This window comes from Diadema antillarum, unplaced genomic scaffold (genome assembly GCF_040938485.1).
Source record: "Diadema antillarum isolate AM-2024a unplaced genomic scaffold, OU_Dant_1.0 scf00000150, whole genome shotgun sequence".
Lineage (NCBI taxonomy): Eukaryota > Metazoa > Echinodermata > Echinoidea > Diadematoida > Diadematidae > Diadema > Diadema antillarum.
Window position 1 is genome coordinate 813,265 of NW_027271039.1, and position 132,497 is coordinate 945,761.

The 132,497-nt window shown below is 38.0% G+C and overlaps 6 protein-coding genes across 6 annotated transcripts; 4 read left to right on the top strand and 2 right to left on the bottom strand.

Moving 5' to 3' along the window:
* Window positions 1-21,176: 21,176 nt before the first annotated feature.
* On the top strand, window positions 21,177-29,290 carry LOC139721788 (transcription initiation factor TFIID subunit 8-like). Its single transcript, XM_071633112.1, has 5 exons — window positions 21,177-21,318; window positions 23,539-23,700; window positions 24,772-24,896; window positions 26,136-26,283; window positions 27,064-29,290. Exons 1-5 carry the CDS (start codon window positions 21,177-21,179, stop codon window positions 27,351-27,353), a joined length of 867 nt encoding a protein of 288 aa, XP_071489213.1. The 3' UTR covers window positions 27,354-29,290.
* A 3,297-nt stretch (window positions 29,291-32,587) lies between these two features.
* Window positions 32,588-37,481, bottom strand: LOC139721789 (protein adenylyltransferase FICD-like). The gene is made up of 3 exons (XM_071633113.1): window positions 37,146-37,481; window positions 35,995-36,229; window positions 32,588-34,502 (listed from the first exon to the last, which is right to left on the bottom strand). The coding sequence occupies exons 1-3, from the start codon at window positions 37,417-37,419 to the stop codon at window positions 33,677-33,679; spliced, it is 1,335 nt and encodes a 444-aa protein (XP_071489214.1). The 5' UTR covers window positions 37,420-37,481; the 3' UTR covers window positions 32,588-33,676.
* Window positions 37,482-37,625: 144 nt separating this feature from the next.
* Window positions 37,626-61,715, top strand: LOC139721790 (ATP-dependent RNA helicase DDX51-like). Its single transcript, XM_071633114.1, has 14 exons — window positions 37,626-37,711; window positions 42,023-42,857; window positions 44,049-44,202; window positions 45,702-45,847; window positions 47,710-47,888; window positions 48,719-48,827; window positions 50,328-50,491; window positions 52,041-52,062; window positions 52,935-53,183; window positions 55,154-55,269; window positions 56,740-56,856; window positions 57,825-57,990; window positions 59,896-60,030; window positions 61,578-61,715. The coding sequence occupies exons 1-14, from the start codon at window positions 37,686-37,688 to the stop codon at window positions 61,599-61,601; spliced, it is 2,442 nt and encodes an 813-aa protein (XP_071489215.1). The 5' UTR covers window positions 37,626-37,685; the 3' UTR covers window positions 61,602-61,715.
* Window positions 61,716-65,767: 4,052 nt separating this feature from the next.
* LOC139721791 (molybdate-anion transporter-like) lies at window positions 65,768-72,443 on the bottom strand. Its single transcript, XM_071633115.1, has 2 exons — window positions 72,322-72,443; window positions 65,768-67,684 (listed from the first exon to the last, which is right to left on the bottom strand). The coding sequence occupies exon 2, from the start codon at window positions 67,620-67,622 to the stop codon at window positions 66,273-66,275; it is 1,350 nt and encodes a 449-aa protein (XP_071489216.1). The 5' UTR covers window positions 67,623-67,684; window positions 72,322-72,443; the 3' UTR covers window positions 65,768-66,272.
* Window positions 72,444-72,518: 75 nt separating this feature from the next.
* Window positions 72,519-92,472, top strand: LOC139721792 (large ribosomal subunit protein eL15-like). Its single transcript, XM_071633116.1, has 4 exons — window positions 72,519-72,539; window positions 75,781-75,983; window positions 84,791-85,120; window positions 92,083-92,472. The coding sequence occupies exons 2-4, from the start codon at window positions 75,812-75,814 to the stop codon at window positions 92,193-92,195; spliced, it is 615 nt and encodes a 204-aa protein (XP_071489217.1). The 5' UTR covers window positions 72,519-72,539; window positions 75,781-75,811; the 3' UTR covers window positions 92,196-92,472.
* Window positions 92,473-107,595: 15,123 nt separating this feature from the next.
* On the top strand, window positions 107,596-126,354 carry LOC139721769 (uncharacterized). The gene is made up of 7 exons (XM_071633093.1): window positions 107,596-108,010; window positions 109,381-109,725; window positions 110,637-110,898; window positions 111,471-111,714; window positions 121,306-121,570; window positions 122,611-122,866; window positions 125,948-126,354. Exons 1-7 carry the CDS (start codon window positions 107,831-107,833, stop codon window positions 126,196-126,198), a joined length of 1,803 nt encoding a protein of 600 aa, XP_071489194.1. The 5' UTR covers window positions 107,596-107,830; the 3' UTR covers window positions 126,199-126,354.
* The last annotated feature ends 6,143 nt before the right edge of the window (window positions 126,355-132,497 follow it).

Here is a 132,497-nt window from a genome sequence, read left to right on the forward strand (position 1 = left end):
CATATTTACATAAGTCTTCTGTGTATCACTTATCAGGTTCACGTTGCTGGCCATCTTAGAAGCTGTTAAGCTTTAATAAAATTATGAACTTACCTTCTAATGTAAATGATGTACTATTGAACATACCTAACAACTGTTTGAACATTAAACTTTATTCATTACTGTCTATGTGTTAAAGAAATAAGCAAACTATATAGCATTCAATATATTTATCCGATCTTGTATTATGGGTTCATCTTTGCATTTTTTTTCTCCATTTTTATTGCTCCGCCACGAAGTGTCGCCGGAGCCATTATTCTATTTTAAGTTCATTGTTTCTTTTCTCTTGAAAATTATGACGGTGTTAACACGGCATTATTACGGATCTTGCGGTGCAAACACGGAGGATGCCGTTCTTTACACGGTGAACGGCGATGTGAACACGGTCCATTTCAAACCGCCAAGACCGCCACGCAAAATTAAACATGTTTAATTTCCTGGCGGTTCCCCGCGGTTCCCCGCGGTTCTCAGGATTCATGGCGGATGAGTGACGGATGACCACGGTTTGCGTACGGTGTAAACACGGTCTTTGGCGGAGCACGGCGAGTTGATGAACCGCCATGAACCGCCATCTAAACCGGCGATGTGTGATTGCACCTTTAAGAAGATATTGCTTCAGTTTTCGTTTGAATGAGGTTACAGTGGTACAACTTACAAGTTCCATAGGGAGTTCGTTCCAATATTTGGGCCCAGCGAACATAATGGTTTTTTTTCGCGAAAATTGTTCGGGTACGTGGAAGGTGATATGCGTAACGTTGACGAGTTGGATAATCATGAACTGTATAATTTCTTGTGAACATTTGGAAAAATACGTCTGGTAATTGGCCAGTTGAAAATTGAAACATAAACAGGCCGACGTTGTAATAAAATAACTCAGGAATTTTCAAAATTTTATTACTAACAAAAAGTTCGTTCGTGTGGGATAAATATCCAGTGTGGTTAACAATTCTAACAGCTCGTTTTTGTACAAGAAATAACGAATCGATAAGGTTTTTAGAAGCATTTCCCCACGCCAGAATCCCATAGTTGAGATAGGGAGATATCAAAGTTGAATATATGCTCTGTAGAATATTACTTGGAAAATAATAGCTAAGTTTGTTAAGAACCCCGGTATTTCTAGCAATAATTCTGCTTACATAATTAACATGGGTTCTCCAAGATAAATCACTATCGATATGAAGACCCCAAAATTTTGTATTGTTGACCTGTGACAGATCAATGTTGTTTATCATGACAGAGAGAGGTAACACAGGTAGCGAATTACTGAATAACATATACTGAGTTTTATCAATGTTTAAGGATAATTTGTTCGCAAAAATCCAAGATTGGACAGAAACAAGTTCCTTATTTATTATGTTTATAAGCGCATCAGGATTTTGATGAGAGAAGAACAAATTTGTATCATCTGCAAAGCAAACGAAGGAGAGAATCTTAGAGGAGTTCTGGATATCATTGATATATAAAATAAAGAGAAGTGGGCCTAACAAGGAACCCTGTGGAACACCACAAGAAATCAGTTTTGGTTGGGAATCGAGACCGTGAATACTTACAAATTGTTTTCTATTCGTTAAATAATCAGTGAACCATTCTAGCGCCCTTCGCCGAATTCCGTAATGATTTAACTTATAAAGTAAAATGGCATGGTCTATTGTATCAAACGCCTTGGAGAAGTCAAGGAAAACACCGACAGTGTGAGAAACATCATCTATAGCATGAGCTATCTTATCAATAAACTTGAGTAATGCGTGAGTTGTACTATGTTTTTTCCGAAATCCAAATTGAGATTCATTGTTGTTGCTGGGAAGTTTTACATCCTGTCTTTTGTTCAAGAAAACAGAATGTAGAATGGGCCCTGCATATTTTAAAGTGTCTTTTCTCAGTAAAGCTTCACGGCTGCTCTTTAAGAATAATTTTGATCATTTTTAATCATGTTAATCAAAATCCATGTCTTGTGAATATTGCCGGTTAGGTGATGTAAGCTCATCTACTTGTGGGTATAGTTGATTGTTGTTGCTGAAATCATAATTTTAAAAAAATGTAAATATCGGCGAAGTAAGTTCAATTAATAAAGACAGTTCTTAATTAGTAGCAGGCATAGCTACAGGAGAGAACATGGTGTCAAGAACTGTGAAAATAATGTCAAACACAGTGTGAACTCACACGCTAAATGGGAAATCTCTCCGCACTATGAGATTCGAACCTTTTAGTAATCTAAAAACATTGTAATTTCACAGTGTCAAACATAGTGTCAACTCATTGTGAGCACAATGGGAAAACTCTTCCCATTTTCAAATTCAAGTGTTTGATCAATACGAGTGTCAAAGACAGTGGGTGTGAACTCATTGTAAGCACGATTGGAAAACTCCGCTCATTTTAAATTTGAGCGTTTTAACGACACGAGGTCATTCACGCGGTGTCAAACACAGTGTCAACTCATTGTAAGCTCAATGGGAAAACTCTTCCCATTTTAATTCGGGTGCACATCACGAGACCGACACCCACGTACATACATACAGCCCATGAGTTATACAGCTCACGAGTCATACAATGACACTATTACAGCTAACAGGGCTCACGAGACCGACACATTAAGCCCCGTGTTGTATCTGTCGAACTCGTAGGCTGTTTTTACCTAGTGTCGAACTCACAGGCTGTATGACTCGTGGACCTGTTTTCAATTAACTTGTCGGCTGTATGACTCGTGGCTGTCGGTCTAGTGGGATGACCTCTTTATATTTGAGCGTTTTGACGAAACGAGATCATTATAAGTTCAGCTGGCCGTGTCAAACACTGTGCCAACTCATTGTAAGCACAATGGGAAGACTCTTCTCATTCAAAAAAGCATCTAAGAATACGAGATCATCGTAAGTTCACAATGTCAAAAACAGTGTGAACTCATTATAAGCATAATGTGAAAACTCTTCCCATTTTAAATTTGAACGTATTAACAATGTGAAATTATTATGAATTCACACTGTAAAACACACTGTGAGCTGTGAACTCATGGTGAGCACAATGGGAATACTCCTCCCATTTGAAGCACTGGAAACACTTTAAATCATCAATTCACAGTATGAAGTAGAACATTATAACCTTTGTGAACTCCTGAGGAAAAAAAAAATCACACCACAATGTCAAATCATCTCCACACTTTTAAATTCGAGCCTTTCACATATAGTCGACAATGCGAACACATTATGAAAACACTGTGCGACATTGTCTTCTTTCCAGCATAATTTTTACGGCATTAATTGGTTTAATCTTTTTATGTTTCCAAGAATCTAAATTGATTTTGGTGAAATATTTACAGATGTGACTAATTTTCCTCTATAAATATTGAAGGCAACATGAAGTGTCCGGAGTGATATCCAACTTAACCAATATGGAATTACGGTATTAGTAAATCGGCTTATACTGATAATGCTATCATAGATTTCTATGGACTTGCTAAAACATGGACAATCTACAAATTAACGACATTGATACAGAATGTATGTAGTAAATAAGTCACATAGTGAAATTGTTAAACTGAATTTTTCAGCTATTATGTATCAATAATGGAAAAGGAAATTGCACTTGAAGTCTATAAGAGAGGGATCCTCAAAATGAGGAGGAAGTGATTAAAAGGTTATTATGCTATTTAAATTTCGTTGATTCATTTTTTAGTTGCAAATTGAATATTATTAATCCATGGATATGTAGAAAAAATTGTCATTATAAAATCGTACAATATTTAGGTATTTTATACAATGGAAAAACTACGTTGTAATAGACCTATCCAAATCCTTTCTATAGCATGTCCCTGTGTACTGAAATCTGTTGGTGAAATATGTGGATTATTGTGTATAGGATAGAGGTGAATTCAATGTTGTTGTGATGAATTGTGATAAATTACATGCTTGTCTACATTGTGCGACATTTCATCTCGACGATCTCCAGTCAATATCACTTTATCGAATGCATGAAATAATAACATTAGTACTATAGAATACGACCTTACGTCATTCGGGCAATTTATATTGGCTATACATTCCACTTTACATCACATTATTTTCCTTAGGTCAAACATGACCGTATTAAGATGAATTGAACGGTGTAATGATAAGATAGAAAATTCGTTGGTCTTCTAAGATAGCAGTTTTTCACATAACTTTATTAAAGATTTAAAATTGTGTACCTAGTCTGTATTTATCGTCGGTCAGTAGTGATAACAAAAATCGTTCATTTCACAGTAATTATATGCACGCAGAAGTAGTATAAGCATTTGTGTAAAGCATTATGTTGGAAGACTGTAGTACTAATAGCGCCTCACATTAGATCAATTGCACATCAATCTAATTCATCAAAATTTTAATCTTGCATGTTGGCCAAAAAAAAAAATGCACATACAAGTCAATAATATCATCAATGTAACTGCAAAATTGTGCTTTTTTTATATCGTTGCTTTGATGAGTGTGCATTCTGGATATTATGAATCTTGTTGGTAGTAGTTGTCGTAGTTGTCAAAGTGATATAAGATTGGTATATTTAGATTCTGTCTGGTCACCGAAAGTACAGGGCGCTGTTAAGGAAGACAAAAAAGTAGCATGGAATTGGAATGTAATTCAAATATTATGTACGAATGTTACGTAAGAGGGCGGTTGTACATAATGATAGGTCCAGTGAGAGTGAGCATTAATTTTGCATGTGAATAGTGTTGGTGAGAGATTGCCGAGGACGGGTTGAAGCGTCAAGACCAGAGCCTTACCGTTTCAAAAATATTCGGCTACGAAGCTTTAGTGCTATCCCCGTAGACAACTGCTTGCCAGCGGCACTACCCTCATGAAAGTAAAAGGAGTCGAGAGGCTGTAAGTGTGCAAACATTCCTATTGGTTTGATTTAACATTCGATAGGAAACAAAAGAGATTTTTTCTGATATTATGGTCAAAATAGTAGTGAAAGAATGTTAGTGAAAAAAAAGTGAAAAGTGCGCTCTACAATGTTGCATGATGATAAAGGCTTGTATAATGCTTTTATTTGTTTCTAATGCTCCGAACAAATAACCAAGTCAGAAAGAGGGTTTGGTCTCGTTTCATAAAACTTGTTATCGTTAACAACTACGATATTTCCATGACAAACTTGCTCTCAGCAAATCAGATGCAAGGACTTCAGTAACTTATAACAACTATCGTACTTTGTTATTGATAATAAGTTTTATGAAACGGGGCCCAGGTCTGGAAGTGGGAAGGTTCATTTTTTTTCTATTATAGTAAACTTAAGGTGAGTGAAAAGGACAAAAATTGTGTGTGTGTGTGTGTGTGTGTGTGTGTGTATGTTTGTGTAAGTGTTTTATCCGGAATGATAATTTATTTTTATTGTGTGTGTGTCCCGCTGATGCCAGAGTCGGATATTCGCAGAAATGGCGATGATTAAGACAGACTTGATCATAAACGAAGATTGATTTTGAGCCCATGAGTTTCACTTTCAGTTTCAGTAAATTTCTCCACTTGTACATAACAGAAATAAGTTTAACAATATCAAACACATTTCTCACAAATCATGAAAATACAAACAGCATTTCATATTACAAGCATAATCATGTGAAAAAAATACATGAATTTACGGGGTGAGCTACGATTTTGCTGCTTGTGGAAGGGAAATTACCAACCAATCAATCAAGTTCTGCATGAGCTCAAACAAGTGGATTTTGCACCGACGGCCAGTGAACGTTTTTGTCAAATGCGTATAGGTCCAAATGAGTAACTGAATAATTCAAATTTTAATTACCCTAGAAAATAGGGCCAGTACTTAGTGTCTCCGGCTAATAAATAATCAGCACACTCGCAGATCTCTCTAGAATAAAGACCTCGAACTAAGTTGCACTTAGTGATCCTATGAGCCTATAAAAAAGAAAGAAAGAAAGAGAGATATATATATATTAAAAAAAAAACACAACAAAGAAAAAGCCCGGGTCATTTGTCTTGCACGTTTATTATGATACGCCATTTCTTGGGCAATGTAATACTGTACTGACATAGTGTTGTCTCTGTTGATACGTCTTTCACTGTTTTTTCTTTGTAGCTCGATAGGCCTATATTTCAATAAAGTGAAGTATAATGTAAAGTTATGTAAATACATAACTAAGATTATTTTTTTTAATTCTCCGTCTCTTTCTGTATTTGAAATGAAATAAATGCTATTCTGCCCTTGTAATGATATCCCATTCAGGTACCCACATTCCCGTTTAACCGAATTTTTTTTTTTAACGTTGTCCAGTTGGAATCCAAGCGATCATGTGTACTTTGTAAGGTATGTACGGAATTGCTAGCGGCTGTATAAATAAGTCTTCGAGGAAGATACAGTAGGAACTGTTAATAGTGTAGCCTTCATAGTTTGTGTAATATATATACATGAAGAGTTTGTTCGCAGAAACCAATAAGTCCATTTTTGAAGATTTTGAAGTACGGTCTCTCTCATAAAGTACAAAATAATACATTTTAAATGATATATTGGTCACTACATATAAAGTTACATTTTTGAAGTTATGGTCAAAAGAAGCAAAATTTTCTTATTATTCTCTTTACTTTTCTTGGCCTTTAATCGCAAATACCTCCATTTGGCATATATATATATATATATATATATATATATATATTATACATGTATTATTGTCCATTCTTTACACAGACAAGTGAAGCGGCGTGCTTTGCATATATATTATTAGCATTGTCGCTGAAGATGAAAATCACGTGAAAAAAAATGTTTGTATTTGTCAAAATCAATGAAACCTTTATTCTTTTTGTTTTCGGATCTTTCTCGCTTCTTCTATTTCCCTTCTCTTTCTCTATACATATATCACTCTCTTTCTCTCGACATATATCACTATCTTTCTCTCTCTCTCTCTCTCTCTCTCTCTTCCTTGGAGTCTGCACTTCTGCTTTCATGGCATAGGGGACCTACTTTGTCTGTCATTCTTTATTGATATCCTTTCCCTCCAGCCACAATTGCCTCTGCACGAGGTCACTCTCTTTTGTCTTTTAGCCATGATCAGTGCCTAATAATGGCCCTTGCTTTTAACATGTAATATTCATTGAATTACGTGACTGGGTGTTGAGTATCCAAACACCTGTCACAATATTTATGTGCCCTGCTGTAAAGTGCTATATCTGCGCACCGTTTAGGGTGTTTTAAGCTGGAGTTAGTGCTTTATCACTTTCGAAGGAATGGAATGTAAAGTTGTGAAATCCACTTCGGGATGAAGGGATGATATGATTTTGGTTGAAGTGAGATTAACTTTTCTGGATTCCAGCTTTTGAGGAATTGTGAAATGTGAAAGAGCAATAACATCTAAGAGAAATTCAAAGTTCATTTGAAGTTTTGAAGTCATTTGACTGAGATATCCAACATACAGCGATGGCGATAGTTGGGACCCACCGTTTTAAGATTGCTTCGTTTTACTTTTTTATATATCTCAGCCGTTTTGAAACCGATTTTCATCAAATAAACATTGCATTCCTGGAAGATTTTCATGCTCTTTCAAAGTCCATAAGTGATTTCCAATTACTTCCCAAAAGTTAAGAGCTTTAATCAACATTTTGATCAGAACAATATGGCCCCTTTAACCATTATCTGTGTTTTAATCCGCTGTCGTATAGTCAGTGTAATAAAGCAGTCTGCTGTGAAGTCTGTGATAACCTCATATTCATTTCAATGATTTAAGACTGAGTATGTGGCTGTTTTATTATACTCTCCTTGCGCAAAACAACAATAACAACAACAACAATAGCGACGACGACAACAAAACAAACAAAAAACGCAAAGCAAAACAAAACGAAATATCTGACTCTGGAGCATTGGGTGGTGCAAATGGAAAACGCATGGAATTCTGGGATGCATATCCCTTATAGTTAATTTACAGTTCGTCCTTCAAAGACAGTGATAGGCCCTATACTAATTGATAAGGAGATTTGATAGTATAATCACCTGCTTTTAATTCAATACCGCAGGACTCATCGGCGCGTCACTTCTTAACGACCGGATTTCGTAAACAACTCGTTACGAACAGATCCAGTCTTGTTCAGGCTGTTCGAACGGGTAAGAAGCACTGTACTCTGCCTCATTAATGTTTTTTTTTTCTCTCTCTCTTTCCTTGTTACTTTTATTTCTATAAATCATTTTCAAACTTCAAAGTATACGAATAGCGCAAAAACCTCAAAATTTTTTTCTGGCACCGCTTTGATACACTTGTTCTCAACACTGCGTTGTTGCCATTTGTTTATTTTTTTTTCTTGACAACGGATCTTCTTCATGATGAATGGGAAGATTATAGTTCACCGCTGGTGACAGGTAGAGGTGAGTGTGATGTGAGTGTGATTATTATATGCATTAAATAAAAAAAAAAAATACTGTATTTAGCCTCTTGTCTTATACAGTACGTCTTAGAGAGAAGACATCTGTGTCCAAGCCAAAACTGATCTTTGCTGTTTATGAACTTGAGAAATTACATACTTAATATGCAAATGAATAAGATGTGACAACTTAAATATCTTCGAAAATGTTTCTTTCGTAACGAGCGCTTCATTAATATTGTTAAAAAAAATATTGCATTCTCCATATACATCTTTAGTAATCTACTTTAAAACATGCCTTTTCTACATTCAAAGGAATGGCTTAAAAATAGGTACTTCTTTGATCATCACCCTGGTTTGTTTGTTTTGTTTTATTTTGTTTGTTTTTTAAACCAAATTCATCAAGCTAGAAGACAAAATAAACACTAAAGCGATTTTGCAGGCATTATTATTTCTTTGGAGAGTTTACATCAGGAGAATGTTATCCAGGTTTACCTTTTTCTTGTCTAAAAATTGGCTTTGAGTGAATGTCGAAAATACCATCTTGAACTAATGGTTACTATTGACATCATTGTTAAAATATCACAGTGTAGAAGTGACTCCAAAACACTACAAAAATACATGTAAAGGTCATTTTCCCCTTAGGTTTACGTACATTCGAATTTTGAGTAGGGAAGTTATATTAAACTTGGAAACTAAATCTTGATCTTATAACTCTCATGATCATTGTCACAATTTTGTGAAATGGCTCTCCCTTTGAACCAGCTAACATGGCCCAGTTCTAATCCTTCCTGTGTACAATCTTTCACTGATTCTTTCCCACATTATTGTATTTGTGCATGCATGGGTGCCACAAATATTGCCTGACATTGGCAAATTTCTGGCAAAATAGGCTACGCGATGAAAACATCAAAGAGCATATTATCATTAACCAGGTGTTTTGTATTATCCCCGCAGAACAATACACGCTGTATGGAAATGGTGGAAATCAGGAAATTGGCATTCGCCTTCACGTTTATAATGATGTCAGGTAATGTTTGATCCAACATACACACATAGACAATAGGTAGACCAATACACAAATCATTCGTAGAAAACAATTATAAAATGGGATCAGCATTTCTGCATTCTGATTGGTCAATTATCATGCATTGATTTTTACTTATCCACATTGAGCCATGAGTCCAGTAAAATCCGAACGTATGGCTCAAGTCTTGTACAGTGTTGTAGGTGTTCCGGACGCATGATGGGGAAAACGGTCGTTTATTTTTATGGGCCCATTTTATAACACAAAATTAATCATGCACAGGCCTATTTCTTGGATCAGTCAAAATTGGATGCTCTCGTTTAACTTTGAAACAGTGCGGTCGTGGGTTGAAAAGTGCCGTTAGCTGTAACCTTTGAAATTGTATAGTTATTATTTGTATCACTTTCTAAAATTGGACCTCCCTAATCCATTTAAATTGTGATGGAAATACGATAGAGATTATATAGGAGGTGCTGTTCCATTAAAGAAAAAAAAATAGAGAAAAGAGGGTTCACCCAGTAATCTGTGATGTATTAAGTTGAGAAGCATCGAGGAATGTACACTCTATTTCCAATTTAAAACAGCTCCTGCCAAACCCCACCCCCCCCCCCAAAAAAAAAAAAAGAAATCAAAGATCAAGGAAAAAAATAATATCTCAATTTCGGTTTCGATTTAATGAGCAACAATCTAAACAGCATTTACGTGTAGAAAAGATCCAGGGTAAGACAAGCTAAACAAAAGAAAAAAAAACAATGAGTTGGTCCACCCAAATAACCTGATAGCATTACATTGTAAAGAATCCTATAATCTGCGAATTCTTGTGGGGTTTCAAGCTCAATTTCAGGTTTATTATACATCTCTAACAAACAATGGGCGATAACTCCTTTAGAAAATCTTGTTGAAATTTAACAGGAAGAGTTTTGTTTCCAAGAGTTCAAAATCTGTGAATATTAAAGCTCTAATTGCAGCACAAGCACTACCTAATGGCGCAGAGGATCGTTGCATGGCAAAATTTTGCCACAACATCACTGGGCCCGACGGGGAGGATGTCCCGACGTTTCCTATTGAAGCATCCCGCCCTTTCCTAGGACTGCACTCCACCCAACGGCATGTGATCTGTGTACCATCACATGGAAAAGGTACTGAGTGTAAAAGAAAACTTTATGTACATCCGCTGCATGCTATAAGAATTAGAACCAACACTTTCTGGCGGGCGAAAGTCCGGTAGTCTAGTGCAGATGGCGCCTGTCCGGTGATCAGGAGGTCGCATGTACGCCCATGATTATTTTGTTATCATGGCTACTACTAAAACACTGATAAATTCAGTACTATTTACGTCGATGAAGGGCAATTCGTCATTCAGGTGCAACGTTACATTTGTCTTAACGCCATAAAGCACAAGTTATTTTACCCCTTCCCAGATCGGAGGGGGGGGGGGGGGTCGACATTCCTCCCCCCCCCCAAAAAAAAATGTTATTATATGATGTATCTTCGTCATATGATAGGCCCTGGGTAGAACAATCATTCATAGTCTGCATGACCGTATAATAATTATTATTTGAATTCTCTCAAGGTCACCTATGGATGGCGCTATTCACCAAAATGTAAAGAAATACATAGGAAATACGCTAAAAATAGGATTTGTCAGTTAAATTTCTTTATCCCCGGTTTATATGTCTTATAACAGACGAATTATTTTCATATTTGCAATAAATGATAAGCAAGTCAAATCTCTCATTATTTGTTATGGTTGAAATTTCTCGAGGTCACAACTTAGGGCCGCTATTCATGCCAATATAAAAACAAAATCATTATGAGACCTATGATGTTTTCCTTGGGATAGATACATGTTGTTGTTAATTTTAAAAAAAAAGAAAGAAGAGAAAGAGAAAAATGGAGACCTATTCAAATAATTTGCCCCAGACATCACTTAACATAAAGAACAAATATTACAAATCTTAGAGAGATATAAACAAGAATATGAAATATATCAAGTCTCCACGAGGGAGGTCATATCGTCTCCACGACGGAGCTCATATTGTCTCCACAAAGGAGCTCATTAAGTCTCAACGAGGGAGCTCATAATGATATTGATGAATACCTCATATTCTTCAAATAACTACATAATACACGCGCGCGTGTACTACACACTATGAAACTCACCTACGTGAACACACTCAAACACATACGCACACACACCTCCAACAACGCACACATATACTAATATCAGGGGTAAACCCAAAGTAATATATACAGTATTTAGATAAAGCACACACAAAATGATATGATTTACAGAATAGATAAGATTATTATAGCTGTATCATTTTTTCGAGAGAAAGAAGAAAGAATACAGTGTTTATATCGTAGAGCTCTGAGCATCACAGCAATGATTCGGGAAAAATCCATAGGGGTTGATACAGCAAGGTAGTTTTGCAGCAAAACAATGAATAAATGTTGTACAATTAATATCATTGCGTTTCAATGACGTAAGAGGAGACCTGTGGGCTTCTAGCCAAAAGAGAAAAGTAGAAATTTAGTGCCAGAAAGTGAGAGTCATAACAATCTTCAAATAAATTCAAACCACAAGTTCATAAGCATTACATAGGTACATGTATTGTCAAATTTCATGTTTCCATATATATTCGAATTTTGAGTTTACAAATGAAGTCAAATGATATTACAAGCATAATTTGGGTGAAGTAATCAAAATGGCATAGAATAGAGGGGAAATCTTTGGAGAAAGTTTCTTTTTTGTTCCATTGTCTCTTTTATATCTATTGTTTCATGCCTTTGTCACATAAAAACAAAATAGATAATAAAAAAAGAGCCTTACAGGGCCATAATTACTTCACATTCTGCCTCTTCAGCAACGTTTGGCCAAGAAATATCCATTTCAAACACTACTACATCTTTAATTAAAATCGGAACAGAAAAAGACGCAAAATCTGACAAACATGGTTGTCAGTTTATTGTTGCCTTGCCAAATCAAATAGAGCTGATTTATATATCAAAATGTTTGCAATGAGATTTTAAGAAAAGTCACCAAATTTGGTTTAAGTTAGATTAAGGGCGAAGGAGTGGCAAATGAGAATCTGGTCGGGGGACTGGGCTTTATAGGATTGATTTAATTTGTTTGTTTGTTTGTTTGTTTGTTTTCTGTCACTGCCATTATTATCTAGCATGCAATATTATATCACGGGAACCATAGAATAGGCCTAAATGATAGGACTGCTCCGCTGAATGGATGTACAGTTACAAGTGCCACTACCAGTATAGCTGTGTTTCACCAAGAGGGAACCCCTTTTTCCTTCTCAACTCGTTTTAAGTTTTGCTAACAGAAACTACCAGCAAGATACCATCACTCAGTAGTGGTCCGAGTTCAAGGAGAATAATACACTGAAAGACGCTGACTACAGTCTCGAAATGTTTTGTTGCTCATAACTGTTATCATCACATTATGCAAACCTATTTTCAAAATCACCGTAAAGAGAGAGAGAGAGAGACAGAGAGAGAGAGAGAGAGAGAGAGAGAGAGAGAGTGAGAGAGAGAATGGGGAGGAAACACACTGAATGAAGCTGGAAGAGAGGTAAACGAAAGAGTGACTTTTTTTAAATTAAGAGTTAGCGAATTGAGAATAATATGCCTCTTAAAAATGTGTGTGTGTGTGTTTGTGTACATAATATATATATGATTTTGATTTGATATATAATTTGCTGAAGTTACCTTATATGCGTCCATAATTGGTATACTGTGACCTCACTTCAGTTCCCATTGTCACAGAATTTGCTGAGATTGCAGCAACAACTTTGCAGTCTGTAGACCAGCATTTGACCACAAAGGAACACTCGGCCAATGTTTCTACAGGTAAACTGAAGAGTGTTTACATAAAAAAAAAAAAAAAAACTATTCAGGCGTAAATGTACAGTTCTGGTCGAGGTGAGGTTTAGCTTTTAACATTTTGTGAGATATTCAGAAACCACTCTATGAGATGTCAAAGAGCATGCAATTTCAAAGGGTATCAAAAGTTTATTTGATGAAAATCGGTTTTGAAATGGCTGAGATATCCAAAAACAAGGTGGAACAGAGAGATCCTAATAAAGTTGTGGCATGTCGCCTTTTGTTATCATCACTTTTTTGGATATTTCAGCCATTTCAAAACTAATTTTCATCAAATAAACGTTGAATCCTTCTTAAAATTACATGCTCTTTCATATTTCATAAGAGGTTTCTCATTATCTCACTTTAATAGAAATATTCAAAACATGAATCCCTTACCTCAACCAGTACTGTACAGTCCCTTTAAAGGGGATGGCTTGTAGCTGATCAGTGGGAATCAGTAGGAATGCTAGGGGATGATTCGTTTAAGAGTACATTATATATCTATTGTTGTGTGAAAATTATTTGCTTCAGAACGGTCTCATATTCAAGTAATGTGCAATGTCCCGTCACTGTACAGGCGTGCTAACCTGAAAACATTAAACTGCACATTACTTGAACACGAGACCATTCTGAAGCAAATAATTTTCTCACAACAATAGATATATAGTGTACTCTTTATACATGAATCCCACAAGGATTGGAACAGTCGTCTCCCAGCATTCCCACTGATTCCCACTGATCAGTTTCTAGCCATCCCCTAAGGCAGCAAACAGTAGAATAATAATATTGTATTGATTTTGATGGTTCAGATCTTACGATCAACGCAAACATAATGTGGGCCTTATGGATTGGTGTCCATGTAATGTAAGCTATAATTAATACTATGCCTGTAGATTAACAGTAGGTACTTGGGCAAAGTTTAAATCTCGTTCAAATTCAAATTCAAACTTTATTTTCACTTTTTTTTCCAATAGAATGTACAAAATACAATTATTATAAATTTTACATGAGAGTAATAAAATATACATAACCATACAGGATTAACAACATGTTCATGTCTACATGATCAGTACAAAAAAGATACATACACTCTATACACTCGCTGCGAGGGAAAAAAAAAAGAAGTGGAGGTACCCACTCAAAAGACTCGGGCAAAGTTTAAATCTCCTTAATTCCAGAGTTGACAGGAACAGTTGGAATTATGGCTTGTAGAGATCTCAGCATCAAGAACTTAATTTTGCTTTCATGGTAGGCCTATTGGCATTATTCGTAGCTGCTTTGTTCATCTGTTTTACAGGAGAATTCGATTGTAACTTCAACAATGGTCTCTGCGGTTGGACCCAAGACGAGACCGATGACTTGGACTGGAGCTTTGCTACAGATGGTGTGAGTCAGGACGAAGCAACAGGTAACAAACTCCACACACTGCTGCTCACTGGCATATTCAATTAACGATATGATGATATTCATAATGATGGTGTCCGGTGATATCACATCTATATATCGTCACTGTACATGTAACCGTCAACCTGACAAGAGGGTGTATAAAATGCAGGTACTGAACGCAATATCTAATGGGTTACATCTAAATTTGTATACAGATTGATTGCCAAGAATAAGCACAAAGCGTGACCGTTTGCCAGCCGATAAGGAAAAACATTTAGGCCCTATTCAATGAAATAAAATAAAACAAGGGAGTCCAACACGATGTCTGTGGAATAAAGGTTTAAGGAAAGAAATTGAGAGAGAGAGAGAGGGGGGGGGGAGGTGGGGTTGGGGTGAGTAAAATATCATTAAGATCTCTTATCAAATAACATCTTTACGGATGACGAAAACACGTAAAACAAATCTAGTTCTTCCCATCAAAAATAGTCATTAATTTTGACTAGCTCATAATTATAAGCTACGATTAATTGAATCACTTTGTAATGTTAGGTAGGTCTTAACGGTCTTGATGTGGAAAAGAAAGTCAAACCAATACAGACGTTGCCGGGGGAGGAACGTGCCGATTTAAAGAAAACGCACTTTGTACCCGCTTCATGATTTAATTAAGGACTAGAACCAACACTTGCTGTCGGGCGGAAGCTCGCTTGTCTAGTGGAGATGATGCCTATCCGGGAGATTAGGAGGTTGTAGGATCGAATCCTGCTCGAGGATAATATGTCCGCTTATATATGATTTATTTCATCTTGGCTACCACTAAAACACTGATCAATTCAGTGCTCATTTACGTTTTACGTATTTCGATGTAGGGCAATTTGTCGAAGAGTTGGAAAATGACATCCTGTTCTCTCGATTTATCTTTTTGTTCTTTTGTATAGGAGCTTCAATGTGCCTGTCAGTAACGTCTTCATCCTTGCAGTCCGTAAACATAGCGCGATTGAAAAGCCCTCCCGTGTTGGTGAATGAGGATATCGGGGCTTTACGCCTCAGCCTAAGCTTTAAAGCACACGGCCCGACACCAAATGTGCTTAGAATCTACATTTCAAGAGAGGGACAGCCAATTGGCAATCCAACATCTCAGCTGGGACCCTCGATTACTAGTAATTGGTATACCGCTTCGGTAATTATAACTCTTTGCACACGCGTGCAAAACAACAACGTCAATTCTGTTGCAGCTGTGTATATAGTTTCCCGCTAGGGTTTGTTTGTTTCTTTGTCTGTTTGTTGTTGTTGTTCTTGTATTTTATGCTCCTCAAAATCGTTGAAAGAAATTGTTTTGAGCATAAAGGAAAATGAAACTTTTCAATTCTAATGGATTTTATCTCTAATAACGCCGAAGACATTTGATGCAAGTCAACATTATTTAGGCAATTACGTGCATTACTGCGGCCTTTCTCATTCTGATTTTTCTTTCCAGGTTCATTCATCCCTTCATATTGTCGAGCAAGAAGTACTGGTGGTGACCATCGAGGCCGTCATCGGCCCCGGCTATGGAGGAACCATTGATCTGGACAACATAGAGTTGACCAAGGAGGGACAAGTCGTTTCTACCTGAAACTTACGAAAGTGAATCGCTAAACTAAAATCCTTCGAATATCCATTTCCTCTTTCCCATGTATTCTCAATAGCCATAAGCGTCTGTGATAAGTAAATACATGTCGTGTTGTGACAATATTAGAATTGATATAAGTCTATCAAGCTACGTATTATACTATATATAGGAACTCTTTGAATATCAATTTCGCACTCCGCATACATGCTCCCGTCATAATTATATGAATTGCGTATTCTATTATAGCACGCTACACACCAGTATGATTTATATCTGTTTCATAATGTCAATAACGCAATTATGACATTTTTACGTTAAGATTAGCATTGTCATATTTTGTTTACTGTAATAGAGATGTACCGTCGAGTCATACCCTCGAGTCATACAGCACATGCACGAGATGATATCTCGTAGACTGTATATCATAGGCCTACAACCCACTGGCTATTGATTAGAGAACGTAAGTGATGAGCATGGCATGACGTATTTTAGGCCTACGAGCTATACTTCCCATGAGACCACGACGTTCAGAAAATAAACTGATTTTGACACTGTGATAGGCAAATGAGGCCCATCAGGAGGTAGGCCTATATCATTAAAAAACAAACAAACAAACAAACAAACAAAAAAAAACAAAAAAAAAGCCAGCGATACTGGCATTACACCACATTACTTAGTAGTGTCGGTTTCGCGTCACCCCCCTTTGTTTTTTTCTTTCCTGATGTTGCTTGTCACACTTGGGGATATTTTGGTATCGGCCTCGTAGGCCTCTAGTATTGCGCCCATGTGCCTTGTTTGCCCATAGTGTGAACGAGGTGGGCCCTTTTATTCCCTTGTGCAGGGCAATGTGACTCATGGGCTTATATTTTTCAACATCCAACCCGTGCGCTATAGTGACAAGTGGGTGTGGAGATCATTGTATGACCTTCTTCCTCACAGCCCAGTTGCAGGGAAAAGAGATTTTTTTTTTCTGTAAATTTTAGAATTTACTTTTTTGTTTTAAGTAATTTTCCCTGACAAACAATCGCTATACTTGACATGTCATGATAAGTACACATTATAGTCGCTTTTTGTTTTTGTTTTTGCTTCGACATCTTGAAGACTTTTAGAACTCCTCATAGCGGCGAACCCCGTACGAATGTATGATAAAAGTGTTTCAGTAGGCTTACATCTCACCACATGATAACCTGTTCTGACTCAGAGCCCAGGTGTCGATTAATTTTCGCCAATTTTTTATTTCATTTTGCATTAATGTTTGTAAATAATGCCGCTTATTACTAAATTTGCAGAACTCATATCTGATGAAAAAAAAAAATCATTAGAATCATTTAAAGTACATGTATATACAATATGTGGAATGCATTTGACGATGTCTTAAGAATTGTTCTTGTTTTGTATTCGTAACGAATGAAATTATTGTTAGATACCATGTAATTGCTCTTTTCCTCTATAAGATGTGATAATGCCCTTTTACAAATTAATGAAATGCTTATAATATCCTAGTGTTTTTATTCAACATTTTCAATGTGTTCGCGCTCAATATTGTTTCAATATAATGCATGGATTGTGAAACACTCTTATTCTGTTTAACACTTTATTTGCCATGGTGGATATTAATGCCATGTAGCCATTACTTTTCAGTATAGCTTGGACATAATATTGATAATAATAATATAATGTAACTTAATATTATAATAACATATTATTGTTGTCGTTATTTTTGTATTATCACCCAATACCTCAGATAAGAGTTTGAAAAGTCTCTGAGTGTGTGTGTGTGTGTGTGTGTGTGTGTGTGTTTGTGTAGGGGGGGGGGGGTGCTGTCCTTTACACCATGTCCTCCAAAGGCTAATGGTGCGTTCATAGTGTGATAACGAACATAAAAACACAAATAAACAAAACTGGATGATCATAAGCAGCAGAAAAAGAAAAGAGATGAGAAACGGAAAAGAAAAAAAGAAGAGGAAAAGAGAAGAAGCAAGAGAATAATACCTTTATTTTTTTTGGCTGAATGCAGAGAAGAGAAAGAGAAAATGGAATTGATGAAGACAGAGAGAAAGAGAGACAGAAAAGAAAAGAAAGGTATGCATGCATTCAAAAGTAGGTAATGACGGAAAACAAAAGAAAAAACAAAGAATATAACAAAAAAGAGATACAAAGACAAAAAGAGATATTGAGAGAAACGATGAATGTTTGAATATGGAGCCGAAAGCAAAGGCAAGTTTATTAAAAGAAAAAAGAGCATTATGATAGTTTGCAAAACTTGATCTGCATGCCCCAGAGAAACAGAAACGATGGACTCACGTCTCCTTGCACGATATAAGGTATTGATCGGGGTCATCCCGCTATATAGACCGACACCCACGAGTAAGACAGCCCACGAGTTCGACATTGAAAACGTGTCCACGAGTCATACAACTCACGAGTCATACAGCCCATGAGTTCGACACTATAATAGGCAAAATAAGCCCATATATTAAGAGTTTGACTCTGGGTAAAATCAGCCCATGCGAGTTCGACAGATACAAGAAAGGGCTTACTTTGTCGGTCTCATGGGCCTCGTTTGTTAGTGTCGAATTATTGGGCTGTATGACTCGTGAGCTGTATGACTCGTGGGTTGTATGACTCGTGGGTGTCGGTCTCCATGACGTGCACCCTATTGATCAGCCTAATCGAATAAAGAAGTCGGATAATGTCTTCTTGGTGGTAGATTATACTATACTGTCTTCGCCCAGAATAAATTGCGCAAGTTACATTGATGAAATAGAAATCAAAGTTACTCGACTGTACAATGTCTTGCACTTTTAAATACACTGAAAGATAATTGTACCACAGTACCCACCATCTCCATTTTGTCGGATGTAATCGGAAAGCATTTGAGGGTACAATTTGGACCTATGTGAAAGACTTCCACAACGCGAAGCAGAGCCCTAGCACGTTTACACATATTTCTGGACAGGGTTATTATAATAATCATGCTGGGTGATTTTTTTTTTTTTTCATTTCGTACATTAATTATCAAAAACTTCAACAAGCAAAATATAAAAGTTAAAGATGTTGGCGTCACTGTAGAAAATCGAATCTGAATTGAATAATATTCTATTGAAGGCACTGATGCACCTATATGAAATTCTTCGACATCCCCTGCCCTCATGAAAAAAAAAAAGAATAAACAAATTAAGAAGAAGGAGAAGAAAGAAAACTGGCTAATAATCAATTCAATTCAATTCAAATCAAGTCATATCAAATTAATTCAAATCAATTCAAATCAAATCAATTCAATTCAATTCAATTCAAATCGAATCAAATCAAATCAAATAAAGTCATTTGTTCAATAACATTACACCAAAGAATTCAGATTACAAGGAGGGAATAAAAATGAGGTTGCGAGTTTGTGGATGGTGCCCACACGTTCGATGCATATTTTGACAATTAAAAAAAAAGGCTCCTGCTATTCATCAACATTATAAATTCATGGAGAAAAGGAGAAGAAATTAATTCCCCTGCACCCCTCCCTCTCATCCTCACCCCGCTTTGTTTTTAAATGCAATAATTATTGTAGTAAATTTATCTCCATGGAGGGGCTATGCGTCATTTTTGATCGACAGTCATGCTCCTCGAGTCTGATCCTGGCGTAAATAAAAAATACACATCCGATGGCGCCAGTGCTCAACGCGCGGCGGCGCCCTTGTGCGAAATTTTAATTTGACGCAAGACGGAGATCTGCAGATGTAAGTTGAAAGACGTTGAAATCGCGTTTATATTCTCTAGATGACGTTAGCTTAGTTGCCGTCGTCTTCACTGTATCCTATGATCATGCTTATTACCTACCTCGCAGGGGTTAAATTAGACGGCAGTGCAGTCTGTAGTCATGGTCGTGTTTATAGTACGGGTTCAATAATAGTGTAGACCCACTCGTTGGATCCTGTGTATTGCTGATAATATTGGAAATTGTAATCAGAATAGATCTAACGTTTAGATGGTCTAGAGCTCTAGATCTAGCGTTAGGTGGTATAGTCTAGAACGTTCTAACGTTAGACGGTCTACTTTAAATTCATCGTAGAATTGGACACACATGTACTGTAAATAGGGCAGCCATGATTTTTAATACTGACATGACAGTGACACCTAGTTTCACTTTTTGTTTCTTAATTTAATGCTCCCGATGCGATGCAAACAATAAATTTAATTAACATCACTGTCATCACAGACACACACCGACCGGCACCCTATCCAAGTTAAACTTCCAAAAATGACCTTTCTAACATTTAACAAGTTAGTCTAAAATGAACTTAACGGCTCCGTTCAACTTCAAGGCAGGTATTGCTGCATGCACCTTTTACTAGAGATGGCTGTGAAATACATCTCTTCAAGTACAACAGCAATCTGGGCTGTGACGTAGTGACACAGAAAATACAGTTCTTTCACTAAAGTTTCAGTTTGGGAGACTCGATATGTTGACTATACTAATATAGTATAGATTTATGTGCACTGACAAATTTTGCTAACCTACATGTAGCCTGAGCTGCTAGCTGAGTAACCCCGTCGCGGGGCGCTGTAACACAGTAACAGCGGTACGTATTTGTCCGTGTGGGGTCGCTGCTGCGGTTACTAGCTGAGTAGCCATAATTACCCACAAATTAGGTACCGTGGAAAAATAAATTTATAAAAGTACCCTTTTATTAATCCATCTATCCTTGCATTCCTACATGTACAAAGTGTACATCTGTCTAGAGTAGACCTCTAACAGGTTAGGCCTACCACTATAGATCAAATTTTTCTGAGATGGGCCTACTGCAGCTGTACTGGAGCTCATGGTATGAATTGACTGGACACTTGTCTGATAATTTCTTTCTGCTTTTCTCCAATGTCACAGCTGTCTTGGTGAACAGTCCAAGCTTGGGTTGCCATGACAACCACAGAGAACTCGCCCCTTGCTGCGGCACAACGCAGGGGCCTCTATGTTGCCGTGGCCGCAATTTGCCTGGAGGCTGGATTTACTGCTGCTGACAAAGACTGCCTTGAAACAATGACTGAAATGTTACAGAGCTGTGAGTCACAGTTGGGGACAAATTCTTCTGAGTTACAGTTGGGGACAAGTTCTTCTGAGTTGTCCTCTTTCTATAGCAACCTTTCTATTAAAAGTCAGTCCAATGCCCATACCATTTTCTGCTTTGAATGAAAACAGAAATAATCAGGTCTGTATATACAAAATTTCACAAATTTTTGTGTGGTCAGAACTTATCTACTGAAGGGGAAATAATGATAATAATAATAATAATAAAAATAAACCTGTATTGCATTTATACACCTCGAGAAAGAGTCAAAAGAAAATTTTGCTTGCCAAAAGTATAATAATTATGATTACAATTTTTGTGTACAAATCAAATGGGACACATCTAGATGCCGTATATCCAATTCAATTGCCTAGTTGTCTTGAGCTTTTAACTTTCAAAGTTCATGTTTTTCTTTTATTTTTCTGAAGATTTTCAACAATACACTCACAAGTGTAATCTGTATTTTTTCTGTACTATTTCCATTGTTTTTATTACTTTTTGCCCTAATTTAAATCATCACAACCTGAATGTGCAATTTTCCTTGAAAGCATGAATGGAGCTGTGTATCATGATAACAAACCCACTTCCTCATCTGTCCTTGGCAGTTGTAAAACTTGTTGATTGGGCAGGTAGACATAATTGGCAAATAAATAAGTAAAAAACACACACGCACACAACCCCCCCCCCCCCCCAAATTGCAGCCCTTCTGATACATAAATGTGCTGTGGACAAGTTGAAATACTATACAGCTGATATATGTGACTGTGCATCACAAAACGAACAAAAAGTTGCACGCCTTGATTTTACGTGAGGACTCAAAAAAGATGAAATGGGTTTAAAACCAAGGCAATCTTGAGTTTTTCATATTTTCTGAAAGAGCTATCCTTCTACATTATTCTGTAGTTTGGGATCATAACATGAGTGGGAAAGAGTGTTTTCAGCAGTTTTTCTGCAACCCTTTTTGGGGGAGAGTAGTCATGATCAGGTATGTCTCAGAGTCCCCTTTTCATATCTTGAAATCCTTTACATACTATTCACTGTCAAGTCTAATAACTTTTGAAAGGATAACTACTGCTTTGAAACTTGGCATTAATCATGGACAGAATGTGTTGATAGAACATGCTAAATTTCAGCCTAATCTGATAATCTCTTCATTGTTGTTGCTCCAGTGGTTTACATCCTGTGTTTTGTCCTTTTCATTACACGGCTAGCATGGCTTGGTAAAGATTAAGCGCTTGAATATACCCTGTACTTCAGAGCCTCTTTTCTCAGTTCACACTTTTCCAGAGTGTGTGCTTTCTTTCTATATTTAGATAGATTAGGGGAGTCCATTTGAATTGAGTTATACATCATTTTAAAGCTTAAAGTCTGCTCTTTAAGAATCTGCCCTGAACTAAAAGTCCATGTCTGGCGACTTTTTGTTGGTTTTGTGATGCAGGGTCACATACAAACCCGTTACATTCAGTTGTACATGCACAATCTATCCTTAACTTTGTCTGTGATATAGACAGTATGCAGCTGATGTTATATTTTGCCAACTATTGGTCAGTGCTCTCTGGCTGGATGTACTAGTCAAGTATTGGTTATTCTTCGGCCAAGCTTGCAGAGGCTTATTTTAGTCACCTACTTTGAATTGCACTTCATGCCAGAATTTGTGCAAAGGAGTGAATGTGATTATAAGATATTGTTATGATTTTCTCTGTTTGTTTGTTTGTTTGTTTTTTGGGCTCACAGACTACATTGTTGTTTTAGCATATTAATTAGGAAATGCATGTCGTGTAGGGTCTCAAACATAACTTACCAAGTTTCATGCCTGCCTGTTACGTGGAAAAGTCAGTATTAAAAAATAGATAGGATTGATACCTGATTTGAACAGATTTTATACTTTTTTGTTTTTGAATTTTAAAATGACTGAGTGGAATTAACTTTGGCTCATCATATATTTTGTTTTTGGAGTCATGATTTATCTAAGTACAGTACTCAGGTCTGGTCTAGAGGGTTAGAATACCGTGTACTTTGTCCCAATAATCTCCTATTACCAAGTTTGCCCGATGAACTTGATAAAGTTTGATCCAGTTGACCAGTGCCTGGTTCTTTACCTGCCGATGTGATAGCTCACATAATTCCAACGTGTCTGTACACTAACCCATCAACTCTATGCACTTTATGAATACATATATATGCTGGTGTATTTTCCCCATTTTTTCTACGCAGACATAACTGAACTAGCACAGAGCAGCAGGGCTTACAGCGAACTCGCCTGCAGAACACTCCCCATGGTAACGGACATCGCCATGGCGATATCCCAGATGGGCTCAGACGTCTCTGGCCTCATGAAGTATGCCAGAATGAAACCGAAGATAATGATCCCTAAACGTAAGTCTACTCTCTCTTTAGTGGTCCATTTTTGTATTCAGTATTAAAACATACAGTGTATGGCAAGCATAGTGGGTGTCAAGCCAGGTAACATCCACAGGGCCTTAGAAAATTAGTCAACACAACTTACTGACTTTTTGGTACAACAAATCATCAAATATTATTCTATAATCCCTTGTATGTGTTAGATGAATGTACAATCCTATATTATTGTATTGCCTGTGGTAAATCTCAAAAAGAAAGAAACAACCAAGCAATGCATTACCTTCCTTACAGGGTACCTGTGATTAATCTTGGAAAAACTACACATGTACTTCTACTGCTTGTCTTTCTAATGAATTATTTACTCACTTCAAATATTTATCAGTCCCCTCCCCCCACCATCACCACCCTCAGAAAAAAAAAAAAAGGGACGAGGAGAAGGAGAAGAAAACAAACAAACATACAAACAAACAAACAAATTAAAAAGTGTCCTTGTGCGAACATCGAGTGACAAGATTCCAGGACAGGAGTTCTGGAATATGTGGAGTTGCCCATAACTTACATTAACTTCGAGGTCTCTTCTGGCTTGGAGCAATGGTACCTATTATGGCCTGATTACAGGATGGATAATTGCTTATAAATATAAATAAATATATACGACTGACATTACTAAGGGACTGTCAACCAGTGAAAGGAACCATGGGAAGTACAACATTTTAATTAAAAAAAGAGACTGTTATGGCTGTACCTACAGATTTGTGTGCGCATGGCTCTGCCATGAATTCTTAGTCCAGAATGGACTTAGAAACATCTTCAAATTAACAAACGCAAACAGAAAAACTGACCAGAATGAATATTATTTATAAGTGGAATATTGAGCAAAGAAAATGGGATTCCATCCGGATTATCCCGATGGAATACCATTTCCTTTGCTCCATTTTGCACATCTTCAAATTAATACATAAAAGCTAATCATTGACTTCCCAATATGAGTTTGACCCTGATGAATGCTTCATTAACGAGCCCTTCAGTAAGTTGTTGATCTAATGATGTTTTTAATATTATTATGTAAAATGTTCTGGAGAGCAGAGGACAAGCTGAGGCCGACCTCTGACCCCTCGGGTCTCCAGGTTGGTCAGAGAGTGAAGCACCCATCCTACATCCTAGACCATCTGCCTGTGTTTCCAGACGCTCACACCTACATAAGGACACCGGTATGTTGAAAATTTTTACATTTGATATTGAAAATTAAAATAATAATGATAAGCTACATGTATACAGTGCATGATAATCTGAAAGATTTCTCTGTGTGCTTTACATAACTGTCTTGTACATCAGAAAAAAAAATCAGATTTCCAAGATTTTTTCTCATTTCTTAGTGTCAAATCAAATCCATAACTAAGGCCCAAAACGAACAAAGTCATTTATGTAAAAGGGATGCAGATTTTCAGACTAGAAGAATTCCTCATGGATAATGCCCTAGAGTCGTTAATATGCTTGTTATCTTTGATGAAATTAAATGCAAAACAAAACAACAAACCAATACCAGATAGACCCTTATCTGTCAGGGTGATCAAAGAGGGGTTTGAGCTTGTTGCTGTAACATGCTGCATGCTGTGCAACAAATTTCAAGTTGTGGACCACCCTATTCTGTGCTAGTGAGTGAAATGTGAACAATTTCTACACATGTATGCTACCTGTGGACAGGCAACAGATGGTGCTATAGGGTCAATCGCTGTAAATGTTATCACTGTATTATAATCATTTTTTTTTTTTTTTTTGCATTATGTATCAGTTTTGGAAGGACAGTACAATATGTACATTTGACAAAGCATATAACGTCGCTGGGGCGACAAGACCTCGTATCTACAAAATGACAAATAATGTTCAGGAGAGCCAAAAAACATGGCGGCCAAAGCACTGTGGTGAATGGGATAGCCTTTCCTTTGACATGCCATGGTGGCTTCATTTTTGGAGTATAAAGACAGTTGGGATTTGGACAGGACATCACTTAACCCACTATTTGACCATTAATCAAAAGAAGTCATTTTCACCAAAATTGCAGATACAAGGTCTTGTCACCCCAGCGACGATATGCAATATAATGTGTACAGTGCAATTTATGTATTTATCCATGAACATGGGAGACTGGGGCTAATTTGTTTTTGTTTTTGTACTTTTTTTTTTTTTTAAGAGCAAAGGAGGGGACGGACTGTAACAGAGACTGGAAGAGAGATAGAAGTTTGTAATTTTCCTGTCCAATGTTTTGTTAAAGATACAATGTAACTCTGTCGCAATGTGCCATTCAGAACACTCATATACTGTTGCACAACAGAAATAGAATGATAATGCGAAAATAGGATAATACCTTTCAGGCCAGCTGCCATTTGAATGACTTTCATTTTTTCTTCAATTTTCCTTTTTCTTTCTGAATACATGTTTCCGGGAAACAGACTTTCAAGCTGCAAGACAATGAATACAAGACGGTGAGAGAGAAAGCCGCCTCGCAGCGCCGTGATGTGGAGCGCGCCCTGACGCGGTTTATCGCAAAGACGGGCGACACTCAAACTCTCTTCCCTGGTGACAGCAACCTGTTTCCACGTAAGTATTTCTAGCCAGTTGTCACAGTGTATGTTACTCGTTTGCAAAGTGACATGTTCAAAGTGTGTCTTCTACAGTGTATCTTGATCGAACCTTTTGCATTATGTACATTGTGTACTAACTGTTGGACTGAGATGTTTATGTACTTGAACACAGCAGGTTGGGTAGCTAAAAAAAACAACAACAATTATATCATAACCATTATCCTACTGTTTTTATTTACACCGTATCATTGCTATGACCCTTTTCTTTAACCTCATGACGTAAAAAGACAAATGACAAAATTGAGAATTTATACAACTGTAATACATAAAAAAAATGGTAATGATGGGTCCTGACCTGCATTAAAAAGTCGACCTTTGAACTGTGATGCTTACGAAGGCATATATTTAGTGATGCTACATTTATCCTATTTTCAAATTGTGCAGGAAGACATTGATGTATAACATTTTGAAATGATTCAGTTTATTATGTGTTTAGACTGGTCAAGGGTATGGGCAGCTTTGAGAATATGCAAAGTCATTCTTCCATATTCGTTTTTTTCTTTGTTTTTGGGCCAGTTTTGCCAGCTATGTAGTGTACATTCAAGTTATTGTGATGTAGGGCCTAAGGTGTTGTAGCACATCAAGCTTCTTGGAAGCACTGCTTAAAGAGATTAACAAAGATTAAGAAAAAGAAAAATATAGGTAGCTAACTGCTTGGTGCTCAAAGGGCTCATTACTCTCACTGTGTACCACTCTCTTTACCCCTCTACCACTCCCCACTGCCCCCCTCCACCAGTGATTGCCTGCACCCCTTGCCCCATGCCTTACCTGGATGCCCTCCTCCCACCCCAACACGACATCCTCCAGGAGAAAGAGGAGGAGGAGACGGGAGATGCGGATGACGGCGAGCAGAAGCTCCTGGAAGATGCAGAGGAGAAGAAGGACGCCACCGACGGGGACACCAAGCCCAAGCTGGAGGAGGAAGGGTCGCAGGGCGGGGCGCAGAAGAAGCGGGTCGACCCGGACGCCATCGACAATCCGTTCCTACGGCAACCGAAGCGGCCCCGCCATAAAAAGAAGAAATGAATTGTGCAGCCGACTATTAGCTGCTGTAGCGGACAGTACGCCAGAATGAGCTGGTGAGGGGTATGGTGCTGTGACGAAATGAGTAACTTTGACAGAAGTGAATGATGTGTGACATTGTGGAGTATGGTGAGAAGTGCCCAGGAAAGCACCTGATGTATTTGCTGTGGATGGTCAGTGCAGTAAAATCTTCCACTGCCATATCACCAAGACCACGTCATCTGCCGATGATGCTTTACCTGAGTGGTGGTAAGAGGGTTAAAGACAGGCAAGCTCGGAGGAAACGAATGTATGTTCACTCTGGAAAGGACAGCGTTTGTGTGTATAGGCACTGTCTATCCATCTGCTGTATGGATGGATATTGTCTCCAAGGAGTACCAATATTCAAAGATTTTGCTTGTGTATGACAACTTTGAAGCTTTGTGTGCCTAGAGGTGTAAAGCGGCAGCATTTAAAGTTGTGTCCTTGGCAACATAAGAAGGGATATGCACTTCCTTCTCCAGGTCTCTTGATAGTAGAACTTGTTGATAAGTCCATTACAGTGGACCCCAGAGGCTTGGAAGCGGTGGTATTAATGTAGTACCTTGTATTCATGTATGAGGCATGGCTGAGGCAGAGCCTTTGATAATGGTTTACTTTGAACACTGATTGGCACAATCGTGGGGGAAAGTAGTTGTAAATGAATTATCAAAATAGAGACTACCTAAACACTGTAACCCCTGCTATGTCACCACAGCCTTCCTGTTTGACTGAACAGTACACGTAAGCGACGACTTGTACAATATACTCCTAGAGTGGGTTTGCTACAACTCTGCAGTTAGTTCAAGGTTTAATGGTGTAAAGGGGAAATCCAGTCCAAATATAAGATAGTCTGATAGAAAAAGAGTAAAATCTTACAAGCTGAATGGTTAAAAATTGACTGAAATTGGATGAAAAATAAGAATGTTTTGACATTTTGAAGTTTTGCTATATAAATTTCTGGCAAACAGTTCTTGTACAGTGGATATGAATATGCAAATAAGTGAGCTAGCCATGTCCTCACAATTTTTCATTGCTTGTGCACAGAAAAATTACGAAAATTCACTGTTTCTGTCATTGAAGTCTGAAACATGACATTATTCCTGGTTGAATGACTTCAGAATAGTGATCAGTTACATATACTAAGATTTGAGCCTCAGGGAATAATTCGTTTGAATGAAAAATTGGAAATGTCAAAATTTTATGTACAAACTATATGGCAAGTTGTGAGGGGATGACATGCTCACTTTGCCACTTGCATTATATTCATATTGACCGTTCAAAAACTGTTTCCTGAAGAATTAGCAAATTTCAAAATGTCATAACTTCCTTATTTTTCACCCAAATTCGATCAAAATTTTACCGCTGAACTTGTAATATTTTATTCTTTCTTATCAGACTAACTTATATTTGAACTAGATTTCTCCTTTAATGAATGCTGATAAAAAAGGCTTTAATAAGTCAAGTGCTAGGACACGTACATGTCCTCAAGGGGTTCAATGGCACTCCGTGCTAAGGATGACTTTAAAGGCATAATTTACCATTTGCAGATGAAACAAAAACCCAGCATTAGTGCTTTAAAATAGTTCTAATGATGTGAGTTCGAATATGGATAGAAACAACCAATGTGAAAATTTGAATCAGTAAACTCAATGTTAAGTATTAACTATTGTATATATACAAAATGTGAACAATAGTTATAATAAAAATGTTTCCAGACTTAACTGTCTACAGTTACGGTTTATAGAGAAAAATACATGTACTGACATCTCGATTTTAGGGTTTATTGCAAACAATTTTATATGAGAGGGTGCTTTGTGATACAACAGACCTGCACATACAGTGTATGCATAAAAGGCCATGTATCTTGAACACTGGATCTTAAACTGGACCTTTATGGGAAGAAATCCAAAGGTGAGTGAATGTAGTAATCAGCCAAGTTTAGGGAAAATTGGAAAATCCATTAAAGAGTTATGAATTTTCAGAGTTTCAGTGCAGAAGACTACTGCAGCTCCTGACGTCCTGTATATGTGCAATGATGTAAGAATCATGTAAAACGAAAATACAAGTACATTGTTTTGTACGTGTACCACAAAATGTATTATTATCGTTGTTGTTGTTGTTATTATCATTGAGTGCTCTGTTGTTATGCAAGAAAAGTGAAAATATCTTGATTTTTTTTTTTTTTAAATAATCATTTTTATATCCTTGTCCATATGTGATGTCACAAAGTGTTGTAGTCTCTCATTCAGCAATGGTTACACCAAAACTTTACATTATATTCATTCATTTTGAATCGATTGACCAATTTTCCTCAAACTCTCATGTTAGTGTTACAATTGTACATGTTGCTACGTTTCCTCGATTTACATGTGTATTTAGGTTTCTTTCTCATTTAACATATTTCATAGTACATGTATATTCAAACAAGCAGAATGACAGATCATTCCGTCAAATTTGAATTACCCTGAGCCAAGAAATGTGGGGAATGTTGGGAGTTTTACATGTTCTCAAGAAAGAATTGATATGATCTACATGTAACAACCACACGTACGTATGTATACATGTACTGTTTCAATAAGGTCAAGCCAAGAAATTATGTCATGTCCTCACATGTGTCCAGACTGACCCATGAATCTTTCCTTAATTTCTTTAAAAATATATATTAAATGAATAAAAGAATGCTACAAGTCCTTTTCCATCAAATTATGCATTTTGTAGCAGTTGTAAATTTGAAGCAGCAACCATGGCTTTAAATAATGAAGAAAAGTAATACATGTATGTGTATTTGTTGAATGATTGAAACACATGTATCTGTGACTTTGAATTTTTCAGTGTGTTAACAATTCTACACTTGGAAGCTGCTCACTGACAAATGAAGACCTGAATATAAGAACGACCCAAGTCCAATTTTTGGCCAAATTCAGTTTGACATGGGATATTGTAGCTTATGCATGGACTCATCTTGTGTATAAATGATAAATCCTAATTACCCCCGGAAGTGCGTGAAATAAGTGAGTTAAATCTTATATGAATGTACATGTAAGAATGAAGGACTTGGGTCATTCTTACATTCATATTATAGCGCCCTCTCTCGTCCTTCTCTCATCTCTATAGCAGAATATCATGTATATGAATCAAAGAACGACCCAAGTCCATCACACAAAATGGCCTCCCCACAACTAATGTAAATGTTAATTGCCATAATTATGTTCTAATTTGTATGTTGCCTTCCCATCATAGTTAGATAGAATATTATTGGACAAATAAAAAAGATATGAAGTTATTTTTAGTTTACTTGAAATGGCCTTCAATAGACTTAGGTCGTTCTTATATTCAGATACTCAAATGCTCGATCCAATCATGTCGAGAAGGACTGCAGAATAAACAACTATATTCAAGACCAAACTCTCAAAAAACTGTACTTGTATGTACTTTCTGTGTTGAATTACATTTTGCTTTTATTAAATCATGGAACTTAGTATAACTTCATGACAAAAAATATAGTACTCTTCTTTCCAGGTGCAAAGAATAAATACATTCACCACTAGATACAGCTGTATAATTATGCTTTGGATGCAATAAAAATTTCTGTACAATATTCTGTTCTAATAAAATCATTTCATATATACTTGACCCTAAGCCTTGGCAAGACACAAAAACCTTTATTTTTTATAGAGACTATGTATCAAGTGACAAAAGTAAAAATTATCAACTTTTCGCCTAATCAATGTTGAATATGCCTAAAGAGTATTTCAATCACCAAAAGGGAGGGGAGGATATGCCAAGACATCATTGATGAAATAAGAAATTCAAAGAGTAAAATCATCCCTTCTGAGGTTGATATGTTATGCATTCTGTTCATGGTAACTCAAAAAAACCCTGACATATTGAATACATTATGATAGATTGCTCCTGAGCATTCTATTTCTGACAGAATTGTGGTACCATATTTATACCGAAACTAACATACAGACTTTAGTTTGTGAAGATTGCCAACAAACCATAATGGAACAGAGCAAGACAGCCTTTATCAAGACAACAAAAAACAGCATCTCAAACAACAAAGAAGACAAATCAAATGCAAAACAAAACAAATAAGGGTTCAACCTAAGACAGGTGTTTGTACCAGTACTTTTCTCTCCACTGATTGTGTAAAAACTCAAGACTCTATACTCAGCATTGAGAATTCAATGTCTTTGGTATGCATCTTTTTTGCTTACTCTGGTTGGATCATTTGGAACAATTAATTTTACAATCTTCAGAAGTATTTTTGTACGTCATTTTCATTGCCATCTTGCACCCAGAGAAAATGTGGATTCAAACGTTTGCTTTCGGAAACATTTTCTTTCACTTAATACGATACATTTAGGGCTGTAACATGGGATCATTCCTTGCAACAGTAATGTGAATGCAGCATAAAAAAGGTACAGTGTACATTGTGTCTTTCAATCTGTTTTCTACCCAACGGTTGGAACATACAGATGTAGTGTAATCTCAAAACACAGAATACTGATACAACAAAGTAAGTCCTGCTATAACACTGTAATTTTTCCACCCTTGTAAAATATGTACATTTTAGTTCACACTTTCTGTATTATGCAACATGGGTATTGTTTATTAAATCCTGATAAAACACAATTTCAGCACATCACATCATTATCATTGTTCCCATGGAGTTTGGTATCACAAGAGTTCGATATACCTCTTGACTAGAACAACTGAGATAATTTGCAGTACTAACCATGGTAACATTTTTATATTAACGACAGGCCTGGCAAGTATCAAAGGCCAAGTACTAAACTACTTTTGTGACACTCAAAGTGCAGTCATGCATACACAAAAAGGGATGGTACATGTATACACTGTAGTATTGGTGGAGATGAAGATTGGGCTTTTCACTTTTTGGGAGATATCAGGAAACCACTTATGAAATAATACAGAACATACCATTCTACATAAAGAGGAATTCAACATTTATTACAGTGTAGATGAAAATTGGTTTCGGATTGGCTGGGAAATCCCCAAAACAAAGGAGGAACAACCCCCCCCCAAAAAAAAAAACCAAAAAAAAAAACCAAAAAAAAAAAACCAAAAAAAAAAACCAAAAAAACAAAAAAACAAAAAAAAAAACCCAATCCTAATAAAAGGTGGGTCCCATGGCATCTCGGCCATGTTAAAACCAATTTTCATCAAATAAAAATTAAATCTCTCTTGGAATTACATGCTCTTCCATATTTCATAAGAGGTTTCTCATTATCTCAACAAAAATATTAGAAACCTGAAGTTAGATCTCAACCAGAACTATACCATCTCTTCCCTGTTTGTTCTAAATCTAATATTTTGGCAAGATATGACAGAAGATAGAGAACCTTTTTCTTCTTCTCTCCTCACAAACCGTCTTGGTATAGACTTAAAAAAAGAAAAAAAGTGAGATAGCCCCCCAAAGATGGCTAGAACCTATCAATGCAAAATCCCTACATTTTTTTTTCTCTCTCTACAAAGACATATTTTCCATTACTAAATAGCCACAGACATAGTAAGAAGTTACAGACAGAGCACCAAAAGTGATTAAATACTTGTGTGTGGATTGTCCTCTTAAAGAGTCTTGTGAAGTCGCCAATCATTGATTTTCAAATTTTCAAAAAGTTTAGATACTCCATAGTAGGACCACAGTAGGAACGGCTTCAAATGCAATTGAACCATCTTAACCAGTTCAAAAAATGATTGCAATAAGAGAAAGGAGGTGGAGTTTCATAGAAAAGGGAGGATGATTTAAAGATTATGGTCACTCAGGTTTGCTGTGTAGAAGCATCAATGAAACTAACAGTGAAAGCAGCACCTGTGCAGAAGAAAATAGGTCAAAAAAAGAAAAACATCTTGCTAATATCTTGATTTTGCCTTGTTTTAAGCTGCGAAATTTTGACATTGATTGGTAGAGAAGAGATTACTCTTTCTGGTTATTTCAAAAACTCAAAAAAATTGAGTCTCTCAAACCAAGTTAATATTTCAGTCAATTACAGAAAATCCTAATCTGTGACTTTGTGTGCTGTGTTATTCAAAGCCAGTAATGTCGTAATGCTTTGAGGAAAAATTCTGTTTGGGACGTTTGAGCAGAATATGCGTACTTGGCACGCCGTCAACTGACTTTTGCGGGGAAATGTGGCACATAGAGAGTTAATGACCCGTGTTTAGATTTTTTGTACTCTTCTGAAAAAAAAAAATATAAGGAAATAAATATGAATATCTCTTGTTCAACATGAATGAAGTCAGAAGTGTCTCTAAACTTAATACTTTCTTGCCATGTGTCATGTTTCTGTCACCAATCGTCTACCTTCCTCGATTTCAGGAAGATTACTTGAGGAGTCTGAGGTAACCCACAGGTAAGCATCAATCATATCGTCGAGGCACCGGCATATAAATCTAATGAATGGTCGTATATCGCCCATGTTAGCCTGTTTGATTGTCTCGTAGTACTCCTGCCTCTGAGAGAGTTTGATGATGACGGGCGGGTAGCCCCCCTTGAGGAGGATAAGGTTCATGAGCAACCGTGAAGTCCTTCCATTCCCGTCCAGGAACGGGTGGATGAAGATGAATTTGTAGTGCGCCACCGCTGCAAACTCCACAGGATGCAGCGCCGAGGCCTCCTCCGAGTTCAACCACGTGATGTACTCCTCCATCAGGTCTTCAACCTCACTGGAGGGTGGCGGCACGTAGCCGCCAACGAACACCTGCGTGGTGCGCAGCGTGCCCGAGTCAATGGGGTCCACAAAGCCGAGGACCCGGCGGTGGATGTTGAGGATGTCGTCCAGCGAGATGGCGCCGAAGCGGTGCATGAGGGTGTCGTTGATGTATCGCAGGGCAGCGTTCATCCCCAGCACCTCATTGTGCTCCAAGACGCTCTTCCCGCCAACAGCGAACCCAGTTTCCAGGATGCTGCGCATCTGCTCCAGTGACAGGGTGTTGCCCTCGATGGCCGTCGTGTGGTAGATCTGCAGGTAGTAGAACTCGGCCCGGGCCCGCTGGAGAGCGCGACTGTGCTCCGGCATCTGTTGGCCAAGCAACTCTCGTTTCTCGTCGACGCGGGCAAACAAACGTTTGTCGTTTTCAGCAACAGCTGCAGATGTCCTTTCCCTGCAGAATTATGTCACAGATAAAAAAAAAATGAAGATTTATACACTGTATACCAATTCATAAAGTGCAGGACTCTATTGCTTTAATAGTGCTGCAAGAGCTCCTGGTGAACGACTTAAGCGAAGAGATGTGGTGTAAGTCGATTCTTGAATCATGCTACAGGTTCAGAAATTCCTGATTTCTAACAATAAAATCATTCCACAGTTTTAAGGCTGCACAGGCAAAAGCTTGAATTTGAAAAGTGATAAGTACTGTAAATTCAGACATTTTCACTTGCATCTTAATGTCACAAGTTTTGCAAAAGACAAGACTTGCAAAATTAAAATGCATATGAAAAATTCTTGTCTACACTACAATTATGTGCATTGAATAACAGTGGCAATGTGCAAAAATGTCATTCCACTAACAAGACCATTTGCTCCAATTTGCAAAAATTTCACAGAGACTCCAACCCCAAGCACCTTCTGATCTGGAGATTCTCCCGCCCGAAACCCCTAGCAAACGGGAGACTCCAAGTTGATGTGTGCGAAGCGCGAAGTTCTATAGGGTTCTAGATGTTCTCTGGTGCTATCTAAGGCTTATCTTTTCAACATACGATAGTAATAAGTAGGAAATCCTTTCCACCGGGAGACACGGAGCCAGGGCGGGAGAAATCAAATCTCAAACGGGAGAACGGGAGATTTTGCAAAAATGTGCTTTCGGCGGGAGATCTCCCGTCGAAAACGGGAGAGTTAGAGTCTCTGCTTTCATGCAGGGAAAATTTCTTACTTTACACATGGTTGTGGGATTTAACTTGTAGTCTGATTAATATGTGCCTTGCCAATCTGCAAAATCTATTTATGATATATTTGTGGACAGTTACAGTGTAGAAGAAAGTGCAGATCTCTGGAGGAGGAATGATCCTCAAAAACCTGGATCTACTAAAGACCAGACTAGTTCCCGCATTCATAAACAAACCAGCTGACTTGTACCACACAGCTTGGCAAGTGTACACATGTATTCAGTGAAGACAGACTCTGAAAGAAGACATTACAATGGCTTCAGGAATCAAAGTCATCAATGTTGATCTTTGCATTATAATGGATCACAAAATTGTAGTTTGAGAAAAAGTAATGAATCCACAATACAAGCTCACTAATAAGATTTATAATTTCTGAACACAAGAATTTCAGAGAGAGAGAGAGAGAGAAATGTACATGTGATTTATGTAGTAGGTATGGCAGACATCAATCATAACTGATGCATTAATGGGTAAAGAAACTGTATCTTTAATCTACAGGTGTCTAATGGATTCTGGAATACAGCTGACTGTAAAGCAATGTTCATAGTAATTAAGTGAAAATTGTGACTTCCTAGTGGGGACTAAAAAAGCACGGAAGAAAGAAGAAAAAAAAAAAGAGAAACGACAGACTGACAAAATTCAGTGCATAGAAAAATAAGGAATAGAACAAGTTACAGATATAAGTATAAATTGGATGTTGCAAGAATTTACTTGTTCATGAGAGCCCTGGAGTGCGATTCGTTGACGACCAGTGCGCAAGAGTAGAGGTGGTTTGCGTGCACGATGTCGTCCTCTTCCACAAACTCTCCGTACTCATTGAGGGCATCGGCGTGGTGTGGGTCCAGTGCCAGAGCATGCTGGAAGAGTTTTTGGGCTTTGGCCCTCTTTCCTTGGTACTTGGCTTCCAGTGCTTGGTGGACTGCTGCCTGCACTTCGCCTACTAGATCTATAAGTACCAGTGTAAAATGCACAACAAATTTTACAGTATATTGAGCACAAGTGGATGAGATTCATGTAATGAATGCTTCAAACAAACAAATAAACTTTACTATGCATGCCCCTGATACCAAATATCACCTAGCTTTAAAAAACACAAAACAAAACAAATCACAGTTTTTACCTCAGTTTTGTCTTTGATTTCGTTTTAGTGTTTTTGAACTTTCTTTGACTTTGTAGACTATATTTGATTAGAAATGGAACCAAGGTTTTGCTTTTAATAGTTAACTTTAGAACTTTAGAAGCATTTTACCCACTTTGTTTGCTTTTTGTTAACAATATTGAACTCTTGCATGGCAAAGAGAGAGAATAGAACTTCAGAAAAAAAGGCAATGTAAATTGTAATAAATTAATAGAATTTAGTTTTAACTGTAAAGTAGACCGTAGTTCACTTATCACAAAAATAAATTTCATTGACATATATCATATGAGGTTAATTCAATAAGGCCTAAAAAAAGAAAGAAAAAGAAAAATGATACAAGACTCCTCCGGGATCTGGGCAGAGGATTTTTCTGTCTAAATCACTCTAATATAAACGTTACTGTAAATTCATCTGGAGAGTTAAGAGCGACACTAACTGCGACAGCCGCCACACTACAGCGACACCAACCCGTACTGTTACTGGTTACAGCGCCCCGCGCCGGGGTTACTGGATGGAGAGTGATCTGAGTGTAACTTTAACGTAAACATTTAATTCACTACGGCTAAAGGTAAAAAAAAAAAAAAAATAATAGGGTCTAATATAATCAACCTCCTCCTAATCCTCGCACTGTCGCAGTCAATTAATTGCCGTAAATTCTATGTCAGTATGTATAAGAATGGATCTAATGAAGGGATTACCACACCCCCCTTTCTAATTCCCTTACCTTGTGAAAGAGATGTTTTCTGTGAAGGAGATGACACTGTCACTGGCCAGTTTCGAATTCCATAATCAAATTTTTGCACTTCAGAGTTCGGCAATTTCGACAACTCAGTGGTCCCACTAATAAAGTTTCGCGTTGGAAATATCACCTCCAAGTTGGAAACCAATATTGCACTAACGATTCCACCGAATAGGAAGAAAATCACACCAAACGCGCTCGGAGTTACGTGGATAGTCAGAACTGCATCCTTCCGTCCTTTGTCCCCACTGTCATCCATGCTGTTTTAATCATCACGTATCTAAACACACGACATAATCTTTCACAGGGTACTGCATTCGGTCTTCAACTTCACTTGACACTGACAGCTGACGATTTGGGAGATACGGCCGAGAGAACGACGTTTGCGATCTTACGCAATACTGTATCATATTTGTCACAGCGTGATTGGATGATATCATATGACGTCATTAAGCAAAATGGCAGCGCCCTTGTAGCTCATAAACACGCGTGGTCCGCTGTTTTCTTGGTTCAAGTCGATTGTCGATGATGTCATTATTCACTGTCAACAGGTAATCTTATCCCTCTCATTTCCGGTCATGTTATCAGTAAGATTACACAATTTGTAAAGCAAGTTTGTTATAATGTCAACCAGCACTAAAAAACTGACAATGTTGGGGATTCTGCTTCTGTCTTCATCAGTCATGCACGCGTGGTATTATACATCCTCGTAGTCCCATACGTTATGTATTGCGTCAAGAAGCTCTCTCTCTCTCTCTGAGTCTTAGCTGATCCCTCCACTATTTTGGAGATTCCTGGAATCCAGATATGCAAATCCAGCAAGATAAGATAATGGTATTAAACATAAGTAGAACGGCAAGTATGGATTTTATGAAGAAAGAAGAGGGATAGAAGAAGCAGGCTATTTTGGATTACTACAGTCTGACAGTCACAGATCAGTCCGGGAAACCCGCTCATGAGGACCGCTCCCGCGTACGAGGACTGCCCCGCCTCATGAGGACCGCCCTCACGCCTCATGAGGCCCCCTATTCACTTCTTATTCATCTCACATCTAATGTATAAATTGTCGCAACTTTGCATGGTGATTTTTTGTTACACACACATGTCCACTATCCATGATGAAAAGAAGAAAATATCCTGTTCGTTTTTTTTTTTCTTCAAAAATCGAGTTTTAATCAACCGATGCAGAGCACCCATCAAAACACGGGCGCCAGGTGTTCGCAATGCAAGAGCGTAGCGGTGATCCCAAAAAATCACCGTGCAAAGTTGCGACAATTCATATGTTAGATGTGAGATGAATAGAGGGGTAGAAGTGAATAGGGGGCCTCATGAGGCGTGGGGGCGGTCCTCATGAGGCGGGGCAGTCCTCGTACGCGGGAGCGGTCCTCATGAGCGGGTTTCCCGGACTGAGATGGCAGGCAATGTTGAAAGGTTAATAAGGTAGCATGAGAAAATTGCAGTGGGTAATCAGTGTCATACAAGTCCAGACAGTTCGGGTGATCAACAAGACATTCCTTGACTCTGCATATGAACTCTTGACGGAGATGAACAAGACTGGGACAAGATCCAACAAAGTGTTCCACTGTCTCATCCTCAGATTCACATAGGGGGCAAGTACATATGGAAGACTTTCTAAATGTATGTAGAGACGACGTTGTGTCAAGTACAGTATGTGGATGACAGAAGTTGGGCTCTAATCATTAAAGCATGACGGATGATAGGAGACGGGGGGTTCTTCAGATAAGGAGATTAGCAGAGGGTGGAACGTTATCTATCCAGAACTTGAGAGACGACTTGGAGCGGATTCTTTGTATGGTAAGATGTCTTACAGCCTGATAGACTCTGTATTTAATCAACCTCTTCCAAGTTGAATACGGGAGTGGTGTAGAGACAATGCTATGTAGATCTGGAAGATTATATTTCAACACAGTCTCTTGTAGGACTTGAACCGTAGGTGTACAAGCTTTGAGAGCGGCTAAAAATGTTCTGAACTCATAACGGCTATGGTCAAGGCTGGCGAGTTGGCCTAGAAGCAACAATCTGTCAAGATCTATCTGGGCAGAGAGAGGCAAGAGGTTGGTGAGCAGATAGACTATCTCGTCAGCAGCTGATTTTGGCACTCCAAGTATGGTACTTGCTTGAAGAGATGGGACTGTGCCCCATCCAACTTCTGCAGCATCAATTTTGTGAATTTAGTGGTCGATGAGCCATGCAACATTCTCGGGATACAAAAAATCCTCCATAACTGGGATACAAGTGTAGGAATAAGCCCTCCCATATGCTCCAGAGCCAGTCAAGGCATAAAAAGTACGGAGACCAGTTCCAATTATGTTGTCTGTAGGATCATACCGTGAGCCTGATTTAATGACCCCAAGATGAGGATGACTGGATTTCTCCTCAACAGTGAATCCATTGACACACCAAGATGATCTCGTAGGTTGCTTAGCATTGTTGATAGCAATCACTGCACTTCTGGAGGGATTAATTTTGTAATGCCAATACTCCGCGTAGTTGAAGGTGACCTCTAACATCTGTTGCAGCTGATCTGGAGAGTTAGCGATGAGTGCTACATCATCAGCAAGAACTACCACACCCGAGAAACGGCCGTCTATTGAGCATCCAAGATTCTTCTCTCTTAGCTCCTTTATCAAGTCATCAACGAATGTAGTGTAGAGTAATGGAGACAAGACCCCGCCTTGTCTTACACCTTGCGTGACAGGGGTCGGGTTGCTGACCTTACCCTTCCACTGTTCCAGAATACTTTGCTTTCTAAGCCATTGTACATTGATTGCAACATATCCAGAATACACGGTTCTAGCTTCGAAGACTTCAGCTTACAAAAAAGACCCCTATGCCAGACAGTGTCGAAAGCCTTTTCCGCATCGAGAAGAGCTATTACTGTATGTTGGTTGTTTACGAATGGTATTCAATTCAATAACAAGCTCGAGTGAAATGGATGTGAGAGAGCGAGAGAATCCTTTCCTAAATCCAAACTGAAGTTCATCTGGGATGTTGCTAATATAGAGCTGACGTTCAATATGAGGCTTAAGAGACAGCTCAAGGAGCTTACATAGGACAGATGTCAAAGTTATGCCTCTATAGTTCCGTGGATCGTGCGGGTCTTTCCCTTTCCCTTTATGTAGAGGGAGTATGAGCCCTTCCTTGAATGTTTTGAGGCAGTGTGCATGACGCAAGATGGCATTGTACAGGGCAAAATGAGTCGACGAGAAGTCTCACCCAGATGCTTAAGATGTTCTGCAGAAACATTATCAGCACCAGCCGCCTTACCCGTCTTCAGTCGCTTGATAGCTTCATCAATATCTACTGACGTATTAAAGATGGATACTGCTGCAAGATTCCAATCCTAGGGCACTAGAAAGATCTCGAGAAGAACTGCACTCCATACTTTGCCTGCACTCAGAGTCATCATGAAGAGTACCGGGTATCCTGTCAGTACCAGCAGAGGATAGAGCTGCGAAGTAGAGCTGCCAACCGTGAAGCATGTCATCACCTTCATACGTATGATCTCCAAAAGAGATTTTGTCCACTTCAGCACGAGCAGTGTCTGAACCACGATTCATTTTCACAATGCGAAAGAATAATTTGCTGTTGGAGGATGAAGCAGTCTCGATTTTAGACAGAAGGTTATTTCTCAGTTGTGCTCTAGACTGCCGTAAACTTCTCCTGAAAGCTTTCTTAGCATTGACGTGATCTTCATTAGCTTGATTTTTTTATCAGAGCTGGACAGGAGCCACGTCTTCCTGGCTTTCTTAGCTATATCATATGCCTGGCTAACATGAGCATTCCGTTCTGGCTTCCCTTTCCTAGATCCAGAGGGGAAGGTACACTGTATGTGGTAGTTCCAGTGAGTGTGATATCATGGAGTCAATCAGTGAAGAAAGCAGATTATCAACCTCTACTGGATGTATATCGTTGATACTCTGAAAAAGGTCACTTGACACCTTTTCCATAGGAATAGTATTTAAAAAGATTCCTTGATTGTGGCCTGGTCGAGACATTGCCATTTCACTTTGAGTCTTTTGATACCAACAGCGTAGACCGATTGTTGATAGGCTTGCCTTAGGCTTAGCCTGGCTTAAAAATAGAATGTACCTTTTCGATATCTCAAATTCAGTAAGCCTGATGTCCACGAAAATCACAGAAAGTACTTGATATTTAATTTTCAATTACTCACTCACATTTTTAACGAAATCGGCTGACAGGAATTATGGAAGCATTGATGATCACTTTAGTCTTTACACTGATAATTAAATATTAAAATTAGAATAATTTAATTCAAATTTTAGACCTCTCCTCTTGTAGAGCTAGTCTTGACTCTAGGTTCCAGTCATCAACAGTTCGAGTAAAGTTTGTGTTTCTAGTCGTTAGGGTCTAAGTGATTGATCAGTGGTGCTGGTGCTGTCGACTTTCTCGTGTTGCTCTGTAAATTTAGTTAGGCCCCCTAAACTTATATTTCCAGACAAGCTATAAAAATAGTGTAATACAATAACATTTATTTCACATTGATTTACATGTAAAAGTACTGGAGCTGGAAACAGCTCACTCTTTTCAAGCTGTGACAGTGAATTCTGACCTCACAATCTGCCATTATTTAGCTGTTAAATTATCAGATAAATTAAACAGATTGTTATTGAAATTTATGCCACATGAATATATCTTTTTCATGTGACCAGGAGCAGGATAGGACATTGACAAAAAGTATACAAGTTTTACAATCATGGATGGCACGTGGAACTTGTCTTGTTTGAATGATTTCTGGGACATTCAAAGAAAAAGAATGTAAACTTTACCTGTACACTCCACATCTCCAGATTTTTTTTTTCTTTTTCACTTTTATTCAGGTACCTTGGGGACTCTTCCCCACAGGCCAGTGAGCAGTCTGCCCAGACCATCCTTGACAGGCTAAATGCTAGGGCAAGGAGCAGAGAAAAACAGCGTCTGTCTGATGCTGCTACACCGAAGACTGCACTTCATTTGAAAGAGAAAAGGAAGAAGCCCGTAGAGACAGACAGCCATAATGTATCTAAGGAAAAAGAGAGGAATAATGCTACCAACGATTTCTCCGCTATAACAGACAGACCAGACACTAAGTCCTCCAAGAAATCTGTGAAGAGGAAAGCCAAAGATGGCGAGGGGGCGCAAGCTTTCTCCCTTTCAAAAAAGAAAGGGAAGGTTTTAAAGGGTGACACTAGCAATGGAAGCAAAGAAGTGCCATGTCCAACAGATGACAAGAAAGAAGTGATGTCCGTCAAAGAAGATGCAAATGTTGAAAAATCCAATGCGCATAGCTTGAGGACTTCAGGAGCAGATGCTACCGTGAAAAAGAAAGACAAAAAGAAAAAGAAAATGAAGAAAAGGAAAGATTTGTCAGTGACTGTGGACAGCAACTCTGTGACCGACTCCACCCAGGAGAACAATGAATTGACAAGAACGTTGCAAGGCAGCGGCAGAGAAATGCAGCGCAGTGGAAATAAGGATGTGGATGGGACATCAGATGTTGGAAATGAGGTGGAAATGGCTGGTGATGATGATGTAGAGAGACTAAAGGACGAACAGGAAGAAGATGAAAGTGTAGAAGATGAAACTGTCAGTTCTTCTGGAAGTGAAGCAGAAGATGACATCGAAGGAACAAGCTTTCCCGTGCTGGGAGAGTACGAACGGAGAAATCAAAAGCGGGTAAGTGGCTCAAGAAATCAACATCCTCTCATCTGTTTTTTCCTGTGGGCTTTTTTCCTGCAAGGCTGCTTCACCAGGGTGGATACACCTCTGCTGTCCTTGCAATCTGTGATTAAAGCTGTCCATGCTTTCCCTGCTGTAGCTGCTTTCAACTCCTTGTTTATTTTGCACCTCTACCTCCCTCTGTCACCCCCATCCTCCTTACCATATTCACCCTTTCTGTTCTCACCTCTTGGCCGAGCCACACAAGCCATTTTCTTTTTTTCCGCATCAGCTTCTGTTGAGGTTCTCCCACATTGATTCATTAGGGAGCTTTAGATTTTGACTCGCAGACGTTTGAGACGACGCTTGCGGTGGACGTTCTCCTCTCCCCTGCATCGTGCTGAAAAGTAGCTTTAGATTACGCTTGGACGCAACGTATAAAAAATAAAATGGCGCCCCCGTATGATCAGTGCATGACGTAGTTCTCTACGTCGCAAACTGTGCGGACGTAAAAATAGCCTAGTATGCGTAGTTAAAAAGTCAGGCGACGCGGGCTAAAAATGGATTGACTTTACGCGCGCTTCTGCGCAAGCTCAGAACATTTTTTTTTTTCCTCTGAACGTCCCCGTCGCGAAAATCTAAAGCTCCCTATTGTTCCCTTCCCAGTTCAGTCTTGTGCATTTCATCAGATACAAAATGTTTTTGATCCCGCTCATAGATGGATTACATTGTAGATATCGAGATACTCAAGATGTACAAGAAACATTTGAAGCATCAATTGTTGACTGCAGGTCAGGCTTTTTGACACTTGTTTCAGAGGAAAGTAAACCAAACATACAAACTGGAAACCTGTTGAGGATGAGTCCCGAGTATACTAGGGCAGGGGTCTATGGAAAATTTGTGTTGTAGCAAAATCAGTCCATCCTCAACGGGTTAAGATTGTTGTCATCATGCAGTATGTAACATAACAAAAAGATCAACCCGTTGAGGACAATTCCTGAGTATATTCTGGCAAGTTTCTATGGAAAGTGTGTGTTATAGCAAAATCAAAGCATCCTCAACTTGTTAAAGCAGAAATTTGGAATTTACAAGTATCTGCAATTGTTATGCCTTTATACAATGTATGTATGTTAATTCTTCCCAGCCTGTCCTCAGTGCTTTTTCTCATTTTTTCTTTAGTCTTTCGCATTTCCTTGTCTTGACTTTTAGAAAGTGCGAGAAAGTCTCCCACACTGGCTTGCCAACCCCTTGGTCATCGAGAGAAACCTGGCAGAGAACAGTATAAATGTGATTGAAGTTGAAGGACTGGATAAGAGACTAGTATCAACCCTTTCGTCGCTGAGAATAGAAAAGTTATTTCCAGGTCAGTTCAGTTGTGTCAAACATCATTTGCATCATATCTTTTCACTTATATTTGTATTCATGCATTTACTCATGTAGCCATTGTTTGTGTAATTTCTTAACTAATTTCCCTGATCATTTTGTCATTTTTATGTAATTTTTATAGAATACAGTCCCCAAAACTGTATTCCTCGAAATCAGTAGATGTCTGTCCGTAGATCATAAGCAGCGTTTACTTCACCCCAAAATATACAAGCGAATGATTATACAGAGTGCCAGTGAAAGTGCCTCTGTTTGCTTGTTTATTTGGTTTTCTCTCTTTCTCTCTATCTGATAGTGTGACAAAGCTAATGGTGTGATTTGCAGTTCATTACCCCATGGTCAATATATGAAGATTTGTATGAAATAAAAAAGCTAGAAGATCATCCTAATTGATTCCAATTGAAATAATGTGGAGAAAATTTGTTATTTGCATTGATACCCCTTTCCCTATTTGACATGCAACGTGTGTGCATTCTCTTCAAATATTGTTTTCGCTTGATGGATAGTCTAATGTGAGATATTTTGTGTTTCTGCACCAGTCACATTTAGTATAAGATTAAATGATTAAATGTGACCGTGCATCACAAAACAAACAAAAAGTCGCGCCGCTTGATTTTACGTGAGGACTCGAAAAAGGTGAAATGGGTCAACTGAGTCAATCTTGACTTTTTCATATTTTCTGAAAGAGCTATCCATCTTCTACATTATTCTTTAATTTGGGATCATAACATGAATGGGAAAGTGTATTTTCGGCAGTTTTTCTACAACCCATTTTTTTTTTTTTGGGGGGGGGGGAGGGAGAATAGAATGATCAGGTATGTTTTGGAGTCCCCTTTTCATTCCTTGAAAGCCTTTTACACACTTCTCACTTTCAAGTCTAATAACTTTTGAAAGGATAATGCTGCTGCTTTACAAGTTGGCAGTAATCATGGACAGAACATGCTCAATTTCAGCTTAATCTGATAATCCCTTCATTGTTATTGCTTGGATGGTTTACATCCTGTGTTTTGTCCCTTTCATTGCACAGCTAGCAGGGCTTGGTAAAGATTAAGTGTTTGAATAGACACTGTACTTCAGAGCCTCTTTTCTCAGTTCACACTTTTCCAGAGTGTGTGCTTTCTTTCCAATATTTAGAAAGGTTAGGGGAGTCCATTTGAATTGAGTTACACATCATTTTAAAGCTTAGAGTCTGCTCTATTAGAATCTGCTCTTAACTAAAAATCCTTGTCTGGTGACTTTTTGTTGGTTTTGTGGTGCAGGGTCACAAATGGTGACAAGCTGAACGTTATGAAAGCATACTACACCGTGTATTTGTATACAAATGTATGTACACAGTGTACATTGTATATATATTTTTTTCAGGATTTAAGATTTTCAATATTTTTCTTATTAATACATGCATTCAACTTTGTAGCAAGTAAAACAAAAAATCAGATATTGTTATTTCTCTTTGGTTGTAATATTTTCGTGTTCTCTTAGTCCAACACCATGTCATACCAGTGATTTTGGAGACCCTGAAGTACGGCCTTCATGCGGGATGTGCGGGGTTCAGACCGCGAGACGTGTGTGTCTCCGCACCAACAGGGAGTGGGAAGACACTGGCATACGCGATTCCCATTGTTCAGGTAATGGAACTGTCTGCTGCCAACTTCCCTTTTTACCTTTGTGAGCATATTTCAGGATAAGTTTTCAGAACATATTTGTGGTATACATTCCTTCCTTGTCAAATGACCTCATGCTTTGGTGTAGGGGATGAGATAAGCATATCTGCCAACTGTTCAGTTTTAATCTGAATATTCAGATTATTCACTGAAAGAAAACTCATTAATTTCAGTGTGTTCTGATTTTTAGGAAATATCTGTTAATAGTATTTACTATATGAAATTTCAGATTTTTAAATAATTTTTCTTTGTTTGTTTTAGATTAATTAAGTCTCAGGGTTGGCAGGTACGGTAAAAGTGAAATCAGACAAAAATTTCATGTGCCTTTTTCTAATGCAAATACTTCTTGTACTTGATGAAAAATTTTGTTCTGTCGATGCAGTGATCCATGTCAGTAGATTTATGTGTTTTTTTTTTTTCAATAGGCTTAATTCTGCACGACTTTTATGATTTCTGGCTTGTTGCTCTGCAAATGTAGAAGGAAAAAACGAAACAGAACACCTCCAGCACATACATTACGTGTATATAGAGTATACAGTGTACCCACATACATGTATCACTGGCTTCATGAGAATGTGATTGATTTAACCCTAAAAAGACTGGGCTATTTTGGTAGCTCAAAAAACTAGGGGGGGGGGGGGGGGGGGGGGCTAAAGGGCCCCCCCCCCCTTAAGATCTCAGTCGTGGATCACGCGATCGCCACGGAAATTTGCACAATGGTAGTGGGCGATGTAATCTACAAGATCGTATATTTAAATTTTCCAAAATAGTGTTTCTTTATTTTATGTTGATTAATTATGCTAGTTTATTCGAGAAATCAGACTCTTTAGGTGCTAATCTAAATCATTAAATAAAGCTCCAAAAGTGCTCATTTTTGGTCTAATTATTCTTTGTGGCATTCTTAGCAAATGTACTTGAAAAAAGTTTGGTATCAAAATCATTTTTTTATTTATTTTATTGTTTTATGAATTTCTTATGTATTTCCCTGTTTTTTCGACCTTTTGTTTTTGATGTTTTTTAACAAAATTTGTGGCAGACACTTTTTGAAGCATAAAACTCCTAAAACAAATTGATTTTAGCCATTGAGAGTAAAAATACAAAGTTTGTAAGCATATTACACCATGTGAAAAAACTCAATTTGCATTGACTTTGTACACAAAATCACACTTTTGAGCCATTTTCGGTATCACGTGCATGTACAAAAAGTTATGAAACTTTAGAACCATACCCCCGGGCGTCACAAATTTAGTGTCAAAATGTGTGGGAAACTCGAAAGAAAAAAGTCATAGAGCATTGCGGCGAGAGCATTGCGTGTTGCAGAGTAATCACGCGAAATGTCGAGGGGGGGGGGGGCTAAAAGGCCCCCCCCCCCAGACTTTTTAGGGTTAAGGGGACTGTAGCATGGGGAGACATTTTGTTGCAAAGATTGGCCTGACGCAGAATATATTTCAAAATTCCACGCCCATAATGATTTTGAAAAACGCTCACTCAGCATGTTCTTGCAAGCAACCTGGTATGGAACTGAGTATTGTACGGTTGCAGACATTATCGGTCCAAATTCTTAGTCTTTGTGGCAGGATTTGATCACAATTCTCTTCGGTGGACTTATATGCTAACAAGCAATCACTCAGCAGGCCTGTGCTCATCATTCGTGTTAAATGTACCACATGGTTGGCATTTGAACAGAAGTTGATTTAACGAGAGAGCCATCATATCTGCTGATTCGTTTTCTCAAATACTGCGCTTTGCCTGGAATTTTATGCTGCATTTTTTTTTCTCTCATATATACACACCCTGTGTTTTCCATTGCCTGGTCTAACATATAGGCCCTGCTTGACCGGGTTGTTCCACAAGTCCGTGCTCTGATTGTGCTGCCGACCCGCGACCTCGCGACCCAAGTCCACAAGGTCATGGCATCCCTTTGTCAGAACACGTCGCTGAAGTCGGTTCTCATTGGAGGGACCAAAACCTTTGCCCACGAGCAGAGTCTGTTGGTAAAGGAGAGGTAAGATGTACACAGAGGGTGTAAATTTGAGGCCAAAGGTGTATTTAAGGGAAGGTCCAGTGTAGATGCGTGGCAGGTGTTCAGTATATGGTGTACGTGTACACACTAGATGTAGGTGTAGCTGATGCAGTGTAAGTTCAGGTGCTACAATTTGCCTGTATATTTGGGTTGCCGAGGTGCTCAGTTCTGAAGAATTGTGAGAAAAAGACGTCAAAAATTTTCTGTAGCTGACTAGTATTAAAGAATTTCCAAATAAGTTAAAATTCTTGTGAATAGTATCTACTTCTATAAGTCTTTTGATATAGAGATCATCCATTTGCTAACTTTACTCTGCTATGTTCGCCAATTAACCTGTTCCACACTGAATTGTGAAATCCCCATAGACTTACACGGGTCACCAGGTTCCTGTAGGAAACGGGTTAACATATCTGCTAGAATGCTTTCTTCATTGATAGGCACAAATATCTCAAAATCAATTGCAGGTGGATATTACCCAATCCTCTGTATAATATCTCATAATGGATCACTATGGCCTTGCTGTTGGAAGGAAGTACAACTGTATGCATTGTTCTTATGCTTTAGTGGCTTAGGTAACATACTATCACATCAGGTTTGGATGATTTCACTGAATGCTATTAAATGAGAAAGCATAATATCAAGTGACAGCAAACTGTCATGGCATGTGAAGGGTTGAATATGACTTAATCTTCCCTCTTTCTTTTTGTTGTCTGTGTCTGTGTCTGTGTCTGTCTGTCTATCTGTCTATCTTATTTGTATGTCTGTGTGTAATCTCTCTCTCTCTCCTTGTATCATGGAATTTGTTCTGACAGTGATGGTGAGTTGCGTTCAGCCGCTGACATTGTAGTCGCCACGCCCGGAAGACTCGTCGACAATCTCAACCAGACGCCTGGCTTCTCACTGAAGCATCTCAGATTCCTTGTAAGCGAATTAATCTGTTGAGGATGGGCTGATTTTGCTACGACATGCATTTCTCTAGGACTCATCCTCAAGGGGTCAAATATGTGTGCTCTTTGTTACAAATTTTGTAGTACCAACTTACATTACATGAACATATGTGACCCTCAACCTACCTGCATCACAAAACAAAGAGAAAGTCTCCAGACATGTATGAAATTTTAGTTAAGAGCATATTCTGAAAGAGCAGACTTTAAGCTTTAAAATGATGTATAACTCAAAGCAAATGGACTCTCCTAACCTGGAAAGAAGGCACACACTCAGGAAAAGTGTGAACTGAGAAAAGAGGCTCTGAAGTACAGTGTCTGTTCAAGCGCTTAATCTTTACCAAGCAGTGCTGGCTGTTCAATGAATGGGACAAAACACAGGATGTAAACCACAGGAGTAACAACAGTGAAGGGATTATCAGATTAAACTGACATTGAGCATGCCTTATTTACACATTCTGTCCATAACTAATACCGACTTTCAAAGCAGTAGCATCATGCTTTCAAAAGTTATTAGAGTTGAAAGTGAAGGGTGTGTACAAGGTTTTCAAGAAATAATAAGGGGACTCTAAAGACACACCTAATCACACTATTCTACCGAAAAATGTTGGAGATAAACTGCTAAAAAACACACTTTCCTGCCCGTTTTATGATCCCAAATTCTAGCATAATCTTGAAGAAGACTTGCTCTTTCAGAAAATATGAAAAAGTCAAGATCGGTTAGGTTGGCCTATTTCACCTATTTTCAATCCTCACACAAAATCAGTGTGTGCAACTTTTTGTTCGTTTTGTGATGCACGGTCACATATATGTGTTGTCTATTGTCCAACTGGGAAATGCTAACATCTTGAATAAGACCCAGTATAGTAGAGAAGGTTTAACCAATTGAATCTGTCTTCATTTGCTACCTGACATAGTGTATTAAAAAACCATGAGTAGCACAGGCCTGCTGCTTAGAACAGAATTACCGGTCACCGAATATGTGCATCAAAGTGTGTGCTCATTGGCAGTGCTTAGCTCCAGTCAAGAGCCTTTGGCTGTGTGTGTACTTACATAGAGATCAATGATAAATTTGCACACCATTTATTGCTACAGGGATTCCCACAACCGAGTCGAGCCAGCCTTTGCATACTCATGCTGGGTCTTGTAGGGAAGCAAGGGGTTGAATTGCACTAAGGGGAAAAAAAAAAACGCGAAAAGAGTATCTGAATTTTGAATCTTTGACTACATGCTGAAATCCCAATGTGTCAGATTTAATTAGTTTGCCCATTGGATATACATGGTGACTTTTAAGGATGTGAAAAGTAATGTATAGTTTGAAGCCTTTTTAGGAAGATGTGAAATGGGTTTTTTTTTTCTTCCAAAATTTCCTTAGATTTAATGTCAAATGGTTTTTACATGAATTTCTTTATTTCATAATTTTTTTTAAAATTTAATTTTGAGAGCACTTGGTAATTGTTCTGCAATTCTTGTATAGGTGATCGATGAGGCTGATCGGATGATGGACCACATTTCCCAGGACTGGATCGCACAGGTGGAGAAGTCTGCCTACGGGGGAGACACCCCTGCCTCCCATAATGGAATGATCCACTCTAGGCATGCTGGCCACAGAGTGTGGCCAGGTCCACTGACTGTTGAGAGGTGAGACCATAGTAGGTGGGCACTTGTGAGGGATCAACAATAAATGACAACAAAATGTTGGATTGCTCTTTCAAATAGTGCATTCTGGTTTATTACCTTTAACCCGTTGAGGATGAGTCCCAAGTATACTCGGGCAGGTGTCTATGGGAAATGCGTGTTGTAGCAAAATCAAATCGTCCTCAACGAGTCAAAAGGGACCTGAGCTTTCTATGCTAGCAGAATCTTTGTCAGAGGCAAAATGACAAACAGGCAGGGAAAGCAATCACATAATAAAGACTTCACACAACAAGAACGGTCAGGGACCGGCTAGGAACACAGAACAAAGAAAACAGAAGAGGAGGGTAGGAGATCATGAAGGATAAGGGTGAATAGGGAGGCAACATCAAACAAGATAAGGAGCAAAAAAAGGAAAAGAGTGAATAGCAATAGCATGGGGATGAGGGGTGGGGGGGGGGGGGGGGGGCTGAGCAAGCAGCGAGCCCTGTAAAATTGAAACATTGTAGTTAACCTGTTGAAGACGGACCAATTTTGCTACAACCTGCATTTCCCATCGACATAGTATACTCGGGACTCGTCCTCAATGGGTTAAGAGAACAAAATGTGACCCACTACAACAAAAGGATCCAAAAGTCGGGGGAGGACAATTTTCTAAAAATGACATGGGGGGGGGGCCTTTTTGGCCCACCCCCCCCCCCCCCCCTTTTCAGATCTCGGTCGTGGATCGCGCGAACCTCGCGAAAATTGTAGTCTACAAGACTGTATAGTTAGATTTTTCCAATTTTGATGTATGTATTTTATATTGATTAATTTATGCTAATTTATGCTAAATAATCTTTTTGCCTATAAATCAAAAAATAAAGCTCCAAGACTTCTAATTTTTGGTGAACATATTCTTTTCAATATCCTCAACAATAACATTGAAGCAAAAATTCGGCTTCATAATTATTTCTTATGTATTTCCTTGTTTTTTTCTTATTGTTTTTTTTTTTCATCAATATTTGTCGCACAACTTTTTTAAAGCATAATCAGGCTAAAATAAATCATTATCAGCCATTGAAAGTAAAAATATTTGTTTTTATATGAATTAATTGCAAAAACACATTCAATTTAAATTTGGATTTGTACACAAAATCACGTTTTTGAGCAATTTTTGGGCCGATAAATTTTTTTTAAAGGGGCGTGGCTTCAAAACGGTATGCCCGGGAGTGACAAATTTGGTCTCAAAAGTTGCGCGATACTTGAAAGAAAAAAGTCACAAAATGTCGCGGCGAGAGCATCACGCGTTGCGGAATAATCACGCGAAACGTCGAGGGGGGGGGCCAAATGCGCCCCCCCCCCCCCCCCCCCCCCCCCCCCCCCCCCCCCCCCCCGGTGGGAATAGGGTTAAATGGAGTTGTGGTGATGTTGAACCTTCTCAATTAAAACTCCTCAACATAATGCCACAGTTGTATCTTATGCAGAGTACAATGGTTGTAAAATTAAAGATGTTCATGACGGTTATGTGTATAACAATTTAAACTACCCTGTCTTGTGTTATTCTTTTCAACAGATCGTCATTACACCAGCTACCTGTGAGTATTTCTATGGACAGTTAATTTAAATTTCACCTTGGAAATAACGTAGTGTAGTTGAACGTAATACCTGCAAGTTGCAGTTTGTACTCAGCCCTTTTGTTATTGTTGTTTGTTTGTTTGTTTTTTTAAAGATATTAATCTTTACTCATTCAAAAGCAAGAACAAAACTCTTGACACATACAGGGAACTTTTAGAAAGATCAATTCAGCTGTAAGAGTGTCTTCTGTATGTCAATATCCCCCCCCCCCAATTCTTCACAACTATGATGCTTATGATTGTGGACTTGTAATGATTTGCACAGTTTGTCATGCCAAAGTCTTATTTCTGTTTACATTAATGCATGTTAATGGTTTGAAGGATGGCTATTTGCAGGTATTGCGCAAAGCAATGCATTTTACTAATTCCAAGATGTCCTCACTATACCCAGTTTCCCTTTGCCGCCGTTGGTTCATTTCTTCTTATTTTTTTTTTTTTTGACTTTGTGTAAGAAGTATCCTGCTCTGAAGTTTACATATTTCAGTATTCAAAGGATAATTTACTTAAATAATGATAATATTTAGTGTATACTTCTATAGCGCAACAATCCATCAAAAAGATGCTCATTGCGCTTTTAGTCTTTAAAGTTAGGAAATGAAAAAAAAAATAAAGAAAGAAGAAGAGGAAGAAGAAGAAGAAGAAAAGGAAATAATGACATGTTCACTTTTTTGTATCCTACAACATATTAATGTTGTACGCCCATGATTTTTTATCATGGCTACTACTAAAACACTGATCAATTCAGTGCTCATTTACGTCGATGTAGGGCAGTTTTGTCTATCAGTTGCAACATATTAATGTCGTTATGAAAATATTTTCTCTCTCGTATACAGCTGCAGAAGCTGCTGTTCTCTGCCACGCTGTCACAGAACCCAGAGAAGCTGACCCAGCTGCGACTCTTCCAGCCGAGGCTCATCACCACCAGGGAAGGCTCGGGACTCCGTCCCCTTTACGGTCTCCCTGGCAACCAGCAGGGGGCGGGGACAGGTGTGGAAAACACGGAAGTTCCTGATGACAAGGAGGAGTTTGCAGAGGGAGAAGCAGACTTTGTTGGGAAGTACACTACTCCAGTTGGCTTGTCTGTGAGTGTACTCAAATGTTTTTGTTTTGTTCATTTTCCATCTGAGATGACAGCTGGATATCCCTCATTCAACTACACTAAGCTGGCCTTCTGTGGGGTCCTAGTGAGCTGGGAGCACTTCACTGGGTTAACCCTAAAGGGGCCGGGCTTTTTTGGCTATGCTCAGACCGGGGGGATGGATTCCGCCCCCCCCCCCCCCGAGATCTCGGCCATCGGTGGTGCGATCATGATGAAATTTTGCATGCGTGAAACCCGCGTCATAATCTACAAGATTGTGTCATAAGATTTTTTAAACAATCAATTTTTAATTTTAATTAATTCATTATGCAAATTAAGCTCAAGGTGATATTTTAGCATAATTAAGAGCATTGAGAGTGTAATTTTTGATCTGTAAATCTGTTTTAGCATATGCAACAATTGGACATCACAAAAACTTCCAAAACTCATTTCAATTCTTATGTATTTTATTGTTTTCAGAATTTCTTATGTATTTCTCTGTTTTTCAACTTCTGTTTTTTCTTTGTTTTTTCATTGGAAATTGTCAGTGACCACTTTTCTACCATAATTAGCACAAAATTAATCAATGAAAGTGATTTATTGTAAAAATAATCAGGTTTTTATGACTTTCATGACAGAGCACTTTTTTCCACAGGAAATGTACACAAAATTGTGCCCGTTTTGGGGCAACATTCCGTTACAAAAATGGGCGTGGCTTCACAGAAGTATGCGTGGACGTTGCAAATTTGGTCTCAAAAGTTGCGCGAGACTTGAACAAAGAAAGTCAAGAAGCCTCGCGACGAGGCCTTCTTGCGCTACAGAATTATAGCGCGAGACGTCAACACTTAGGATCATTTTGTGTCTGAAGTAGCTGCAGTTAAGATGCAAGTGTAAAAAAATTGTTTTTGATCAAACTGTAATGACCAGTTGAAGATGGGCTGATTTTCCCATAACACACATTTCCATAGACAGTTGCCCAAGTATGATCGGGAATAGTAAGCCTTCATCAGGTGGAACAAAATTAGAAATTTTCAGCATGCCTGACTTCAAAATTAACAGTTTAGAGTCTCAAGTGGGTTAGTTATTTTTTGATGAACAAAAACCCGTCCGCATTCAAAAGGTTTTGAGAACTGAGCTGTCATTTCTCAAAATGGCTGTGGAAAAAAAAAGCAACAACAAAACACAAACAATCACAATGCTCATGGACCGATTTTGCATGTATGTTTTTAACACTACTCTCGGCTGAAAACAAAGGACAAGAAATAGAATCACAGACCAATCAGTCCTTAACCATTTATGAGCCATGGCGTAAACCCCCTGTGTGCCACATTATTCTGAGACTGCAATCTAGTCATTTTTTAGCAAAGCGTTCTGTTTTTCATATTTGTGTAGTTTTTACAGATTTTTGTTACTTAGGACATGTAATGAGCAAAGTTGTAGAAAAATGCCCTGCTTTGTTCTGATGTGGATTATATGACAAAGCTATGATTGTTTTTCTTTCAAAGGACCAGTAGCTAGATTGTTGTAGAGGCATGACTTTTGCACACAAAACAGTGACAAGAACCTAGAATTTACTTGCAAATCCAGTAGGGAACCTTCCTTGATAGTCATCAATCACCCGATAAAATGAAAGCTACCTGTGACAGGAATGGAATTGCAAGAAACACTTTTATTGTACATACTGTCGCATTTGGCAATTTATCGATCGGTTTGGGCGGGTTTGTGCATTTGAGCGGAATATGCGAAGTTGGCACGCTGTTGACTGAGTTGGGCATGCAAACGAGACACAAAGAGTTAAATCATTAAGATCAATTATTTTTTTATTTTTGAAGCAACATTTTTTTTTTTTCAGACAATATCAAGACATTGCTCACAGGTAGGACCATGCAGCTCAAGCTTTTTTCACAAACTTCAAATGTTGCCAATTTGCCAGTTTCACTGATTGGTTCTCTGGTGCTTTCCTCCCTGACCCAGGAATACTTCGTCCAGTGCACTGCGGGGGACAAACCTCTGGTGCTTTGTCATCTTCTTCTCCATCTGTACTTCAAACAGGTCTTGTGCTTCACCAACACAGTGGAGGCCACTCACAGGTGATCCATTAACCCTTTATGTGCCATGGTACTTAGCTTTGATAACTTGTCATTAAAGGGACTGTACAGTACTGGATGAGGTGGGGATTCATGTTTTGAACATTCCTAAGTGAGTTAATGAGAAACCTCTTTTAATATGAAATATGAAAGAGCATGTAATTTTAAGAAGGATTCAACGTTTATTTGATGAAAATTGGTTTTCAAATGGCTGAGATATCCAAAAAAGTGATAATAATGAAAGGCGACAGGCCGCGCCTTTTAAATTAGGATCTCTTTTTTTTTTCACCTTGTTTTTGGATATCTCAGCCATTTCAAAACCAATTTTCATCAAATAAACTTTTGATACCCCTTAGAATTGCATGCTCTTTGACATCTCATAGAGTGGTTTCTGAATATCTCGCAAAACGTTGGAAGCTAAATCCTCACGTCAACCAGAACTGTACACACCCTTTAAGCTCTTTCATCAGTATTCAGTATTCTCTTCAAACTTGACTGAGTTGTAAAAGGTCACAAGCCTATAGGCCCTCTTGCTGTACAAACGGGCAACCAAATCGAGTCCAGCCGAGTGCTACAGCATGAGGGCCTTTTGACATGTGCCTCACTCATTATTATTTGAAGGGGTCGGTGTAATATAGTGCTAACCCACACTTTTGTCAAAATTGAGTTACATGCATTTTCATAATCCTTATCCTTCACTCTAACCTCCGTGAAAATATCATATATGAATTCAACCAATAAGATGGTAAAAAATGCATGCATTCATGTTTTACTATTAAATGTACAATGTATGGACTTTCCACAGATTCAACAGCGATTATCTCAAAATGACTATTGTGTGGGTTAGCACTTTATTGCACCGACCCCTTCATTTATGACCCATGAACCCTAATGATAGTCATATTAATGGGTTAGGGTCCATCAATGGAATGGCGTGCTCCCAACATCCTTCGTCTTGGCGTTGTCCAGCCTGTTCGCATGCATCACTGACCACCACCGGAGGTCCGTAGCATGCATTCCTTGTGTGCAAATTGGGCATCTGCAGACAGACACATCGATTGGTCGAATTTTACTCCAGAAATCAGGTAGCAAAAGTCGGTAGTTCAAAGGGCTAACAAAAGAATGTGAAGTAGATCTCAAAAGGCCCTCGTGCACCCCCACTCAGCCGAGCTGTCTTCATCATACAGCGAGAGGGCCTTGACAAGAGGCTATGCAGCAATTTCGCTCAGTTCAAGGAAGAGGCAATAATATGTGGTCATTTTGATACTTATATGAATATCAGACAACTTGCTAAATTAACATGAAATGAAGCCACTTTGCAAAATTTTGCATATCTTGGTGTACAAGAAATGATTTAGTGTGCATGTGTGTGTATGTAAACGTATGTACATTGTATGTACGGATGTATATATCTATGTATGACATATATTATTTTTATTGATTTTTTTTTCTTCCTCTTCTTTTTGTCTGCAGGTTATACTTGCTTCTGAAATTGATGGATTCTGTGGATGTTGCAGAGTTTTCGTCTAACCTCGGTCACGCTGAGCGGCAGGACATCCTGAAACGATTCAAGGCTGGGAAGATTCAAATGTAAGTCTACAAGTTTTAGCAGAATTTATCAGTGCTTCCTAAGAAAAAGAAAATGAAAATGACAAACCTTGCCACTTGATTAGATCTAGGAGGATTTACAGGATCCATACATTTTGATGTTAGTTTGATTTTCTGTCCATATATCATTCTATCTTTCTTTGTAAAGTTATAATTTGTGGTCATAAGCAGATAGTTTTCAAAGTCTTCATGAAAAAAGAAAAAGAAATACTTGGCAGTTACTATGACTTTTAGTCCTTGTTTATTTCATTTTTTTTTTCTTCATTGAGGATGGATGAGTAGCAAAGATACACTATCATAATCTTAAGAATTTGAGTGAGTGAATGTTGCAGATTCAGTTATCAAAATCACCAAGTAGGCTTGGATTATAGTCCATAGCTTTTGAAGAGTATATTTTTTCTGTTCATTTTGAATATTAAACTTGTCTTTATAAATTTTACTTCAAATATTAATTTGGGGCTCAAATGGCGACCAGTATTAGCAGGGCTCTCTGGTAGAGCAATGGCAACACTGAAAAAGCTACCCTGGACAGCAAAGACAGTATTATTTGTATTTTTTTAAACTTATTGTTGTTATTATTGTTGTTATTATCGTTATTGTTGTTTTTATTGGTTTTATAATTATTATTATTATTATTATCATCATCATTATTATTATCATCATTATTGTTATTATCATCATTATTATTATCATCGTCGTCATCACCATCATCGTCATCATTATTATTATCAATATTTAGTGTACCCTAGTGCAGGGCTGCACTCAAACAGATGAACCCCTTTTTCTACTGGTCCAACCTGTCTGGCGGACCACTTGTTACTGTCATGTGTACCCGTGCTCCAGTGAAGATCACTTGTGTTGTTGTCAATGTGTTCCTGTGTATAAATTACTGAAATCATAGTGGGAAATGTGGAATTACTGTTGTTGTTTTTTTTATGAAATATTTTCAGTCTTGTCTGCTCTGATGCCATGGCGCGAGGGATGGACATTGAGAATGTTAAGTGCGTCATATCATACGACCTGCCACCTCACCTCCGCACGTACATCCACAGGGTGGGCAGAACCGCCAGGGCGGGACGTGGAGGTACAGCATTCTCTTTCGTCGGCAAGAAGGAGGTAAGTTGAGAATGGCGTTTTTTCAACATCGCTGTTATCCCTTCCTATTAGACTCTGTTTAATACTAAACTTTTGTGGAACATCTCCATTATTACAGCATCAAAGAAAATTTATTAACCAGCACATTCCGCCCCCCCCCCCCCCCCCCCCCGAGATCTCGGCCATCGGTGGTGCGATCGTGATGAAATTTTGCATGCGTGAGAACCGTGTCATAATCTACAAGATTATGTTATAAGATTTTTTTGAAACAATCAATTTCTAATTTTAATTAATTAATTATGCAAATTAAGCTCAAGATCATATTTTGCCCTAATTAAAAGCATTGAGAGTCTAATTTTTTGATCTGTAAATCTGTTTTAGCATACATTCAACAATTGTACATCACAAAAACTTCCAAAACTCATTTCAATTCTGATGTATTTTATTGTTTTCAGAATTTCTTATGTATTTCTCTGTTTTTCAACTTTTGTTTTTTTCTTTGTTTTTTCATTGGAAATTGTCACTGACCACTTTTCTACAATAATTAGCAGAAAATTAATCAATGAAAGTGATTAATTGTAAAAATAATCAGGTTTTTATGACTTTCATGACAGAGCACTGTTTTCCATAGGAAATGTACACAAAATTGCCCCCGTTTTGGGGCGACATTCCGTTACAAAAGTGGGCGTGGCTTCGCAAAAGTATGCGCGGACGTTGCAAATTTGGTCTCAAAAGTCAAAAGTTGCGCGAGACTTGAACAAACAAAGTTGTGAAGCCTCGTGGCGAGGCCTTTTCGCGTTACAGAATTATAGCGCGAAACATCAAGGGGGGCGGATTCTGCCCCCCCCCCCCCCCCCCTTTAGGGTTAAAGGGGATTGTAATGTCCAGTGCTTGAAGACAGTGTCTTGAATAAAGTGTTAGGTGCATTCAGTCAGAAAAGGTTCACTAAAAGCTCACTATTGTATCCTCAGGGAATAATAGTCAGCTGAGAGCCAGAAGGGGGTTACTGCAATTCATAGGGGTTTTGAGTTATTGGTATCATATTGTAGACCTCAACTACATGGTGTTGTCAAGTTCAAATATATGTAGTTTTATCTCCAGTTAAATGTTAAAGATGAAAAAAAAAATCGGTTTCATGGAATTGATTGCTTCATTTTCATTATGCTCAAATCTTAGAAGGCAAAAGAATCCTTCTGGTTCTTTGCAATAGCTAATGGTTCAATTTTTAGGTTTACCCGTTAAGGGCGAACTGATTTTGCTACAACATGCATTTCCCATAGACACTTGCCCGAGTATACTCGGAACTCATCCTCAACGGGTTAGTGAACCTGTTATTTGGAGCCTACTGGATGTGTTTCCTCATTGATTGGGAGAAAAATCCTGCTATTCTTTGTAGCGAAAAATGCTGAAGAATAATTATGCAATTGACACTAGTGATGAAAATTATGTTGAAATTTCGGGATATATTTCTTCCGAGGAGCTACTAAGAAATTGTGCCATCCACCTCTTCATAGTAAGAGCATCTTAACAATTAGAACAATTTTGCATGCTTTAATTTTTGCTATGTCAAGCAAGCCTCAGGTGAGGTTTCTGGTTTTCACAGAATGTTTGTAACAGATTATAAGCATAAAATTTGAGCACACGTATATCTGTAAGCTTGTGCAATTCATTATTAACCCGTTGAGGACGACTCTTGAGTATACTCGGGCAGGTGTCTATGGGAAATGCGCGTTGTAGCAAAATCAGTCCATCCTCAAAGGGTTAACTTAAGTAGATAAACAATTGTAGATCGAACAGCACAAGAGAAAGCCATTCATGTGAAATTTATTGAATTTTTTGTCAGACGTAAAGAGAGAGAGAGAGAGAGAGATGCCAATGTTACTACTTACTCAAAATTATTGGATTTCTGTTTGTCGCCCTCTTCAGGTGACAAAGTTCAAGCAGATGCTGAGGAATGCTGGGAAGGAGAAAATCAAGCGACACCACGTGTCAGCTGACCACCTGGAGTCCCTGGTGCCGTCCTTCACGTCGGCGCTCTCAGAGCTTCCCTCCCTCCTCAAGGTAAAGTACACCATATATTTAGCGAGTCTAAATTTTCGCGAATCGGGAATTCCCGATGATTTCGCAAGTGGTTAAATTTGCAATCGGGGAGTACTGTTGTACTTAACGGAGAAATGTATATGTGACCCGCTACAACAAAAAGGTCCTAAAGTCGCGCACGGTCGAAGCCGTGAAAATCGAGTTTGAAGTCAGAGCATTAAAATTGGTCAAAACTTACGATTTTCTGATTTTGATATATTATTAAAGTCTAACATGTCTTCTATCTTCTGTCGAAATTTTGAAGCAAAATGATCAAAGGAAAGAAAAGAAAATAGCATTTTTCTGAGCCATGTTTTTTGGCGTTTCAACGAAGCAGAAACGGGTTCTAAAATTTGGATTGAGCGCCACAGAAAGGTTCCGCCCCTAACAACGACCAGAGTGATCTCATTGGTCAGTTTGCTGCTTGCTGCTAACTGAAGCGTGAAGCTCGCACACTGCCCAGTCGACTGGTGCGTGCGGGCGGGGTGCGCTATGCTCAGCCGCTTCTCACATCCTGGTCACTGATTGGTTGGTGAGGAGACCGCCGACGCTTATGTGCTTGAATGAACTCTTCGGGGGTTGCTAGGGCTTACCTTCTATTGTCCAGAGATGAAAACTGACTGAAAGGAAGACTTATAGGGCGCTTTTCTCAAAACAGTGATTTTCCAGACGTCTCGACATGCTCTCTTTTAAACATCGATATCTCCGCAGCCGATTATTTCTATAAAATGTGTTATATATCAATTTAAAGCAGAAAGATTAAGGGATTATATCAGGCAATTTTCAACCTCGCCCGACTTTAGGATCATTTTGTTGTAGCGGGTCACATATGCATGTCCATGTAGGTCACATTCATATCGGGATCAGAGTCATGATTTTCGCCCGTCCTTAAATTCATGTTTTTTGTGTGAAAACTTTCGATTTAAGGCCAATTTTGCAAAATCTCCTTTTCTTCCACTTTAGCTGTGTGTCTCCCACTTGAGATGTCCCCCCCCCCCCCCTTGCTGGAGAGATTTTTCCAGTACAGTCCACCAATAAGGTGTATTATCATACTTTTGGTTTATATGTTTTATGCGATGTGCTGTGCAATTGCATCATAAAAAACTAACTACGTGTGATTGAAAAAAATTATGCATCCTAGTAATGGAGCTAAACCTTTTACAACTCCTCTTTGAATTGTTTGCAGGGGTGCAAATGGTCGAACTGCCTTTCTCTCAACCAACTTTAGTTTTGTTATACACTTTATATTAACTGTAATCAGGCCTCGTTTTTTTTTTTGTTTTTTTTGGCTTTGTTATTAAACCGGAGGAGAAGGGAATTTTTCAAAATGCACCCTATTCCCTCTATAGTATAAAACAAAAGAAAAATCTTATGCAATACATGTAGTTAATTGCTACTATCTCTGTGCAGAACTTTGCAAATTTAGGTGAAATCACAATGCTTGATGTTCACTGGGCTTTTCAATACACCATCATTTTGTATGCTGGTATCTATACTCATGCTTATTTGTTTGTTTCTTTTTTCCACAGGAAGAAAAGGCACACCAGTACTAGCATCCTGGATAAAGTCAGTCAAGGAGATGTGAAGCCGAAGGCAAAGGGCCAGCTACAAGTTTGATTCCCATCAGTGAAAGGACTTTAGCGGCTACTTCAGCAAGATATCGTGTGATAGTGCCTAAAACTATTTCTTGGGTCATGTGATGCGATATTTGCATTTTTTTTTTTACCTGTCACGCAGAGTTTCTCCTGTAGGCTGCGAGCTGGCTTGCCCACACGTATTGCCCCCCCCCCCCCCCCCCAACAGTTTTTGCCCCTCAGCATGGGTTATTAATGTCATTGGAACCTCATCGATAACAACACAATTTTACAGGCCCCATTCCAATTACATTTTCTTATTTTCTTTTTTTTTCAATTATCTCTAATACGTGTACATACACAACAAGACAATTTCAATATTCCCAAGCAGCTCCTTTTAACCCATATCTGCCGATCTATGGGATATCCATTAGCACGCGCAAACACTGGGAACGCCGATCTACGGGATAAGCCGTGGCAGAAATGGCTATGAATATTTTTCATTAGCGGTTTCTTTTGAATTACTTTCTATTTCATATAGTTTTCCACAGTTTTCTTTTTATGAGTATCGGTGACATCACCTTGAATTTGAGATGGCACAGCTTAGTGAACGTACACGTGAAATAGCCTTTGGCAGCAACAGCCTTAGATTGCATTACGTGATCGGCAGATATGGGTTAATAAGGTTCCAGGTATACTACGTGAGCATACATGTACCTCTACATTGATTGTCTTTGTTATTAGACAAGCATCTGAATTTGGAATAAAGAGAAAATTATTTATCTGCAAATATTACCTTCACTCTGTTTTATTCATCTCCTCTTTTCTTTGTGTGCTTGGCTCATTCATTTCTAACTGTTTATACATGTAGGACAAGTCCACCTTCATAGACATGTGGATTGAGTGAATGCAGCAATATTTGTAGAACACATTAGTGAAAGTTTGAGGAAAATTGGACAATCCATTCAAAAGTTATGATTTTTTTTAAGTATCTACACAATCACTGCTGGATGAGAAGAATACTACAGTGCATGATGTCACATGTGTACAACTATATATTAACGGAAAATAAAAAGAATTTCACAAACTTTATTTTTTTAATAATAGTCCACATTTCTTCCACTTGTTACTGATTTAAAAGGGTAATATTATTCCCCTTGCCTTATGAATGAGAGAAGTCAAGTGTTTTTTTGTTATGTGAGAAAAGTGAAAATATGTTCAATTTTCTTTTATACTTACTTCATATAGTTGTACACATGTGACATCACAAGCTATAGTAGTCTTCTCTTCCAGCCGTGACTGAGCAGAAACTTCAAAAATTCATAACTTTTGGATGCAGTGTCCAATTTTCCTCAAACTCTCACTGACGTGTTCTACTAATACTGCTGCATTCACTCAACCCACATGTCTATGAAGGTGAACTTGTCCTTTAAGAGTATAGAATGTACATGCCTTTTGTTGTATGAATACATAACGAACACTGTATAAGCCATTATTTTCAAGAGCATTTAATTTCCTGAATCACTGTTGGACTGTAAATTTATTAAGAAAGCATGTAAATTGTTGCCATGCACAAGGGTAATAGAGCAGGTACGATACCCCTGGTGGCAATTTGCGAAAACAACATCTCGCAAAAATGTCCATGACCTCCCCATTTGCAAAAGAATATCTGTATGCAAAAATAACAGCTCTTACAATGCTCATCACACTATACACATGCCAAATAATAGTCATTAAAGTGTAAAAATATCCTGGAAAAAAATGTTGCTCCCTTTTTACTTTTATTTTAATAATTTTTTTTTTTATTTAGTCAAAATGGGAGATACAGTTCTGTACAAAGCACTTGCTCTGAGAGCAAATTGATGAAATTTCATGAAGTTTTGCCAGGTGACAATGATTGTGTTAATATCTAAATTCATAAAACATCAAATGACAAGGATCTATTTTAGGTGTTATATAAAACAAATAATTAATGTTTTTCCGTTGTGCAACGGACAGAATATTTCATTCAGTGAAAGATGAGATTATTGATCCATTCAACGAGGCGCAGATCATTTCATCTTTCACCTCATGAAATATTGTCCATTGCACTCAAACATTCATTACAATATTTGTATGCCGAATGATATGCAGCCTCCTCATATAAACAACACCACACACAGAAACTAGTGTTAAACTTTTTATCTCAATACAAGTTACTGTACCCCCATAATAACCAGCTGTTAATGGTACATCCTACCGTAAACAGCTGAAAATTCCAGAGGGAAATATCTTGTATTGAGATCAAAATTAAGTTTAACACCAATTTCAGATGAATTTCCAATAGAGATGAGCTTCTACTCTAACACCACACAAACATACAGACACCAACAAACTGAAATCTACCATTGTATATTAACACTCGCTCATACACATTACATAAACTGGGCACATTTATTACTTTCGAAACATTAATGTGTCTTTATCACAGGTACAATCTATAATTTCATCTGTGTCCATTATGAACATAATACCTTTGTACGAACATCACTTCATTAAACCCGAACCACTCATGAAGTGCCTAGACGATATACTGTACTCTGCAAAGTCTGTTGTACATGCACACTTGCAGGTTGACAGTAAACTGTTCACGAAATAGTTTTAAAAATAAGTTCAACGGAATGTTCACTATAAAGGATACTTTTCTCATGAGTTGTTCACTGTGAAACTAAGTTAAGTAGGAATTCCTGTTTAGAGATCGTAGAGCATTTACCCCAGTGAAAACTATTCCTCAGCATGCTTGGGCAGGTGTGTACAGTACAACAATGTACTGTAGATGGGAAATGCATGTTACTGGAGAAGTTGCTTGTCTTGAACAGGTTATTAGAGAAACAAGGTGTCAAGATATCAAACATAAAGAAACAAACAAGCGAACAAACAGACAAACAAAAACATGCCCAAGAAATGAAAAATAATACCTGTAATCACACCTGGTCAGGTGACATGATCTGTAAACATTGAAAAGGATAGGACATGCTGTATTTCCCAGAAGAAAATCAGTGCTACAACACCTCAGCCAATCTGAATATGGGTATAAATCTGCTACAGTGGGACCTTGCTAATACAAGAACTAAAAACATGACATTTACTGTCTTACAAGTATTTATCACATTTTGCACTATATCAGGGTCCAAAAACATAGAAATATGAAGAGCTTTGTCCTTCAAAACAACCATTGTTATTGGGTTATATAGTACCTGACCTCTTTATAACCATGTTCCCACCCTACACTGAAATTGAGCAGGGTGCTACAAATACATTGTAGACTCACCAAACTGTCTTGGGTGATTACATTATGTAATAAAACAAACTGCTTTATTTGGTCGTGTATAATGATGTATGTATGTGGGTCAGAACAGAATATTTAGCTATGAAGATTACATCATCAAGCACATCCTTTCAGTGAATTCAGTTCTCAAAAATTGGCTCATTATTTGGGAAATAATGAAAGACTGAATATAGATACAAGTGTAAAAGCTTTGTCTTTTTCTTCTTTCTTTTTTTTTGAACCAAAACCCATATTACCCACTTCTCTATGATTGACAACATCTCTAACAGATGAGCAAAGTTAGGACACTTGCAAATCTATCTATTCCCCCATAGTGTGCAAAACATTCTTTTTGTAATATCTGGGGTTAGTGTACATTAATCATGGGGATAATAACATGTATATAATGGTCAAAAACTAGGAAGGCCTTCAGTGTAATAGTAAGTTGAACTGCCCCTTCACTAAGCCGCATCAATGTCAGGAATTATAGTGTGCAAAACATTCTCTATGTAATATACGGTCCATTAATCATGGGAACAATAACATGTTGGTAGATGGCCGACTTTACCTACAGTAGGAAGACCTTCAGTGTAGTAATAGTAAAGTTGCACTGCCCCTTCACTATAAGCTGTATCAATGACAGGAAACTTTTTACTGGAACTTACTGTATCAGATGCATTGGTCAAGAGGGACATCATCTTGTCCACGGTACAAAACTATACTGTAAGCCATCTTGTCTGACCTCGTAGTAGACAAGATTTCACTGATCAATGCACTTCGCATTTCCTGCAACCGTCTTGTTAAATATATGGATATTGCAAAACAACATTCTCAGAACATCTTAATATTCACCTGTAATATGAAGGTTCTAATACACATCAACTTCACTCCAAAGTGTTGAATCCTGACTCCAAGTTAAAACTCTGTACTGACTGATACACCATTATTTATAGCAAAGTTTTGTCACTGTCAAACTTTTTTCTTTCTCTGAGAATTTAGAATTGACAATAAAAAATCAATATGTTTCGAAAGTGCAGAGTAATTTGGAATAGATGTTATGGATTTATATAAAAGGATGATGGTAATTTGCCAGATGCAGCACATTGACCTAATATACACATACAAATAGCTATATTACAATGTAATTATTCTTTTACAGCATTTATGTAAATCTTATTTTTTGTTGGAGGAAATATGAGAAATATCTCAATTTGTAACACTTGCTCTACTTGATATGAAACAATTTTTATTATGCCTAGCTTCATATAAAGTTCAACTGGTCTTATCAATTCCCAATATTATCTCTTCTATAGCATCTATTCATCAATAAATAGCATAAATAGTTATGCAGTCTCAATTTCAGTGTCATGTTCAATGAGTTCGGGACTGTCTCTGGTCAGCACTCGAAACTTAAGGCCACAGCAGAGGGCAAGCGCTAAGAGAGCGGAGCAAATGATGAAAATGTGTCTCGTGCCGGCCTTGGTGGGATCGTCGTGGAGCACCATGAGGCCAATGCAGGCGATTAGATTGAGCGGCACGCGGAACCAGTTCATGATCCCGGCTCGGTGCGACTCGGGGAGGATCTTCCCCCGCAGGAAGCCCATGGCAGGGAAGTAGATACCGCAGGCGAGCTCCAGCGAAAGGAAGGCCACGTACGACACGGTCGGGTGCTCGTGCAGCGGCTTTGTGGAGCCCACGCAGATGAGCGTCGACACGAGGGCGATGACGATGGCCACATTGACCAGGACCGCGGCCGACTGGCGGAAGGCAGTGAGGATCTGGTAGACGGCCGAGCCAATCATGATGCAGAGCATGAAATTTGAAAAGATGACCCCCAGCGGGAGGCGGAAGGGATCGAGGACGGGCGTCCAGATGAAGATGAAAATGTACATGACGCTCTCGTACAGCGACTGCATGGCCCCAATGAGCAACATGCGGCGGCTGCTGAGAATATGCCTCATACCCTCTCCGCAAGTCTTTGAGCAGCTGACGCGCTGACTGCTGTAGTTCTCTTGCCAACCCGTGGCAACGAGGGCGCCAGCTACCATCAGGAGGGGAATGGAGAGAAGAAACGGAGCGACGGGGCCGAATCCGAAAAAGCTCGCAAATACATTGGCGATGATTCCTGCCGCGACCGCGAGCACGCCGTTCCAGAGGGTGGCCTTTGAGAATGTGACCGAGAGCCACTCTTTGGGGAAGTCATGGGTTTCCAGGTGTTCGTGGGCATACCACGCCTCAAAGGCGGTGAAGAGAAGGGATGTGGAAATTCCGCCCAGAATCCTGCCTATAATCAGGAGCCCATAGCTCCGCGAGAGCTTCATGAAACACGACACCGAGTACACGATGCAAAAAGTGATGCAGAGTTTTTTCCGGCCAAAGCGGTCAGCCAGTGTACTGGTCATGCCACCAAAGATGACGCTGGCTGCGAATCCACAGACATAGAGCACAGTGATCTGCGACTCAAGGAAGCCATAATGGCTGTACAACTTGTAGAGGTACGGCCCCTGAAGCCAGTCGGCAGCGAGAGCCAGAAAGTATGCCATGAAGTACTTCCTCTGAAATTGCACAAATGTTGGATTGTTTCCAGTATTCTGTTGCTGGACCCCGAGGCGTTTAGCGACGACTGTCAGCGCCACACAAAGTGTTACCAGGCAGCCAAAGCTGCTATACACCACAAAGTGTAGGTATGCCATTCTCTAAGTTCTCATAGCTTGCTAAATACGCTGACAATCCTGACACACTGGCTGTCCAAAACCTGCAGTAAGGAAATTAAAGGAAAAAAGACAAGAATTAAAAAGTTCCAAAAAAACCTTGGATTACAAAATCTCTCCTGTAGGTCTATTAAACTGTAAAAATACCCTTTTCTATATACAGAAGAGATCCTAACAGTCGAACTCGGTCTCGGTATGTGCATTATCGCAACGTTCTTACATCATCCATACGTTTAGCCAAAAGAATGCATTTTTCAAAGCAATTTATCAAGTATAAAAATGACATCAAGAGTACGTGGAAGGTGATAAATGAAGCGCTGAACACTAAAAAGAACATTGAACCCCCTAGGCATATTATCTATAATGATAAGTATATTGAAGATCAAGCTGATGTGGCAGAAGTATTCAATGAATACTTTGTAAGCATAGGACCTAATCTTGCCAGCAGTATTCCACACTCAAACACTGATTTCTATTACTTCTTAAAAGACCAGAATCAGCAGTCTCTTTTTTTCGAACCAGCATTGAAGAAGAAATCAAAGATATCGTGCAAAATTTGAACAATAAGAAAAGCTCTGGATGTGACGGAATCACCAATTTCCTCCTTAAAAACATCATTAATGAAGTAGTTACACCATTAACACACATTTCTAATTTATCGTTATCTAACCTGGCATAGTTCCACAAAAAATGAAACTAGCTAAAGTTGTACCAATTTTTAAAAAAAGGACAAAAAGAATCTGTGATAAATTATCGCCCTATCTTTGTTAACTTCATTTTCAAAACTTCTTGAAAGGTTGGTACAATTGTATATACGCGCACACACAAATTTCTCGAAAAGTGTGGAGTTTTTTGTAACTCCCAGTTTGGTTTTAGGAAAAACCACAGTACGACCCATGCCTTACTTTCTTTTATCCATAAAGTTGCTCATGCTATAGATGATGTCTCCCACACTATTGGGAGTTTTTCTTGATTTTTCGAAGGCCTTCGACACAATTGACCATGATATTTTGATTTACAAGCTACGACATTATGGTATACGTGGGAAGGCTTTGGACTGGTTTCGAGATTATTCATCAAACAGAAAACAATTTGTGAGTATAAATGGTTGTGATTCTCAGTTAAAGTTAATTTCATGTGGTGTTCCACAGGGCTCCTTACTAGGCCCACTATTGTTAATTTTGTACATTAACGATCTTCCACGTTCCTCGCCAATTCTTTCCTTTATATGTTTTGCTGACGACGCCATGATCTGTTTTTTTACACACAGAGATCCTTATACTCTTGTTAACACAATGAATAAAGAACTTAAATCTGTGCAATCTTGGATATACGCCAATAAATTGTCACTTAATATTGATAAAACTCACTGTATGCTTTTTAGCAACAGTCTTAAAACCCTTCTTGTAACATTAAGTTTAATGAAACTGAATTAAATCAAGTTGGTAGTATAAAATTTCTAGGGCTTTTTATTGACAGTGATTTGTCTTGGAAATCTCACGTCAGTTATTTAAGTAATATTCTTTCCAAAAATATGGGCGTTCTTAATAAACTGAAGAACGTTTTTCCAAGTCAAATCCTGCTTAATCTTTATTCTGCTTTGATTACACCGTACCTTAATTATGGTATTCTTGTTTGGGGGAATGCACCTAGAAATCTTCTTGACATACTGTTCCGTGTTCAAAAACGCGCCATCAGAAATATCAACCATGTTGGATATTTGTCCCACACGAATGATTTATTTTTCAAAAATAGGATACTGAAAACATCAGATTTATTTGTTTACAACGTCGGCATCAATTTTCTGCCAAGGAGTTACCGGATGTTTTCACTCGCATGTTCAGGAAAAACTATTTGATTCATAATTATCCTACCCGCCAAAGTCACACATTTCACCTTCCACGTACTCGAACAATTTTCGCTAAAAAAACGATAATGTATACCGGCCCTAGGTATTGGCATGACCTCTCCCCCGAAATAACAAGCTGCTCGTCCTTATATTCCTTTAAACGCAGATTAAAAGAGTTTTTACTGAGTGCATATCTTGCAGAAACTGAATGATTGTAATGTCTTATGTAATACTGTGGTATGTTATTGTCCGATCAAACATTCTTGTCAACACGCTGCGGATTCCATTTTGGGTCTTGATGTCTCCGAATTTATCATTATCAATTCCACATTCTACTTCGCTTCCCTCTTTCCTTCTTTCTCTCTCTAACTTTCTACATAGAGCTTGACGGCGGACACCAAATGGCTTGAAAGCTGCACATGTTACTTCTTGTGTCTTACTGATGATATCCTAGCGATAGCTTTAATGCAACAACAGTTTATAGTGTATATACCAAAGTAGGTTTTATGATTATGCAACACATGTTGTACTCCTGAAACCAATGATAGCTCAGTCACAGTAATAGTTCACATTTAGTTTGTTTGTTTGTTTGTTTGTTTGTTTGTTTGTTTTTTCTTATTTGGCACCCTTACATCATCTGGTCTTACCTACTATCCGTTCTCCATTTCTTTTTCACAAACACATATTACTCGGGGCTTACAGCCAAACAAGCTTGCTTTCATGTAGGTCCCGCCATACTTTTCTTTGATCAACCCCATCTCAATTTCAAATTTGACCAGTTATTACATATTATAATTACTGTCTTATTACCATGTATATTGTTGTGTTTTGCACGTTGTTTACAAGGTGAAAGAACTTGTTTGATTTCTGTTATAATGTCCATAAATGAGAAGTATATGGAAATAAAATGAATTGAATTGAAATTGAAATTGAATTTGATGCAAATACCCGTGTAAAAGTTCAACTTCCCCATTGTTACTGCACATGAACAATCTGTAGAGTACAGGTATGTAGATCATACTCCAACAAGACCATAATACAGACCGCACTGTACATGGAAAGTCACCATGTCCAGCATATGGAACGTAATTTTTTTTTTATTTTTTTTTTTTTTTTGGGGGGGGGGGGGGGTATTCATGTTCGTTCATTTTTTTTTCTCAAATTCGGCACAAACTGCACAAAAATCATTTCAAAAATATGAAATAACAAATAACTTAATCATTCACATAAATTTGAATCTTAACCGAGACTAGAGCGAGAAGCAGAGATATTGTCAGTATTGAATTTGGCTTTCATAATTCATGTTGTTTGTCGAAACAACTCATTCTTCGCAGTGATCATTACAAACATGGCCTCTAAAATCTGCAAATAGGAAACCAAGTTTACTGTGTAAAGTTAGCCATCTATCACATATCTTTGACTTTAGTTTTTAAAATTAATCAAGACTACAAGATCAAGAGCTATACATCAGTCCGGGAAACCCGCTCATGAGGACCGCTCCCACGTACGAGGACTGCCCCGCCTCATGAGGACCGCCCCCACGCCTCATGAGGCCCCCTATTCACTTCTTATTCATCTCACATCTGACGTATAAATTGTCGCAACTTTGCACGGTGATTTTTTTTTTTAACACACACATGTCCACTATCCATGATGAAAAGAAGAAAAAATCCTGTCTGTTTTTTTTTTTTTTCAAAAATCTAGTTTTAATCAACCGATGCGGAGCGCCCATCAAAACACGGGCGCCAGCGTGTTCGCACAATGCAAGACTGTTACACCTACAATGTAGCGGCCTGATCCGACTAGTCGGATCAGGCCGCTGTAGGTAGGCATGGTAGGTGCGGCAGTCTTACATTGTGCGAACACGCTGGCGCCCGTGTTTTGATGGGCGCTCTGCATCGGTTGATTAAAACTCAATTAAAAAAAAAAAAAAAAACAGACAGGATTTTTTCTTCTTTTCATCATGGATAGTGGACATGTGTGTGTAACAAAAAATCACCGTGCAAAGTTGCGACAATTTATACGTCAGATGTGAGATGATCGATGAATAAGAAGTGAACACACATTGGTGAATAGGGGGCTTCATGAGGCGTGGGGGCGGGCCTCATGAGGCGTGGGGGCGGTCCTCATGAGGCGGGGCAGTCCTCGTACGCGGGAGCGGTCCTCATGAGCGGGTTTCCCGGACTGACATGGTCAATATTTATGGCAGGTTGCAATGTTCAAAGTCAGTTGCGAAATGCAGTTCCTCAAACTCACATGAATACATGAACACACACACTGCACAGATAGAGACAGAACAGACACACACACACAACACAGCATAGGACCTTCACAAAAATGTCAAGAATTCACAATTTCTGAAATTTGCATCATGATGGATATTGCTTAATATTGGTTATGGTAATTGACGATGAAAAACACGTGATGATTATTATTAATATTATCCCCGATGATTATTTTGACTCTATCTATTTCTCGAGTCCAGGCGGCCTAGATAGAATATGAATGGATCTAGCAAATACCGTTGGTCCGTACCTGTCTACAGCTCGATGTACTATACAACCCTCTTTAACTTCATCAGCTTTGACAACATAAATTGTCCAGATCCATATCCAGCCAGCCAGCCGGCAGCCATAGGCCCATGGCAAGTTACAGTTTAAATACCGGTACCTCTGTACAGGATCTGCTGGGGTAACATTATTATCAGTATGTGGGACCATACTAAAGAGATACAAACGATGGAAGCTGACAATTAATGCAGATAGGCCCTACTCAAACTGCTGCAGCTGCTGAGAACTACGATTGATAAATTAACTAGAAATACTGTAATACCTTCACCCACTCTGTCCAGCTATGTCTTCATAGTTTGAGATCAACATCGTTGGCAAGTGGAAATCGAAAATTTCATGTCGAAATCTTACTTTCCTTTCCAACCAAGGCAGGCAGAAGCCACGTCGTCATCAATAACACACTAGTTTTTTTTAGTTATTTATATAGCGCCCTCCTATGACCTCTTTTTCTTAGTATCAGTGGTTGCACTACACAAAACGGTGAGATGAACTCCTCAAAATCAATGAATATTGTTACAATCTTCCTCCCAACAGGGGAGAAACGTGTCAAAAATAAATGGAGTAATATTATTTCATGATTTGACAAGTAACATTTTGCCTTTACTGCTATAGTCAAAAGAAATTTTGACGTGTTTCCGTATACATAACAGTTGTACGAGTGACTGCTACAAACTCGGTATTGTACGTGCAAATGTGCATGTGTATTACTGCAGTCTTTAGTGCAGACGAGTGGGATTTTTAGTCACACATCAAATGGTACATTTAGTAACAAATATGGCAAATTTTCACTTTTATGTTTTGATTCTCAGTAGACCAGCAAGAGCTATATTTAGAAAGCTTACATGCAATAGCCTGATTTATGAACTACATGAGCATGTTCCACCTTCTACTGTAGCACTCCACTTGTCACTGGCACTGAGCTGAGCACAGACAATTCGCGCAACGCGCAACCTCAACTCGGGGTGTGCGAGATGTGGGGATGCATGTGACAGTTGGCTGGGCAGGTTGTACTTCTCTAGCCCTAACGTTAACAGTTGTTTAATAGACTGTCTTAAAGTTCCAGATTTTAAATTGCCAACCTTAACTGTTAGATTCTAGTATACAAATAGTGAACATATGGTGAATGATCATGACATGAGACTAGGGCTAGAGCAGTGCGATGGTGTGAAACTAACATGTTACATTGTTTGGGGATTTGTAGGGTTGGACCTTCTAACAGTTACTCATCGACTGCCTAAGGAGCTAATGTTTATTTGCTTGATAAGAATATTTAACACTGAAATTCACGTAAAAAACTTGACCTACGTGATTGAGAAAATCCAGCTCCATCAAATGCCGTTCCCTTTTCGATTCGAAGTTTCAGTGCAAAAATATCTCCGACGAACTTGCATAGCCTCGTTTCAGCTCCCCGCTGTAAATCGCGTTATTAGGATCGACCGCTGTTTTTGCATTGACAATGCACGCAAACCGAGTTGTATTGAACACCGTGTTGTAGAAAACGTCTACGAAGCTTTTTAGAAACTTCCATAGACATTACATTGTGCTGTCATAACGATTCGGTGAAAATATTCATTCGAAATTTTGTCCTTGATTAAAACCATTAATGAACGGTGAATTATCGCGTTTTCCCACACCATCCTCATCAACCATTCAAAGCCAATCCATTTTTCTGTGCTTTGCGCGCAGAGAAGTGCGTACTAAGTGTTCAGTGTGCGAATTATACGCGGTCGGTTTAAAAGATGGTGGTCAATATGTAGTAGGGCTACCATACTTCTCTAGCCCTATAACGTTAACAGTTGTTTAATAGACTGTCTTAGAGTTCCAGATTTTAAATTGCTAACCTTAACTGTTAGATTCTAGTATACAAATAGTGAACATATACAGTATGGTGAATGATCATGACATGAGACTAGAGTGCGATGGTGTGAAACTACATTGTGGCTAGGAGTATGAAGCGCTCTAGATCTATTCATCAAGGGGAATACACGCGGCGCGTAGGTAGGCCTAACGTTAGTATACAAATGATGCACAGGATAGAGTACATTAGTGGAGATGTAGCGCAGTCGAGGGTATTTACAATTGTGAAACATGCACGAGGCGAAGCCGAGTGCATGTTGCACTAGGTCTACATTGTAAATACCCGAGAGTGAGCTGCATCTCCACTAACGCCACGAAATAATCATGTGCATCATTTGTTATATAAAATGGGTCGAAAACTAACAGCATTTTTCATGTACCTTTGTGGATCAAGATGTCCGAAGATGTTCGTCCCAAACATTTACGCACTTCGCACTCGAAAATCCCGCACATATAAGTACTGTACGTATAAGAGTATACTGTACGTACGCCACACATGTTATGCACACAAGAAAGGCCGGCCGGCAGCCCGAACAAGAAGTTGTTTGCAGGATTGACAGCGCGTATAGTAGCGTGCGACGCACTTGTAACTTACTGATTGAGTGCGCACTGCTAGTGCAAACATTGTGACGTCGGCCGTGCATGTTAGTGAGAAATTAATACAAGCACACGTGACTCATTTCAGCGCTTCCAATTGGCTACATTCTTGAACCCATTTTATAATGCACCTTACAACTTATCTTTTGAAGTTTCAATATTCATTGAGTGCAAAATCTTGTTCCATTGAATTTTACTCTTGTGTTTGTAAGTTGTAACGTTGGAATATATTTAAAAACCTCAACATTCACAGAGTTTCTACAATGGAAGTAGCGCGATAATTTTGTTAGTTGAAAGAAAAAGGGAAAATGTTACATAAAGATCTAGGCCTACTCTAACTGGCCTTCCTGTACTAGATGTATATCGTCGCTGGGGCGATAAGACCTCGTATCTACAAAATGTCAAAAGCACTGTGGCGAATGGGATAGCCTTTCTTTTGACATGTCGTGGTGGCTTCATTTTTGGAGTAAGACAGTTGGGATTTGGACAGGACTTCACTTAACCCATTATTTGACCATTAATTAAAAAAAAACTCATTTTCACCAAAATTGCAGATACAAGGTCTTATCACCCCAGCGACGTATGCTTTTGTTTGTTTGTTTCTTTAGGGTTTCTCATACTCCCAACTTCCAACAAATCCAAGCAGCGTCCATGCAACACCTCCAGTTATAATACAAATATCTTTTAATGTTAAAGGTTCTACAACAAACCTAGATGAGCAATTTTGTATGTTATTGTTACTGTGCTTTTTGATGATCACACTGACAGTTTTATGTCATGATTTTACAGGATTAAATCTGCAGCCATTTGTTTTACAGCCAGCACATGGTCACTCCCATGGACTAAGGGTACTGTAGTGAAAATATATTATGATACAAAAACAAGTTACATGATTGATCTATTCCCATCATCATACAATCTGTTTTTGCCATCATTTGTTTTTAATTTTATGGGAATTTTTTTTTTTTTTTTTTTTTTGCAGAAAAGTTGAATGCCTCATCACATTGACTAACATGCACATCATGCAAGACCCTACTACTTACAGAACCATTTCTGTTCTATGCCTTCACATGTGACATTTGGTGTCCGTTTGTGATTTTTTTTTTCTTTTTTTGTATTGACATTGTAGCTGTGGTTGTAATTTTTGTATCATACAGTAGTTACATTAGTATCATTATTAATTTTGTCTGGTTACGCGACTGTCAATATTATGATCTCATTTACTAATGTGCATTCTAATTTAGTAATAATTTTCCCATTCCTCCAGGGGTTTTTGTGCTCCACTGATTCCAGACATCATGGGCGCGTACAAATATATGTCGGAAATATGGCGCAAGAAGCAGAGTGATGTCATGCGTTTCCTGATCCGCACCAGGACGTGGCAGCTGCGCCAGCTGTCGGCCATCCACCGGGCCACCCGCCCCATGAGGCCGGACAAGGCCCGCAGCATGGGCTACAGGGCCAAGCAAGGTGTGTGAAGCTTACTCTATTACTTTTTTTTTCTTCTTCTTCTTTTTCTTTTTTTCTTTCTCATTAGGTGTTGACAAAGTTGCCAACTAGTTTATTTTAATTGTAAAGATATGCAGGAATGCTTTTTCTTTATTTTCATAGTGTGCTTTTCAGTGTGTTTAAGATGCTTTTGATCGGCTGAGAGGTTTACAAGTAAGCGCAGATAGTTAATTATTGCATACAGTTGGTAAAGTTTCTGCCTTCAGTATCATGTTAATATGTTGAGATGAATGCAAACACTTTTGTTCATAAGCTTTCATGAGGCATTATGCCTAAGAATTGGTCCATTTGTTGTCCCCGCCGAACGAGTTCGAGCAGGGGACTATGAAACGGGCTCCGTACGTGTGTGTGTCTGTGTGTCCGTGTGTCCGTGTGTCCGTGTGTCCGTGTATCCGTCTGTCCGTGCGTCCGTGTGTGATAAAAATGTTCAAAATGCTACTCCTTCGCCATTTCTAACCCGATTTTGATTCTGTTTGCTTTATATGATAGCACTACATGGGAGCTTTGAAACTTGTATACAAAATTTCAGTTGTGACCTTTGACCTTGACCTTTGACCTATATTGTACATTTTGCTTCAAAATGCTACTCCTTCGCCATTTCTAACCCGATTTTGATTCCGTTTGCTTTATATGATGGCACTAGGTGAGGGCTTCAAAACTTCTACACAGAATTTTGACCTTTGACTTCTTTGACCTTTGACCTTGATTTTTGACCTATATTGTACATTGGCTACAAAATGCTACTCCTTCGCCATTTCTAACCCGATTTCGATTCCGTTTGCTTTATGTGATGGCACTAGGTGAGGGCTTCAAAACTTCTGGGCATTTCCGTGAGTTGTGCGACATGACCACCAAAATTTTACCTGCATATTTCAGGACAACTGATAATCTTACTTTGTTAGCCATAGTTTCAAGTGTGTGAAACCAACTTTACCTTTAAGAAAAGTTCCCTTTTGTGCATTTTTATACCTTTTGAAGCCAGAAAGCATTTTTTGACCTAAAAATCCCTAAAAATGCATTTTTGTTGCTCTTTGTGATTATTTTTTATATTTGAGGCTCAAATCAAACTTTGTTTGGTTTTACAAATCAAAAATATATTAATCTAACAGAAAATAAAGTGGAGACCTCGATATAAGATATGTACTTCGGACACCAGCGTGCTCCTACATAGCTCGAGAAGCTGCTGTAACGTGAGTTACCGAAACATGAACTTTTTAACCTAGCAATTTTACTATGCCCAACTGAGACATGGTATTTTGGATTATCAAATAACTATGCAGGACACATCCAAGAAATATGATGGGACTTATAGTCTTTGCTTCAAATTCTCATAACAGAGGTCTTAAAATTGTAACGTGAGTTACCATGTAACGTGAGTTACCACAATGTAACGTGAGTTACCGACATGATTTTTGTTTAATACCAAGAAATGATATGAAGGTTGTGATTGTAAGTAACCAATGAGTACATGATTACTGAACTCTTATATTAAGATTCTATTTCCAGTAGATTGTTATTCTCTTGGTCTCTCTCTATCACCAAACCAACTGGTCTACATGTACAATGTATTAATTACACATGTTCATCACATGTTAACTTCTGAAAGAAACTGTTCCATATTTACTATCTAATATTACAGTGCATGTATACTGATCTGTTACAAAAGTTGTTAAAAGACATTTCTTCTAAAGCTGCATGGACCTTGTTCCAGCAAATTATCAAAATTTTGTGATAACTATTAATAGCCTCCTGATTGGGATAATCACTGCATGATTACTCTTGAAAAGTTCTTGTTTTTGTAATTCAAGTGATTACTATTTGACATTTCATAGTTTATACCTACCTGTATAGACCAAAGCCATTGTTTATGAGGCTGAAACATTTACATGTATGAACAGAATTTTAAGATTGGAGCTCGCTCCCTGCTGTTTTTTCTGAGATTTTTGAGAACTGAACATTGTGAATTTGACACGCTTATGTATTTTATACTATTCTACTCTGAGGTTTTAGCTATATTGTTGCAAAATCCTACAATGAAACTTTTCCATGTTTACTATAATTTACTTTACATGCTGATCTATTACCAAAAACTTGTTGAATGTGAACCTCATTATCAGACATTTTCTTTAAGAGCTGGACAGTCATGTGCCTCAAAGCAAACTATGAACATTTTGTGATATTAATAGTTAGCCTCCTGATCACAAAATATCTACTATTCATGTTTTTCATTGGGATTTACTGCTTCAGTCTGCTTGATTACTCTAGAAAATACTGGTATATACTTTTTACATGTATATGGGTCAATCCACGTCAAATCATCCAATTTTCAGAAAAGTTGTCACCCGACCCCCTCCGATTTTCTTTAAAATCACACCAAATGTTCCCCAAAGTGTCTGACGGAAAATCCCAAAATATTTTGCCCCAAGGTCAAGTGGTTGCTAAGATACAGCCTCACATAGCAACTGGTGCGCATTCAGAAAAATCAGTTAAAAGAAATTTAGGCATTTTTGATTGATTGTGGTGGCATGGATATTTATGCAAAAGTGTTTATTTTCATGAAATTGAGAGAAATTTATAGTCTTTGCAAGAAAAACTGACTGTGACGCGAAATTGACTTTTCGTTAACGTGCACGAGGTCACCGAAAATGGTGTTAAATGTTAATTTCCAAAATTTTGATGCCAATTTAGAGGTTAACATCTTCCACATTTCATCACCTTAGGTTCTAAAATATTTTGCTGTTGAAGGCTTTGACTTGCTCAGTAATTTTGAAAAAAATTGGCGCATTCATGCCCACCGTTTTTACGGAGAGCGCCCTCAAAGTTGACAAAAATGAAAAATGTGCCAAATTCAAGGTCACGGATCACCCTTCGTCCCACCTAGGAATGGCACCAATTTTTGTGTATTGATAGACATTTGCCTATATTATCTTGGGTTACCAAAGAAATTTTGCTCCCGAAATGTTCAATGGCAAATTTACCCTAACAAAAATGGTCGTAAATGGCCAAATTCCCATGTAATATCACATATTGGGTTTAGAGGACATTTCAAATGTCCAGGCTTTCAAGATAAAAAGGCCTAGCCCTGTGATATTTGCAGTAGGGATAGTCTGGTATACATATTTTAGTAATATATACCACAAAACACTTTCATTACATGATAATGACCTTGAAATTTAATCCAAATTTTGATAAAAACAATAAATTGCTCCATTTTCCTCATTGCACTGCATACAATATTATGTAATACGTGTTTTGTAACACTTTTCACAGAGCAATATTTCAAGAATTATGAAAGCTGACAGCCTACCACATTAAGGTTCTAAAGTATTTGTGCTCTTCTTTAAGATTTTGTGTCAATTTGATCATGAATGTTATACCCTTGACCTTGAAGTGCTTCTAAAAATAGCTGTAAATTTGTTTGTGAAACCTACACATGTGACAGGTGTATTATGGCATGTTATACTTGTATATACTTGTGATTCTTTCACAAACACAAAAGCTTTTTATGGTGTAAATGTATATACTGGAATTAATCTATACATGCTTGCAAGATATGTTACAATCAATTACTTTGTTCTGATAATGACCCTTGATTTATGACCTTCAAAATCATGAGAAATGCCTATTCCTCTCCATAAAGACCTGTATTTAAGTACCTAATAATAGTTGATAATTATGGACATTGCGCCCAACATAATAAGACTCTTATTCTAGCCTGTGAAACGCACATTAAAAGGACTGAGAGTCTTCTTTTTGGGGGATTTGTTCTGTACCTTATGAAAACTTCCAAAATCATTTCAATTCTTATGTATTTTCTTGTTTTTGGAATTTCTTATGTATTTCTTTGTTTTTCTATTTTCTACATCATAACCATGCTTTTTTAATTGGAAATTGTCACAGCCCACTTCTCTAACATAACTACAATAGAATTAATCAATCAAAGTGATAGATAGTAAAAATGGTCAAGTTTTTATGAGTTTCACCACAAAGCACTGTTTTCCATAGGAAATGCACACAAAATCACAAGATATTACTGTCCCCTTTTTTTATTGAAATTGAGGGTCATTGTCGGAACAAAGTAATTAATTGTAACATATCTTGCAAGCATGTATAGATTAATTCCAGTATATACATTTACACCATAAAAAGCTTTTGTGTTTGTGAAAGAATCACAAGTATAGCATGCCATAATACACCTGTCATGTGTGTAGGTTTGTAGTTAACAAATTTACAGCTATTTTTAGAAGCACTTCAAGGTCAAGGGTATAACATTCATGATCAAATTGACACAAAATCTGAAAGAAGAGCACAAATACTTTAGAACCTTAATGTGGTAGGCTGTCAGCTTTCATAATTCTTGAAATATTGCTCTGTGAAAAGTGTTACAAAACAAGTATTACATAATATTGTATGCAGTGCAATGAGGAAAATGGAGCAATTTATTGTTTTTATCAAAATTTGGATTAAATTTCAAGGTCATTATCATGTAATGAAAGTGTTTTATGGTATATATTACTAAAATATGTATAACAGACTATCCCTACTGCAAATATCACAGGGCTAGGCCTTTTTATCTTGAAAGCCTGGACATTTGAAATGTCCTCTAAACCCAATATGTGATATTACATGGGAATTTGGCCATTTACGACCATTTTTGGTAGGGTAAATTTGCCATTGAACATTTCGGGAGCAAAATTTCTTTGGTAACCCAAGATAATATAGGTAAATGTCTATCAATACACAAAAATTGGTGCCATTCCTAGGTGGGACGAAGGGTGATCCATGACCTTGAATTTGGCACATTTTTCATTTTTGTCAACTTTGAGGGCGCTCTCCGTAAAAACGGTGGGCATGAATGCGCCGATTTTTTTCAAAATTACTGAGCAAGTCAAAGCCTTCAACAGCATAATATTTTAGAACCTAAGGTGATGAAATGTGGAAGATATTAGCCTCTAAATTGGCATCAAAATTTTGGAAATTAACATTTAACACCATTTTCGGTGACCTCGTGCACGTTAACGAAAAGTCAATATCGCGTCACAGTCAGTTTTTCTTGCAAAGACTATAAAGTTCTCTCAATTTCCATAAAATGAACGCTTTTGCATAAATACCCATGCCACCACAATCAATCAAAAATGCCTAATTTTCTTTTAACTAATTTTTCTGAATGCGCACCGGTTGCTATGTGAGGCTGTATCTTAGCAACCAATTGACCTTGGGGCAAAATATTTTGGGATTTTCCGTCAGACACTTTGGGGAACATTTGGTGCGATTTTAAAGAAAATCGGAGGGGGTCGGGTGACAAGCACTGGATGATTTGACATGGATTGACCCATATACAATTTAAATAATGGCTACTTGACATTTCATAGACCAAAGCCATTGTGTTTTAAGGCTAAAACATTTATGAACATGTTTTATTAAACTGATCAATCCTGGTAGCAGATAACTAATATTTATCTGCAGTTTCTGTAATTCAAGTCTAATTTCTGTACCAGTTTCGTATAAGAATTTGTAAACAAATCAAACATACAAGCAATTGATTATTGAGTACTTCAAACAATTATCAAATAATTGGAATATAAATTGCATTGTTTAAAAGTTAAAAGATTTATTGAAATATTTCATTTCTGAACCTTTAAACTCTCCACAGACTACATGTACAGGTCTCTAGTCTCGTGACTCAGTGTATTAAATGGAATAGTTTATGGATGACTTGTTTTATCTAGATAGCCTGAAATCCATTTAAATCTAGTAAAATAAAAAAAAACAATCAAATCAAATTCTCAATTAAATCCTCAATTTCTGATGCATTCGTTACTGGAAAAGAGTGTAATTTAATGAAATAGACTCTGTTTCATATCATTTTGTTGAATACAATTTTTGTCTCAGTACAAATGAAAGCTTGGAAAACGACTCAATTAAAAATGAAATTTATCTTCAAGTTGGTATTCTAAATGTAAAGTTTCCTGCCCTTTGGTAATCTCATGGATAAAATGGGATTAATTACTGTCAGATCGATGTTCAAATCAATTTAGATTCTTTATTCATGGAGTTTGTTTGTGAAAAAAAGTTGTCTTGGTAAGTTTTCTTTGGATTATTAAGACAAAAAAATCGTCTTGTGATCATGTGGACAAACTGTAACGTGAGTTACCGTAACGTGAGTTACCGCTTCACATGACAATACCTGGAGAATGTAAGACAATTTGAATTTTTACCATACTCGGTGATGCATGTTGTTAGTCCATGACTTTGACACAATAGACTTTAAAGTCTCTCTGTTTCTTGTTTGAGGAAACTTTTGAATATAAGACATGCCAAATTTTTGCATGTCCAAATTATGTAACGTGAGTTACCGACATTTGTAGTGTTTTTTCTCATAGTTCTCATAAGAGTCTGTGGATGTAATGTTGCTGTGAGGTAGGATGGAGGTGCATGATACTCATTCACATATAGTAACTCATATCACTAATTAGGTTTTAAGGATATTGATCTCAACAACCTAATTTTGAGTTCAGAATGTAACGTGAGTTACCGTGGAAATGCCCTTCTACACAGAATTTTGACCTTTGACTTCTTTGACCTTTGACCTTGATTTTTGACCTATATTTTACATTTTGCTACAAAATGCTACTCCTTCGCCATTTGTTACCCGATTTCAATTCCGTTTGCTTTAAGTGATGGCACTAAGTGAGGGCTTCAAAATTTCTACACAGAATTTTGACCTTTGACTTCTTTGACCTTTGACCTTGATTTTTGACCTGTATTGTACATTTTGCTACCAAATGCTACTCCTTCGCCATTTCTAACCCGATTTCGATTCCGTTTGCATTATGTGATGGCACTAGGTGAGGGCTTCAAAACTTCTACACAGAATTTTGACCTTTGACTTCTTTGACCTTGATTTTTTTTCCTATATTGTACATTGGCTACAAAATGCTACTCCTTCGCCATTTCTAACCCGATTTCGATTCCGTTTGCTTTATGTGATGGCACTAGGTGAGGGCTTCAAAACTTCTACATAGAATTTTGACCCTTGACTTCTTTCACCTTTGACCTTGATCTTTTTACCTATATTGTACATTTTGCTACTAAATGCTACTTCCGGCGGGGACATATTTTACGCACCGCGTAATTTCTACTTTTCCTTGTTGTTCATTTGTCCGTGCACTTCCCTGTTCCTCTTCCATATTCTTTTCTGTTTTTCCTTTTGTCCCCCCCCCCCCCCCCCCCCCCCAGCGTTATGTAGAGGTGATTTTTTATTGGAAATGATGAGTGCCAACTCGGGCAGATACTTTGCAAACTGATTTTACCTCGTTATAACAGGTACCTCGTTATAACGGGTTGTTATAACCGTACGCATCAAAAACAAACAAAACAAAAAAGAAAACATAAGCAAGACTTCATATACCCATCACTCAAATATAAGAACATCCTTTTCGTTGTTATTACGCAATTATGGATCGTTATTATTCAGAGAATAAAGGGCAATTATTTGTGAATTGATACAAAAAAAAAAAAGACTGGAAAAAATATGGGTTGAAATGCGTCAATTTATTTTTCATCTGAAAATCTTTTAGCATAATAGTTGCATGTTATGTTCTTTAAAAAAAAAGCCTACTCGGCGTTTTCTGAACACCAGCGCGGTTGTTGTTGTCAGTGGGATTGAGATGATTTCATGAATCATTTCGGCTGTGTTCCTTTACAGAGCATTGCGCCCCAAAGGGATTAAGAATGTTTTTTTTTTTTTTTCTTCCGAAAATCTCTTCGTGTTGTATACATCCGTTCTTGAAAAAACAAAAAACAAACATGCGAGCAGGGTTCAATTTCAAAGGTTGTGATCCTATTTACGCAAATCTGTACCTCATGGACTCTTTTGAGAGAAAGAAAAGTCTTCACTGTGAAATCCAGTCTTAAATGATAATGAACAAACCCAGATATTCAAACTGTTAAATGCATTTCTTTTTAATCTTTTTTTTTTTCTGAACACCAACTCAACTATGTAGATAAACCTGCATTATTCAACTACTTTACGCTACTGTCACCTGGCAGGATTGCGATGATTTCATTAATCATTTTGACTTTAATCATACACACTCATATTTACTAGCCAGCAAAACAACGAAGTCTAAACTAAAAATGGAAAGGATAATGATGAGTTGCACATATACATTCCAATTTTCCATTTTTGGCCACAAGTGTCGCTACCTGCTTCGGTTGCGGTGTGGTGTGACCTACTATCACACACCCGTATCTTTCGATAAAGAAAATCGAACAATTTTATTATATAACTTAGTAGTAGTAGGAACATCGAAAGATATTTTTGTGTCTTATCGCGTGGTTAGAAGAAAACATGGAAGGAACGGTACTTTTCAAAACGGGAAAGAGACATGGATAGTGTGAATTCGGTTTTCAATGTTTCTTTAATATGTCGGGTGTTTGAAAGCGGCAAGTCAAGAAATGAAACCTTGTTATATCTGAACAAATTTGCTATGTTTTTCTTTATCATGATGCACCAAAATTGTCCTCGTTATAATCGGAATCTAATTATTACAGGGTTTCACTGTATTATAATGTTCAAGACAACAGCAGAGTGTGTTGTCTGTTCATAGTCTTTTTTTGTTTTTTGTTTTTGCTAAGTTGATTGTTGTAGAGCCCTTACTCTGTTGACACCTTGCAGTCATAACCATAGATGTTTGTTGTTAAAAGTGTGTTTATAAAAGAAGGAAGAGATAACGTTTTCCATGGTTGTTGCACTCATTTGGCAGGCTATGTCGTCTACCGGATCCGCCTTCGCCGTGGAGGCCGCAAGAGGCCCGTGCCCAAGGGAGCCACATATGGAAAGCCCACCAACCAGGGAGTCAATCAGTTGAAATACCAAAAATCCCTGCAGGCCACAGCAGAGGAGCGCGTCGGTCGCCGGTGCGGCGCCCTCCGCGTCCTCAACAGCTACTGGATCTGCGAGGACTCCACCTACAAGTACTTTGAGGTCATCCTGGTCGACCCCATGCACAAGGCCATCCGCCGCAACCCAGACACCCAATGGATCACCAAGCCGGTGCACAAGCACCGCGAGTGCCGCGGCCTCACCAGTGCTAGTAAGTGCAAGTCTTCTTGCCGTTTTGTACTGTACAGAGTTGATTGATGTCAGGTAAAGTCTGATATAGCAAACACTTCCAAACACTCCCTATGGCAGGAAAAGATCATTTATTACCTCCACCAAGGGAGCAGGTTATGTCTTCATTACCATTGGTTTGTTTGTTTGTTCGTTAGTTAGTTAGTTATTTAGTTATTTAGTTAATTTGTCCGTGTGCAAAATAACTCAAAAAGTAGTTAACAGATGGGGATGAAACTTGCAGGAAAGGTTGAGAATGACACAAGTACCAAACGATAAACTTTTGGTAGTGATCCGAGAATTTTTGGGAATTTATGAAGGATTTTTGATATTTTGGCAGGTGGGGTTAATGAACTTGGTAGTTCAGGCTGCGCATATTTGAGGTTTGCATGCGTGCACCAAAGTGCGTGATCTAGTTTCTGCTAGGGCGAGGCGTGTGGTGCAGCTGAGGGTTTTTGTGACATAACAAAGGCTTCTATATTGGGATATTGGGCGACTTTCAGCACACAATGCTATAAATACGTATGGGTGGAAATCACTGATATCTCTATGGAAGAACAAGATCAGTGGTGGGGTGGTGGTTGAAATGAGCTGCATGCTTGGCGGAGTTCTGCACTCTCAGAGTGCTTTTCTAGTTATACCCCCGCCAAACGAAGTTTGAAGGGGGTATATAGGAATCAGCGGGCGGTCGGGTGGTCGGTCAGGCGGTCAGTCCGTTGCAAATCTTGCGTCGCGAACTACTTCCTCAGTTTTCAACCGATTCCCATAAAACTTGGCACAGATGTGTGCCTTGGGTTGTAGATGTGCAAGATGTATTTTTTGACAGTACCCAAAAGTACGTTGCCATGGTAACGGCATTATGGGCAAAAATGGGTACAAATCTTGCGTCGCGAACTCCTCCCACAGTTTTTGATCAATTTTTATGAAATTAGGTACAGATATTCATCTGAATATGTTAATGTGCAAGACACATATTTCCGCAGTGGCAAAAAGTGCGTTGCCATGGTAACGGCATGTTATTGGTAAAATATAGGGCAAAATGCTTCATGGCAAAACTGCTTCATCAGTGTTCTTCCAATTCTCATGGAATTCATATTGAATGTTTGTCTTAGGATATAGGTCAGCATGACACATTTCTTGACAGTGACAAAAAAGTATGTTGCCATGGTAACAGCTCACATATTATGAGCCAAAATGATGGAAAATTTTGTGTTGCAAACTATTTCCTTAGTTTTTGCCCAATTTCCATGAAACTTGGTACAGATGTGTGCCTTTGGTTGTAGATGTGCAAGACACATTTGGGCAAGTCCAAGATAAGGTCCCCTCAGAAGGCAAAATTTCATCTTTGCTCAATATTGACATGTTTGGTATCATTTTGAAGCTTATGAGTTGAAGTTTTGATTTCCATGGAGGAAAAAATTATATTATGTAAATTTATGCAAATTTCAGGGGCTTCATTTGCATAAATGTGAAACACAGCGTTACGTATGGGACATTTATAAAAATTCATATTAATTCAAAGGAAAGCAAATGATATTTGATTAATATGTGGACATAAGAAGTTCATCAAATAGTTTAACTTGGTATGAAAATTTAGGGATTATGCAAATGATTATGCAAATTAGCTCGTGTCCTATCATGAGATGTCCCATACGTAACAAATTGAGGTCATTTTTTTAGGTTTTTTCTGAAATTGCTAAGGTTATTTTAATTCCCTTTTGGAAAGTTCTAATTTATTGTTTAGAGAAATTAAATACCATAGAAAAAAGAAAAAACAGCACAAGGAATATTTTTTATGAGGCATTGAAATAATGTTACGTATGGGACAAATGCGTTACGTATGGGACATCCTCATACATAATGCATGTGAATGCATGTAGCTAGCTGGGAAGGTCTCTCAGTACACAAATGGTCAACCATCCTGAAGAAAGCATCCCAACATTGTAACAACTTTTTGAGTTATAGACACTTTAAACAACACATGTACTTGACTGAACAATTTTCAGAAAGGGGGAGTGGAAAATGGCAAAATACACAATGAAAAATCAGCATTAAAGGGATGGTATAATTTTTGGTAGAAATGGGGATTCAGTTTTCAACATTTGATGAGATGATTGGAAACCAATCATATGAATTACTAAAGAGCATACAATCCTAAGACAAGAGGAATTCAAAGTTTAGTGATGGAGATCCAATTTGAAATGGTTGTGATATAAATATAAAAAAAAAATATAAAGTAAAATGATTTTTTTTTATTGCAAGTGATACAAAAATTTTCCTTATTCAGGTTTCAATAATAGCCATGACAAAATTCATGGGTATACATATTGAGGTGTGACTCGAATCAATGACCTGACTGCTAGACAGACATCATATATCTACTCGATCACTGAGGTTCCATGCAGCAGGTATTGCTTATTTATAAAAATTAATATTTCTTGTGTCAAGTTTTTTTTTATTGAAACGAAATGGCAAACTGGCCATCATCAATGGAAGTAAACACTTTAAACTATTCAATTTTTCAGTAGTAACTATCCTGATAGAAATAGGGCATACACGTGTACATACTCCGGTTAGTCATAAAAATATAGAATATGATTGAATATGATTATGATGGTAAATATTTGGGGAATATTGTTCCCTTGTCAATCTGAATCAGTATTTGAGTAGTTTCAACTGATTCCATTTCAATAATTATGCAAAAAAAAAATTTATATGGGTATTTTGCAAAATTATTTTGCAAAATACCCATAAACATGTCTCTCCACACACTAAACGAATGGGGGACAAAGGGCATGCATACTCAGGTTGGTCATAAAAATACAAAAATATGATTGAATATGATTAGGATGGTGAATATTTGGGGAATATTGTTTCCTTGACAATCTGGATCAGTATTTGAGTAGTTTCAACTGATTTTACTTCAATAATTATGCAAAATACCCATAAACATGGTTCTTCACACACTAAATGAATGGGGGACAAACTGTCCCATACGTAACTGTCCCATACGTAACACGTCATGTCTGTCTTTAATTAGATCCTATAATTAGAGCTTTTTACCTAATGACACGAAACTTACCTGTGATAATCTTGAGTGTTGTGACTTTCATCACAGTGAGTTACAAGTTGTAGAATGAAATACTTTCAGAGAGTTTTGAGGTTGAAAAAAATGTTCAAAAAAACAAAAATTTTCTGGTCCCATACGTAACGGCACTTATTTTCTCTTCTAGAATATAATTGTGAGGGTCATTTTTCTCAATTTTTTGCATGATTATACTTCTCCTAGATATCAATCACCATGATAAAGTTTAATATGATCAAAAGCCATTAACACTATTTTTCAGGTCATAAAAGTCTCTGAATGTCCCATACGTAACGCGCGTGTTATCTTGGACTTGCCCATTTTTCGACAGTACCCGAAAGTACGTTGCCATGGTAATGGCATATTAATGGCAGAAGATCAAGGAAAGATCTTGCGGATTTAACTACTTCCTCAGTTTTTTGACCAAAGCTTATGAAATGTTGTTTGGCGGGGGTATAACCAGTCGCTGTAGCGACATTTCTAGTTTGCACCTGTTGTTATACTGTATGGCCAAAATTTTACAGTTTTTACAACATCCATGCCTAGGCTACCGTAACATCGCATCATGTTGTGGTAAAGGCTGTATGATCTGCAGAGATTTGGTGCATATTAGGGATTTTATCCCAAATATCTACAATGTAGGGGACAGTTTTTGTCAAAGTTTTACATCATACAGTTTTTATTTTGCAAGTGATTATACCCCCGCCAAGCGAAGTTTGAAGGGGGTATAGGAATCAGCGGACGGTCGGTCGGGCGGTCGGTCGGGCGGTCGGGCGGTCGGTCCGTTGCAAATCTTGCGTCGCGAACTACTTCCTCAGTTTTCAACCGATTCCCATAAAACTTGGCACAGATGTGTGCCTTGGGTTGTAGATGTGCAAGACGTATTTTTTGACAGTACCCAAAAGTACGTTGCCATGGTAACGGCATATTATGGGCAAAAATGGGTACAAATCTTGCGTCGCGAACTCCTCCCACAGTTTTTGATCAATTTTTATGAAATTAGGTACAGATGTTCATCTGAATATGTTAATGTGCAAGACACATATTTCCGCAGTGGCAAAAAGTGCGTTGCCATGGTAACGGCATGTTATTGGTAAAATATAGGGCAAAATGCTTCATGGCAAAACTGCTTCATCAGTGTTCTTCCAATTCTCATGGAATTCATATTGAATGTTTGTCTTTAATAGGATATAGGTCAGCATGACACATTTCTTGACAGTGACAAAAAGTATGTTGCCATGGTAACAGCTCACATATGAGCCAAAATGATGGAAAATTTTGTGTTGCAAACTACTTCCTCAGTTTTTGCCCAATTTCCATAAAACTTGGTACAGATGTGTGCCTTTGGTTGTAGATGTGCAAGACGTATTTTTTGACAGGACCCAAAAGTACGTTGCCATGGTAACGGCATATTGTGGGCAAAAATGGGTACAAATCTTGCGTCGCGAACTCCTCCCACAGTTTTTGATCAATTTTTATGAAATTAGGTACAGATATTCATCTGAATATGTTAATGTGCAAGACACATATTTCCGCAGTGGCAAAAAGTGCGTTGCCATGGTAACGGCATGTTATTGGTAAAATATAGGGCAAAATGCTTCATGGCAAAACTGCTTCATCAGTGTTCTTCCAATTCTCATGGAATTCATATTGAATGTTTGTCTTAGGATATAGGTCAGCATGACACATTTCTTGACAGTGACAAAAAGTATGTTGCCATGGTAACAGCTCACATATTATGAGCCAAAATGATGGAAAATTTTGTGTTGCAAACTATTTCCTTAGTTTTTGCCCAATTTCCATAAAACTTGGTACAGATGTGTGCCTTTGGTTGTAGATGTGCAAGACGTATTTTTTGACAGTACCCAAAAGTACGTTGCCATGGTAATGGCATATTAATGGCAGAAGATCAAGGAAAGATCTTGCGGATTTAACTACTTCCTCAGTTTTTTGACCAAAGCTTATGAAATGTTGTTTGGCGGGGGTATAACCAGTCGCTGTAGCGACATTTCTAGTTTGCACCTGTTGTTATACTGTATGGCCAAAATTTTACAGTTTTTACAACATCCATGCCTAGGCTACCGTAACATCGCATCATGTTGTGGTAAAGGCTGTATGATCTGCAGAGATTTGGTGCATATTAGGGATTTTATCCCAAATATCTACAATGTAGGGGACAGTCTTTGTCAAAGTTTTACATCATACAGTTTTTATTTTGCAAGTGATTATACCCCCGCCAAACGAAGTTTGAAGGGGGTATATAGGAATCAGCGGACGGTCGGTCGGGCGGTCGGGCGGTCGGTCGGGCGGTCGGGCGGTCGGTCCGTTGCAAATCTTGCGTCGCGAACTACTTCCTCAGTTTTCAACCGATTCCCATAAAACTTGGCACAGATGTGTGCCTTGGGTTGTAGATGTGCAAGACGTTTTTTTTTACAGTACCCAAAAGTACGTTGCCATGGTAACGGCATATTATGGGCAAAAATGGGTACAAATCTTGCGTCGCGAACTCCTCCCACAGTTTTTGATCAATTTTTATGAAATTAGGTACAGATGTTCATCTGAATATGTTAATGTGCAAGACACATATTTCCGCAGTGGCAAAAAGTGCGTTGCCATGGTAACGGCATGTTATTGGTAAAATATAGGGCAAAATGCTTCATGGCAAAACTGCTTCATCAGTGTTCTTCCAATTCTCATGGAATTCATATTGAATGTTTGTCTTAGGATATAGGTCAGCATGACACATTTCTTGACAGTGACAAAAAGTATGTTGCCATGGTAACAGCTCACATATTATGAGCCAAAATGATGGAAAATTTTGTGTTGCAAACTACTTCCTCAGTTTTTGCCCAATTTCCATGAAACTTGGTACAGATGTGTGCCTTTGGTTGTAGATGTGCAAGACGCATTTTTTGACAGTACCCGAAAGTACGTTGCCATGGTAACGGCATATTAATGGCAGAAGATCAAGGAAAGATCTTGCGGATTTAACTACTTCCTCAGTTTTTTGACCAAAGCTTATGAAATGTGGCACACACAATAGTCTTGGTGGGAAGATGTGGAAGACATATTTTTCGGACGTGTCGGAGGCTGCGTTGCCATGGTAACGGCATATAAATGGCAGAAGATCAAGGAAAGATCTTGCAGATTGAACTACTTCCTCTGTATTCGACTGAAGCTCATGAAATGTGGCACACACACTGGTCTTGGTGGGAAGATGTGCAAGACATATTTTTTGGACGTGTCAGAAGCTGCGTTGCCATGGTAACGGCATATTAATGGCGGAAGATCAAGGAAAGATCTTGTGGATTGAACTACTTCCTCAGTTTTTGACAAAAGCTTATGAAATGTGGCACACACAATAGTCTTGGTGGGAAGATGTGCAAGACATATTTTTCGGACGTGTCGGAAGCTGCGTTGCCATGGTAACGGCATTTAAATGGCAGAAGATCAAGGAAAGATCATTCCTTGGGTAAGACTGTCGTCACGGGGCGGGGGTATTAATCACCTTAAGTGATATTTCTAGTTGTGACTGTGCCTGCTATACCTCTTTTAAGATTATAATCTTTATTGCATTGTCCTGTATTAAAAGTAAAACCTGGTCCAGATCCTTTTAATAGGTGCAAACTTGTCAGCGTCTCCATCATAGTACCATGTGACAGAATGAAATCCCATTTTTTGCTCTTAATTTGTACATTCTTTCCCTCATTATATTGTGTGTTACGTTCCATTTATTTCATTTTCTTTTATCTTCCATCTAGATGATATAATTGCTACTACACATGGTATGTGCCAACATTTCCTGCTGGAATACAGATAAAATGGTTGCTGTTAACATCTTTGGCATTCTTTCTTTTCAGGCAAAAAGAGCCGAGGACTGGGAAAGGGCCACCTCTACAAGCAGACCACCGGAGGGTCCAGACGGGCCTCCTGGAAACGCCGCAACCTGCTGCGCCTCAGGCGGTACCGTTAGTCACCACCATAGTGTCTGTACATATTCAATCAGCTGGAACTTTGCTGTACCCTTGGAAACTCGCTGGCACCATCACAGTGACTTCGCTTTCTCTCCACATCACCTGCCAATCTCTTCCTGGTACTGTGGAATCCTGGCAGGATTCACAATGCAGTTGGACTTACAACTAAGTTCAGAAGACGTCCAGACTATGTCGTTTGGTTCTGCACACCACTATGATACTGGAAAACAAACGCTAAATGTGTCATTCAATAAAAGGCAACTTAGATCCTTGTAATTACTGTGCATAACTTGTGTTTTCTTCGTGATATGTATGCCAGTCTTGGAAGAGGGTGAAAAAGCGAGGTGTGAACAATGTTTGTCATCATGGTTTTCATGAAGGCTTAATATCCAGTTTTAATGATGTCAGTTGCAAGCCAGTTCCAAGAGAAGGTCTGCCATGACATTTGTCTGCACATGCTCAGATTTTAACTGTGAAATAGTTTCTTTGTTGCTCTTCACACATGCCCCCACCCACAAAAAAAAAAGAAAATCTCAAAAACATTTTGGGCATTTAACAAAGCACTGTTGATGATGTCCAAACTACACATGTAAGCAGTGAAAAGGGGTACGACTCAGGGCACCCTCAAGCCTAGTCTACGTGTAGATCTTGGACTCTTTTTCTTTGAGCAGCTAAACCTGTACGCATCAATTTAAGTCATGTCACCATCCCAAGAAATGTGGTAAAAGGAATTCAGGCCCATTGCGCTCTGCTGATGTCTTCCTCAGAATTTGGAGGGAGTGTACATCTCTCAGTCAACCACAGAGGTCGAAAGTTTACGCCCTTATAATTCACATCATGTGAATTACTAGTGCATAAACTTTCGACCTCTGGGCCCCATTTCATAAAAGATGTTAGGATGACAACTCTTGCTGGAATGACAACTTCCCACAGCAAACAGCCAATCAGGAAGCTGTATTCTTGTTGTTACCATGACAATTGTCATTCCAGCAAAGAGTTGTCATCAAATCAACTCTTTATGAAATGGGGCCCTGGAGTTGACTGAGAGCAATATCAGTCTGGATCTTGTTCTTTCTTTCTTTCTGTTGTGTGTGTGTTTGTGTGTGTGTGTGTCCAGTTCTTGGGATTGCGCCATCACTTGACTTGACGAGTAGAGGTTTAGCGTCTTGAATAAAGATACAGGCAACCTTGCTTAAGTAGACATCGCATAAGTTGAATAATTGCCTTTAAAGTCAAAAGGTCTTTTCAAATCCTCTCCTCTTGCTATATTATATTTATTTTTTTTTTTTTAATACAGTGTACCTCATGAGTCAAAGCTCTTTCTTCAGTCCAAATACATGTACAATATTTGTCTTTGGCAAGGTTTACAATTACATCATAAGAAGAGTCCAGAATCTAGACTAATTCAACCCTGGGCTGAGTGCTGTTAGTTGGATTATGGGATTGAGAAAGTTGATTTCTTGTTTGCATTGCATATGTATACACTCACTGCACAGGTCAGATTATTGGCAAAGGCTTTTTCATAAAGAAATCAAGATGGACTGATGCTGCTTTGTGATGTGGATTGCAGTTGCTACTCATTTGTGTGAGTGTGTGTGTGTGTGTGTGTGTGTGTGAGGGTGGCCTGTGTGTGTGTGTGTGAGGGTGGCCTGTGTGTGTGTGTGTGTGAGGGTGGCCTGTGTGTGTGTGTGTGTGTGAGGGTGGTCTGTGAGTGTGTGCACACGTAGGTAATTACACATAATATCTGGTTTCACATTGTGAAGCAAATAGTGATTTCAAATAGCAGTCAGGTCTTTATAGCATGCAATTTAATTGATAGAAACAGCAAAGCATCTATGCATATTAAGTTCTTAAAACATACCTGTTATAGTCAAATATAAAGCTGGACAGAGCTCTCAAACCCTCATTAAACAAGAATGGGAAACTACTCGGCCCAAAACACTAACAATGGCAACCCTTGGAGCTCAGTCACCCAAGGATTACAGAAACATTAGCTTATACATGTACCTACAACTGATAACAGACATACAAAATGCAATGACATGTAAGAATCGGTTAAATGTACTAATTCACGCATAATGTACTAGGCAAAGTAAAAAAGTGTTTCTTATCTAATTGCAATCGGAAACTGGGTAAACTACACTATGTTTAACGCGATGAACAAGTGCCGATGTTTTGCTAATTAATGTTCTTTCCAGGGGTCACAGGTGGAAGGTGGGTTCCACCTCCCTGTTCATTCTTACGAAGTTCCTTGTGTATGCTGACATCTACAAAAAAAAAAAAAAAAAAAAAAAAAAAAAAAAAAGCCAGGCAAAGAAACAAACAAAAACATAACAAAACAAAAAACGCTTTTATCGACACGGTTTCTTGGTTTCAACTGGGCAGAATCCTAGTTATTGAAATGGACATGCTGCTGAATAGGCAGAAATGATGCAAACGGAGAGATATAATACAAAAATGGAGCATGATAAAGTCTATACACCTGTACATAAACCAATTTTATGATTATATAGAGGTGTTTGAGGAAGTAGGGACGAAAAGAAATGCATATAGCACATGTATAATTCTACATGGCAAAGAGGTCGACGTTCGTTGCCCTTGATTAGACAATGTCACTCGAACAACATCAACAACAACACACACATAAAACAACAACAAAAACACGCACACACACACACACACACGCTCGCACACACACCGTCACGCACGTCAACGAGTGATCACGAAAGGTGTACAAATTACGAGGAAATGTCGTTTGTCAGGCCCTAATACTAATGAAGTAATTTGCGGTTTGCGGGCACCTTCAGCAGCCACAATAGACTGACACTGATGACAAATGCAGTAAAATTGATGATGAAAAATGATAATTTCGCGAATGCCAACATGCCTTTCATTTTTTCTGCATAATTTCTTCTCGTTGCTTCCGTTTGGCTTTTTGCCTCATCTTCCGTATCGTCAGATCTCAGCCGCTACCGATTTTGTTCAATGGGGGAGAAAATTCCAGTCTCATGCCTTAACTCATTATCAATGTATCCATTTCATTTTTTTTTTTCGTTTCTTTTAAATATTATGTTCTCCAGGCGCGAATGATAAATCTTGGAACTAAATGATCAGAGCATTCGCTCCCTTCGCAAATCTATATAGCGGAAAATTGCGGGATAACCTACATAATTTAAAAAAATAGATCGAGTGTTAATTGACTGTTTGCAGCTCTAGTTATTAGCTTTGTCTGCAGGCTGCTTCCCCTCTCGGATTCTGTACAGAAAAGTCTCTCTCCCTCAGGCCTCCCCCGCCATGTCTTTGTGCGTACAAAAGGAGAGAAAAAGAAACGTGTGATGTTGATATAGAAATATGATTTGGTTCAAGTTGTTGTCTACTTGTTTATTTTTTACCCTGTCTACTGAATTAGATGTTACTCTGAGTTATTATATCTTTTGGCAAAATACACCAAGTTCGGAGACACAATCACATAAGTTAGGCGCGGACATATCAATCTGCTGCGATTGTAGTAAGTTGCTCCTTTAGTAATGTTTTGGCCTAGGTCTAAGTTGTCAGAATATCATCTAATACATGATGTATTGCTAATGATTAGATTATTGTCTATAAAGTAAGCTTCTCCCCTATAACCATGGGGGTGTTTCATCAACGTTTGTCAGCGCTGACAACTTGAATCACCATGGTAACAGTCAGTGACCAGAGCATCTCAGCCAATCAAAACCAAGGATTTTGCTGAAATTGTCAGCACTGACAGTTGTCAGCGCTGATAAACGTTGATGAACCCCCCCCCCCCCCCCCGAGTCAGTTGGTGACTGCACATCGTATAACGCTGCATGAATGAAACATTGAACAAAATTGGAGTAGGCTATTTAGTATACGGCAGAAGTATAGGGCTCAGCCAGTCAGTTGCAGAATCATTATACAAACCATGTAATATTGTCATTTACAACAATCAAATAGTTTAACCAGACAATGGTTATCCTTGGTAAGTTGAGATTATTGCGAATAAAAATTCAAGTAAAAGGGGCCAAAAGAAGAAATTATTTTATATTTTTAATCATAACTTTGAAAGTATTCCCTTTTGCCAGTTAAGTTTAGTTCAAATCTTTTTACTATGTTCTATGTCATGATGTATAATAGTTATAAACTTTAAAATATTTCATGGCGCTCAGCCCGTTTGCGATCAAACTTCAGTTGGTAAATATTTCATAGAACATGTTTCAAATAATCATGCCGTCTAACAAGTCTAAAGGGTTGTATGGTAATTCGTTAGGCCCAGTGCCGTATATAAGGATATACACATGGGTAGACCTATAAATTCAACGAAGGTTCAGAGTGGGAATCTGAAGCGGACAATTACTAGTAATACTGATGCTTTAATATGTTAATGAAAAGGTTATGAATTCAAATTAATGTTTCTGATCAAAAGCAGCAGATGTTCATAGACTGTTTCAATTCATAAAGGTCCAATTAAGACATAGAAATTGAGTCGAAATAATTTAATTGTTCATATTTCAACTTCAACTGAATCACTCATCATAAATGTTACAAAAAGATGAAAAATGAGCGGGATTGGTAAAACGTGTCGACTTCATTACTGCCCACAATTGCATGCCACTTGATCAATCCGAAGGTAGTAATTTCGGTGGGATTTTTATTTCAAACTAGAGAGGGAGGGGGAGAGAGAGGGGGAGAGAGAGATAGAGAGAGTACGTTGGAGAGAGGGAAATATTTTCGACATTCCTTCGAGTTGCCTTTAGATATATCATTTCATTGTTATATCTAATGGACTTCAAAGCTCCACCCCACCCCCCCCCCCCGTCAAAGCGAAAGATTTACAATAGCCTGATATCAATCATAACTTCGTGTATGTTTTCATGTAATTCCTGACACTTCCATTGTTCAGCTGTGTCTCTAGATAAATGGACTCCAAAATCCAATTTCTACGGTCCATAAAAGCTAAAAACATTCACACACATGAGTTAAAGGAGAGAAAGAGATAGATCAATGAACTGATGAGAGAGAGAGAAAAAAAAAGACGGAGAGATATAGAGGAAGAGAGGTACAAAGAGAGGGGGGGGGGGCTTAGAAGTTGTAATGTTTTTACTGCAATTTTCTGTCAATGTCCAGCATTTTGGGTTTTTTATTATTATCATTTGTTTAACACTTTAATGCGGAAGCGTCAATGGGTATAAGTATAGAGATCAGTCCCACAGGGTCACTCAAAGTCTCGGAAGCCTTCCTCCAAGCTTGCATCTGCGATCCTAGTTACCACTGCTCGATTCCTTTTGGTGAAGTGTATAACTTGCAGCATGGACTTGGCTGAAAACTCATCGAAAAAGGTAATCGTTGCTTACTTATGGGGGTGATACACAGTCTTACCCTGCAAGTGCAATACACTTGCACGTTTGTTATAATTTTGTTTATCTATGTGTGTCTGCGTGTGTGTGTGTGTGTGTGTGTGTGTGTGTGTGTGTGTGTGTGTATTTGTGTGTGTGTGTGTGTGTTCTCTTAATAAGAGGCTTCATTATGGGGATATTCTTGTGTTTCACTTTGCAGGCGACCTGCGGGGGGGGGGGGGCTACTAATTATCACACCCGTTGGAACAGTACAAAATATGCCCTTGTTTGATGTACAACAAAATGAAGCTCCCCAGGATAAGAGTATTAGTACACGTAATGCACTTTGTTCAATCTATTGTCAAATCCTATAGTCACGATCAGGTAAATACTGGGTTGCTTCATTTTTTATTTTGTTTATATAGGTCCTAACTTTGGATGCATTTCGTGCATACTTCAAAAACCCGAACAAACAAGCAAAAGCAGAAACAAACAAACAAAAAAGGACAAGTACTAATAAATTAGTTGCTTCTTTTCATTCTTCTTCTACATCATTTTTTTTTCTAATCAACAACATTATTATGTAGACTACATAATTATTTCTTAATATCATAAATATAGCTAATTTAAATTATCATCAGTATTAGTTAATGTTAAAAGTGTTGATAGCTCAAGCTGCATTTATCTCACCATCCCCATCAACATCAACGCCATCATTATCATCGCTGAGACATTAACTGTAATTCTTATCCTACTTAAGTCTGAATTGCATTGTCATATATAAAATTATATAACTCTTTCCCACAGTTTTCGCAGCAAACTACTCCACCTCGTCACAGTGAGATGGAAGTAGCTGCGCAAGCGCCAAAAACCCGCTGTCTCGTCGCCGTCTGTATCACGTGCCTTCTCACGACTTCCCTGATTGGAGCGTTTGTCATTGGGACCACGCTGATCGTACAGCGCGGTTCCTGCCCGGCGGATTGCTCAGCGTGGTTAAGCGAAGCAACGACCAGTTCCAAAATCATGGACGCTGATTCGGTAGGTTGCTATAAAAGGTTGATGCTCGAGTTGCTCTGAAAAGAAAAATAAAAGCAAAGTTTTCCGAGCTCAATAGCGTAAATGTCATCAAAATTGGACAAAAATTAGGAAAATTGTGAAATTGTAAAGTGATAATAACACTATCATATATTGTATGTATGCAGGTACCAGTGTCAAAAAAAAAAGAAGAAAATGGTAAAGCATACAGATGTTGATGACAAAAATAGTCAAAATATTAAAGACAACAATAGCACTGATGATGTACAGTTCAGTTTTTCTTTTTTTCACCATAGCGACATTATCAATAACATAACATGCACAGGGTAGGCCTACTTGAAAGTAAGGAATTCCAACATTTAGGTGTGAGTTTCTTCAATTTGTCTCCCTCTTTATACGAATCAAAATAATTATGTTCAGATCGCAACTGCTAATCTGTAAATTAACAAACATGTCGGAGAGGGAGACATTGAAAAAAAAACAACTCACCCCTCTGAATAATATCTGTCTTTCAATGGCAACATTGTTGTAAAGGAATTTCAATTGGTGTTGTAAAAGGGATGGTACAGTTTTGGTTGAGATGAGGATTCAGCTTTTAATTTTTTTGCGACATACATAGAAACGCCATTATGTAATGTTGAAGAGCATTCATTTCTAAGAGGAATTCAAATTTTATTTAATGAAAATCGGTTGTAAAATGACTGAGATGTCCAAAAACAAATTAACACAAAGCCATATCTCGGCCATTTCAAAACCAATTTTCTTCAAATAAACCTCGAATTCCCCTTAGAATTATAAACTCTTAAAAAAAAGTCAGCATTAAATAGAGTTGGAAACATAAAGCCTCATCTCAACCGGAACTATACCATGATTTTAATGAGCACGATACTATTAAATAATCAAGGTAACGAATTAATGATGATGATATCAGTTTTATCAGCCTTGTAGTAGTTTATACCTATTGCGAGTCAAGCCTTCCAGACTTATGAAACTAGAATAATTCCGTTTCGTGTCAAAAACTTATCTTTTTGTGATAGTTACATTGAATGGGACGTTTTCATAATGTCTGGAACAGAAATTAATCTGCTTGATAAACAAACGCTCAGAAACGCAAGCGTATATACCGAACTATGAAAAAAGTATATAAATTATACGGTAATTACGCAACTTATGTGATGCATCATCGATAAAATCATAATGTCAGGGAAATACTTGTTGTTGTTTTCTGATAGCAGATATTAAGTCACCATTTGCTAACCCTTTAAGTAGAATGTATAATTTGCCAACTTTGATAGGAAAAATAAACACTTAATCAATAAAAATACAAGTTATAAAGGCCAATGTGATTCTTTATTGTCAAAGTCAGCTTTACGCGCATCTTTCTATTTATCGATAATAATCTGCGACTTAATACGGCTAAAGTATTTGACGCATCACGTTTTTCTGTCTAAAAAGGCATCTTTTGTTTTGTTTTGTTTTGTTTTTTGCTTCGAATATTTTTTCCATTTTCACTTTAATCTTTATTCAGTCCATGGAGATAATGAAAATCAGAGAGGACGGACAAATGATGATGGAAAGAATGGAATACATGGCAGAGTCCAACACTGTTCTCATCGAGTCTCCGGGGAACTTCAGCGGTTCCTTCCCCGCAACTTTCGCTGTCGACTTCGATCGGGTGAGTTATTTCCCCTCCACGGCTCTGTCTTTGTTCTTTATATTTCTTGTGCAGCACACGAATGAGATAGATATAGGTTGCCTTTACCAACTTTTTTTTTTTTTTTTTCAGAAACAGGTTTTCCATACGACTTTCAGGGATTTTTTTTTTTTTTTTTTTTTTTTTTTTGGTGAGATGATAAATGCAAAGCTGTTTTGATTATGGAGTTCGGAAAGCTTTTTTTGAAAACAGCAAATGTGTGCTTTCCGAAGCAGGTTTCAGCCAAAAACGTGTTTCTAGTAGGGAGAGAAACAAAAAGCTGTTTTAATTGAAACGACTTTGTACTGCGCTATATGATAATTATGACTGCTTGTTCTTGGGTCAAACAGCGCAATGCAGCTGCATAGTGACAAAGCCAGTTTTCGCGTTGGTGGTGGGTTGATACACGCAACTTATTTTGGAAGGTGTTTCTAAAGGTCTTTGGAAACGACTTATGATAGTGGGTAATATGGAAAGCTTGGGGAAAGATGATAAACGCAGCCATAGAGAGAGCAAGGCATAAAGTCGTTATGGAATGGAGAGTTGAGAGAAGCAGAGACAACGTTTAACCCTTTATGTGCCAATGCTGCCCTACTTTGGCAAAAGGAAGCAAGTGACATCGAGTACAAACGCTACTTAATGAAGAAAATATGTTTTGGGTAGGCCCTTCAACACCAAAATTTGTGAAGAGAAATGATGTCGGTATTCGTGCAAGTCATATGGTGATGCATTTGTGACAATGCGAAAATTTTCGATATTCCCATATTATAGAAACTCATTATCATGTAATTTGCTTCCTTTTGTCAAAGTATTATAGACTTGTAGCAAACATGAGAAATCTGGCAAAAGGAAGCATGTGACAAACATATCATGAGAATGTCACTTGCTTCCTTTTGCCAAAGTATTTTAGATTGTGTGTAAATATAAATGATTTGGCAAAGGGAAGCAAGTGACAATCATAATGAGGTTGTAACTTCCTTTCTTTTGCTATTTTTTTGCATGCAATTTTGTGCACTTGCTTCCATTTGCCACCCAAATGTCTCAGGAAAGGGCACAAATTGTATCTTTTGGATTTTCAGTTAAATAGAGCATGCCTCAAATATGCCAAATCAATAAAAAAGTCAATATCCATAAAAAAAAGTCACTTGCTTCCTTTTGCCAATGTAGGGCAGATTGAGTAAAATGTGCAAAAATTTCACACACAAACCTATGGACATGAAATCTATGTGGCGTGCAGAGGGTTAATGACGAATGGAGGAAAGGCAAGTGGAGGGGCATAGGCAGAGGCAGAGATAAATAGAGATAATTGTATTTATATATACGTAAAAGAGAGAAAAAGAGAAAGAAGAAGACGAAGGGGGAAATGTGGTGAGATAATAATGGAGCGGGAAAGATGGTATTATGCTATCAAAAGAAGATAATTTCTTATAACTTTAGAAATACCGTTAACATTTTTATGAAAGTTAAAATCCTAATATCATACGTTGTTGTCGTTTTATAGTAATCTACATGTATGTGATTCATTACTTATTCCACATACTTGACATTCTAAAATGAGGCATCACTTTAACATATTACGTTGGCGTGTGTCACAACATTTATATACAAGTTACAGCTATAACTACGAAAAAAGTGGAGTAATTCCCTCCCCCATAACTTCCCTATATGATTTTTTTTTAAAGATATCTAAAACGACTATGCCATATTACAGTCAAGAGACTCTCAGTATGCAATGTGTAATGCTGCCATCTGCGATCAACTTTGCAAGCAGTAGTCATGAAGTACTGCATGCGCCGAATGTTTCGCGAGGGTTTTATAAGCCAGTTTACAGTTTCACTTTGCGCATGAGCAGAAAAAGGACATTTGTACAATCAGGCGTGTTTGTCTTTGAATTCACTGAGATAAACATTCCTGGTGTAATGATTATTCATGTAACCCTTGTAAAACAGTGCTTACTAGCACATCCACCTGACAGCAAGCCTAGTATTTAGCAGTGTTGGTATAAAGAAAGACTTTGTTTATGCATTCAACACGAAACTATGAAATGAATACCTGCCGAGGTGTCAATTGACAGACCATTCTTGTCACCTGCTCTGTCAAGTTCATTCTTTGTTTGAACGTGAATTCCATTAAAAAAAAAAAAATGTGGGCATGCTTATGCATCATATTGCTTTGAAAACGAGTGAAGTGCCTAACCAATTGAGAAAAAAGAAAGGTCATTTGTACCAATGTGCCCATGAGCTAACTGTGAACTGGCTTATTATCGCGAATTTCACAAGTCGAGTGCTATCTGCAAATTTAAAAACACGCGAAAATATTAACTTTGATCCCGACATGAATGTGGTGTGCACGCATGCATTTCTCCTTTCTGTACTATTGCTCCACTATCGCGAATTAACCACTCACAAAATTGTCGCGAAGTCCCTTTACGTTAAAAAAAAAGAATGCACTCGTTTATGGCGTATAGAACAAACATCTTACAGCTTTAAGAGACGATACAAAAGACAATTTTGATAACAATGAAAGTAATGATAGCGATGTTAATAATCATACGCAAATAAAGTTTTATGTGATAGGGCTGTAAATAATGCAAAATGATGATAACGAATATGATACCTATCTAGTACAAACTTATACTGATTTTGATAAAATCAATAATGATATTGGTTATGATAATGTCGAAACAAAAACAAGGGCATTAAAGACAAAAACGGAAAAAAGAGAAACCATCAAAACGTTCGGACAAGAGCTCTCAACATATTATATAATAATATCAACATTAAAAGGCAAAGCAAAACCTTGTCATTAAGCTGACACGTTCATCTTCTGACCAATGAACTAAACGAATTTAAAATCAATTAGATTCCTAATGTCTGCATTGTCATTTCTGGTAGAGTTCATCAATATCACTGTAATCAATAAAGATATTGCAGTTAAGTGTAAAGTTTAACCTTGATTTGCATTATCATAATTATATCATTTTTTATTTTCTTGATGTTTTCATAGGATGTTGTCTTTGTAAATATTCACGATGACAACTCGTGTGTTGGCTTCGCACTGAGACAGAATTTTGCGACTTCCATCAAATCTTTTCTACGAGGTGACAGTGGCGAGGTATTTCAATAATTTCTTCATTCTTTATTTCGACTATGTTGGTTGCTGATAGGCTTGTTAAGCAACGCTTGCATATTGATGTAATAAGCTGTCCCTGGATATATGTATATATATATATATATATATATATATATATATATATATATATACATATATATATATATATATATATACATATATTAGTAAGCATTCAAGATAATCGGTGCCTAAAGTGGCTTCCTTCCCCGTTTGTTTTGATTTGTTTGTAGTGATGTGATATTACTATTCTATGCATAATATTATATTTTGGTATTCTTCCAAGTTTACTTTATTGAAAAAAGCATTCAAACGAACAAAAACCAAACGGAGTGCAATGAGAAGGACTCAAACTCTAGCCCGTAGTATTATAGCATTATTTACCACTTGCAAATGAAACAAAGACCGAGCTTTAGTGCTTCAAAATAATTATAAAATGTAAGTTAGGGATAGAAACAACCAACATAACTATAAATGTTAATCAGTATACAAAATATGAACAATAGTGCTAATTCAATTCAATTCAATTCATTTATTTTCATTCTTCCTTTTTCAACAAAACATAACGCATAATGAATTTGGAATAACATCATAAACATAAACATCCGACTTTGTTAAAGATAAATGATACAGATAAACAAAAGAATGCATACTGGCAAAAAAAGTACAAAGTTATGCTGACAAAAAAGTACAAGGTTATGCTTCAGTTGAGAAAAAGAGAACTGAGAGGTCCACTGAAAAGCAAGCTTGTATGTTGAGAACCACTCAAAAAATGAACAAACTTATGAATTACTTATTTACAAATACTTATCACCGATATATATAATTTACGATAGATTGGAACAAGACAGGAGAAATACAAAAGACATGACACGACTTGACAAAAAAGACGGAAAAATGGAATTGCTTGTAGAATAAACCGTCTACAATATGATGGCTTATATATTGAGAAAAATAGTGATATCTCCTAATATTTAGGCTTTATTGCGAAATTTGTATATGATAAGTTTTTTTTTTGTCATACAACTAAACACACATATGCATCACTAATGTGATAATTCGAAAATTCTTTAAATCACTGCTGTCAATGGTAAACAATGCCTTTAAAAATGAATGTGAGTATTAGCCCACAACACATTTCCTTACGCTCTCATTCACAGGTTATGGTCGTTTCTTCGCAAGTTCTGACCGAGACGTACGTGTATGCAGGCAGCATTCCATGCGGGTACTTGCAAAATGCCAATGGACCAATCACAAGTGGGCTGTGTTCCGGGAAGGATGCTGGTTGGCTGGAATTCGACGCCGAGGGAACACGCCGCCTGGGGCAGCGGAGTTGCTTCAATATGAAAATGTGCGCACTGAAAATGTGTGGTTCCTTCACCAAATGCGAATAATCAGAAAAAGTCATGCCGAAAGGTTTTTCCTTTTAGAAGTTGTTAATCTTATAAACACAAAGTATAGCTGCTAAAAGAATCAAAATGTTCCACCTTTGATATGATACTCAGAACTGTACACTCATACGCGGATCTTGTTTCAAGAAGGTATATTTCATATCATTTTATTAAGGAGGGTGATGGTGGTGGTGGTGGTGGGAGGGGGTGATGGCTTGCGTTGCCTTAAAAGGACTGTACAGTACTGGTTTAGGTAAGGATTCATGTTTTGAACATTCCTAAGTGAGATAATGAAAACACATCTCATTAATGCTTAAAATGCCAGGAATTTTATAAAGGCATGCTGATACCCACAAGTTCAAGTTACGCCTATTTCGCACATTCTACAATCCATTATGTGCAACATGTTTGACTTTGAATGTGATTCAGGCTGTTGTCAAAGTTTGAATTGAATTGAATTGATTTGAAAAGAAAACAGCCTACCTTTAAGAATTATTAGGACTGACATGCAAGTATGTATTTCGGTCTTTAGTGTATATATCAATTATTGTCAACTTGAAGTGCAGATAATGTATTTTGTGCAAAACACACTAACAAGGAGCGAAAGTAGAGAAAAATAGAACATTCTATCCAGATTGCGTGTTCAAGACAGTGAGGGACCACTTGTCGTTTCGTTTCGTTTCCTTTAGTTTCGTTTAGTTTCGTTTTGTTTTGTTTTGGTGTTTTTCCCACAAGAGCCATACCCGTGGCTTCAACCTGACTGCATATCCAGAAAATCTAGGACTATATACAAAGTAATTGGAAACTCACGCAACTGACCTGAAAAGATACTCATAGTCGGATAACTGATATCGTTAATTGCTTTCGTTGAAAACATGAACTACAAACAATGCCATCCGATATTTCCTAATCAATATTTTTGTTATGACTAAGGCGATTTCATCTTTCACCGAAGTGGACCGGGTACATTAAAGAGAGGAAGAAATTGAAGCAGAATTATTTGACAAATCGCAAGTTACGTCACCAGTTTGTCACCTGTTTACCAACATCACATAGGCTTTTGTTTCTTTTCTTCATTCCTTTTGACCTTATGATCAGATATCAAAGCAGAATTGCACCAATGTAGATGTGGGGGTCCTGTAATGTTTTACACATCGTTGATTTGTGGATATGCTTCCCTCTTGTTGAAAGACAAATACTTCACAGTATTTTCTAATGCAAGGTCTACTGCTTCCAAATTAAACTGGATCGACAAGATTGTTTTCATAAGGGTTTTGGGGATTTTAAATCAATGCAATCTCCGCAAATATACTTCGTGCACATCCTTTCTTCATGAAATTAATGTGAATGATTAGAAAAAAGAAAAGCGTGACAGGTAGAGCTGTTAACAAATTCTGTACAATTTGGAAAGATAAGTTATGGCGTACTCATATTAGTCACCTAGCTTCATATTGTTCCCATTGTTTTTACTGAACACGTTAAAGTACATGGACCATGTACTTTAACGTGTTCAATAAAGTGACCATTGCTCACTTTATTCTGTCAGTGTCTAGTATAAAAGATAGGAGAAAAAGAGATTCAGTGATTAAAATACCTCATCCAAAGGTCACCACCATTACTGCTTCATTTATTAAGATGTTTGTGTGATCTAATTTGAATAAGTCGTATATGGTTTTCTGAATTTAGCTAAGACGTATTTGCAAATCAAAGGAAGGCAGAAACGATGGTCTCATGGTATGCTCTTATAATTATGTGCTTGGAATTTTGACCAATATATTCCAAAAGCCCGCATGGGAAGTGACACAATTTTGATAAAAGTTTTTATTCTAGTTCAATTCTAACGCAAACATGTCGCCTTTTTAAGTTAAATTACTTTGGATTATCTCTTTCACATTCAAGTCGATCAAGGTTTATAAATATGGAATTTGTCATTGTAAGTATGTATTTTCTGTATCGTATAAAATGTATGTATGTATGTATGTAAAATGTATGTATGTATATAAGTGTGCATGTAGATATCAATGTGCGTATGAATAATGTATTTACGTATGTGAGTGTGTGTGTATATATATATATATATATATATATATATATATATATATATATGTGTGTGTGTGTGTGTGTGTGTGTGTGTGTGTGTGTGTGTGTGTGAAGAGCCGTGTGCATATAACGCAGAATACACTAAGACTGGGACACTATCCACCACTTATACGCTAAATTACGCATGCAGTGCGACGAAAACCGATGTTCACAATTAAGTTCAATTCAAGTCAGTCAAACGTGGGAATATGTAGGCCATACAAAATTTCCTTTCCAACATAACATAAAAGAACAAAGATGACACCCTCATGCACATAAACACACACGCACACTCACACACACACGAGCAATCTGATCTAAGATTTGAAAAAAAAACTTACAGAAAGCACGAATTCATTTGGATAATGAATAGTATAACATGAATGATATTACAATAAATGACAATAACAAAGACAATAATGTCAGTGACTATTCCCCCTGCTCATGACGGGCTGATAAAATTATAGTTGGAAAAGAATAACAGATATCAACATAAACCCTGTTACCAAAAGATATTGTCACATGATACTTGAAAATTTCCTGTCGTGGCCAAGTCTTCTGTTTTCTTTCTCCTGGCGCCACCCTCGACATTGTACGCCTAGGTTTGTTGACAGTTAAATTGTTATGTTATGCTCTTTTCATTGCATCTGATGTTTCGCTTGAAGTTTGGCAGCGGTTCAACTGAAAGCCCCGAGAGAGTCAAATCGTCGCAATGCCTATTGAGATGAGACTCGTCCAGTCAATCGATGGTTAGCTGCAGCAAAGCTTAACCTTTTGCTAAACAATCGACATCGTACAACGTCATCGCACCTCAGGCCAAATCCCAGGTCAACTCTATACCGTAGTATTTTCCATTACAATTACTGCTAGACAACTAAAACCGTACGCCACGCAGGCATTGTTGTACCTGACTAGGCCCTACTTGTTTTTATTTTTGTCGACGAGTGTGCAAACAGCTTTGATAGTCTGAAATGATGGCGGCTTCTATACGAGGTCACCTGGCCGTGATCGCTCCCGTGTTCGTCGTTGTCTTCGTGGTGGCAGGTGTAACGGCCCAAATCGACGAGGATCCGACAACGATCTCGGTTGTCCCCTCCGATAGCCAATGTAACTGCCAGGAGGGGGTCGTGGTTTTCCGGCCGCATATTCAGGTGAGACTTGTCGGTTAGAAACAACAGAAACAAAGTAGAACGCAATTGTCAATGCGCTTGGCTATGACAAATTACTGCCATATCAGCTGGCAGGATCTAACGTTGGCTTTCTTTATGAATCCAATATGTATCATTCATTTAATGATATATTTTTATCAACAAGTCAAATACGATGTGGATAAGAAATAAATAATGATGAAAAATGATAACAACAGTAATAGAACTATACAGAAAAATAGTTTTCCTTATGATATGTCTCCAACTGCAATCGCCCTTAAGCGAGGTTGTTGCCTAAAGAACGTTAAATGACATTGGCCCGAAATCACGAAGGTGGTCGGTGCAATCTTGTCCTTGTCCATGGTCTAAACCATGGACAAAGATCGATTTTTTTTTTAATGGGGCGCCAAGTGTCGAACGGCCTACTTCGTTACGAAATTTGTCATTTCACCGAAGAAATGACTGATTTTGTAACGAAACAGGCCAGGCGACACTTGCGCCCCATAAAAACTACGGACTTTGTCCATGGTTTAAAACATTATTATTTGTCTTTGGTCAAATACAGGAAAATTAATCTTAACAACCTTAAGCAATAAATTCAGGAAAGATCAGAAATGTATCGTTGTAGGCAACGAATATGGATTATGTTCCCTAAATCTTTCACTAGAACTTTCTGTAAAGTTGTCCTACATATTATCTTCGGCAGTAGTTTCCTCAAAGGCTGTTTTGAGAGTGAAAAAAGAAGAAGAGAGCCTCATATAGCTCAAAACATCAAAGTTTGTGTTAAAGCGTTCCCAGCCGGAAATGGGAAGGCGCGGGGGGGGGGGGGGAGCATATTGAATCATTGAAAACATTTATACACATATAGATGTTCATATATTATTATAAACATAATTGCTGAATGGACTTTCACATTTCCTCAAGCTTTTAATCGAATCCACATGATAGTATCATGTCTGTGGATACACCGCTTCCTTGGCCAGTCATGTGGTGCATTGGAATCTAAATCCAACATGGTTCAAGGCATAATCTCACCATATTATACCCATTTCAATGGATGGTCATTTCAAATGAACACTACAAAACATTGCAACACTTGTCTTCCAATCGGGTTTTTTCCTGAATTTATTTCCAGATTTGCGGAAATCTTATGTATTTATTAGATTTTATGAAATATTTATCCGAAATGTGTCCATATGCAGGGATATCAGATAAGTCAATTAGGAGACAATGACGGGATAACAAATCCTACGCTGCAAAATTAACCCGCCGACTTGATGGGTGAAAACGATATAACATGTACCTGATATGCATGTATATCTTTGTGCATATAAGTATTACTTCACACTGAATCATTTTCGGTACGTTGACAGATTCGAGCTAGAAGTCCTGAACGCTCGAGTCTGCTTTCTCAGGTTCCCGTGGCGGTGAATGCGTGTCGTGCCTCCCTCGTCACATCGGAGACTCAGCTGCGATTCAGCCAGAGTGTCTTGGATGACGTCTCGGACTTAAACCGGCAGCGGTCCGTGCGGACGGTCCCCGTCGACGCGTGCCCGCGAAGACCGGAAGTGATGACCCGTGAACTCCGGCCAATCGATTGTGCCGATGCCTTGTCCAAGGGGATGAGCGAAAGCGGCAGCTACGTGGTTTATCCGAATGACGGCAGGGATCCCATCATAGTCTTCTGTGATATGGAAACTGATGACGGTGGATGGACAGTAAGGCCACTCCCTTGGTGTTATTTTTGTTTTTTCATCATTTTTTTAGAGATATACTACTACCTGTAACTTTTTATTCTTTTATCTGCCTTTGTGCGTGCGTGTGTGTGTGTATGCTAGCCTTATAGCTTGAAAATGATAGTGTTTATAAATGTTATGATTACCATACCACATTAAACGATACTAATTACAATTGAAATGTTTTGGAGTCATGAGTAATTAACTTATCCTTTCATCCCCCGTCAACTTGCCGAGTTTTGATAGCTCCTCATCCCATACCCCTTTTTTTTTGCCCCTAAAGCAACGCTCATGTTACCTTTTTCCAACAACTCGCCTTCTTCAGTCTCCTATGAGGACTTGCTGAGTTGTAGTACCTCTTGTCATTTTTTTTTGGACAAATCCACTTGCATAGTTAAAAAAAGAATAGTCCTCTCACCGTTTCGTCTACAACCCTTAAAAAAAAAAATCTTACAGCATACTCTCATCCTTGATTAGCGGGCCTAGAATTAACTCGTAGAATTTATTGATATCTACAGTAAAGTTCACATGGGTCGGACCATGCATAAATCAATAATTGGTTAAGTCAAAGAAACTTTATATAATCAACTTAACCAATTCAATATCAGCTATGTCGGGTAGGTTGAAATTCATGTAAGTCGAAAGATTTCTGTAGTCCCTTTGGACTCGGCTTCCCTTTATCGTATTTCTCAAAGTTCAAAGTTCAAATTTATTTTCATTTCCATAAAAAAACAACAACAAAGAAATCATATACAATCGGATATATGCAGTCGAATATTTGCATTCCGTAAGCTATTCATTTTATTCGCTTCCTTAATGTAAACTCATGTGAACGTTTCCGTGTTATCGAAAATTTTCTAAAATTTCCCATTGGCACGTGACTTCGACCACAGGTGTTCCAAAGGCGCACGGACTCCAATTTGGACTTCAACCGCCAGTGGTTGGAATACAAGAACGGCTTTGGAAGCGTGCGTGAGTCTCACTGGCTGGGTCTGGAGAACGTCCGCCGCTTGGTGTCTGCCAGGCCCTCAATCCTCCGTGTGGACCTCCGCGATTTCGAAGGCGAAACGGCCTACGCCACCTATTATTCCTTCTACATTGGCCCGGAGAGCGACAAGTATCAGCTGTTTGTGTCCCGTTACGACGGCGATGCAGGTGAGTTGAACATGACGATCATCTCCTTTGTGTCTAGTAAAACTCTCTGACAGCATAGCCAAGCAGAGAGATTTGTCATTAAATAAAGCGACCCCCCTCCAAACAACAACAACAACACAACAACAACAAACAACAACAAACAAACAAAAAACAAAACTGTACAAAACCGCTTAATCTGTAAAACACACACGCATGAAGAAAACTGGACCATTGCAAAATATTTTTGCATGTTTTGCTTTCCGAGCAATTTCAGACAAGTTTAATATCAAATTGATGTTTGTCTTCAAAAATACACCACCACCTATCTTCTGACAATTAAGTACTTTCAAAGTGAGATATTATACTTCGTCTTTTTGTTTGGCATTTTGTTTGATTTTAATTTGTCTTGCTGAAATATGAAATTATAAAAACCTGAAAGTAGGAAAAATGTAAATTGAAAATATTGAGAAAAAGAAAAACATAGGACCTAGATATTATGAAATCATGTTATCATTATCCTTGTGTTTTATGATGGTAAATTCTGTAAAGCATTCTTCTCTAATCCACGTCTGTTCAATATCCTTCCTCTGCAGGTGATTCGCTCAGCTACCACAATCGCATGTACTTTTCCACCGTAGACTCAGACAATGACCCGGTGGCCAATCGCAGCTGCGCCGCGCGGTACGAGTCCGGCTGGTGGTTCCACTCCTGTTTCGCCAGCAACCTCAACGGTCAATATCTCGAGAGTCCCAATAACATCGACTCTATGGGCATCTGCTGGACGAAGTGGAAGTTGAACTTCTACTCAATGAACAAAGTGGAAATGAAAATTAGGCCGCTATATTGATTCAAGAGCATAGCGGCAGTTTGAGAGGATATCGCCGAACTTTCCATACAATAACACTTGGCAACGCTTGCATAACAGACACTAGTCTTTAACTGCGATGTGCCAATTAGTATAGAGATTCTCTCTATTTCGATGATAACTGTCGATTGTTTCTAAGAAATGAAGTCCACTTACTCTCTAAAAAAAAAATCGAGTGAAAATATTCACTCTTGAAGGAGTGAATACAAAAAAAGAGTGATTTTAGAGTGAAATTGGAGTGAATTTCGAGTGAAAATGAACATTTTCACTAAAAGTTCACTCCAATTTCACTCTAAATTCACTCTTTTTTGTATTCACTCCTTAAAGAGTGAAAATTTTCACTCGATTTTTTTTTAGAGAGTATGGAAAGGGTACTACCTTCTCCTATTATGATAGTGAAATGACACTCGCTTAAAGATATTACTCAAAACAAAACGGAAAGAAAAAGAAAGCAATATAAAGACATTATTTTGATGAGTCGGGGTTTCAATGTTTTTCCAAGCTCCTTCCCTCTACATAACCAATGGCGGTGAACGTGTGTAAGATTTTGGTAACAGAGATGAACGCTTGAAATTTACAGCGCAAACCGTGATGAAAACGGCTCTGAAAATATAACCCAACTAGTTCACTTATTTTCGTTATTTTTTTCTTTTTACAATTCATCATAAGCTTCTTGAATGTGAATTTTAATTTCTGCCGTCATATTGACATTCTGATCAACATATCTATAATACAACTGCGTATAAACGACACTATAAAACAATCAACACTATATGGGAACCAAGGTACAAAAAGGAAGAAGTAAATCTGTCAATTTAACGGATTCTATTACATTAACTGAATCGAAAATAAACGAAGATTGGCGTCTGAATTTACAAAAGAAAATATTGACGCGAAATCTTATTTTGTTGTACACAGCTTTGCCATGTGTGTTTGTTCAATCATATTGGGAAGAATAAATAAACAAGCTTTTGATTTGTTTATGATTGACTTCTCTGATTTGTTTCTCCTTCAAGCTTTACTTGTAAATCAGTGCCTTGACTCGATATAACAATTAACGTTTTAAAGGCACATCACTTTAACCTAATAATCATGAATCATAAAACACTTTAAAAAGTGTCTAAAGTTGTTATTGTCCTCTGCCGTCTTGTAGCGCTTTTGTTAATTTCTTTTACAATCAATAAATGAAACAGAATTTACCGCTAAAATATGGGAATTGTCATTCAAGTTGATTATGAGTTGTGCCAGTTAATGACTTTTTTTAGATTGTTTGAGAAATACTGTAGTTCGTATGATGAATTCCAAATTTAAAACAGTGTTTAGTGTGATAAAAAGGATCAAAATATTCTTGAGATAATCACACTGTCTACACCACCGTCTTCTCATACACCGGGGGAATCTGAACCAGTATTGAGCTTGCGAATTCGTTTAGAAAGGCATTATTTGTAACGATGTGCAAACGAAGCACATTATCTTATGATGCTTTAACCTGAGATTGGCGAAACAAATTCGAATTTGAACTCGAACTTGAACTTGAACTTGAAACATTTTTTTTTTTTTAGATGTTCACTTTTTTTTTCTAAAATTCCCATGAGAACTCCGCTTTCAAACTTACTGAACCGGCCGCTTGTGGATGTGTTTGCATGTTTGTATTTGTATGTGTGATGCGTACAGTGTACGTGTGTGTTCTCGTAAGAGGCATTTCTTCTTTTTCACAGTATGTGGTATAGTGTCTACGAAACATCGCCAGGTTTATTATCATACGATTGTCTATTTTAAAATGCAATCACAATAAATGCACTCCGAACTTGTTTCTACAGTACATTGCAAAGATGGTGTGGACGTTATGGACTTTTCTGCTTAATATTTTTTTATTTTCTGACAACATAAAAGTCGTACTGCTCATTACCTCCCCCCCCCCCCGAAAAAAAGAACAAAACAACAACAACAACAATAACAACAACAACAACAACAACAACAACAACAAAAACGACAAGGAAGTGACATCGGAAGCAATTCCTTCGTGGACCTTCCTCTCTATGAATAGGATAAAATTCATCTTTTACCTGCATTTTTTTGTGTGTGAAAGAAACAAGAACTATATGAAATTAAAATCTTTTTCATCTATCTAAGTGTCCTGGCATTTTGGTTTGTTTTCTACGAAATGATAAGATAGTAATACATTGTATGTTTATTAGGACCACTTTGTTGAACTTTGTTTCTTGATACCTAAGTCGTTTCAAAACCGATTTCATTAAGAAAAAAATCCTCTTTCTTCTTTATGCTCTTTTATATTTCATATAAGTGGTTTCTATTATCTCATAAAAAGTTCAAACGTGAATCCCCATCTCAAGCAAAAATATACCATCCCTGATATATAATACTAGGCCTAGTAGTTCCTTGGCATAATCACCTTGTAAAAAATAGGTAACTATGAGCCTGACTATCTAATGTTGGATATGTTGTAAGGTTAGCTTTTCTCTCTTTTTTCTTCTTCAAATTTTACTTCTTTTCGACACGTTCCACACACACTCGCCTGCGAGGCTACTAGTGTAATTATCTGATGATGTAGGTGTACTTCGTCACCGTCTTTCCGTTACTCATACACATTAGAACTTTACACTCTAAAAAAATCCGGGTCAGAACTGACCCGGAACTGGTTCCGGGTCAAAAATGACTTAGAATTTGGTTATGAAGACCCGGAATGAGGTCAACCTAACCCAATTCATTCCTTGTCATTTCTGACCCGGAACGGTGTGTGACCCCAACGGACCCGGTTCCGGGTCAGTTCTGACCCGGATTTTTTTAGAGTGTAGAAGACAGTGTTTATCGCAGGATTTTCTGTCTTGAAACCAACCTCGTTGTTTGATTTGGTAACATAAAGCAAGGTTTACTCGGGACCAGTATCCTTACACAGGATGAAAATTGTTTTGACGCTTGATTACCACTAAGGCTTGGAAAGTACTATCATCATTTCTCAAACCCAAATTACAAGAAATAAGATGTGAAAAACAACAACAACAGCAGCAACAAAGCCAGTCCGGTGCATATTTCAGCCTAGGAGTTCATCCCTAGAGCTCTTATCGTTCAAATTTCTTCTACTTGTCAAAGCTGTGAACTAATCACATTCCATCATGAATACATGTACTTAGGGAAGGATGCCTTCGGGTCAAAGTGCAAATTTGAAAAATTAGTGCAGTTCCTTACAGAGTTTCTTTATTCTCCATTATCTCATATTCTTTCTTTTTTTTCTTTCTTTATTTCTCTTTTTTTTTTCTCTCTCTCTCTCTTCAATACACAGATTTGTCATTTCAAGCGGAAGTAGTGGATTGTTTTGTTTTGTTTTGCTTTTTTCACCAAAATGGACAAAATTTTATAGGAGCGAGAGAATGCAGCTGTTGCTGTATTACCACCGTTAAGGATGATGAGGAAATAATCTTCCATGCCCGGTACATACGACTTTCTGACTTCTTTAATCATGTGTTGTTTTAGAGTTTGAAAGATGAAAGAACACATAGATAATAAATTAGTGATTGAAAATGACAAATTAAAGAAAAACAAAAAAAAGAAAATAAAAGATTAAGCCTACTTAAATTACACACCTTTATTCATGCACACACCCATGTATATGTATATTCAACATGTCTAAATACAGTAGACCTACCATATACTCAAACTGAGACATGGATCGCAGACTAGTCACCCCATTGCAAGTATGGTATATTCTAAACCCCTGTATTCGGTGTCTACCTTAGTATAATTAGTGACAATTGAGATCCATGTTTGCACATACTGGGCAGTGATGTTATTACTGTATCCAGTAAACAGGCGAATTCAGAATCCCAGATGGATGATAAATCGTTCAATGCATCAGGTCAGCAGTCAAGAATACCACGCCACGAACAAAATGTGTTAAAGTGAGTATTTCTGAAAGAACATTGCATCTTTCACTGTATGAAACGCTTTCGAAAAGATCATCTCTATCTTATGCAAAGTAAACATTTCTTTGACCATCACTCAGACATAGTATAATGTGACCCTGCATCACAAAACCAACAAAAAGTTGCCAGATAGGGATTTCTAGTTACGGGCAGATTCTGAAAGAGCAGACTCTAAGCTTTAAATTGATTTATAACTCAATCTAAATGGACTTCCCTAACCTATTGAAATACTGGAAAGAAAGCACACACTCTGAAAAGTGTGAACTGAGAAAAGAGGCTCTTGAAGTACAGAGTCTATTCAAACTCTTAATCTTTACCAAGCCGCGCTATAGCTGTGTGATGAAAGGGACAAAACACAGGATTTAAACAACCGGAGCAACAACAATGAAAGGATAATCAGATTGAGCAGAAATTAAGCATGCTCTATCAACACCTTCTGTCCATGATTAATGCCAACTTTCAAAGCAGTAGCATTATCCTTTCCAAAGTTATAAGACTTAAAATTGAAGAGTGTGCAAAAGATTTCAATATATGACAAGAGCCCTCCCAGACAGACCTGATCATTCTACTCTTTCCCAAAACAGGGTTGTAGAAAAACTGTTCAGACACACTTTCTCGTTCGTGTTATGATCCCAAACTTTAGAGTAACGTAGAAGAAGGATAGCTCTTTCAGAAAATATATAAAAATCTCAAGATTGACTATGTAGACCCATTTCAGTTTTTTTTTTGACTCCTCACGTAAAATCAAGGGGTGCGACTTTTTGTTCTTTTTGTGATGCACGGTCACATAATTATGTCAAGCCGACTAGCTGCGTCTTAGAGAAGATCGGTGACGTGGTTATTCCGACGTCTCAGAAAACTGTGTTTGTGTTGTGTATGTGTGTGTGTGTGTGTGTGTGTGTGTGTGTGTGTGCTGTATGTGTATGTTTCGTAAAATTCCCTCTTGCTCTTGCGAAAATATTGCTCTGGTCTTATTCATCCAAGGCCTTTAATAGGATGAGAGTTAGGATAGTGAAAGGATTTTATATTTTGTTTTATGTGAGAATAAGGATGAGGATAAGGATTCGGGTAATGTTTGTGGTTAGAATTGATATTTGGCTTTTTAAAAGAGTCATATATTTCATGGGAGCAATTGTCGCAAGAGCAGATGTCATGGAATCATCATCTATACATCGATTTACTCCTGCGATATCACAAATTGTTGTAAGAAAGGATTTGTCCTATTTTTCAAAAAATAATACACCCTTGTACATTCAAATGATTGCATGGCTGATTTTAGAGTACTTGCTAAATCTACGATGGGCTGATTAAACTTCAAAAAGAATGGTCTAGTTTTACGTTTAGACATAATTTCAGGTTTCTAGCATTGTTTTTTTTTTGTGAGATAATGAGAAAATTAAATATATTATAGAGCATGTATTCCAATAAGGATTCAACGTTTAATTGGAGAAAAAATGCTCTTAAAATGGTTGAGGTATCAAAAACAGAGAAATCCTAACAAAAGGTGGAACCCATCTTTTTTATACGATCGCTTTGTTTTACTTTGTTTTTGGATGTCTCAATTATCTCAAAAAACGATTTTCATCTTAACAAACTTTAAATTCCTCTCAAAGTTGTATGTTATGCTTTATTTCCGAAAAGGTTTTTTTTTTTCGTATCTCACAAAAAGTTCCAATTCTCATCTCCACCAGTACTATACCATCTCTTTAATGAACAGAAACCGCTCATTAGTGAATGACTTCATTTGGAAGAACGTCTCTGTAAAAATGTTTCCATGGAAGAATGTTTTTATGCTTATGGAGAGGACAACAGCGATTTTTCCCCTAAATCCAGTTGACATTACGCATAAGGACCGTGTCATGCACACGCCATCACTTGATTATCAAATTAATGCCAAGCACAGGATGCGTTTCCGCGTCCAGTGACAAGTTCCGCCACAAATGATCAATTGGAACAACGCTGACCAATTACCCATCTTGCACATTTGCATAAGCCCCGCCCACAAAATTTTATCACATCGCCGAAGAATTCAACGTCAAACAAGGCAAGATGGAAAGCACGCCATACACGACTTTCACGTCGCATTCGAATCTTCGGAAACTTCTCACTGAGTTGGGCAATTAAAGAAACAACAACAAACTAAAGATAAGAGGAAACGTTGAGCAGGAAAATGTGTCAACGGTCAAGTACGATGTCGTCAGCCGTGTTTGCGGTGGTCGTTTTGGCCGGTGCTATAACGGGTACTTTCGCCAATGTCGACGCTATAGACGCCCCACAGACATCGTGTAATTGTCCGGCTGCCGCACGCATCACATTCTATCCCACATTTGAGGTGAGATTTTGTCTTCTGAAACGTAGCGCTTGTGTAAGTAGAGAAAAAAAAAACATCGTAATCTTGCGTGCTTTAGAATCTACTAGTACTTGTTGTTCTAATTTTATCATAACTGCTAAAATAAACTAACAAATGCAAAATAAAGCGCAGCATATACATTGTACCCGCTGCTGCTTTATTCAGCCTAAAATTCGCGAACGTGTGTCCGCTCTGCCCGATATTCCAAGTTCAATGTGTCCGTATTGGTGAAAATAAATTATGACGTGGGATATGTCCTCAAAACTGTTTTGAACACCTTAATAGGAATAGATTAGAAAATTTAAGAGCTTTTAAATTCCGTTAAGGATTTTGGACAAGAGTCTGCGTTTGCAATTAACGAAATATACTAAATACAATCCATCAAAACACTTGTATTCATGGGTGAGCACGTGTATTCACAAATCTTTTCTGAAGGGAGTCCAAGGTGAAGGTAAGAGCTATAGTCCTCTCCAATCTTCCTTAAGAGGTCAAGTCGTAGGGACTGTAAAAAAACAAAATGTGATTCGACCATAATTAAACAAGATTCTGGGAACACATCCCGGATTTTGTGTGAAGTTGACTGTAGTTTGCATTTAGACTTTGCCAAAACGACGAGTTTAATGAAAAACTTGAAATGCATTTACGAACGAGGCGCCATGGTGCCTGACCGCCAAATTGTTATGGGATGCTTCAAGCTCATATTTCTTATGCTTTAATGTCGAAGTGTTTATGTTTAAGATTCGTATGCGTGAGAGTGTTATATCTGTGCCTGTGGTTGTACATAAATGTTGTTATGCTTTGCAGTTCCGATGTCTCCTAGGTTTGTTTACGTGTACGTCATTACGATTCTCTCCCGGGTTGTTTTCATTTTTTTTTTCGAAAGACAGTCTCAACCACCATTGTTTAGCTTGATTCTCCACATAAACATCTTGGCAATACCCGGTACTCGGAAATATGACACGTAAAGAGAGATCGGATTGCCCAAACAAAAAGATCTACATTGACATCGATCCAATGGATGCTAAATCATGTGCTAATACCAACCAATCACGGATCAAATTCCTAACGCAATCGCCCCGCCCCCTAAAATTAATTTTCGCGAAGGAATAAACACTGTACAAGACAAACTCGAACCATAGCCATACGGCTTGCAGCATACAAATCCTATTCCAGAAAACCTAGCATCGAGTTAGTCAATTACAGATAAACAACAAAACAACGAAACAGAAGGGAAAAGCAGGGAAACCATGTTCCGACTGTTTTTCCTGATCTCGTCCGCCCTGCTCGCGGTTGCTTCTCTTTCGGATGCTACTTCGTGCAATTTCCCCGACGTCTCCGGTTATTATGACGTCGCCATAGGTGATCATACATTTCGCTGTAACTATCCGGCTCTGGGGGAAACTAGATTCGAGCCCATAATAGAGGTGAGAATATGTGACTAGTTGCTTTAAGCGTGCAATTCGGTGATCGTCTAAGTCCTGAGTAATTCTGAGTAATTCTCATCTTTGTCCTGTCAAACTAACAACACACGTCCTCTTGGACACATGATAAGAACGAGTAATGAAAAAACAAAACGGAATACATTGTCATTGATATGTCTCGATGTGTGTGAACATTTTCAGCAATTGACTTGTATGCAGTGCAGGATTTAAATAAGTTGGACGGACTCTCAAAAAAAAAACGTAAAAAAAGTCTCAGATTACAGGCATTGTTCAATTACGTTAGCGATGCAAGTTTGAATAATCTTGGATGGTATGATATCAAACATAAAATTCTTTTTATGCTTTACACGTTTATGAACATAGGATATATTCGAGTAAAAAATAACGATAAGTGCTATGAACAAAAATACCAATCTAAAATGTTTTTAATTACCGGATTTAATTTTACTCAATATTGCCCACAGACATGACATGTTGTGTTAAAAATGTGCCATTTATTTGTTTTTTTGAATATGTATACATATTAAATAATTAATTTATTTATTCATTAGTTTTTTTATCTTATACCATGGATCATATAGCCTTTCGATAAGTCTGTTGATAGTGAAAGCATAATGCCCTATTTTGTGCTCTGAGCTGTTTTGTATTCTTTGTATTTATTTCCATGTGAACAGTCAACAAAGGTAGACTTTTCTTTTTAGATGGGGCCACAAAAAAAAAATAATGAGGTTAGATGGATTTACCAATAGTGCCTGTCCGTGCGCATGCACGTACATAATTATGCTATAAGCATGCCAATGCTATTGGTGTTATCTCTTACAATATCAAGATTCAGCTTTATATGGAACAATGCATCGTTGTTTCTAACATCCTGTTGTACAATTCCAATAGTGTCTTGCTTTTCGTTCTATACCAATGCAGGTCTAAAAAGTACTACTTGATGACAATACATTATGTGACAAACCTATTACTGATGCGGCAACTGATCTTTTGCATGAAACATGATTTAATGCAAGAGCTACCAGTCATCAAGATGATGGGCATTGTTACCGAATTTCTTCCGATATGTTTAGAAAGTAAACCCTTGTATATACCGATGGTTTTTGCCGTTAAAATAATGATTATGTTGCCTAGGCCAAAATGTTAATAACTGATGATTGAAAATGAACAACCATTGATGAACTGGTCGATTACAAGAACAATATAGGTTGCTGTTACTGTTGTCTGTTTTGATTTATTTCTATCAATTCGTAATTCCACACATTTATCAATCGAATCCATTCTATAATAACCGACGCATGCACATTAAGGAATAGTTAATCACATTACTTATCTTCCTTTCATCCCCTTTCGGTGTAATTTCAAAAGAAGTCGATTTCTTCACTGGAGGTTCATTTATGCATATATAGATATTCATTATAACTGATGATTTATCATTCTTCAGAAATGTATTTGTATTAACTAGCTCTTGTTACCCATGGATATAGACGAGGTTCCGTGACGTCAAACGACGCGTTGCCTGAGGGGCAAAAACTAATCGCGTTTGTATTGCTCTAGCGCGCGGTTTTAGCGTATCGCGCCATACCCACACAGTCAGCACTGCCTATCATGGGATGTGAGATGTAACGCTTACTCGCTTGGCCACGTGTATATGCCCCCAAAACGCAGGTGTTTTTTCCCCCTCAGCATGGTTTGATGACGTCATTGGAACTTCCTCTATTCATCATCAATTATATTCTTGCAGATAATACCTGCTGAAGAGTCGGGCAATGGCATCGCGTCTCCTATCGACGTGGCAGAGATGGTCCAAAAATGTGGCGACGTCAAAAGTGCGACGGAAGAAAACCTGGGTCTCATTAATGACACGCAACACCAGGTGAGCACCTTCGTCCGCCAACCTCGCGCTCGTCGCGTTGAGGTGCCCTACTGCTCTGACGTCATCGACGCGCAGGGCGAAGAAGGGAGACCAATAGACTGTGATGACGCGCTCAGCAGAGGGTTCAACGTTAGCGGTCGCTATGTGATCGACCCCCTTGACGGTGGAGACCCGTTTGTGGTGTACTGTGATATGGACACAGATGGAGGTGGATGGACGGTAAGATTATCGTACACAATGTCTCACAGTTGCTTTCGGAGCCCCGGTCCGTATTTAGTGGCGGATCCAGGTGGGGGCGCATCGGGTGCCCCCTTTATGTCTTGTTGACACAAAAGAAATAAAAAGAAAAAAACATGCGGGGGGATATGCCCTCCCCTTTAATTTTGCAAAGCCACCCCCCCCCCCCCCCCCTTCCCCTTCAAAATTGTTGGATCCGTCCCTGGTATTCTTGAAGGTAATTTCAATAACAGTCATGGTTTTAGTTCACGGCAGTGGACTTAATTGAGTGTGAAATGGGAGTACATTGTTAGACCCAAATGAGCGAAGCTTTGTGGTATCATGACCGGATGTCTTTCGGTGTACGCTATTTGTCACTCTCATAACACCGGAGAAATCTGAATAAACCGCGGACTAGATTTAAACCGCCTTCGTGATTACGGAACCTGAATGGGTTCTCCAAAATTTATGACGATTTCAATATCCTGTCGGTTCTTATTCAATTCAAATCAAACTAGTAAAATCTTAGCATACACAATTACGTGGTAATCAATGACCAAAACCCGTAGCTCCATAAAACGTACACATTTCAAGGTTTGCTTGCATCCTACTTGCGATGCATATTATACAACAGTGATGTGAATATGTAATACTTAACTTTCTCCACACACGTGGGATTCATGGGTGCCCCATGTTTTGTAATGTGTCTTGTTTTTTTCTCAGCCTACCTGGGTACATTCGAAACCCACGCAGAGCTGGTCTGCGAACACGTGCATTGATGGGTACGATCATTGGTAGTGGTCGGCTGCCCATTCGAGATTTTTCGTCTGTGCGTGTACTATATAGATATCCAAGTGATACATCTTTACACATTCTTTTTTTTTTTTTTAAATAGGAATTCTCGAATATACCTGATCTGATCCCTCGCCATGAAAACCCACCCTACCGGGTCATCAAGAAATTTGCGATTTCTACTCGGTGACTTTAATACGCAGAGTAGACTAAATAAATTACAATTATGCTCGTCTTTGTATCTGAAACAGGTGCTACAACGCAGAGAGAATGGCGATGAGAATTTTGACCGCTCTTGGCTGGACTACAAGCACGGTTTTGGGAACCTGATGGGCGAGCACTGGCTGGGCTTGGAGAAAATGCATCGCATCTCCGCGTTCGCCGCCCTCAGAGTAGACTTGGAAGACTTCGAGGGCGCCAAGACGACATCCACTTACGAACTGTTCTTCATGCGCGGTGAGGCGCGCAACTACGAGATTAACATGCGGAACCCCGCTGGAGGTGGAGGTACGTGATCCTCGGTCTAGTACCACTCCTCTTCTCTTTGTTCGTCATTCACTGCTTTTCGGTCGGCTTCTTCCTCTTCCTATTTTTCTTCTTTGTCCGCTCTTTCATACAGCCTTCTCCTGTCAATAGGGAGCTTTAGATTTTCGCGACAGGGACGTTCAGAGGAAGAAAAAAAAAACATTCTTAGCATGCGTATTATATCGCTTATCAAGCTCGACCTATTTATATCTTGCGTCGTCTGAGTTTTCACAACGCCTCCTGGGCTATATTTACGTCCGTTCAATTTACGACGTAGAGAGCTACTTGATGCACCGATCATATGGGGGCGCCATTTTATTTTCATAGATTGCGTCTCGGCGTAATCTAAAGCTACTTCAGCACGACGCAGTGAGAGAGGCGAACGTCCAACGCACTCGTGGTCTCAAACGTCCGCGGCGCAAATCTGCAGCTTCCTGATAACTCTGTAAAAACGTAGCATATGCTAGCGTACCTCATCCGCACTCGAAAAGTTAAATGGTAAATACAACACTTAAAATGTTGTTACTCACCTCGAAACTTTTGGTTAAATTAAACACCTAAAGTATGGTGAACGAGAGAAAAAAAAAAAGGACGATATTCATAAACAAGGTGATTTATACATTTCTGGAAAGCTTAAGTCTCTAGGAATATGAATAATCAACTTTCAGAAGGCAAAAAGTCTCTAGAACGATGGATAGATGGTGATTTGAGACCCTTTTTTAGATCACCTGAACCCGATCTGACGGCGAAATTTTGGTGACCAAAATTATGACGTCACGAAATGAACGAATCAGCCCTGCGCTGATGCGCTGTGCTCCGCACTCCATCCACTCAGTGGGATCCGTCTATGGAAGGCCGTTGCGGACATAATTCGTTTGGAGCATACGTATGGAAATGGGCATACGTATGCAACTGCCTTTAGCGAACGTTTGCTAATTGACCAATCGGCAAGTGTTGTTTAGTAAGCGTTTGCACGGTGCGATAGCATACGTTTGCATTTTTTTTTTCAGCAAACGTATGCCACTTTCATACATATGCGCAGATGCCAGTACGGCTCAGTACTGCTCGGATCAGCTCAGTATGGCCAATAAAACTCAAGTTTAGAAGAATTGCGGTAAGTGCAAAAGTTTCAAAAAAAAATCCTCAGCTTATTGAAGAAGGCAGATTCAACCATGTTCCAGATGAGGAACTAACAAGGTACGGTGTGGGATTTCCACTTACACATATACGTACTCTTAGTACCTCCTTGCTCAGATCGGGCGTGAGTGCCTACCGTACACACTTTATACACACACGCAACATACACACATAATTATACAAATGCATATTAAACGAAGTACCTGATTGGTCGATCAATTGCATACATATGCGTAGTAAATTAACATACGTATTAAATGGGGCATACGTATAATAGACAAAATGCAAACGTTTGCTAAACACCGTACAAACGTTTACCAAAAAAAAAAAAAAAACACTCGCTGATTGGTCAATTAGCAAACGTTTGCTAAAGGCAGTTGCATTCGTATGCCCGTTTCCATTATGTATGCCCCAAACGAATTAAGTCCACAACGGCCTTCCATACCGTCGCCTCTCCCTCGCTTCTTCTACCACCCCGACTTTGCCAATGTCACTATCAGTGTCATTGTCACTGTCATCACTCAATTCACTCTCGATGTCAAACTCAAAGTCTTTCCGTACAATATAACGTAAAAAATGGACGTTCTTCATAATGTCTCAGCCGAGAAAGCAGATGCGACTAAAGACAGGCCAGATATTGTATCCGCTCACCAAGAAACACGTGCTTTATGAATGGCGGCCTCGATGTCCCGCTGCACTCGTAAAGGGTTTTGTTCATTTCGTGACGTCATATTTTAGGGCTCGAAAAAGACGGCCGTTCCGGAGCGAAAATCGATGAAGTAAATCAGTCAATTTTAACTCGTGATTTCGCAGTGGCACGAATATGTTTTAATAAGTCACATTAAAAATCTGTTTTAGGAGACAATTATTCCCTCTGCTTTGACATCTTCTTTTACATGATTTTCTTGATTTTAATGTCTCGTTCACCACACTTTAAAAGGTAAAAGTTGCCCTTACGATTTCATTATTTTCAGATGAAGAAAAAGTGTAGTTGACCCGACAAGATTAAACGACATGTTTAACATTTCATGTTGAGAGAGAATCTTGGAAAACAAGACGACTATCAGGCTACATCGTTCCCGCGCGGACACTGACATCTTTCATCACCAGCTTATATATATACACAGTCACATACATTTGAAAAATCCATGTCAGCGTACACGCTGAGATAATCTCCACCTTGTCCCTGTGACCATTACGTGTAGCCAAAACTAGTCATGCGGACCCAAACAACACCTGCCGCATTAAGCTTGTTCGACACCAGATAAAGGTCATCAGAGAAAACGACGCAATGAGACACAAATTTTGTAAAAAGCAATACCATGGACAGCCGCGCCTCAACGATAAGAGCATTATGCTCATCAGTTGTGAAAGCATGATTCACGACATAATTATCAGAGTTTGTTTTCAGTAAAACAGTTTGGATCAGTTTGTAGGTATTATCATTTAGCTTTACATCTGTTGTCTCGATGGTTTATAGAGACTCCAACTCTCCCGTTTTCGACGGGAGATCTCCCGCCGAAAACCTATTTTTGCAAAATATCCCGTTCTCCCGCTTGAGACTTAATTTTTCCCGCCCTGGCTCTGTGTCTCCCGTTGGAAAGGATTTCTTACTTATTGCTATCGTATGTTGAAAAAAATAAGCCTTAGATAGCACCAGAGAGCATCTAGTACAGTAGGAACTTCGCACTTCGCACACATCAACTTGGAGTCTCCCGTTTGCTAGGAGTTTCAGGCGGGAGAATCTCCAGATCAGAAGGTGCTTTGGGTTGGAGTCTCTGGTCGGAGTCATCCCGCCGTTTATTCCGAACTATAGACTACTAAAGTACCATTGGAATAAAAATAAAAGCTTCCTAGATTGACACCATACATAATTTGATTAATTAATGTTAATACCATTCATACTCCTCTTCTCTTTATCTGCAGGTGCAGGATTGGCCCTCAATGGCCGAGTTAAATTCTCGACCCCCGACAACGACAATGACAGAGCCGGGGGACACTGCGCCAGGATATACAAATCGGGATGGTGGTTTTCAAGCTGTGACGCTAAGACAAACTTGAATGGCCACTACCTCGATGGAGGAGTGATCGACCAGCAGGGCATCATATGGAAAACTTGGAAGAACAATTTTTACTCCATGAAGCGAACAGAGATGAAGGTCCGACCTTCTTTATAAAACGAGAGAGAGAGAGCGCTCCATCATCTAGACAGTGGGAATAGTATACAACGGCAGACGGTAGCTTCTTTCTGTACTTTATAGGCCTGCACAGGGATGGTTTCACACTTGCCCCGCACATTATTAACAAACAGGGCACACACACACACACACACACACACATATATATATATATATATATATATATATATATATATATATATATATATAATCAAATCAGCACATAATAATAGTACATGCTTGTCAATGTACATTTTTTCCCCACACTATTGCTGAACACAAGTGTGAGACATTGTAATAAAGTTGAATTTTGGACGGCAGAAATTTGACACCTTTGGAAATAATACCCATGATATAAGTTGCCATGGATGACATGCTCACAGCAAACCACTGCACACGAAATATTTCGATGATAGTGATTAGGAAGATGGCGGGAGAAGAGAAAACAGCAGAAAAGGTGATTTAGATACGAAAAAAGACTCCTACACTGTACCTAATGCTAAATCACAATTCATTACGCTCTACTATGATGGATTTATTTGACTTTTTTCTTTTACTGCAGACGCAAACGCCCAAAACATTCTCTGTCAATAAAAAACTTTGCTTTTGCACTGCAAGATATCCATGATAGACATCTTTACAATGTCTTAAAGATCTCTTTGTATCATAAATGAATGGAAGGTTAAATTCCCATGTAGGAACGAAGGGTTGCAATCTTGACCTGTTATCAAAAGGGCACCGATATTTCCTTCGTAGTGTCTTCCACTACAAAAGATGTAACCATTAGAAAGCAATAGAATATCCTGAACTGATTATAATTCAAGCTACGCCTCAATATGATTATACCCTTTTCTTTACCTCGGTCACATTTCTGAAACCGGACGTCTTAAGGTTATTAATGTCACGTATATTCTATAAACAAAATATTTGTTGCATGAGTTGCGTCATATTTTTTGTGAGATATAAAGAATAAAGTATATTATACAGGACAAACTTACAAAAATGGAAGTCAACTGTGTGTGATTTTCTTCAGTTTGAGTGGCAGTTTGTGCAAAAGAAAAGAAAAAAAATATCCAAGACTTCTGATTCTGATTTTATATCTGAATTTGAAGAGTTTGTTTGCAAAAACCGATAAGTCCATATTTGCCAAATGGAGATATTTGCGATTAAAGGTCAAGAAAAATAAAGAGAATAATAAGAAAAAAATTGCTCCTTTTGACCATAACTTCAAAAATTTGCCTTCATATGTAGTGACCAATATATCATTTAAAAGGTATTATTTTGTACTTTATGACAGAGATCGGACTTCAAAATCTTCAAAAATGGACTTATCGGTTTTTGCAAACAAACCCTTCATTTCTTTTTCATACATAAATGAAATACAAAGTCAATTGAATAAACTATGAGCACAGCATAATTTTCATCTGACAGTTAAAACAAATAAATGATTAATTCAAATATTCAACTTCTTTTCCCCTGACACAATGCAAAATGAAAATAAACAATTATTCTGTGCATGCATATTATGCAAACATAAGTTACAGTATATCTATTGCTCAAAGACAAATTAGGCAATTTGATGTAGAGAAATTCAGGAGACCATCATCATAAGCAAACGTTGACGAATACAATGGCCTCAGAAATGGTTTGAGCAATACAACATTGTAAGGATGTAACATAATTTATAAGTCATCACTCACTGAGTGACGATAAAGAGGCAGGGAGGGAAGAATGAGGGGGAAAAGTGTAGCGGTGCATTGTGCAGGATGTGAAGTGTTTGCGTGGAAATGAGTTGTGAATATCCGTGAATGTTCATGTTTGCTGTGTATCCACGTTCAGTTCGGAGCCCTGACTTAACCGTGATAATGAAAAAAAGGAGATAAATAGCAACATGCTCTCATATTCGGACAGATACTGAGTAAAAATTTTATCTTTAAGCTGTCTTTTAAATAAATAAATAGATCTACATTATTCAATGTTATCGGGTAAAAAAAAAATCCAAAACATCAGGGCCACGATGTTTTAAGGATTTGGGGGTTTTCTTGGGTATTCAAGATTATAATTACATGAACTGCGAGTTTGGTAGGAATGAATATTGAAATAAGGAATTTGGAAATGAGTGGAAACCGAGGGAAGTTGGTTGACCGTGTATTTGTTCATAAAAATTACCGTTTAGAAAGTATGAATCTCATATCTTTAGTGTTTTTAATTGAGAAAGCAACGGGTCAGAGGGAGATAAGTTGACACTGGGTAGTGGGAGTTTGTAATCAAACGCATAGCTCTTTTTCGGTATTAATATCACTAAAACTTTGAAATATTATAAGTCGTAGCACCTTGTTTCAATAAATACTATACAGAAAGAAATTGGAAGGTGGTAAGCGAACATCAGGGTTTTCTTTCTTCATTTGTTGTTTTTGTTTTAAATCGGCTTCAAAGATTAATGTAATTATGAACAGTGGTACTTGTGCCTCGAGAACTCGATAGGTTCTGATGTTCTTATCGACATGCTCCACAAAATCTGTAAATTTCTAATATCTGGATTCCTTAGATTGCTTTGTTTGTTTGTTTGTTTTTGCTGTAGGTTTAAACGGAAATATAAATGTTGTCGCTATTTAAGCAGTTTTTCAGCATATCTTTTTCATTGGAATTTTCTTCGTTTCTTTCTTGGTGTAGCGTTTTATCAAGGGTCACGAATATGTTTCTAATAAAGAATTTACCAAAAGTTACCTCACATGTCAAGTGTGAAGACTTATAAAGGCTGAAGGTGTGACCACGTATGTGGAAGCGTTGTAGATGATTTACGTGATTTACTTTCCAGCACAAGTCTTGTGTCACATAATCTAAAAGTTTTGTGCACATTACATTCTAGGTATTTCCGAATATATCCGAGTTGGGCCAACCTAGGCTAATTAAAGGGGCATAGTCCCGGTAGTGTAGAGAGCGCTGTTGATGATACTGCCGAAGATTACCGAAGTTGAGCTGTCATCAAGAGTAAAGTGCGTAGGTGTTGCTAAGTAACGTTGCCTTCTTTGTCTTCTCTGAGCATCGCGCAGTCAGTAGTAATGCCAGGTGCGTGCATATGTGCTTGTTATTATGACATCACAAAAGAAGTTTACCCCCCTCAGCCGAATCATGAGCCGAACTGTGATCGCACCACTGACTACAGTGGATCGGACTTCTTCGGACTCGGGGGAAGTGGGCCAAAGCGTAAGCGCTAAAGAGGAGACGATAGCGTAGGTCTCTATGGGAAACTTGCGCCGTGCGCCCGCGTACGCATTTGACTGAAACACCGGGACCACGCACCTTTAAAACATCTTCTAGCACTCTCGTCTCTTTTAACGCTTTCTGTGCCAAGGTGTACATTTCTCGTGTTCCACTTAATTCACATAATTCTGTTACCGCAACGCTGATAAGCGCTAATGGATATTATCAAACATGAAAGCCATGTAACAATAATTTACAGAAACATTTACACTAAAAATGCAGTATAGCAAAATTGCTGGATATAGAATATGAATAATATTACATCGTTTGCTGTGACGTAAAGATATAGCAAAGCTATGTTGTTCTTTTTTTTCTTGCAAATGACCAGTGCTCAAAACAAATAGGATGCATGTTGATAAACTCTCCAGTTGTTGCATACACACACCCCCCCAAAAAAACAAAAAACAAAACAAAAACAAAACAAAACAAAAAAAAAAACAGCATGGTTTTTTTTTTTTTGGGGGGGGGGGGGTGGGTGGCTTTTTTTTTCTTTTTTTTATCTCTCTCTCTCTCTCTTATTCTCTCGGAAACATATTTTGTTACTTACATCCAGATATTACATGTCAATAAGAGTATACATTTCTCATGTCCCTCTCACTGGATAAGTTCCAAGTATATTTGTGCCCAAATAATTCTGAAAAATTAGAATATGCGAAATTATGAAGATAGAAAAAAAATGCCTACAGGCCGCACAGTTTCAAATTTGCGTTATTCTCTAAAATATAAACCCCCTAAGTACTAGCCATCTTTTTTTTTTGTGCTTGCTGCACGGATATCCATAAAACTTTGACCAATCTACATTATCTATGATATGTCTGTTTTGGGTCAGACTAAAATAAAATCAGTATGAAATATAAAAGACATTGATATAACATTTTAATGTGCAACTTACGAGTTCGTGCGTGTTTGTGCGTGGATGTGTATAATATGTGTCTGTGTCTTTGTGTGTCTTTGTTGTATGTGTGTGTGTGTGTGTGTGTGTGTGTGTGTGCATTCTTATGACCAAAAATGTTTCACATAGAATTTGGCTCTGGCTCGTATGAGCAGGCTAAACGGATGAGAATATAAGTCTGAAGAGATGTGAACCTGCATCACAAAACCAACAAGTCGCTAGACGTGGATTTTTAGCTCTAAGGACAGATTCTGAAAGAGCAGACTTTAAGCTTTGAAATGATGTATAACTAAATTCAAATTGACTCATCTAGCCTATTTTAGCATCAGAAAGAAGGCACACACTCTGGAAAAGTTTGTACTGAGAAAAGAGGCTCTGAAGCTTATTCAAGAGCTTAAAGGGGCATTCCAGACAATTTTCATAATTTCACATCATGTAGTGCATAAATCAACAGCTCCATTATACGTTTGTGGAATTTATTGTGGTTCTTGAGCAGAGAAACAATACTTTAAAACACCTTTAAAAAATTACACTGAACAAGGATGATGACATGTATCGGAATGTAGCAGTGTCATTTCATTACAATACCACTTGCTTGCGAGTTCACCTGTTTATGATCTATGCATGTCTTCTTCTTTTGTTCTGCTTCCTTGTGCCCCAACTCATGCATTCTTATGGTGACTCTGCCATGTAATCATTCTTGTTCATTGAAATTTATAATAAATTTCAAAAATGTTATTTTCCGTCATCCCAATTATCATAAATTTTGAAACCCTGTCCTCAGTGTAACTAGTTTATAATTGTTCAAATGTAAAAGTCTGAAGATTATCCGGAGGTTTCCTTTAATCTGGCCGTTAGCTGGTTGCGTGCAGTGAATGGGACGAAAAGGGATGTAAAATTCCATAGCTACAATAAAGAAAAGATTATCAGATTAAGCTGAAATTCAAAACACTCTCTTAATTGATATATTCTGTACATGACTAATATCACCTTTCAAGGCAGAAGCCTTATATTTTTAAAAGTTATTAGAGTTGATAACGAAGAATGTGTAATGGTCTTAAGAAATGAAAAGTTAACCCTCAGACGCACCCAATCACTCTTTTTTACAAAAATGTGTTGTAGAAAAACTGCTAGAAGCACAATTTTCAATTTTTTTAAATTTTAAACTTTAGGTTAATGTAGAAGACTTGGTCATTTAGAAAATATGAACAACTCAGGATTGACTGAGTTATCAAATTTCACCTTTTTTTTTGAGTTCTCACCCAAGATCAGGGCGTGCGACGTTTGTTGGTTTTATGATACATGGTCACAAATACAAATTCGTGGCAAAAGTATACTTTCTATCTTACTCCGATTTGAATTATATCAAATGAGTTTTGAATCACGCGGAATCTATCGTAACACACACACACAAACACACACACAAACACACACACACAAATCACAAAAAGTACAAATTGGTAAGTATTGTATATATACGATGATTTTAATGTGAAAGAAATTAAACGGAAGCAATGGGACGTTTTTGAGGAAGCGTCTCGTCTTATATACATATGAATAGAACAAATGTAACAACCTCTTGACAAAATATGAGGAACATATATATGCGCTGTTATGAACTAACCTATTTGTGAAGTCCACGTACATCAGTAGTCAAGTTCCAATTACGTTTAGATTTTAGGTATTTAGATTTCTGAAGCTGTTGTTGTTGTTGTTGTTTATGAAGCATGCTAGAATGTCTTTGTGGCGCTTTTAAGATGTACGGGTGCGTGAATTAATTAACGATACGATGAATGTTCATGTGTATTAGGTCCATGATCACACAAAACTATCACGGAAAGATTAAAGGGATGGTAAAGTTTAGGTGGAGATGGGGCTTCAAGTTTTTAGCAGCTTTTATGTGACGACAAATTTTTGAGAAGAGAAACCTGTTATGAAATATGTAATAGCATAAAATTCTATGAGAAATTCAACGATTGTTTGTTTATTTGTTTGTTTTTGTGAATTATGGTTTTCAAATAACCGAGATATCCAAAAACAAAGCTATATCCTAATAAAACTAATGTGGGACCCAACTTTCATTAGGATCGATTAGTTTTACGTTGTTTTCGGATATCTTAACCCTTTGAAAACCGATTTTTAT

What these genes read in the sequence shown, in the direction of transcription:
- LOC139721792 (XM_071633116.1), top strand. Translation starts at nt 75,812, where the DNA reads ATGGGCGCGTACAAATATATGTCGGAAATATGGCGCAAGAAGCAGAGT. An exon ending in GGGCTACAGGGCCAAGCAAG is followed by an intron (nt 75,984 to 84,790) that starts GTGTGTGAAGCT and finishes CTCATTTGGCAG; the next exon opens with GCTATGTCGTCTACCGGATC. An exon ending in CCGCGGCCTCACCAGTGCTA is followed by an intron (nt 85,121 to 92,082) that starts GTAAGTGCAAGT and finishes CTTTCTTTTCAG; the next exon opens with GCAAAAAGAGCCGAGGACTG.
- LOC139721789 (XM_071633113.1), bottom strand. Translation starts at nt 37,419, where the DNA reads ATGGATGACAGTGGGGACAAAGGACGGAAGGATGCAGTTCTGACTATC. An exon ending in GAAAACATCTCTTTCACAAG is followed by an intron (nt 36,230 to 37,145) that starts GTAAGGGAATTA and finishes TGGTACTTATAG; the next exon opens with ATCTAGTAGGCGAAGTGCAG. An exon ending in TCCAGGGCTCTCATGAACAA is followed by an intron (nt 34,503 to 35,994) that starts GTAAATTCTTGC and finishes ATAATTCTGCAG; the next exon opens with GGAAAGGACATCTGCAGCTG.
- LOC139721788 (XM_071633112.1), top strand. Translation starts at nt 21,177, where the DNA reads ATGACAACCACAGAGAACTCGCCCCTTGCTGCGGCACAACGCAGGGGC. An exon ending in GACTGAAATGTTACAGAGCT is followed by an intron (nt 21,319 to 23,538) that starts GTGAGTCACAGT and finishes TTTTCTACGCAG; the next exon opens with ACATAACTGAACTAGCACAG. An exon ending in ACACCTACATAAGGACACCG is followed by an intron (nt 24,897 to 26,135) that starts GTATGTTGAAAA and finishes TCCGGGAAACAG; the next exon opens with ACTTTCAAGCTGCAAGACAA.
- LOC139721791 (XM_071633115.1), bottom strand. Translation starts at nt 67,622, where the DNA reads ATGGCATACCTACACTTTGTGGTGTATAGCAGCTTTGGCTGCCTGGTA.
- LOC139721790 (XM_071633114.1), top strand. Translation starts at nt 37,686, where the DNA reads ATGATGTCATTATTCACTGTCAACAG. An exon ending in AACGGAGAAATCAAAAGCGG is followed by an intron (nt 42,858 to 44,048) that starts GTAAGTGGCTCA and finishes CTTGACTTTTAG; the next exon opens with AAAGTGCGAGAAAGTCTCCC. An exon ending in TGAAGCATCTCAGATTCCTT is followed by an intron (nt 48,828 to 50,327) that starts GTAAGCGAATTA and finishes ATTCTTGTATAG; the next exon opens with GTGATCGATGAGGCTGATCG.
- LOC139721769 (XM_071633093.1), top strand. Translation starts at nt 107,831, where the DNA reads ATGATGGCGGCTTCTATACGAGGTCACCTGGCCGTGATCGCTCCCGTG. An exon ending in CCGTTACGACGGCGATGCAG is followed by an intron (nt 110,899 to 111,470) that starts GTGAGTTGAACA and finishes CTTCCTCTGCAG; the next exon opens with GTGATTCGCTCAGCTACCAC. An exon ending in GTGGAAATGAAAATTAGGCC is followed by an intron (nt 111,715 to 121,305) that starts GCTATATTGATT and finishes CGACGTCAAAAG; the next exon opens with TGCGACGGAAGAAAACCTGG.